This window comes from Hyla sarda, chromosome 2 (genome assembly GCF_029499605.1).
Source record: "Hyla sarda isolate aHylSar1 chromosome 2, aHylSar1.hap1, whole genome shotgun sequence".
NCBI classification, from domain to species: Eukaryota; Metazoa; Chordata; class Amphibia; order Anura; family Hylidae; genus Hyla; species Hyla sarda.
The window spans coordinates 495,083,012-495,227,190 of record NC_079190.1 but is presented as its reverse complement, the minus strand read 5'-3'; the positions used below and the strand labels follow the sequence as shown (position 1 = coordinate 495,227,190).

The following is a 144,179-nucleotide window of genomic DNA, read 5'->3' as shown; positions in this document are numbered from 1 at the left end:
ATTTTTTTGCGCGCACGCCATTGACCGTACGGCTGAATTAATTATATATTTTTATAGTTCGGACATTTACGCACGCGGCGATACCACATATGTTTATTTTATTTTTTTTACACTGTTTTATTTTTTTATGGGAAAAGGGGGGTGATTCAAACTTTTATTAGGGAAGGGGTTAAATGACCTTTATTAACAATTTTTTTTTACATTTTTTTTGCAGTGTTATAGGTCCCATAGGGACCTATAACACTGCACACACTAATCTCTCATCCTGATCACAGGCGTGTATTAATACGCCTGTGATCAGCATTATCGGCGCTTGACTGCTCCTGCCTGGATCTCAGGCACGGAGCAGTCATTCGTCGATCGGACACCGAGGAGGCAGGTAAGGGCCCTCCCGGTGTCCGGTCAGCTGTTCGGGATGCCGCGATTTCACCGCGGCGGTCCCGAACAGCCCGACTGAGCAGCCGGGTCACTTTCAGTTTCACTTTAGAAGCGGCGGTCAGCTTTGACCGCCGCTTCTAAAGGGTTAATACCGCACATCGCCGCGATCGGCGATGTGTGGTATTAGCCGCGGGTCCCGGCCGTTGATGAGCGCCGGGACCGACGCGATATGATGCAGGATCACGGCGCGATCCCGCTTCATATGGCGGGAGCCGGCGCAGGACGTAAATATACGTCCTGCGTCGTTAAGGGGTTAAAAAAGCTCAAGAGCACATTTTCCCCCATCTCATACACAGACTTTGGACCGAAGTCCACACACAGGAAGTGCAGCCTGGAATGCTGGGGGGGTCCAGCCTCATCCAAACATAGCTCCTCTCACACTTACCTGCCATATGCTGTTGGTTGGACCCCCCCCCTCAGCACTCCCTGTGTTTGGACTTCGGTCCAAAGTCTGTGTATGAGATGGGGGGAAAATGTGCTCTTGAGCTTTTTTAATCACTAATAAAACATAGAAAACTTCTATTTTTTATTTACCATAAGGAGTGCAACAACAAAAAATTGTTTTAATGAGAGTGCCCATTTAAGGACCAGGCCAATTTTATTTTTGCATTTTTCATTTTTTCCTCCTCGCCTTCTAAAATCCATAACTCCTTTATATTTCCATCTACAGACCCATATAAGGGCTTGTTTTTTGCATGACCAATTGTACTTTGTAATGAAACCTCATTTTACCATAAAATGTACGGCGAACCCAAAAAAAATTCTTTAGGGAGGAAATTTTAATAAAAACCAAAGTTTTGCACATTTTGAAGTGTTTCGTTTTCACACTGTACAATTTACGGTAAAAATGACGAGTTCTTTAATCTGTGGGTCAATATGATTAAAATGATACCCATGGCTAGATACTTTTATATTTTTGTACCGCTTAAAAACAATCAAACTTTTTGTACAAAATCAGTAATCTAAAATTACCCTATTTTGACCACCAATAACTTTTTCATTTTTCCGTATACAGGGCGGTATGAGCGCTCATTTTTTGCGCCATCATCCATTCTTTTTTTTAGATACCACATTTGCTTATATAAAACTTTTAGATAATTTTTTATTAATTGTTTATTGAATAAAATGTGACAAAAAAGCAGCATTTTTGGACTTTTTTTTAAATTTTTTTTTACGTTTACGCCATTCACCGTACGGGCTCATTAACATGATATTTTGATACAAATGTATCAAGAATGTGTAGCTCACTTAGGATATAGTGAGCTACACATAGGGGGACTAATCGTACCGTATGTCACCCACGAGTGCTACTTCTCTCCCCCCCCCCCGCCAAATAATGCCCGGGCTGCAAATATTAAAAAACAAACTTTAACTTACCTTCGTCCTCCGTTCCCCCTGTTGCTAAGGAATGGCGTCACTGTCCTCCGCTCTTCTTGCTGCTTCCTGGGGATGGGAACGTCTCAGAGCCTTCAGCCTATCACCGGCCGCAGCGATGTCCCGCCTCTGCCGATGATAGACTGAGCCCACTGTCATGTAAGAAGCCGGCCGGCTTCTTACATGACAGTGGGCTCAGCCTATCATCGGCAGAGGTGGGATATCACTGCGGCCGGTGATAGGCTGAAGGCTCTGAGACGTCCCAACACCAGGAAGCAGTGGAGAACAGTGACGCCATTCCTTAGCAACGGGGGGGAACGGAGGACGAAGGTAAGTTAAAGTTTGTTTTTTAATATTTGCAGCCCGGGCATTGCCTAGGTCTTATTTTCGGCATTGCAGCCCACCCCGATAATCCAGCTAGGGCTTATTTTTGGGGTAGGGCGGAACTCCTGGACACTATTCCACGAGGCCGGACGCCTTTTTGTGCCAGTCCGGGACACTCAGAGCCTACTGGAAAGCCACTCACCCAGATCACAACTCAGCAAGGCATCGTAAGTACAGACAGACATCGCTACCTTAACCTCCCTAGCGGTATGATTCCGTCTGGAAATTTGTACCAAAAGCGGTACAATTTTTTGCACTGAAATTCCACATCTCCCCCCCCCCCCCCCCGTCACATTCCCCCTCCCTTGTCACATTCCCCCCCCCCATATCACATTCTCCCCCTCCTTGTCACATTCCCCCCCCCCTTGTTGCATTCTCCCCCCCTGTCACATTCATCCCCCCTGTCACATTCTCCCCCCTTGTTACACTCTCCCCCCCTGTCACATTCATCCCCCCTGTCACATTCCTCCCCTTGTTACATTCTCCCCCCCCTTGTTACATTTTCCCCCCTCCATGTTACATTCCACCCCCCCCTGTCACATCCCCCCTTTGTCACATTCCTCCCCCCTGTCACATCCCCCCCTATGTCACATTCCTCCCCCCTGTCACATCCCCCCCCTTGTCACATTCCCCCCCCCCTTGTCACATTCCCCCCCCTTGTCACATTCCCCCCCCCCTTGTCACATTCCCCCCTCTGTCACATTCCCCCCTATGTCACCTTGTCTTGTCCTGCAGCAGTATACACTAGGTTTGCCGGGCAGATTTCAAACCTAGTGTATTTGCTGCAGAACAAGCCCTTTCCCCTTCAGCCAATCACAGGCTTTACACCACTGCGGCCTGTGATTGGCTGAAAAGTGAAAGGTCCTGTAAGATGAATAGAGCAGTGACCAGAGCGCACGGAGGGGAACGACATCTGCAGGGACCGGGATTAGGTGAGCAAAAGGTTTTTTTATTTTCTTCCTTTTTACTTTTACACTTAGTTCAGGGTTTTTCTACCAGGGGGCCTCCAGCTGTTGTGAAACTACTGCTCCCAGCATGCCCGGACAGCCTTTGGCTGTCCGGGCATGCTGAGAGTTGTAGTTTTGCAACATCTGGAGGCCCCCTGGTTGAGAAACAATGACTTTTAGTATATGTCTTTACCTGCTCTGGCCGGCCCCCGCCACGGGAGCCGACCCGAGCAGATAATCACATATTTTCCCGGGGGCTGCATCACTACATCGCAAAAAGCAAAAATCGCGATTTGATTGCTTTTGCGATATACTGTGCAGCCCGCACAGCAACTCTGCAATTCTACCCCGAGCGTGACTCGGGGTTACCGCTTCTAGCAGCGAAAATTAACCCCGAGTCACACTCGGGAATACCGCTAAGCAGGTTAAGACACTGCCGTACCAAGCCTGCATCCGAGATCTACCGAAGAGGGTGAGTGGTGCTGTGCACCGTTCCTTTCCAAACATCGCTGATACAACTGTGTTACAATTACCTAAGACCGCAACATAGTTACAAGCTTTACAACTGATGTCATTTACTCAGCGCTGCTGGAATCTAATATCAATGATAACTCCGCTACTGTTGGAATATCATTTACCATCTAATATGATGAACTGTAACTAATGAACTTGGTATCTGATGAACTGTGATCTATGAACTTGATATCTATACCAATAGAATAAGACTCATCATAGTGGATATAGATTATATATTTATTTGATTAGTGCAATTTTCATTTTTATCTTCTCATTTTATTTTACATCATTTGTATCAATTTATACCTTTCACCTTTGCAAGGGCCCTGCAAGGTGATCGGCCACTCATTAACATATTTTATATATTATATTTAATCAATCTATTTTATTGGATCCTAAATCTTTTTCCTTTTATCTTATCTACCCTTATACTCACTCTATACCCCTAGGGCTCTTGAGGACTGGTTTCTATATATATTTTATATATCATTTTTTTCATATAACATTATATTTTGATAGTTCGGACATTTACGCATGCGGCGATACCAAATATGCTTATTTAACGCTTTTTGGGGGTAAAATGGGAAAAACTGACAATTTTTATTTTTATTGGGGGAGGGGATTTCTCACTTTTTTTTTATTTATTTTTTTTAACACTTTTATGTCCCCATAGAGGATTATCTATAGCAATCATTCGATTACTAATACTGTTCAGTGCTATACATAGGACATAGCACTGCTCAGTATTATCGGTGATCTTCTGCTCTGGTCTGCTCGATCTCAGACCAGAGCAGAAGACCCGGGGACACGGCCGGAGCCAGGTGAGGGGACCTCCGGCCGCCATGCTGGATGATCGGATCGCCGCGGCAGCGCTGCGGGCGATCCGATCATCCATTCAAAGTACCGCAATGCCGTGATCTGTATTGATCACAGCATCTGAGGGGTTAATGGTGGACATCCGCGCGATCGTGGATGTCAGCCATTACGGACGGGTCCCCGGCTGCTAGCCGTGTATGACGCAAGCACCATTCTGATGCTCGCGGTCATACACAGGACGTAAATGTGCGACCTGGTACGCAAAGTACAGCCAAACCAGGACGACCATTTACGTCCGTGGTCGTTAACACCTTAAGGACCAAGGACATACCGGTACACCCCGAGTCCTTTCCCTTTCTAGAACGCGGGACCACGACGTGACGTCATAGCGGGTCGGGCCCGGCCTCTAACAATGGCCAGGACCCGTGGCTAATAGCGCGCGGCAATGATCGCGGTGCCACGCGCTATTAACCCTTTAGACACGGCGTTCAAATTTGAACGCCGCATCTAAAGTGTAAGTAAATCACTGCCGGATAGCTCTGGGGGCTCTTCGGGATGTCCGCGGCGAAATCACGGCATCCCGAACAGCTGTAGGTCACGAGGAGGGTCTCCTACCTTGCCTCCTGGTGTCCGATCGCCGAATGACTGCTCAGTGCCTGAGATCCATTCAAGCGGCAGAATCATTGATCAATGGTTTCCTATGAGAAACCAGTGATCAATGTAAAAGATCAGTGTGTGCAGTGTTATAGCCACTAGAGGGAGCTATAACACTGCAAAAATAAAGTGAAAAAAAAAAGTGAATAAAGATCATTTAACCCCTTCCCTAATAAACGTTTGAATCACCCCCCCCCCCTTTTCCCATAAAAAAAAACAGACCACTAAATAAATAAAAATAAACATATGTGGTATCACCGCATGCGGAAATGTCCGAATTATAAAAATATATAATTAATTAAACCGCACGGTCAATGGCGTACGTGCAAAAAAATTCCAAAGTCCAAAATAGTGTATTTTTGGTCACTTTTTAGATCATGAAAAAATTAAAAGCGATCAACAAGTCCGATCAATACAAAAATGGTACCGCTAAAAACTTCAGATCACGGCGCAAAAAAATGAGTCCTCATACCGGCCCATACGTGGAAAAATAAAAAAGTTATAGGGGTCAGAAGATGACAATTTTAAACGTATACATTTTCCTGCATGTACAGGGAATTCCTATCGCTCGACGCCCGGGACAAGCAGTTTTGGGCACCGGGCAGGTGAATTTGTCCGGTCCTTAGCCCGGCTTCGGGCAAGCAGGGCCGGACCTGACAAGTGCGGCGGCGATCTGCAGTCTGTATGGAGCGGCCTCCCGACTCCTGCCCGCTCCATACTCTGCAGCCTGTGTAGCAGAGCAGGGGAGATGAGAAGCTGTGTACAGTATTTGTCTTCTCTCCCCTGCTCTGCAGATCTGCGGGGGAAGATGAGGGGGCGTGGCTTATTTCTCCCCGTGCAGACCTGCGTCCTCTGCCTTTGCTCCCCGCACGTCTGCACTGGGAGATGCTTGCGGCGCTCACAGGGGAGTATGGAGCGGGCTCTGGACTCCTGCCCGCTCCATACTCTGCAGCCCCCGGGTGTTCTCTGTAGACGGGGGCCGCCGCTAATAGCTCGCCGCGGCTGGCTATTAACCCTTCAGATCGCCGCTGTAAAGGGAGATGTGAATGCTCCCTGGTGGGCTAGTGGGGTGGAGCGCCCCCACGCAGCGCGATCGCAAGGGGGCGATCCACTATGGAGGTAGCCGGAGGACTTACCTCTGCTTCCTCCTGTCCCGCTCTGTCATTGATAGATCCTGGCTGGACTAGGCTCTATCAATGGATCACAGAGCACACAGATCAATGGAGTTCAATAGAACTCTATTCATCTGTATGAGGAATCTAATAAAGTGTAAAAAAAAAAAAAAAAAAACGTTTTAATAAAAGTTTGAAAGACACATTAACCCAGTGGTCTTCAAACTGTGCCCCTCCAGATGTTACAAAACTACAATTCCCAGCATGCCAGGACAGCCGTTGGCTGTCCGGGCATGCTGGGAGTTGCAGTTTTGCAACATCCGGGAGGGCCACAGTTTGAAAACCGCTGCATTAACCCCTTCCATGTTAAAAGTTCAAATCACCCCCTTTTCCTATATAAAAACATGCAAACATAATAAAAATAAACATATCGCTTCGTGCGTAATTGTACAACCTATTAAAATGTAATATTATGTGTCCCGTACGGTAAATGTAAAAAAAATACCAAACCACAGATTTGCAATTTTTATAATATCCTAGGAAAAAAAAAGTTAAAAAGCGATTTAAAAAGTCAGATCAATACCAAAATGGTGCCGATACAAAAAACAGATTATGGCGCAAAAAATTAGCCCTCATACAGCCTTGTAGGCGGGAAAAAACGAAAGCTACAGGGGTTAAAAAATGGCAATTAAAAAAAATTTGAAAAAGTTCAGAATTAGTAAAACATGACGTAAACGATACAAATCTGGTATCGCTGTAATCAGGCGCCTAAAGTATAAAACTAACATGTTACCTCAACCACAAGGTAAATGGCGCGGAAAAGAAAAACCACCAAATCTGCAAAATTATCTTTTACTATTTCAATTTCACTTCCCTTAATATATATATATTTTTTTTTTGGTTCGGAGAATTTGTTATTGAAAAATTAAAAGGTGTCATTATAGTAGGTAGTTATGGCTATTATAGGGCGAGGAGGAAAAAAAGAGAGCGTAAAAGCGAAAATTGGCCGGGACAAGAGGATCATCATGAGGGACAAGTAGATTTTGAACCCAATAGTGGTCTTCAACCTGCGGACCTCCAGATGTTGCAAAACTACAACTCCCAGCATGCCCGGACAGCCGTTGGCTGTCCGGGCATGCTGGGAGTTGTAGTTTTGCAACATCTGGAGGTCCGCAGATTGACGACCACTGCATAGGAGGTAATACTCACGTGTCCCCGCCGCTCCGGACCCGTCACCGCTGCCCTGGATGTCGCTCCATCGCTGTCGCCGTGTCCCCGTCGCTCTGGAACGTCTCTGCTGCCAGCCGGGTATCCTCGCTCTCTCCGTCGCCGCCATCACGTCGTTACGCACGCCGACGCACGTACGTGATGACGAGGAAGGAGAGCGCCGGCCATACAGGGGATCCCTGAACGGAGAAGACACCGAGGAGGCAGGTAAGGTCCCCCCCGGTGTCCTGTAAGCACTAACCCGGCTATTCAGTCGGGCTGTCCGGGACCGCCGCACTGAAATCGTGGCGGTCCCGAACAGCCGGGTTAGTGTCACTTTCCCTTCAGACGCGGCGGTCAGCTTTGATCGCCGCGTCTGAAGGGTTAATACAGGGCATCACCGCGATCGGTGATGTCCTGTATTAGCCGCGGGTCCCGGTCGTTGATGGCCGCAGGGACCGCCGCGATAGGGGTGTATTCGCCGTATAGGACGCACCGACTTCCCCCCCAGTTTCTCTCCTGCAGAGCATTACAGCAACCCCCACCCCCCTCCTGCAGAGCATTACAGCAATCCACCTCTCTCCTGCAGAGCATTAGAGCAACCCCCCTCTCTCCTGCAGAGCATTACAGCACCCCCCCCTCTCTCCTGCAGAGCATTACAGCACCCCCCCTCTCTCCTGCAGAGCATTACAGCAATCCACCTCTCTCCTGCAGAGCATTACAGCAATCCACCTCTCTCCTGCAGAGCATTACAGCAATCCACCTCTCTCCTGCAGAGCATTACAGCAACCCCCCCTCTCTGCTGCAGAGCATTACAGCAACCCCCCTCTCTGCTGCAGAGCATTACAGCAACCCCCCTCTCTGCTGCAGAGCATTACAGCAACCCCCCCTCTCTGCTGCAGAGCATTACAGCAACCCCCCCTCTCCTGCAGAGCATTACAGCAACCCCCCCTCTCTCCTGCAGAGCATTACAGCAACCCCCCCTCTCTCCTGCAGAGCATTACAGCAACCCCCCTCTCTCCTGCAGAGCATTACAGCAATCCACATCTCTCCTGCAGAGCATTACAGCAACCCACCCCTCTCTCCTGCAGAGCATTACAGCAACCCCTCACCCCCTCCCGCAGAGCGTTACAGCAACCTCCACCCCGCAGAGCGTTACAGCAACCCCCACCCCGCAGAGCATTACAGCAACCTCCCTCCCGCAGAGCGTTACAGCAACCCCCACCGCCCCTCCTCTCTCCTGCAGAGCATTACAGCAACCCCCTCCTGCAGAGCATTACAGCAACCCCCCTCCCGCAGAGCGTCACATCAACTCCCACCCCTCTCCTGCAGAGCGTTACAGCAACCCCCCTCTCTCCTGCAGAGCGTTACAGCAACTCCCCGCCTCTCTCCTGCAGAGCGTTACAGCAACCCCCTCCTCTCTCCTGCAGAGCGTTACAGCAACCCCCCTCTCCTGCAGAGCGTTACAGCAACCCCCCTCTCTCCTGCAGAGCATTACAGCAACCCCCCTCTCTCCTGCAGAGCATTACAGCAACCCCCCTCTCTCCTGCAGAGTATTACAGCAAACCCCACCCACCTCCTCTCTCCCGCAGAGCGTTACAGCAACCCCCCCACCAAGCAGAGTGTCACTCGTCCCCAGCAGAGCGTCACTCGTCCCCTGCAGAGCGTCACTCGGCCCCCGCAGAGCGTCACTCGGCCCCCGCAGAGCGTCACTCGGCCCCCGCAGAGCGTCACCCGGCCCCCTGCAGAGCGTCACCCGGCCCCCTGCAGAGCGTCACCCGGCCCCCTGCAGAGCGTCACCCGGCCCCCTGCAGAGCGTCACCCGGCCCCCTGCAGAGCGTCACCCGGGCCCCTGCAGAGCGTCACCCGGGCCCCTGCAGAGCGTCACCCGGGCCCCTGCAGAGCGTCACCCGGGCCCCTGCAGAGCGTCACTTGCCCCCTGCAGAGCGTCACTTGCCCCCTGCAGAGCGTCACTTGCCCCCTGCAGAGCGTCACTTGCCCCCTGCAGAGCGTCACTTGCCCCCTGCAGAGCGTCACTTGCCCCCTGCAGAGCGTCACTTGCCCCCTGCAGAGCGTCACTTGCCCCCTGCAGAGCGTCACTTGCCCCCTGCAGAGCGTCACTTGCCCCCTGCAGAGCGTCACTTGCCCCCTGCAGAGCGTCACTTGCCCCCTGCAGAGCGTCACTTGCCCCCTGCAGAGCGTCACCTGGCCCCTGCAGAGCGTCACCTGCCCCCTGCAGAGCGTCACCTGCCCCCTGCAGAGCGTCACCTGCCCCCTGCAGAGCGTCACCTGCCCCCTGCAGAGCGTCACCTGCCCCCTGCAGAGCGTCACCTGCCCCCTGCAGAGCGTCACCTGCCCCCTGCAGAGCGTCACCTGCCCCCTGCAGAGCGTCACCTGCCCCCTGCAGAGCGTCACTTGCCCCCTGCAGAGCGTCACTTGCCCCCTGCAGAGCGTCACTTGCCCCCTGCAGAGCGTCACTTGCCCCCTGCAGAGCGTCACTTGCCCCCTGCAGAGCGTCACTTGCCCCCTGCAGAGCATCACTTGCCCCCTGCAGAGCGTCACTTGCCCCCTGCAGAGCGTCACTTGCCCCCTGCAGAGCGTCACTTGGCCCCTGCAGAGCGTCACTTGCCCCCTGAAGAGTATTACCTGACCCCTGCAGAGTATCACTTGCCCCCTGAAGAGTATCACTTGCCCCCTGCAGAGTGTCACTTGCCCCCTGCAGAGTATCACTTGGCCCCTGCAGAGTATCACTTGCCCCCTGCAGAGTATCACTTGGCCCCTGCAGAGTATCACTTGCCCCCTGAAGAGTATTACCTGACCCCTGCAGAGTATCACTTGCCCCCTGAAGAGTATCACTTGCCCCCTGCAGAGTGTCACTTGTCCCCTGCAGAGTATCACTTGCCCCCTGCAGAGTATCACTTGGCCCTGTCACTTGGCCCCCGCAGAGTATCACTTGGCCCCTGCAGACTATCACTTGGCCCCTGCAGAGTATCACTTGCCCCCTGCAGACTATCACTTGGCCCCTGCAGACTATCACTTGGCCCCTGCAGACTATCACTTGTCCATACACCAAGAGAAAACCTCACCTTCTCCTCACCAGCAAATCACTCATAACCGCCAAATCTATTGCTTCCTACAGACTCCAGACTGGCTCCGCCTACTCCAGTCTAGTCACATGGCTGGTCACATGGCCATGACATCATCACAGGTCCTTTAGCTGCCTAGGAAATAGCATCTACCTGATCCTAATATCCTGAACAGAGTCCGGAATCCTCTCTGCACACAGGGTTATCTCTGCTGTCCGGGTGAGTTTCCTCTTGATGTAATTACTGATGATGTAACCTGCACTATTATATGTATATGTATGTATATATATATATATATATATATATATACACACAGCTCCACTATTATATATATATATACAGCTCCACTATTATATATACTATTATATACATTGTCTGCACTATATACAGCTCCACTATTATATATATATACTATTATATACATTGTCTGCACTATTTATACACAGCTCCACTATTATATATACTATTATATACATTGTCTGCACTATATACAGCTCCACTATTATATATATATATACTATTATATACATTATCTGCACTATTTATACACAGCTCCACTATTATATATATATACTATTATATACATTGTCTGCGCTATTTATACACAGCTCCACTATTATATATACTATTATATACATTGTCTGCACTATATACAGCTCCACTATTATATATATATACTATTATATACATTGTCTGCACTATATACAGCTCCACTATTATATATATATACTATTATATACACTGTCTGCACTATTTATATATACACAGCTCCACTATTATATATATATACTATTATATACATTGTCTGCACTATTTATACAGCTCCACTATTATATATATACTATTGTATACATTGTCTGCACTATTTATACACAGCTCCACTAATATATATACATATATATACTATTATATACATTGACTGCACTATTTATACACAGCTCCACTAATATAGATATATAAATGTATAAAACCAAAGGATAAGTTGGCCAGCACTATTGATTCCAAACTATTATATGGACCTGGCTTACAGGTGCAGGCTGCTGGGCTAAATATACAGCAACAGGAGAATACAGCAGCACACTGCTAGCACAAAGATATAGATAAAACATGAGTATATAGATAAAACACGAAAAGCTATACAACCGTAGGGCAATAAATGAAAATATGAAATTATGAGGTACTTAGCTTGCAACTTTGGCGGCCAAATAGCGTGGACTGTCCCACCACGGTAAGGTGACCTCATTCTGGGACGGACCCTACACTGTGAATATGCCTCTGTGTGAACAGTACAGCAGGCATTGCAAGACCTGAAACATCCAAGGCACCTTATATACACCTGATAGAGGTGGGTGGGGTGCAGGAGCCAACATGGAGGTAGCTACTCCCCCGTATGTGTAATACAATCAAAGAATAAATTGGCCAACACTATTGATTCCAAACTATTGTAAAGACCTGGCTTACAGGTGCAGGCTGCTGGGCTAAATATACAGCAACAGGAGAATACAGCAGCACACTGCTAGCACAAAGATATAGATACAACATGAGTATATAGATAGAACACGAAAAGCTATACAGCCGTAGTGCAATAAATGAAAATATGAAACTATAAAAGTATGAGGTACTTAGCTTGCAAATTTGTCGGTCCACGTTATTTGGCCGCCAAATTTGCAAGCTAAGTACCTCATAATTTCATATTTTCATTTATTGCACTACGGCTGTATAACTTTTCGTGTTCTATCTATGTACTCATGTTTTATCTATATACTCATGTTTCATCTATATCTTTGTGCTGGCAGTGTGCTGCTGTATTCTCCTGTTGCTATATATATATATATATATATGTATATATATATATATATATCAGTGTTTCCCAACCTTTTTCGGGTCGGGGCACACCTCGAAAAAAAAAAATTTCCGCGGGGAACCGCTACAGAGGTTGACGAGCAAAAAAAAAAAGGGGGGGGGGCAAAATGGTAAAAAATGCAATGCACTATATCTATTTATCAGTGGGTATGTAGTTTAAAGTGCTGCTTTATACAGCAACTCACCAATGACGTCTTCTCTAATTTGCAATGTTGCCTTCTTTTCTCCATTTGGTCCGGGCCATCATCACGATTTCTTCCACACACAATTCTTCACAGTTAAACCTGCAAAACAAATCTATTAGGCGCCAAACTTTTTTTTAAATGGGTGACAGAGGGGTGTAGAAGAGTGTACATGGGTGACAGAGGGATGTAGAGGGGTGGACATGGGTGACAAAGTGGTTTAGAGGGGTGTAGAGGAGCGTACAGAGGGGTGTAGAGGAGCATACATGGGTGACAGGGGTGTAGAGGAGCGGACAGAGGGGTGTAGAGGAGCATACATGGGTGACGGGTGTAGAGGAGTGGACAGAGGGGTGTAGATGAGTGGACAGAGGGGTGTAGAGGAGCATACATGGGTGACAGGGGTGTAGAGGAGCGGACAGAGGGGTGTAGCGGAGCGGACAGAGGGGTGTAGAGGAGCGTACATGGGTGACGGGTGTAGAGGAGTGGACAGAGGGGTGTAGAGGAGCATACATGGGCGACAGAGGGGTGTAGAGGAGTGTACATGGGTGACAGAGGGGTGTAGAGGAGTGTACAGAGGGGTGTAGAGGAGCGTACATGGATGACGTGTAGAGGAGTGTACATGGGTGACGGGTGTAGAGGAGTGTACAGAGGGGTATAGAGGAGCAGACAGAGGGGTGCAGGAGCGTACATGGGTGACGGGTGTAGAAGAGTGTATAGAGGGGTGTAGAGGAGCGTACATGGGTGACAGGGGTGTAGAGGAGTGGACAGAGAGGTGTAGAGGAGCAGACAGAGGGGTGCAGAGGAGCATACATGGGTGACAGGGGTGCAGAGGAGTGTACAGAGGGGTGTAGAGGAGCGTACATGGGTGACAGGGGTGTAGAGGAGTGGACAGAGAGGTGTAGAGGAGCAGACAGAGGGGTGCAGAGGAGCGTACATGGGTGACAGGGGTGTAGAGGAGTGTACAGGAGCGTACATGGGTGACAGGGGTGTAGAGGAGTGGAGAGAGGGGTGTAGAGGAGCGTACATGGGTGACAGGGGTGTAGAGGAGTGTACAGGAGCGTACATGGGTGACAGGGGTGTAGAGGAGTGGAGAGAGGGGTGTAGAGGAGCGTACATGGGTGACAGGGGTGTAGAGGAGTGGACAGAGGTGTAGAGGAGCAGACAGAGGGGTGCAGAGGAGTGTACATGGGTGACAGGGGTGTAGAGGAGTGGACAGAGGGGTGTAGAGGAGCGTACATGGGTGACAGGGGTGTAGAAGAGTGGACAGAGAGGTGTAGAGGAGTGGACAGGGGTGCAGAGGAGTGGACATGGGTCGACAGGAGGGTGAACATGGGTGACAGAGGGATGACAGAAGGGTGGACGGGGTTGACAGGGATGACAGGAGGGTGAACATGGGTGACAGGAGGGTGAACATGGGTGACAGGAGGGTGGATGAGGGTGAACAGGGGTGACAGGAGGGTGGATGGGAGTGAAAGGGATGACAGGAGGGTGAACATGGGTGACAGGAGGGTGAACATGGGTGACAGGGGTGACAGGAGGGTGGATGGGAGTGAAAGGGATGACAGCAGGGTGGATGAGGGTGAACATGGGTGACAGGGGTGACAGGAGGGTGGATGGGAGTGAAAGGGATGACAGGAGGGTGAACATGGGTGACAGGAGGGGGGTGAACATGGGTGACAGGCATGAGAGGAGGGTGAACATGGGTGACAGGAGGGGGTGAACGGGAGTGAAAGGGATGACAGGAGGGTGAACATGGGTGTGAACAGGGGTGACAGGAGGGTGGACAGGGGGGGGGGGGCTGGATATGGATGACGGGGGGGGGGGGGGTGAACATGGGTGACAGGAGGGTGCACAGGAGTGAAAGGGATGACAGGAGGGTGGACAGGGGTGACAGGAGGGTGGACATGGGTGACAAGGGGGGCGGACTGGGTGACGGGTGGGGGCGGACTGGGTGACAGGGGGGGCGGACTGGGTGACAGGGGGGGGCGGACTAGGTGACAGGGGGGGCGGACTGGGTGATGGGGGGGTGCAGACTGGATGACGGGGGGGCAGACTGGGTGACGGGGGAGTGGACATGGGTGACAGGGGGGGGGTGGACATGGGTGACAGGGGGGGGTGGACATGGGTGACAGGGGGGGGTGGACATAGGTGACAGGGGGGGGGGGTGGACATGGGTGACAGGGGGGGGGGGTGGACATGGGTGACAGGGGGGGTGGACATGGGTGACAGAGGGGGGGGGTGAACATGGGTGACAGGGGGGGGTATATGGTGGACCCGGGTGATGGGGGGGGGGGTTGGACAGGGTTGAGAAGGGGTAACAGAGGGGTGGAAAGGGTACAGTACCTTAAGCAAGCCGGTCCGCGCAGCTTGCAGGTCCACGGCAGGCACGGGAGTCCGGCGCATGTGAAGATCGTTCCGCCCCAGGGACCCATTTTCGGCTCACTGCGTCGCACGGTAGAAGGGGGGAGGGGGACACAGGGGACGCAGTGGGAAGGGGGACGCAGGGGACGCAGTGGGAAGGGAGGCGCAGGGGACGCTGTGTGCGCAGTGCGCACGCAGGCTTCCCTTCCCCCCTGCGCCGCCAGTCATAAGTGCGCAGGCTGGGGCGGGATATTTAAAAAAAAAAAAATCAATAAAAAAAATAATAAATCACAGCAAAATTCCGCAGCACCACGACCAGTGGCGAACGGCACACACGTGTGCCGTGGCACCGCGGTTGGGAATCACTGATATAATATATATATATATATATATATTATATCGTATATACTCGAGTATAAGCTGACCCGAATATAAGCAGAAGCCCCTAATTTCACCCCAAAAACCCAGGAAAAGTTATTGACTCGACTATAAGCCTAGGGTGGGAAATACATCCCCATCTCATCATCCCACCCATCTCATCATCCAGACCCCCGTCATTAACACCCCCTCATCATCACCCCGTCATCATCACCTTGTCATCATCCCCCTCGTCATCACCCCCCCCTTCATCATCACCGCCTGTCAATCCCAGTGGTCTTCAACCTGCGGACCTCCATATGTTGCAAAACTACAACTCCCAGCATGCCCGGACAGCCATTGGTGACGTCCCTGCGCATGAACGTCCCTGCGTGGTGGCGTCAATGCAGCGTCACTAGTTCGAGGCCTGCCCGGAGCGGAGAAGAGGGCCTCCCGGTGAAGATGGACAGTCCGGAACGACTAACCCTCTCCACCGGACTGTCCCTGCAGCATAGGTGGTCGAATATGGATGGCCCGGAAAAGCTCACCCTTCCTTCCCACCGAGGGGAGGTGAGTAGAAAACAAATGGGGGTCTGGATGATGACACAGGCCGCAGTGGTCTTCAACCTGCAGACCTCCAGATGTTTCAAAACTACAACTCCCAGCACGCCCGGACAGCCGATGGCTGTCCGGGCATGCTGGGAGTTGTAGTTTTACAACATCTGGAGGTCCGCAGGTTGAAGACCACTGACAAGGGATTGACAGGTGGAGATGGATGGCCCGGGCCATCCCCTCACAGCTAAAACCGGAAACGTTTTTTGTTCACTTGAGTATAAGCCGAGGGGGGCGTTTTCAGCACGAAAAATCGTGCTGAAAAATGTTGCTTATACTCTAGTATATACGGTAGTAGGTGGCAGTTTATTCTTGGTTAAAAGGTAATATGAGACGTAATTGGTCACCTTCTTTTGGGGTTTGGGGTGTATCTGTGAAGTAAGTGTTTCTGTCTTGTTCTCTATTTTTGATTTTGCTTTTTCTAAGATGTTAATCGGATTGTCTTTTTGTTTGAATTTATCTGTAAGAGAATTGGCTTGTACAATTGCGTTTTAACTTGCTGAATTGGCCAAATTTAATATTTAGAAGCCACCTTGGAAGATGGTAACTGGAGAATAAAATGTAACAATTTTTTGGAGTGGGTTTATGAAAAGTTCTTAGTTCTAATTTATTACCAATATTGGTTATTTTTCAATCTAAAAATTTGATGGATGTGTGTTCACTAGATGCAGTGAAAGATAAATTCCAATTATTTTTATTAAGACTGTTTAAAAATGTTTTTAAGACCTCTGGGGAATTTTGCCAGATTAAAATAATCGCGCTGGGCGCGAACCTGATTCCCATGGCGGTACCTCTTTTCTGTAAATAAAAATTATTGTTAAAATAAAAATGTGAGTTAAAATGAATAAAATGCTGTCTAAAATAAATTTGGATTTGTGCAGGTGGGGGATTCCCTCTTATTAGAAATTTTTGTACTGCACCAATACCTAAATTGTGTTGTATCACTTTATACAATGAACTCACATCCAAAGTGACCAATAAATAATTTTCCTGCCATTTTAAGTTTTCCAATATAGAGATAATCTGAGTGGCATCTTTGAGGTAATGAGGGGTGGTCTGTACGTACGGTTGGAGTAATCTATCTATGTATTGTGAGAGGTTGGATGAAATGGACTCTATTCCTGAAACTATTGGCCGGCCTGGAGGGTGAGTAGGGTTCTTATGGATTTTCGGGATGCAATAAAAAAAAACTGGTATCCTTTGCTGGGTCCCTAGTATGAAATTTTTTTTCTTTCTCAGTTAAAATGCCAGACTGTGATGCTGTATTGCATAAAAGTTCTAGTTCTTTCATGAACTGACAAGTTGGATCTGATTTTAGAGATAGATATGTGTTGGTATCCATGAGTTGTGAGAGACATTCTTTGTTATAGTCTTCTGTATTAAGGATAATGTCCCCCCCCCCCCCCCCCCCCCCTTTATCTGCGGGGCGGATCGTAATACCTTTGTTTTGTTGTAATTGTTTTATGGCTTCTCTCTCTTTAAAAGTCAAGTTGGATTTTGCTGTGAGTGTAGGTGTAAGTTTACGAATATCGCATTCTACTGTCTGTTTAAATGCTGTGATATGGGGACCAGCTTTGTACCTTGGAAAAAAATTTGATTTTAGGGCGCAATCCGTATGTGTAAAATTGTCTGAGGTGGAAGTTGGTGGTTCTAGAGGGTGTTTAATAAAATATTTTTTCAAGCATAATTTCCTTATGAATTTTTCGATCCCTATATAGGTATCGAATTTGTTTAATCTTTTAGAAGGGGCGAATTTTAATCCCTTCTCTAATAGGTTAGTTTGTGAGTTGGTGAGAGTAGTTGAACTGAGGTTTATAATGGAAATCTCAAGTTCTTTCAATTGGCCTTTCCTACCTTGGTTGGGGGTTGGGTTGGTGTGTCCAGTTCTTCTAACTCTTCGACAAACCCTCTTTTTCTTGGGGTTGGTGGAAGGTTGATGTGAGAATGAGAAGTGGTTGGTGCTGAATGTATTTCGGCTTGTATTGTGCGTTGTCTGGGATGTGGTAGCGGTGGTTGTGTTTTTGGAGTGATAATTGGTGGAAATGGGGTTTGTGGGGTTGGGAGAAGTGGTGGTTTTCTTTTGAGGAGATTTGTGGTGATTCCATCTTTGGTATTTTTGATAGTGTTGTCTGTGGGTTCTGTTTGGAGAAGGGTGATAATGGGGGCATCTGTCTAAAAAATTACTATTAAATAGTGGGGTGTATCTATTTTGTGTAGGTATATTATACTGTGGTTTATTGTGTAACTGATTGACAGATGTGTGTGTTTGATTGTTATGTGTGTTTTCAGTATATGATTTTTTGTTTGTATTGTTTGAAAGCCAGCTTCATTTTTTGGATTTTTTATTAATGATTTCTGTTTCTGGCTTTCAAACAATACAAACAAAAAAATCATATACTGAAAACACACAACACACAACACTCAAACTAACACATCTGTCAATCAATTACACAATAAACCACAGTATAATATACCTACACAAAATAGATACACCCCACTATCTAATAGTAATTTTTTAGACAGACGCCCCCATTTCCACCAGTTATCACTCCAAAAACACAATCACCCCTACCACATCCCAGACAACGCACAATACAAGCCGAAATACATTCAGCACCAACCACTTCTCATTCTCACATCAACCTTCCACCAACCCCAAGAAAAAGAGGGTTACTCCAAGAGTTAGAAGAACTGGACACACCAACCCAACCCCCAACCAAGGTAGGAAAGGCCAATTGAAAGAACTTGAGTTCCATTATAAACCTCAGTTCAACTACTCTCACCAACTCACAAACTAACCTATTAGAGAAGGGATTAAAATTCACCCCTACTAAAAGATTAAACATATTCGATACCTATATAGGGATCGAAAAAATTCATAAGGAAATTATGCTTGAAAAAATATTTTATTAAACACCCTCTAGAACCACCAACTTCCACCTCAGACAATTTTACACATACGGATTGCGCCCTAAAATCTAATTTTTTTCCAAGGTACGAAGCAGGTCCCCAAATCACAGCATTTAAACAGACAGTAGAATGCGATATTCGTAAACTTACACCTACGCTCACAGCAAAATCCAACTTGACTTTTAAAGAGAGAGAAGCCATAAAACAATTACAACAAAACAAAGGTATTACAATCCGCCCCGCAGATAAGGACATTATCCTTAATACAGAAGACTATAACAAAGAATGTCTCTCACAACTCATGGATACCAACACATATGTACCTCTAAAATCAGATGCAACTTGTCAGTTCATGAAAGAACTAGAACTTTTATGCAATACAGCATCACAGTCTGGCATTTTAACTGAGAAAGAAAAAAATTTCATACTAGGGACCCAGCAAAGGATACCAGTTTTTTTTATTGCATCCCGAAAATCTATAAGAATAGGGTTCTCGCCCTCCAGGCCGGCCAATAGTTTCAGGAATAGAGTCCATTTCATCCAACCTCTCACAATACATAGATTACTCCAACCGTACGTACAGACCACCCCTCATTACCTCAAAGATGCCACTCAGATTATCTCTATATTGGAAAACTTAAAATGGCAGGAAAATTATTTATTGGTCACTTTGGATGTGAGTTCATTGTATACAGTGATACAACACAATTTAGGTATTGGTGCAGTACAAAAATTTCTAATACGAGGGAATCTCCCACCTGCACAATTTATTTTAGACAATTTATTTATTTAATCCAATTTATTTTAGACAGCATTTTATTCATTTTAACTCACAATTATTTTTATTTTAACAATAACTTTTATTTACAGAAAAGAGGTACCGCCATGGGAACCAAGTTCGCACCCAGCTATGCAAATCTATTCATGTCCGCTTGGGAGGAATCCTACATCACTCCCCACCTGGGCGCAGGCCTGGTTCTATGGCGAAGGTACATAGACTATATTATTTTAATCTGGCAAAATTCCCCAGAGGACTTAAAAATATTTTTAAACAGTCTTAACGAAAATAATTGGAATTTATCTTTCACTGCATCTAGTGACCTTACATCCATCAAATTTTTTTATTTAAAAATAACAAATATTGGTAATAAATTAGAACTAAGCACTTTTCATAAACCCACTCCAAAAAATAGTTTCATTTTATTCTCAAGTTGCCATCTTCCAAGGTGGCTCCTAAATATTCCATCTGGCCAATTCAGAAAGTTAAAATGCAATTGTACACAAGATAAACAATATCAAATAGAAGCCGAATCTCTTACAGATAAATTCAAACAAAAAGGCAATCCGATTAACATCTTAGAAAAAGCGAAATCCAAAATAGAGAACCAAGAAAGCAACACTTGCTTCACAGAGACACCCCAAACCCCAAAAGAAGGTGACCAATTACGTCTCATATTACCTTTTAACCAAGAATACCGAAAAGGCGAGAAAATTATTTAAAAAAAAACTGGCACCTACTACGTCAAGTAGCCCCGACCATCCAAAACAACCTTAACCCATATACTGACAAAACATGGCTCCATCTGAAAGGTTTCCACCGTTGCAGCATATGCTCAAACTGTAAAATAACAACATTTCAAAAGAAAACAGAAAGCATCTGCTCCACAATAAATAATTATCGATTGGAAATCATGGACAATATATCATGCAACACAAAAGCCATAATTTACATCATCCAATGCAGCTGCAACAAACAGTATGTAGGCAGAACTAAACGAGCATTAAAAACACGTATTTTGGAACATATTTATAACCTCAAAAAAGGCAATACAAAACATCCATTATCTCTACATTTCCATCAATACCACAAACAAGATCCATCCAATATGAGGTATACAAAAGGTTAAAACGGATTGGAAGGGAGGGAATTTTAGCGCAAAAATGTCTAGAGCAGAAGCCAGGGAAATCTACGAATTCCGAGTCCATGGAACCAAAGGGATTAAAGGGTACCTTTCATATATTATAGATTAATGTATGCAGAATAACTTTCCAATAGCATGTTATTAAAAAATATGCTTCTTTCTTTTTAATTTTCCACTTTGAAATCTATAAAAAAGGACTGGTAGGGAGACCCCTAGTGGTCATTTTTTCAGACTCATGCAGGAGTCCTAAATCTCAGACTGCATCCGGGACACAGACAAGCTCAGCACTGCTCCCTGGCAGTGAGCAGGTGAGTTTGTCTGTGTTCCAGCTGCAGTCTGAGATTTAGGACTCCTGCACGAGTCTGAAATCTATTAAAAAGGACTGGCAGGGAGACCCCTAGTGGTCATTTTTCAAAGTGGAAAATTAAAAAGAAAGAAGCATATTTTTTAATAACATGCTATTGGAAAGTTATTCTGCATACATTAATCTATAATATATCAAAAGTTTTTTTGATGAAAGGTACCCTTTAAATTCAGAATTAGAAGTTTTTGGATTTCTGTGATGTCCCCATGGGGGGCTGGGCCCTTTGCCCCATCCAGCACCAGGCTGTATATCAGCATCTGGATGGGTCCAGGGACTCAGCCCACATGGTTTATCCTATCTTCACCAGAAATTCATTATATTTATATTTATTTTTATTGTATTTAGTAGATTTTAATATTATCTGTATTGCAGTAATATTACTATGACTATTAAAGGAGTACTCCGGAGCTAACCTTTTATGGGGGAATTGGAGCATGAGGCAAAGTTATATAACATTCTCATATACTCACGTTTTCCATATGGTCTTCTTCCCGGTCTTCTCCTCGCTTTTCTCTCCGGCCGGAAGCTGGGTCTTTTGATGACGCTCGACCTGTATTTCTTCTTGATCCGCCGCCATCTTTGCCTGGTGACTCATTGCTCCCATGAGTCACTGCGGGCTGTGCCGGCCTCCCCGCCCGGAGTCGGCTACTCCCCCAAAGTTAATTTATTCTGCGCATGCGCAGTACTACGCAAATAGCGTAGGGCTAACGCTAGGCTCCTAACGCTGCTTACGTTAGCCCTACGCTATTTGCGTAGTGCTGCGGCATTCTTGTGACACCGCTCGTGCAGTGTTTCCCAATCAGGGTGCCTCCAGCTGTTGTGAAACTGGCATGCTGGGAGTTGTAGTTTTGCAACAGCTGGGGACAACCTGGTTGGGAAACACTGCGCTAGTGGGCACATGGATCAGTGGGCACATGGATGGGTGGATCAGTGGGCTAGTGGGCACATGGAGAGGGCTGATGAGCTGGGAGGGGGAGGATGGGAGGAGATAACCACAAGGGAAGGAGCTGTGGGCGTCACTTTATTATAATTTATTATAATTTCCTGGGAGGAGGGGGAGAGAGCAGCAGCTAACAGGAAGCTGGTGCAGGGAGTCATGGGAAATGTAGTCTTTATGACATGGCTGCTTACTGCTACAGGTGGCAATTACAAGAGAATGGCTGGGCCAAATTTGACAAATGAGGTATCGTTGGAAAGGTCTTTGAAAGAACAGGTCTTTTGAAAGAAAGGTCTTTGAAATCAGATGAGGGAAACTTTTTTTTTAAGTACCAGCGCTCCGGACTACTCCTTTAAGGCCATTATTAGCAGGTTGTTGTATTTTATATTACATTTGTATTATATATTGCTGTATTTATTGTGTTCTTACTGTATTTTTATATTTATATTCTATATTATATCCACATTCATAATGACATTTTGTACCCTGACACTATTATAACAGTTATATTTTATGATGTTTTATCACTTTTATACATGTATTTATTCTATTTGTTTATCCATGTATGCATGAGCTGTGTGTGTGTGTGTGTGTGTGTGTGTATATATATATATATATATATATATATATATATATATATATATATATATATATATATATATATTGTGGCAGTGTGGCAAGGAAAGGGTGTATTTCCTTGGCTCACCCTGCAGAAGCTCTCACCTGCTTCTTAAGTAATGAGGCAGGAAGGAAGGGAGGTGTATATGAGATGGAGACTCAGTCTAATCTAGGCTCTTCCTAGGAGACAGCATGTGGGCTGTAGGGAAGAGACAGAGGCTGCTGAGGAGTACACAGCCCGAGCTATGAGGGGCTCTAAGAGAGTGACATTGTGAGTAGAAGGTTGCAGGGGACATAAGTTTAACCGGCTGAGGGAAGCTCAGCGGTTGTTAGTCAGGACAAGCTGATCTGTTTAGTCAGTGACCAGACGGTCTAGGATTTTGTTTTGTTCCTGCTTTTTGTTTATTTCTTTCCCTGCAACCTGTCTAATAAAACTGGCAAGGTGCCAGATTTGCATTATAAGCGTTTGTTTGCTGATTTATTGAGAAGAAACGCATCCTGTGGCGTGGTCCAGGACGATCCCAGAGCTAATCCCCAAGACGGATCGTCACATTTTGGTGGAGGATGCGGGCACGCCGTTGCTAAGGGCAACCCATTGCCAAGGGCAACCAACAAGCGAGTTGGAGAGGAGCTGTTGCTAGGAGCAACCCCCTGCAAGATTGCAAGTCGGAGGAGCCCAGCAGAGGAGTTCAAGCACAGTTTGGTGTCTGTGGAGGAGCGTTGCTAGGGGCAACGGATCGAGAATTTTTTTCCAAGAAAATGGGACAACCTCGAAAGGCCGTTGCTGGGAGCAACCGACGTGGGCCACAAGCTGTGGTCGCCAAGACGAAGCCGAGGTCCCGTGAGTTGTCGGTGGGCGGAATCCCACTGTGGGTGGACTTGGATTGTTGCCAGACTGTATCTCGGATTATGCCAGAAATAATTCCCTTTGTGAAGTCCCACCCGGAGCCCGGTAAGACTGTTCAAATTACCTTTGATACATGTTTTGGGACAGTAAGCCATATGATGGAGGTATGTGCCGAACTTACAGTGGAAATTGTACTGGGCAGAGACTTTCCGTATTTCTGGCAGCTGTGGGATGCTGAGAGTGCACCTGAGAGTTCGCACACAAAGGTTCCGGAAGGAGTGAGGACTGGGGGGTCTCTACTGGACTGTGTGAATGGTGCTGTATATTGTGATCCCATGCAGGCTGATAATGTTTTTCTTGAAACACTTATGTTAATGTGTTCTGATGTAAAGAGTTCTATTCCCACCTCTCGCAGGACAAAAGAAAACCTGTGTGAGCTGGAAATAGAAGGTAAAAAGATGAATGTTTTGTTCCAAAATGTGTAATAAGTCTGGTAAAGACCAGCTGCAGAAAGCCAGACCCCGCTATAGTGTCTATACAGGCCGGTATTTGGGGTTATAAAACAGTCAATGTGTGTCTTTCTACTCCCTATGGTACCATAAGTCACAAGGTTGCAATAGAGCCTACCTTAGAGTATGAAGTAGTGCTGGGGAAGGATTTTCCGTTTTTTCAGCAGTTGTGGGAAGATAGTCAGGTGACTAGAGCAGGAACACCTGATAGGCTCACAACACTTGGTTTTCACCACATAGCAGGGGACAGTAACTCAGCTGAGGACAGGGAGTGTCAGCAGACCCTAGGTATATGTCAGGTGGGAGTGTGCCAGACCACTAGGGGAGCTGAAGAACAGTCTGCGAGTCAAGTTAAAGTGGTGACTGGAATAGAAGCTCCAGAGATGGCTGTGGAAAAACCAAAACTCCAGAAAAGAATACCAGTGGAGCTGGGGGCTGCACTTACGGTCACAGACAGAGTCCTAAGTGAAGGAGACTGTGACAAGACAAAAAAGTCTGCCAAGAAGCCGAGAGACAGTTCAGAGGAACTGATCAGGAATCTTCCTGACTCGCTGGTACCAAGAGCCATTGAAGTTGTTGCTAGGGGCCACAAACTAACCGCCAAGGGATTGCCAGTCGGACAGGAGTGTTTAGCAAGAGTCTCCAGAGTTGCCAACATGGTGGGAGAGGAAGAGTGCCAGGTGTCAGTGGCACCTGTTGTGGATGATAATAATGAGGCACAAGTGGCCGCAACCCCGGAAAAGGGGGAGACTTCATCTAGAGATGGAGAAGAGCTGGGTCGAGTGTCTGACAGAGGACCAGAGGATGTCTCAAGGTCTAACAGCGAGAGTGAGGAGACCGCTGTCAGTAAAAGGTCTCGGAAAAGACGAGCTGGCCTTGGGAAAAAACTGGAGCAGATCCAGAATCTGGAAGAAACCCTGCAGATGGTTTCTGTGAAGTTGTTGGAGAAAGAAAAAGAGGTACATCGCTTGACAGAGGAGAGGGACAAATCACTTGCTGACTTTAAAAAAGAGCAAGAAGTGAGGCTTCAGCTGGAAAAAGTCATGGAGCATCACAGAAGTGAGTTTGTGGCTCTGCAGGATGAACTGTCCCGCTCCCAGGGTCTTGTGACCAGCAAGGAGAGTGAAGTGCAGAGTCTGGCCAAGCAGATGTCATTCCAGGAAGAAAAAGTGAGTCTTCTACATGGTGCATATCAGGCTCTGCAGAGTGATCACAAGGCTAGCCTGCTAGCCATGGAAAAAATAGAAAAAGAGAAGAATGAAATGAAGATGGAAGTTGATGATCTTGCCAGCAATCTGGGGAGTGTCTCTAAAGCTAAGCGACAACTTGAGGAGGAAGTCAAGGTGAAGAATGCCCTTGCACATGCTCTTCAATCTGCTAGTCATGACAATGACTTGCTCCGTGAGCAGTATGAGGAGGCCCTGGAACAAGTTGAGACTCTGCAACATGAAAACAAGAACTTGCAACATGAGATCTCAGATCTATCTGAACAGATTGGTGAGAGTGGAAAATCTATCAATGAGTTAGTGAAGTCCAAGAAACAGTTGCTGGACAGTGAGAAGATGATCTCCGCACAACTCAAGAGTGAGCAGCTGAGATATATAAAGCTGGAAGATGACATGAAGATCTTAAAAGAGAGCCTGGAAAAGCAGAACGAAACGCGCAGAAGGTCCCACGTAGCTGCCTTGGTTTTGCTGGGAGCGCAAATCTACGAGCAGGTGGCTGTGCTGGCGGACAATGAACAATTGAGGAAACAATTGCTGTCTTCGGAAGATACTGTCAGGGACTTGACAGAGTTACTTGACAGTGAGAGGATGAAGTCCGCTAAGCTCCAGTGTAAGCTGCGAAAATGTGAGAAAAAGGAAGAGGACCAGGAAGTCCTAAAAGAGAGCAGAGACCAAGATATGGCGGAATTGGCTCAAGAAAGGCTTCTGGGGCAGAAGTTACGGGATACAGGGATGCTTTCTCTGAATGCCAAAAAGTCCTCTAAAGCTAAGATTGAGGTGAAGTCTTGTAAGAAGTCCCCTGAAGCTAGGACTGAGCTGAAACCTGGTGGGAAATCCTCTGAAGTGGAGACTAAGAAGAGAGGTGGGAAATCCTCTGAACCTGAGCAGACCAAAAATTCTGAAGGTAATGCTGATGCAGAGAAATCCTCTGAAGCAGAAGCTAAACCAGAGTCAACCTCAAAAGCTGTGAGTAAAGAGAATGGCACAACTGAAGCTACAGGTGAAGAGAAGAGTAAGCCTGAAGAAGCTGCAGTAGTAGAAGCTGATTCTACACAAGAATCTGAGGGAGCCAAAGACTCTGAAGCCAAACCTGAGGAAGCTAGTGCTCCTGAAGAGAAAGCTTTAAGGGATGAGGTGAAACCATGTGAGAAATCCACTGAAGTCAAGACTGAGGTGAAACCAGGTGGGAAGTCCTCTAAAGTTGAAACTGAGATGGACCCGTGTCAGAGGTCCTCTGACGGTACAGAGAACAAGACAGTGGTTGGTGAAGCCACTGAGGCCGAAAGATTCTCTGAAGCAGAGGCAGCGGTCCGGCAAGCCAGAAGAAGACAAAGGTTAGAAGCATCGGTCCTCTCACTCCTTAATTTCAAGAACCCTGCCCACACCAGGGTGAAGAACCTGGTACTGGAGAGGTGTGACCGAGAGACTTGCAATTGGTGGCTGGTAAAAGTCCGGAAGAAAAAAGTCAAGGACTTCAGAGACTGTGGGACAAAAGTTGTCCAAGAGAAAGGAAAGGCAGATGGTTTCTGCCTTTCAAATACATGTGCTCCTTCCCGGTGGTCTGAGCAAAGGGGGGGGATATGTGGCAGTGTGGCAAGGAAAGGGTGTATTTCCTTGGCTCACCCTGCAGAAGCTCTCACCTGCTTCTTAAGTAATGAGGCAGGAAGGAAGGGAAGTGTATATGAGATGGAGACTCAGTCTAATCTAGGCTCTTCCTAGGAGACAGCATGTGGGCTGTAGGGAAGAGACAGAGGCTGCTGAGGAGTACACAGCCCGAGCTATGAGGGGCTCTAAGAGAGTGACATTGTGAGTAGAAGGTTGCAGGGGACATAAGTTTAACCGGCTGAGGGAAGCTCAGCGGTTGTTAGTCAGGACAAGCTGATCTGTTTAGTCAGTGACCAGACGGTCTAGGATTTTGTTTTGTTCCTGCTTTTTGTTTATTTCTTTCCCTGCAACCTGTCTAATAAAACTGGCAAGGTGCCAGATTTGCATTATAAGCGTTTGTTTGCTGATTTATTGAGAAGAAACGCATCCTGTGGCGTGGTCCAGGACGATCCCAGAGCTAATCCCCAAGACGGATCGTCACAATATATATATATATATATAATGTGTGTAATTGATATAGTTAAGTATCTGTATTTATCTGTATAGGTATTTTCTTGATCTATTTTCCATATTTACTCATTTATTAGTTTTCCATATGTCCAATCCCTCCTCCATATCTACCTTTACGTCAATATATATTTATAGACTAGTTGTACATATAACCTAACCTATTTTTATATTTTTTATATATATATTTTTTTTATATTCTTCTATATTTATTTAATATCCATTGTACTTCCCATTTCCCTACCAATCACCTGTAATCCAGTCCAAGACTTACACCATACTCAAAATGGCTACCAATCAAAGCAGAAAGACTATTTAAACCCCGAACTAACATGGGGTACACTATATACAGCTACTGAAGAAGGGGTCTCTCCGAAACGCGTTTAGCTAACTCATTGATACTATACAGACCACCTATACAAAGACTATTACCTCCGTTTATGCACATTTGCGACAGCTGGAACCCCCCTATATCGGGACCACTGTACAGGCGCGCGCGCGCCTAGCCACGAGGACGCCGCCTGGCAGCACTACGGATCATTTGCACCTATCCACCGCTCCAATCATCACATCCTTACAACTATCTATTTTGCCGGGTGCATCCCGTGCTATACCTGGAGGTCACCGGGAATCCATCCATTTACCGCGCGGACATCTACACCGAGCCGGCTGCCCAGCCATGCCAGTCTGCAGCACGAAGCTCCACTATCTACGCTAAGCTAAGCACCAGTTCTAATTCTACATACTACTCTGTGGAACACCAGCAATTGCAACATTGTATTTATTAAAGGGGTATTCCAGGAAAAAACTTTTTTATATATATATATCCACTGGCTCCAGAAAGTTAAACAGATTTGTAAATTACTTCTATTAAAAAAATCTTAATCCTTTCAGTACTTATGAGCTTCTGAAGTTAAGGTTGTTCTTTTCTGTCTAAGTGCTCTCTGATGACACCTGTCTCGGGAACCGCCCAGTTTAGAAGAGGTTTGCTATGGGGATTTGCTTCTAAACTGGGCGTTTCCCGAGTTTTTCAGCACGATTTTCAGCCATCGGCTGTCCGGGCATCCTGAGAGTTGTAGTTTTGAAACCTTGGGAGGTCTGCAGGTTGAAGACCACTGTGGCCTTCGTCATCATCCAGACCCCCCCCCCCCCTTTTGTTTTGTACTCACCTCCCCTTGGTGGGAAGGAAGGGTGAGCTGGTCCGGGCCATCTATGCTGCAGGGACCGTCCGGTGTGGAGGGTTAGTCGTTCCGGGCTGTCCATTTTCACCGGGGGGCCCTCTTCTCCACGCTCCAGGCCTGCCCCGGACTAGTGACATTGCCTTGACGCCGCACAGAGAGAGGGGGGGGGGGGGAATGATGACGGGGGTCTGGATGATGACGAAGGCCGACGTGGTCTTCAACCTTCGGACCTCCAGAGGTTTCAAAACTACAAATCCCAGCATGCCCGGGTGGGAGTCCACAGCATGGTGGGAGTTGTAGTTTTGCAACATCTGGAGGTCCGCAGGTTGAAGATCACTGATGAAGGGTTTGACAGGCGGTGATGATGAAGGGGGGGGGTGATGACGGGGGTCTGGATGATGTATTTCCCACCCTAGGCTTATAGTCGATTCAATAACTTTTCCTGGGTTTTTGGGGTGAAATTAGGGGCCTCCGCTTATATTCAGGTCGGCTTATACTCGACTATATACGATATATCTCTTGAAGAATGTATTGTATTTTCTCAATTTATTCCTATTTTGGCACGTGGGTTACATGCAACACAGTAACCTCGATATATATATTTATATATATATATATAGTGTGAGCCCCCCGAATCTTATTAAAACATTATAATTTTTTATACAGAAATATAAGTGTAAAATACACACATTAACCCCTTCCATATTAAAAGTTCAAATCACCCCCTATTCCTATATAAAAAAAAATGTAAACATAATAAAAATAAACATATTTGGTATCACTGGGTGCGTAAAAGTCACTATATATTGTTTTGGGACAGAATCGGGATATATCGTATCGTCATACGTGTATTGCGATACATATCGTGTCACTAAATTCTTGCCGATTTACACCCCTAGTAGTAAGGGGATGCATGAGGAAGGGGGTGTTACTGTGTGTGATCCCAGTAGTAATGAGATTACATGAGGAGGAGGTTTGTTACAGTGTGTCACCCCAGTAGTAAGGAGATTACATGAGGAGGAGGTTTGTTACAGTGTCACCCCAGTAGTAATGTAGACTACGCACACTGCTATACACATGGGGGGGGGGGGGATGTGCAGACTGCAGAGCTTTGCACCCTAGGGACTTCTATAGACCTTAAGCCTAGGGTGCAATGCTCTGCAGTCTGCACATACCCCCACTTGTATAGGAATGTACACTACACACACTGCTATACAGATGGGGGTATGTGCAGAGCATTGCATCGGTCAGTGACCCAGGGCCTCTGAGTCAGCATAGTCACTGCAATTCACATCTGTACATACACTAGAGTGCAATGCTCTGCACATACGCCCCCTGTATAGCAGTGTGTGTACTACACACACTGTTATACATGGGGAATATGTACAGAGTATTGCACCCTAGTATCTGTACATTATTATGTTAGCGGACGGGATTGGACAAAAAATCATCGGGAGTGGGATTGAAAAAACCAGTCCCGCGCAGGGCTCTACTACATAGTAGGGGTGTAGGAAAAAATTGATTCAGTCAAGTATCGCGATATTTCATTAGACGATACTGTATCGATTCAAAATATTTTCGAATTGATCTTTTCAGGGATGTGGAATTCCTATCTCCCGACGCCCCAGACATGCAGTTCTGGGCGCCGGGCAGGTGAAATTTCCGGCCCTTAGTCCTGCTTCGGGCAAGCAGGGTGGCGCTCAGAGGGGTGAATGGAGAAGGCTCTGGACTCCTGCCCTCTCCGTACTATGCAGCCCCCAACTGATTTCAGTAGCTGGGGGACACCGCTAATAGCCAGCATGCGGCGATCGCAGAGCCAGCCTGGCTCGCAGAGCACACAGATCAATGGAGTTCAATAGAACTCTATTGATCTGTATGAGGAATCTAGTGATTCCTCCTGAAAGTCTAATAAAGTGTAAAACAAAAAATGTTTTAATAAAAGTTTAAAAGACACACATTAACCCCTTCCATGTTAAAAGTTCAAATCACCCCCTATTCCTATATAAAAACATGTAAATATAATAACAATAAACATATTTGGGGTATCACTGAGTGCGTAATTGTACGAACTATTAAAATATAACATTATTTATCCCATACGGTAAATGAAGTAAATGTTAAAAATAAAATAAAAACACAGAATTGCAATTTTTATAATATCCCAGAAAAAAAAGATAAGAGATTAAAAAGTCAGATCAATACCAAAATGGCACCAATACAAAAAACAGATTATGGCGCAAAAAATTAGCCCTCATACAACCTCATTATGCGAAAAAAATCGCAATATATCGTCTTTGAGACAGAATCGGGATATATCGTATCATCAGACGTGTATCATGATACGTATCGTATTGCCAGATTCTTGCCAATTCACACCCCTACTACATAGTGTATAAGGAGAACAGCAGGCAAACTCCAGTAATCCTTCTTCCTCTCTGTGTAACATGTGCAGCAAAAAACCACAGAGGAAAGGGTTACAAAGCAGAGTGCAGTGATTGGCTGACAGCTCAGTGACACAGTGAGGGAGGAAGTTTAGTCATGTATAGTGAGGGTAGGAGAGGGACACGCCCCCTGCCTGAGAGAAGATGGAAAATCAGTGTGATCTGATATAAGCTGATTTTAAAAGAAATACAGAAGCTAGACATATGAAGTTATATGTATATGATCAGGATGAGGCACTGAGCAACAGATAACTTTTTTTTTTTTTCTGAGATATGATAGGTACGCTTTAAGGTCCCTGCATAGTCAGTGTGCATATACAGTGGTCCCTCAACATACGATGGTAATTCGTTCCAAACGAGCCATTGTTTGTCGAATCCATCGTATGTTGAGGGATTCGTGCATTGTAAAGTATAGGAAGCTGTACTCACCTGTCCCCGCCGCTCGAGATGGTGTCCCCGCCGCTCCCGATGGTGACCCCGGCCTCCGCTGGGCTCTCCGCTGTCTTCTCCGGTCCTCCGCTGTCTTCTCCGGTCCTCCGCTGTCTTCTCCGGTCCTCTGCTGTCTTCTCCGGTCCTCCGCTGTCTTCCGCAAGGCCTTACTGGGCCTGTGTAGCGACGTCATTACGCCGCTGCGTACGCCATTCCTATTAGATGACGTGCGCAGCAGCGTATTGACGTCATCGGAGAGGGCCGAGAAGACACCGGAAGACCAGCGCTGGACCCTGAGGGCACCCCGGAGCATCGTGGAGGGGTAAGTAATACTCACAGCACCACACTGGGAACATTAAGCTGCTATCCGGCAGCAGCTTAAGCATTTGGCGCTGCCGGATAGCACTTTATGCGATGGCCCGACATAAAAAAGCATCTTATGTCGATGCTGACATCGACATGCGATGGCCTCTGAGAGGCCATCGTATGTCGATTTGATCATATGTCGGGGCCATCGTAGGTCGGGGGGTCACTGTATTGTGAATAGTAGACCCCACCAGGGGCGGACTGACAACACTCGGGGCCCCCAGACCAAATGAAGCAAGAGCCCCCAGTCAGCCCCTGGCCACACCTCTGCCCCACCCCTCTTCTACACAAATCCCTCCTCATGCACCACTTCTACATATAAAATGAAATATATTTATAACGTAGGTAAGAATTTTTCACCACCAATAATACCTGTACACAAGAAGGAAATATATACCACTACACAATAACTGGATAATACCAACATACTGTACTGAAATAAACCACTATACAGTGGTCCCTCAACATACGATGGCAAACCGTTCCAAATGAACCATCGTTTGTTGACACCATCGTATGTTGAGGGATCTGTGCAATGTAAAGTATAGGAAGTTGTACTCGCCTGTCCCCGCCGCTCCGGACCATCACCGCTGCCCTGGATGTCGCCCTCCATCGCTGTCGCCACGTCCCCGTGGTGTCCCCGACGCTCCGGACGTCTCTTCTTCTCCGGGATCGTCGCTCTCACGTCGCCGTCACTACGCACAGCGCTCCTATTGGATGACGGGACGGCGTGTGTGGCGACGTGATGACGACGATGGAGAGCGCCGGCGATGCAGGGGATCGTGAAGAGGACGCTCCGGGTGCCTCGAGGACAGGTAGGAGACCATCACCGGAGCACACGGCGCACCGTAAATGGCTATCCGGCGGCAGCTGAAGCAGTCAGCGCTGCAGGATAGCCGTTTATGCGATGGCCCCGACATACAAAAGCATCGTATGTTGATGCTGCCTTCAACATGCGATGGCCTCTGAGAGGCCATCGCATGTTGAAATTATCGTATGTCGGGGCCATCGTAGGTCGGGGGGTCACTGTACACACACCATTATTCCCCCATACAGTTCCCTTATAGCAGTATATACCAGCTGTACACAGGATCTGTATACCATATAAGTGATTATATACAGGGCCACTTAGATTCAACAACATTGAATCTAAAGGGTTAATGTCGGGCTTCAGCCTGATTGGTGATGTCTGGCATTAGCCGAGGGTTCCAGCTAATGATTTATACAACACAGTGGGAGCAGGCACTGTGCGTACATGTACGCCTTGTGTCTAGAGATGAGTGAAGTTACAGTAATTCGATTCGTCAGGGACTTCTCGGCTCTGCATTTGCTGACTTTAGCCTGCATTAATTAGTTCAGCTTTCAGGTGCTCCGGTGGGCTGGAAAAGGTGGATACAGTCCTAGGAGACTCTCTCCTAGGACTGTATCCACCTTTTGCAGCCCACCAGAGCACCTGAAAGCTGAACTAATTTATGCAGGAAAAGTCATCAACTGCCGAGCCAAGAAGTTCGTGACAAATCGAATTGCTGGAAGTTCGCTCATCTCTACTTGTGTCCTTAGGGCTCACTTACAAGGACAGATCCGCAGCATATTTTATGGTGCGAATCTTCCGACAATGGACCCTACAGTACTGCCTCCATCTGTGCCTGCTCATAGCGGCAATCCGCTGCTACGAACAGACACTCTTCGATGTGTATTAGGGATTGACCGATTATTGGTATGGCCGATAATCTCGATTTGGGGCATTATCAGTATCGGCAATTACCTTGCCGATAATGCCCCGCCGCCCGCACCGCGACCGCCCCCGACCCGCCGCACCGCGTTGCACCCCCCACCGCACCGCCCCCATTGCCTCCCCCATCCCCGGTTTTATAATTACCTGTTCCCGGAGCCCACGCTACTTCTTGCTCCTGCTGCGTCCTGCGTTACGCTGTGCGCAATGACGAGTGACCTGACGTGCGCGACGTCACCGTCAGTGCGCACAGTGACAGTTCAGGAGGACGCCACTGGAGCCAGAGTGTGGAGCCAGGTAATTATAAAACCGGGGATGGGGGAGGCAATGGGGCCGATGCGGTGCGGGGGTCGGTCGCGGTGCGGTGGGTCGGGGGGGCGGGTGCGGTGCGGCGGCGGTCGCGGTGTGGTGGGGGGAGCAGTGGTGGTGATAGGTCTCAGGACCCTCGGACAGGCAGGGGGAGAGAAACGGGTGGCGGCGGCGGCCTGTGGCACCGCAAAGGCCACTGCTGTGCATTGATTTAAAGCGCCCGCTTTAAATCAATGATCTGCAGCGGTGTCGCGGGGGGATAAATAGCCGATAACTTATACCGGAATATCGGTATAAGTTATTGGCTATCGGCCCTAACCACCACCGATTATCGGTATCGGCCCTAAAAAAAACGATATCGGTCGATCCCTAATGTGTATACTCGCACACATTGCTGCTGCTCTTGGCCTAGCTCAGGGAGCAGAAGGAGCGGCTGCGATGTGTGCGAGTACACTGCACATGCACATTGAAGCGTGTCTGCTCGTAGCGGCGGATTGCCACTATGAGCAGACACAGATGGAGGCAGCACTGTAGGGTCCATTGTCGGCAAATCTGCAGCGTAAAATACACTGTGGATCCGTCCGTGTGAATGAGCACTTAGGGTAAGTTCTCAAGTACAGGATCTGCTGTATATTTTCTGCAGATGATTTTGCTACCCATTGAAGCTAATGGGTTGCAAAATCAGCTGCACAAAATATGCAGCAGATCATGTACATGTGAATGTACCCTTAAGTGGTTAATGATAAATAAACAAGCAGTGTGTCCACGTGTTGTCGTCCCAGTGGGGTCACTTTCCCTCCTCCAGTGTCCACAGGTCACGAAAAGGTCACATTACAAGAACAATTTTGGGAAATTTTTTCCCCCAAATTGTTCTTGTAATGTGACCTTTTCGTGACCTATGAACACTGGAGGAGGGAAAGTGACCCCACTGGGCGGCTACTATACACATCAACCAGCCCCAGGATATACTGCTGATCAGAGGGGAGAGAGGCAGGACACAGGGACATCTCTCACCTCACATGAAGCTGCTCTGTGTTCCTGGGAGGCCTGTCAGCTCTCGGCCCCGTCCTCTTCCTGTGCTAGGGGCGGAGCCATCAATCAGGTCCTCTTCATCCCATATTTATATAGAGAAAGTAATCAGCTGAAAGTAGTGCTTGTCTGACTGGGGATCCGGGCCCTTTACCCGGCCGGGCCTTCAGACCACAGCCGAATGAACCGGCAGTCAGTCCGCCCCTGGACCCCATCTTCATATCTCAGTGAGGTTCAGGGCGGCACTGCCTGCTGTAATCCATGGAATACTCACCTAGAGTCGTCCTCATGTATTGTCATTTTCTGTCATGTTGAGGTCTCGTTCCTCTTTGTGTCATAAACCTTCTTTATATGTGCAGGAAATATGGAGGTTTGGTCTGTGAAATCCTTATAACATGTTGTATGTGATATAATATGGAGAATTACATCTATGTGAGATAAAGATGGAGAGTCCTGTGTATGGTGTCATGTCTGGAGGTGGAGGGACACAAGACATCATGGTTCCCAGTATACATGTTGTTGTGCTCTCCCCCTCCCCCACCTTTTCCCCACAGGTTGTTTCTGTACTTATGGTAGTTATTCTGCCCAGCAACAACTGTTCTGATAAGAGATGGATTCCTGGTTCTGATTGGACGTCCAGATTCTGCCCGGCAACCGAGATCTTCTGCCCAGCGATGCTTCTGCTCCCCAACAGCATTCTGATTGGCTACAGGCCCAACGGCGGGAACAGGTTTTCCGCCTAAATACAGGACTCTGGTGTCTCCAGCTCAGTCAGCCTGTGGTGAAGATTAGGAGAAGGGAAGTCTTGTGTGGACATGTTTATTATTATAGTTCTGGTATTTAATTTGGTTTGAGTATTTGGTATTTTGGTCAAAATTATTAAATTATTTAATCTTGGCGAATTAAATTTTTTGATTAAATTATAATTTATTTAACCTTTAGTAATACATTGTGAAGGATTTTATCCACCAGCTCAGTTGTGTATTTATTTTAGAGAAAAGTTGGGTGGGACCTATGGGGCAATGTTCCTCATCAGGAGAGAAAATGCTGATTGTTTCCCCTGATTATCATATGAAAAGGTCTCGGAGTATCCCCAGTATCTCTTACAGATGTAAATAGGGGTGTGACCAATATGTCTCCACCCTACAATACAATGTGTAAATGAAGGCTGATCCCAGGAGGCCATAGAATGCTAAAACTGGTTGGACAGGTTCTGGCCCCATCATTCTTACTTTACATATTGTAGGTGGGGGAGGGGAGGCCAATCTGATGGTGAAAAGGGTATAAAAGACCCCAGCATGGCTCATATTGGGGAATATACCAGGATAATATACTTGGGACACTGGAGACACTGACTGGAGATAGAGACCTGAGTGTGTGGAGGGTCCATGTATGGTGACTAGAACATCTCTGAGGTGACTGGAAGTAGAAGGAATTATAAGATATTGTAATTGTTTCATAGGCTGCTTTCACACTATGAAGTTCACCCGTTAATAAACGTATGTTATTATGTATTATTAACAGACGTTTAACCCCTTAAGGACCGGAGGTTTTTCCGTTTTTGCATTTTCGTTTTTTGCTCCTTGCCTTTAAAAAATCATAACTCTTTCAAATTTACACCTAAAAATCCATATGATGGCTTATTTTTTGCGCCACCAATTCTACTTTGTAATGACGTCAGTCATTTTGCCCAAAAATCTATGGTGAAGCGGGAAAAAAAATCATTGTGCGACAAAATTGAAAAAAAAAACGCTGTTTTGTAACTTTTGGGGGCTTCCGTTTCTACGTAGTACATTTTTCGGTAAAAATGACACCTGATATGTATTCTGTAGGTCCATACGATTAAAATGATACCCTACTTATATAGGTTTGATTTTGTCGGACTTCTGGAAAAAATCATAACTACATGCAGGAAAATTAATACGTTTAAAATTGTCATCTTCTGACCCCTATAACTTTTTTATTTTTCCGTGTATGGGGCGGTATGAGGGCTCATTTTTTGCGCCGTGATCTGAAGTTTTTAACGGTACCATTTTTGCATTGATAGGACTTATTGATCACTTTTTATTCATTTTTAAATGATATAAAAAGTGACCAAAAATGCACTATTTTGGACTTTGGAATTTTTTTGCGCGCACGCCATTGACCGAGCGGTTTAATTAATGATATATTTTTATAATTCGGACATTTCCGCACGCGGTGATACCACATATGTTTATTTTTATTTTTATTTACACTGTGTTTTTTTTTTTATTGGAAAAGGGGGGTGATTCAAACTTTTAATAGGGGAGGAGTTAAATGATCTTTATTCACTTTTTTTTTTCACTTTTTTTTTGCAGTGTTATAGGTCCCATAGGGACCTATAACACTGCACACACTGATCTTCTATGTTGATCACTGGTTTCTCATAAGAAACCAGTGATCAACGATTCTGCCGGATGACTGCTCATGCCTGGATCTCAGGCACTGAGCAGTCATTCGGCGATCGGACAGCGAGGAGGCAGGTAGGGGCCCTCCCGCTGTCCTGTCAGCTGTTCGGGATGCCGCGATTTCACCGCGGCTATCCCGAACAGCCCACTGAGCTAGCCGGGATGCTTTCGGTTTCACTTTAGACGCGGCGTTCAACTTTGAACGCCGCGTCTAAAGGGTTAATAGCGCGCGGCACAGCGATCAATGCCGCGCGCTATTAGCCACGGGTCCCGGCCGTTGTTAGAGGCCGGGCCCGACCCGCTATGACGCGGGGCCACGCCGTGGCCCCGCGTTATAGATCGGGAGTGGACACATGACGTTCCAGTACGTCATGTGTCCTTAAGGGGTTAATAACAGGTGAATTAAGGGATGCTACAAAACATCCGTCATGTACAGACGTTTTTACACCTCTGCCTACAGACTCCCACAGCCGGGACTACTACTACTCCCATCATGGAACAGACTTGTTTCCATGATGGGAGCAGTAAATCCCTAGCAGCGGGAGTTTGCTGGTGGCTGGGGAGGCTACATTAGTGTTTGTACTACTACGCCCATCATTGAACAGAGTCTGTTCCATGATGGGGGTTGTAGTACAGGGGCTGAGGGATTGATCGCGCTGGGTCTCACTTCTGACACCCGATGCGATCAGAAGTTATTAAGCAGGGGAGCGGGCGGCATGGTCCTCAACCCTGCTATCACTGATGTATTTTTTATAAGTATATATACCCCCCCGCCAGCGCATATAAGTATATATCTATACCCCCCGCCAGCGCATACTGTGACCCCGCCAGCGCATTAGTCCTAATTTTCTATTGCAGCGCTATAAGTGACAACCAAACCTATCAGAACGTATTCAGCAGCCGCCCCGCCAGATGATCCTGACAGATAGACTATTCATTCATATCGCGGCAGCTGTATATGTATATAGATGTGCTAGAGGGCAGACATATAGCGTTATCTGCCCCCACAGCGCTTCTATATACATATGCAGCTGCCGCGATATGAATGAATAGTATACCTGTCAGGATCATCGGCCGAGCGGCTGCTGGATGCGCTCCTGACATATATACTTGTCATATATAGCACATTTGTACAGCGTTATATATGACAAGTATATATGTCAGGAGCGCATCCAGCAGCCGCTCGGCCGATGATCCTGACAGATATACTATTTATTCATATCGCGGCAGCTGCATATGTATATAGAAGCGCTGTGGGGGCAGATAACGCTATATGTCTGCCCTCTAGCACATCTATATACATATACAGCCGCCGGCACTATGAATGAATAGTCTATCTGTCAGGATCATCTGGCGGGGCGCTGCTGAATACGTTCTGATAGGTTTGGTTGTCACTTATAGTGCTGCAATAGAAAATTAGGACAAATGCGCTGGCGGGGTCACAGTATGTGCTGGCGGGGGGTATAGATATATACTTATATGCGCTGGCGGGGTCACAGTATGCGCTGGCGGGGGTATAGCTATATACTTATATGCGCTGGCGGGGTCACAGTATGCGTTGGCGGGGGTATAGATATATACTTATAAATGGGCTGGCGGGGGTTATATTTTTACTAATTAATGCGCTGGCAGGGGCTAGATATATAGCGCTCTATGCCCCCCCAATAAACACTTATTATACATATGTCCCCTCACATTGTCCATTTTTAAAACCCCATGGGAGCCCTGATTGGCTCCTCAGTACCGGCCATTCAGGGCTCCCCGCGGGGAATTTAAAAATGAAAGTAAAAAATACATCGGTGATAGCAGGGTTGAGGACCATGCCGCCTGCTCCCCTGCTTAATAACTTCTGATCGCATCGGGTGTCAGAAGTGAGACCCGGTGCGATCAATGCCTCAGCCCTTGTACTATAACCCCCATCATGGAACAGAGTCTGTTCCATGATGGGGGTAGTAGTACAAACACTAATGTAACCTCCCCAGCCACTGGCAGACTCCCGCAGTGGGGAATTACTACTCCCATCATGGAAACAAGTCTGTTCCATCATGGGAGTAGTAGTAGTCCCTCAGCACTGCAGTAGTCTACTGATGTCACCTCTTCTGAGCATGCTCAGTAAAAATAATGTCCGTTATAATAACGGGCATTAACGGGTGTATTTTCTAACGTATGTCGGCCATAGACTTCAATGTTAAAAATAACATACGTTAATATACCCGTTTCTTGTGACGTGCGAAAAATTTGTGCACGTCACGTTATTTCTCCCGTCACAACTAACGTACGTTAGTCATGACGGGCTATAACGTGTGACAAAGGGTAAACGAAAAACCCATTGACTTTAATGGGGTTGTTTAACGTGTGTTAATAATTATGTTTCAAACGTACCTGTATTAACGGGAGAACCTTATAGTGTGAAAGCAGCCATATTTGTTGTTTATGTTGTGTGTATATTGTATGTGGGCTGGTAGGGTTGTGTCCAGGGTGGCTTTTTAGTCCCAGTCTGGCCCTGTCTGCGGCCATCACTGAACCCCACAATAATTGTAGGAAAGAGACTGGGATGATTGTGGATCCTATGTGATCACCACTTGAGGAGATCCTTGTGCAGATTGGTTCATACCTTCTAGGGGGGATGTAACGCTCACCTGGATAGAAGATAAACTAAGGTTCCTTTATGTTTTTTTCCTCAGGTCTATAATATGGAATCTTTACAGGAAAGTTCTGGAGGAACAATGAGTGGACTAGAAAACCCCATATCAGAGAATGGTAAGAGCCTTTCATACATCTGATGTTTTATTCTGTCATTATAAATTGCAGACTGAGGTTCCTTAAGATATTTCTTCCTGCTTTTTAGTGGTGGAGATATATATTGTATTGATAGTGCTCATCATAGACAGGGAGTGGGCGCAGTGTAGAACACAGGTCAGGAAGATAAAGTGACGCGTTTCAGGTGTTCAGATCGCCCTTAGTCATACTAAAAACTATCTGGCTGCAGCCATGTGTATATAAAGATCACATGACCTCCTACCAATAGGATTGGAAAGCATGTTTACCCTTTACATCCATGATCATAAGAGAGGAATGTAATATAACATTATAATTGTAACAAGAGAGAAGTCGGATCAGCTCACCCAGCGTGGACCCGCTGCAGCACGGACAGGTGCGGATTCACTGATATGCAATCAGGAAAGGAGGAGGTTCAGTGCAGCAATTTCAAACAGATATGTGGTTTATTTTATCATGCAAGCAGCATACAGGACAGGCATGGAGGTGACGCGTTTCGGCCGGTGACATGCCGCCTTACTCATCCTCATAACATGTACATTATAATTGTATAAGTAAACATTTTATTCTTTTTTTTTTTAATTTGTTTTCTTGGCTATTTTTGCTCAGCTTGCTGGGTGCTGTAGTACCTTACATGTTTTGGTATGCTTTTCTGTCTGGAGAGTATTGTAATTCCTTTTATTGTTTGTGCCTTTCCTCACTTGTGATCGTGTTTATAAAGGGTTAATATTTTCTTCAGTACTATTGGAAGAAGGCCATGTGATCTTTAAATATACATGGCCAAGACCTGATAGTTTTTAGTATGACTAAGGGCGATCTGAACGCCTGAAATGCGTCACTTTATCTCCCTGACCTGTGTCCTGTTAATTTAATGTAATGGAATAAAGAATCTTGGATTTCATCCTATGTCTCTGCTGGATCTTCTTGTTCTTATATAGAATCTGTTCCACATAATGTGTAAGTATCTAAAATGTTGCTGGTATTCAAGAGGGGATCAAACATATATTAAGGGTGCATGGAGCGGACTTAAAGGGGTACTCCGGAGGAAACTTTTTTTTTTTTTTAATCAACTGATGCCAGAAATAAACAGATTTGTAAATTACTTACATTAAAAAAAATCTTAATTCAAATACTTATAAGCGGCTGTATACTAAAGAGGAAATTATTTTCTTATTGGATTTCTTTTCTGTCACGACCACAGTGCTCTCTGCTGACACCTCTGTCCATGTCAGGAACTGTCCAGAGCAGGAGGAAATCCCCATAGCAAACCTATGCCACTCTGGACAGTTCCTAAAATGGACAAATGTGTCATTAGAGAGCACTGTGGTCCTGACAGAAAAGAAATCCAAAAAGAAAAAATTTACTCTATAGCATACAGCCGCTAATCAGTACTGAAAGGATTAAGAATTTTTAATAGAAGTAATTTACAAATCTGTCTAACTTTCTGGCACCAGTTGATTTAAAAAAAGAAAAAAAAAAGTTTTCCACCAGAGTACCCCTTTAAGAGTGCATGGAGCGGGCTTAGGAGGTGAGTCTTCTCTATACAGGGTGGGTGCTGGATGCGTAAGGGATTGTTCACATGATTATTTGCCCTTATGTAACTTGTATACATTGATATCTTATCAAATTCAGATGCCAATAAAAATATATATATTTACTAGGGATCGACCGATTATCGGTATGGCCGATATTATCGGCCAATAATCACGATTTTGGGCATTATCGGTATCGGCAATTACCTTGCCGATAAGCCGATAATACCCCGCCCCCCGCTGACTAGTTATTATTTTGTTATTTATACATGGCTTTACTTGATTCTTTCTGGGGAATATTAATCATTGCCTTCCTGACATTTTATTGGCTGAAATTTGGCGCAAAATTTTTGCACAGTTAGTTTTTGCACAAACACTTGGAGCAATTTTAACCCCTATAGCATTTTCATTTTTTCCTCATCACCTTCTAAAAATCATAACGCTTTCAATTTTGCACCTAAAAATCCATATGATGGCTTATTTTTTGCACCACCAATTCTACTTTGCAGTGACATCAGTAATTTTACCAAAAAATCCACGGCGAAACGGGGAAAAAAATCATTGTGCGACAAAATTGAAGAAAAAATTTCATTTTGTAATTTTTGGGGGCTTCCGTTTCTACGCAGTACATTTTTCGGTAAAAATAACATGTTATCTTTATTCTGTAGGTCCATACGATTAAAATGATACCCTACTTATATAGGTTGGATTTTGTCGTACTTCGGAAAAAATCATAACTACATGCAGGAAAATTTATATGTAAAAAATTCTCATCTTCTAACCCCTATAACTTTTTTTATTTTTCTGCGTACGGGCCGGTATGAGGGCTAATTTTTTGCGCCGTGTTCTGAAGTTTTTATCGGTACCATTTTTGTATTGATCCGATTTTTTGATCGCTTTTTATTAATTTTTTCATGATATAAAAAGTGACCAAAAATGCACTATTTTGGACCTTGGAATTTTTTTTGCGCGCACGCCATTGACCGTGCAATTTAATTAACAATATATTTTTATAGTTCGGACATTTTCGCACGCGGCGATACCATATATTTTTATTTACACAGTTTTTATTTTTTTTATGGGAAAAGGGGGGTGATTTCAAACTTTTAATAGGGAAGGGGTTACATGACCTTTTGTTAACTTTTTTTTTGCAGTGTTATAGCTCCCATAGGACCTATAACACTGCACACACTGATCTATGCTGATCCCTGCAAAGCCATAGCTTTGCAGGGATCAGTCAGATAGGCGGTCGATTGCTCAAGCCTGTAGCTCAGGCTTGGAGCAATCAATTGACGATCGGACGCCGCGGAGAGAGGTAAGGAGACCTCCGCCTGCGTCCTAGCTGATCGGAACATCGCGATTTTATCGTGATGTCCCGATCAGCCCGACTGAGCTGCCGAGAACGGTTTACTTTCGTTTTCAGACGCGGCAATCAACTTTGATCGCCACGTCGGAAGGGTTAACAGCACGCGGCACAACGATCTGCGCCGCACGCTGTTAGCCCAGGGTCCCCGCTATCGTTAGCAGCCAGGACCGACCCGGTGTGATGCGGGGGTCACGACGTGACCCCGTTTTTCACACCGAGCTTAGGGCGTACAGGTACGCCCTAAGTCCTTAAGAGGTTAAAATAGTAAAACTTTGCCAAAAGTGACCATGAACTGCAGGGATTCATTCGTGACTATGCAGTGGATGAGGTATATTAACTGTGTCTTTTTTAAAAAGGTGCAAAAATATTGCACATACGTTTAAATTAAAAAATTGCTAATTAATTCTACCTCTACCTTTCCTTAGAAAAATGACATCCTACAGCAAGTTCTGAGTTGATTTCAAATTTGGGCAAAATTTATCAAACCTCACTCCGTTTTGATAAATTTGGCGCACCTAAGCCAAAAACACAAAAAATAAATGCTGTGAAGTGGCTGCACACTGACACATATTGATAAGTCTCCCCCTCCGTGTGCACCTAGAAAAAAGGGATCCTGTTATCTAGATGTGTTGACTGTATTGTGTTTTGCTCATTTTATTTATTTGAACATTTATCTTACACAGGAAAGAAGCAATTTTCATGTCTGGAATGTGGGAAGTGTTTTAGGAATAAACCCCATCTCGCGGAACATATGAGAACTCACACAGAGGAGAAACCATTTTCATGCCCAGAATGTGCGAAGTGTTTTAGTAATAAATCATATCTTGTAAAACATATGAAAACTCACACAGGAGAGAAGCCATTTTCCTGTCCAGAATGTGTGAAATGTTTTAGTAATAAATCAAATCTTGTGGGTCATATGAGAACTCACACAGGAGAGAAGCCCTTTTCATGTCCGGAATGTGTGAAGAGTTTTAGTCAGAAATCACATCTTGTGGAACATATGAAAACTCACACAGAGGAGAAACCATTTTCATGCCCAGAATGTGTGAAGTGTTTTAGTCATAAATCAAGTCTTGTGGATCATATGAGAACTCACACAGGAGAGAAGCCATTTTCATGTCCAGAATGTGTGAAGAGTTTTAGGAAAAAATCACATCTTCTTAAACATCTGAAAACTCACACAGAAGAGAAACCATTTTCATGTCCAGAATGTGTGAAATGTTTTAGAATTAAAGCAACTCTTGTGGAACACATGAAAACTCACACAGGGGAGAAGCGATTTTCATGTCCAGAATGTGCAAAGTGTTTTAGTCAAAAATCAAGTCTTGTTTATCATATGAGAACTCACACAGGAGAGAAGCCATTTTCATGTCCAGAATGTGTGAAGAGTTTTAGACACAAAACAAAACTTGTGCATCATATGAGAACTCACACAGGAGAGAAACTATTTTCATGTCCAGAATGTGTGAAGAGTTTTAGTCATAAATCAAGTCTTGTGGATCATATGAGAACTCACACAGGAGAGAAGCCATTTTCATGTCCAGAATGTCTGAAGAGTTTTAGCAAAAAATCACATCTTGTAAAACATCTGAGAACTCACACAGGGGAGAAGCCATTTTCATGTCCGGAATGTGTGAAATGTTTTAGTCAGAAAACAAATCTTGTAAAACATCTGAAAACTCACACAGGAGAGAGACCATTTTCATGTCCGGAATGTGTGAAATGTTTTAGAATTAAAGCAACTCTTGTGGAACATCTGAAAACTCACACAGGAGAGAAGCCATTTTCATGTCCGCAATGTGCAAAGTGTTTTAGTCAAAAATCAAGTCTTGTGCATCATATGAGAACTCACACAGGAGAGAAGCCATTTTCATGTCCGTAATGTGTGAAGAGTTTTAGTCATAACTCAAGGCTTGTAAAACATCTGAGAACTCACACAGAAGAGAAACCGTTGTCATATACAGTATATGGCTAATGTTTTAACCAAAACTCAAATTCATATGTATACATGAGGACAAACATAAAGAAGAAGTCATAGCCATGTTCAGAATGTGGAAAATGTATTAGTAAGACATCTTGTTAACCCCTTAACGACCACGGACGTAAATGTACGTCCTGGTTTGGCGGGACTTCACGCACCAGGACGTACATTTACGTCCTGTGTATGACCGCGAGCATCGGAACAGTGCTCTCGTCATACACGGCAGGTTCCAGCTGCTAGTAGCAGCTGGGGACCCGTCGGTAATAGCTGACATCCGCGATCGCGCGGATGTCCGTCATTAACCCCTCAGATGCCGTGATCAATACAGATCACGGCATCTGAGGCAGTGCGATACTTTGAATGGATAATCGGATCGCCTGCAGCATTGCCGCGGCGATCCGATCATCCAGCATGGCGGCTGGAGGTCCCCTCACCTGGCTCAGGCCGTCTCCCGGGGTCTTCTGCTCTGGTCTGAGATCGAGCAGACCAGAGCAGAAGATCACCCATAATGCTGATCAGTGCTATGTCCTATACATAGCACTAAACAGTATTAACAATCAAAGGATTGCTATAGATAGTTCCCTATGGGGACATAAAAAGTGTAAAAAAAAAATAAAGTTGAAAAATGTAAAAATAAAAAGTAAAAAAAAGTGAAAAATCCCCTCCCCCAATAAAAATGAAAATTGTCCGTTTTTCCCATTTTACCCCCAAAAAGCTTAATTTTTTTCTATAAACATATTTGGTATCGCCGCATGCATAAATGTCCGTACTATCAAAATATAATTTAATTATCTCGTACGGTGAATGGCGTTAACGTAAAAAAATTTAAAATCCAAAAATGCTGCTTTTTTTGTCACATTTTATTAATAAAAAATGATCTAAAAGTTTTATATATGCAAATGTGGTATCGATAAAAAGTACAGGTGACGGCGCAAAAAATGAGCCCTCATACTGCCCTAAATATGGAAAAATTTAAAAGTTATGGGTGGTCAAAATAGGGCAATTTTAGATTACTGATTTTGTACAAAAAGTTTTATACAAAAATATAAAAGTATCTGGCCATGGGTATCATTTTAATCGTAGTGACCCACAGAATAAAGAACACATGTCATTTTTACCATAAAGTGTACACTGTGAAAACACTATACACCTACAAAATGTGCAAAAGTTTGGTTTTCATTTAAATTTCCGCCCTAAAAAAAATTTGTTTTGGGTTCGTCGTACATTTCATGGTAAAATTAGAGGTTTCTTTACAAAGTACAATTGGTCCCACAAAAAACAAGCCCTTAAAAGGGTCTGTAGATGGAAATATAAAGGAGTTATGGATTTTAGAAGGCGAGGAGGAAAAAATTAAAACGCTAAAATAAAATTGACCTGGTCCTTAAGGTGAAAATGGGCTTGGTCCCTAAGGGGTTAAACATCTGAGAACACACACAGGGGAGAAGCGATTTTTATGTTCAAAATGTGAAAAATATTTTCCAAAATGAAATATTGTACAAAACAAATGGAGAAAAAAACGGATATATTAAAATGCAGTGCACACCTATCAGTAACTACAATATTGGCCCAGATTTATCAAACTGTGTGAGAGAAAAAAGTAGAGTTATTTTCCCACAGCAGCCAATCACAGCTCAGCTTTCACTTTACCAGAGCTTGTTAGCTCATCTGTGATTGGTTGCTGTGGGAAAATAACTCTACTTTTTTCTCTCACACAGTTTGATAAATCTGGGTCATTGTGTATAAAATATGAATCTTTATTAGCAGAAGATATAAGAAAATACACGGATACAAAAAGACACTGTACAATTAAAAACAAGTAAAATTGCTCTAACCAGAGCAACCTACAAAAACATGAGGGGAGGATATAACCACCTCAAGAGGGCACATGTATATAAATGGTGGGTAGACAGTCCTTCTAGAGCCCCAACCTCATGTGTAAACCATATACAGTGTTCCCTCAACATACGATGGTAATTCGTTCCAAACGAGCCATCGTTTGTCGAATCCATCGTATGTTGAGGGATTCGTGCAATGTAAAGTATAGGAAGCTGTACTTACCTGTCCCCGCCGCTCTGGACCGCATCCCGCCGCTGTCTTCGGCCTCCGCTGGGCTCTCCTGGTCTTCTCCGGTCCTCCGCTGTCTTCTCCGGTCCTCCGCTGTCTTCTCCGGTCCTCCGCTGTCTTCTCCGGTCCTCCGCTGTCTTCTCCGGTCCTCCGCTGTCTTCTCCGGTCCTCCGCTGTCTTCTCCCGTCCTCCGCTGTCTTCTCCGGTCCTCCGCTGTCTTCTCCCGTCCTCCGCTGTCTTCTCCGGTCCTCCGCTGTCTTCTCCGGTCCTCCGCTGTCTTCCGCAAGGCCTTACTGGGCCTATGTAGCGACGTCATTACCTCGCTACGTACTCCGTTCCTGTTGGATGACGGGACGGCGGTCGCAGCTTCGTATTGACGTCACCGGAAAGGGCCGAGAAGACACCGGAGGACCAGCGCTGGACCCGAAGGGCACCCCGGAGCATCGTGGAGGGGTAAGTAATACTCACCGCACCACACGGGGAACATTAACCCCTTCATGACCCTACCCATTTTCACCTTCATGACCTGGGCATTTTTTGAACATCTGACCACTGTTACTTTAAACATTAATAACTCTGGAATTCTTTTACTTATTCTGATTCCGATATTGTTTTTTCGTGACATATTCTAATTTATGTTATTAGTAAAATTTCACTGATATTTGCATCATTTCTTGGTAAAAAATCTAAAAATTTCATGAAAACTTTGAAAATTTTGCATTTTTCTAACTTTGAAGGAAAATGGATATTCCAAATAAATTACATATTGATTCACATTTCCAATATGTCTACTTTGTGTTTGCATCAAAAAATTGACGTGTTTTTACTTTTGGAAGACACCAGAGGGCTTCAAAGTTCCGCAGCAATTTTCCAATTTTTCTCAAGATTTTCAAAATCGTACTTTTTCAGGGACCAGTTCAGGTTGGAAGTGGATTTGAAGGGTCTTCATATTAGAAATACCCCATAAATGACCCCATTATAAAAACTGCACCCCCAAAGTATTCAAAATGACATTCAGTCAGCGTTTTAACCCTTTAGGTGTTTCACAGGAATAGCAGCAAAGTGAAGGAGAAAATTCAAAATCTTAATTTTTTACACTGGCATGTTCTTGTAGACCCAATTTTTTAATTTTTACAAGGGGTAAAAGGAGAGAAATCACCCTAAAATTTGTAACCCAATTTCTCTCAAGTAAGTAAACACCTCATATGTCTATGTAAAGTGTTCGGCGGGCGCAGTAGAGGGCTCAGAAGGGAAGGAGCGACAAGGGGATTTTGGAGAGTACGTTTTTCTGAAAGGGTTTTTGGGGGGAATGTCACATTTTAGGAAGCCTCTATGGTACCAGAACAATGGACCCCGCCACATGTGACCCCATTTTGGAAACTACACCCCTCATGGAATTTAATAAGGGGTGCAGTGAGCATTTACACCCCACTGGCGTTTGAAAGATATTTGAAACAGTGGACTGTGCAAATTAAAAATTGTATTTTTCATTTTCACAGCCCACTGTTCCAAAAATCTGTCATACACCAGTGGGGTGTAAATTCTCACTGCACCCCTTATTACATTCCGTGAGGGGTGTAGTTTCCAAAATGGGGTCACATATGGATATTTATTGTTTTGCGTTTGTCAGAACTGCTGTAACAATCAGCCACCCCTGTGCAAATCACCTCAAATGTACATGGCGCACTCTCCCTTCTGGGCATTGTTGTGCGCCCCCAGAGCACTTTGCGCCCACATATGGGGTATCGCCGTACTCGGGAGAAATTGCATTACAAATTTAGAGGGTCTTTTTTCCCTTTTACCTCTTGTGAAAATGAAAAGTATAGGGCAACACCAGCATGTCAGTGTAAAAAATGTATTTTTACACTAACATGCTGGTGTAGACCCCAACTTCACCTTTTCATAAGGGGTTAAAGAAGAAAAAGCCCCCCAAAATTTGTAAGGCAATTTCTCCCGAGTACGGCGATACCCCATATGTGTCCCAAAACTGTTGCCCTGAAATACGACAGGGCTCCAAAGTGAGAGAGCACCATGCGCATTTGAGGCCTGAATTAGGGATTTGCATAGGGGTGGACATAGGGGAATTCTACGCCAATGATTCCCAAACAGGGTGCCTCCAGCTGTTGCAAAACTCCCAGCATGCCTGGACAGTCAATGGCTGTCCGGCAATACTGGGAGTTATTATTTTGCAACAGCTGGATTCTCCGTTTTGGAAACAGTAGCGTACCAGACGTTTTTCATTTTTTTGGGGAGGGGGGGCTGTGTAGGGGTATGTGTATATGTAGTGTTTTTTACTTTTTATTTTAGGTTAGTGTTAGTGTAGTGTAGTGTTTTTAGGGTACAGTCACATGGGCAGAGGTTCACAGCAAGTTTGCCGCTGGGAGTTTGAGCTGCAGCGCAAATTTTGCGCCATCTCAAACTTGCAGCACTCACTGTAAACCTCCGCCCATGTGAGTGTACCCTGTACATTCACATTGGGGGGAGGGGGCAAACATCCAGCTGTTGCAAACTCCGAGCATGCCCTTTGGCTGTCCGTGCATGCTGGGAGTTGTAGTTTTGCAACAGCTGGAGGAACACTGGTTTGGAAACACTAAGTTAAGTAATAAACTTTCAAGTGTTTTGCAACCAAACTTAGTGTTTCCAAACCAGTGTCCCTCCAGCTGTTGCAAAACTACAACTCCCAGCATGCATGGTCTGTCAGTGCATGCTGGGAGTTATAGTTTTGCAACAATTGCAACAGCTGGAGGCACTGAGGTAGGAAACGGACAATGTTTCCCAACTAGTGTGCCTCCAGTTGTTGCAAAACTACAACTCCCAGCATGCCCAGACTGCCCAGGCATGCTGGAAGTTGTAGTTCGGCAATATCTGAAGGATCAGATGTTACCGAACTACAACTTCCAGCATGCTTGGGCAGTCTGGGCATGCTGGGAGTTGTAGTTTTGCAACATCTGGAGGTCCACAGTTTGGAGACCACTGTATAATGGTCTCCAATCTGTGCTCTTCCAGATGTTAGAGAACTACAACTCCCAGCATGCCTGGACAGACTGAGCATGCTGAGATTTGTAGTTTTACAACATCTGGAAGAGCACAGATTGGAGACCATTATACAGTGGTCTCCAAACTGAGGACCTCCAGATGTTGCAAAACTACAACTCCCAGCATGCCCAGAAAGCCAAAGGCTGTCTGGGCATGCTGGGAGTTGCAGTTTTGAAACTCCCAGAGGCAGCAGTGAGATCGCTTTACGGCGATCTCACTGCTGCCAATGAAGATGCCGCACTGCTGCCGGAAACTCACCGCCGGGACGCAGCGCCGCCGGGACCGCCTGGAGGACGCCGCTCGCGCCGGGACCGCTCGGGAAACCGCTCGGACGGGTAAGTGACGCCGGGGGACGGGTAAGGGACACTTAGCAGAGCAGTGTGTGTCCCGATCCCCGTGATCCGGACTCACACACCGCGCTGCTAAGTATTCTGATAGCGAAACGCTGCTATCAGCTAGTCAGATTTGACCAGCTGATAGCAGCGATCGCTGGGGGGGGTGGGGGATGAAACCCCCCGTGGTCGCATGGTAAGATGTCTGGCTATCAGTGATAGCCACCATCTTTCCGGGCGCTGCGGGATGCCGCGAGTAGCGGCAAAAATGTTCATGACGTACCTGTATGTCATGGGTCGGGAACACCTTGCCACCCATGACGTACAGGTATGTCATAGGTCGGGAAGGGGTTAAAGGGTACTCCGCCCCCTAGACATCTTATCCCCTATCCAAAGGATCTACCTGCTGCACCCGGCGTTTGTTTAGAGCGTCAGGTGCAGCGCAGGAGGCTTGTTACGTGACTGTCACGCCCCGCTTGTGAAGCCCCCTCCCATAGACTTGCATTGAGGGGGCGTGGCCGTGATGTCACAAGCGGGGCGTGACAGTGACGTAATGAGCCTCCGCGCCGTATCGTCAGTCTTTCGGCACAGAGTGAAGTTCGCTCTGTGCACCCGATGTCTGGGGTGCCGCAGCGAAGTTCGTGGGGGTCCCTAGCGACGGGACCCCCGCGATCAGACATCTTATCCCCTATCCTTTGGATAGTTGATAAGATGTCTAGGGGTGGAGTACCCCTTTAAGGACAGGTTTCTTAATTTTTCTCCCCCTCGTCTTCTAATATGTCAGTAATGTTAATGGCACATCATAATTCAATTATAAAATATGAAATATGATCATAAAAATATAAAAAATGTAGAATTATCAAAATTATAAACATTATCAAAATTAGGACCTGGTGAATTGCAGAAAAGTATAATCGATACAATTCGCATCTGAGCCGACTATTCTTTCGGCTCCAGAAAGTTAAGCAAAAATGTAAATTACTTCTATTTAAAAAATCTTAATTCTTCCAGTACTTATTAGCTGATGTATGCTCCAGAGAAAGTTGTGTAGTTCTTTCCGGTCTGACCACAGTGCTCTCTGCTGCCACCTCTGTCCATGTCAGGAACTGTCCAGAGCAGGAAAGGTTTGCTATGGGGATTTGCTCCTGCTCTTTGGGGGCCGCACAGCCCTCCATGTGCTTGCCAGAGGTAGCCTGACTGCCATTAGGTACCGAGATGAGAACCTCAGACCCCTTGTGAGACCATATGCTGGTGCGGTTGGCCCTGGGTTCCTCCTAATGCAAGACAATGCTAGACCTCATGTGGCTTCAATTCCTGCAAGAGGAAGGCATTGATGCTATGGACTGGCCGCCCGTTCCCCAGACCTGAATCCGATTGAGCACATCTGGGACGTCTCGCTCCATCCACCACAGACTGTCCAGGAGTTGGCAGATGCTTTAGTCCAGGTCTGGAAGGACATCCCTCAGGAGACCATCCCCCACCTCATCAGGATCATGCCCAGGCATTGTAGGGAGGTCATACGGGCACGTGGAGGCCACACACACTACTGAGCCTCATTGGGACTTGTATTAAGGACATTACATAAAGTTGGATCAGCCTGTAGTGGGGGTTTCCACTGTGATTTTGAGTGTGACTCCATATCCAGACCTCCATGGGTTGATACATTTGATTTCCATTGATACATTTTGTGTGATTTTGTTGTCAGCGCATTCAACTATGTAAAGACGAAAGTATTTCATACGATTAGTTCATTCATTCAGATCTAGGGGGTGTTATCGTAGTGTTCCCTTTATTTTTTGAGCAGTGTATGTTCTCTGGTAAAGGGAAAGAACCATGTGATATCTATAATGGGCACTTCTAATTTATAGACATATCACAATGGAATGATAAATACACTCCACCCTATTCTAACCAACTACACATCATATGAAACCAAGAATGGGCACACTCCATCTAAGGATATGTGATATCCCGGTACCGTATTGCATACCTTACCTTGGTAGAGGTCCCCAAAGTCAGAGTTCCTAGGAACGGTGGGGTCCCTCTTTTCTAGTTAGCCACTCGTCACCCCTCAGTTAGCTAATATTCATATCAATATCAGTGTAAATATGTATATATAAATACCTACCTGTTAGCGTTGCAGGACCTTAGGTCATGTGACTCGTTGTTCAGAACTCTATGGTTTGTTGAAGCACCTTCGGTGGTTCTTGTGTCAGGTGTTCACCCACAATGCCATGTAACGGTGAGTGACAGCTGTTATGGACCGCTCAGCCCCTGCCCATATAAGGGAGCTGCAGCCAATAATCGCTCTCTTGGGTTGCTGACACTGGATAAGGTAGGACCTCCGCAACTTCCAAAGACAATTACTAGGCCATAGCCTTGCGGCCTCGGCCTACGCTAAAGACTGTGAGTTCTTACAATTCCCCTCTAACTCCGCAAGATCACTGGACCTAAACCTACCCCTAAATCCAGCGGATCTATGCTACAAAATCCTCCTAAACTTAAGAGAACTTACCACTGTCCCAACCACTGTCAATCGCTGCTCAGCTGTATATAGACTCTGTTATCTGGACTGTTACCGGTTACAGAAAATCTTTAGTAAAGTTTCAACAAGTTTTCAGCTAAGCACTGGTTGTGGATAATCCGTTATTCTGCACTCACCTATCGCTCTTGGGAAGGGTGGCGATAGGCCCAGCATTACCTCAGCATTTAACCCTCACCCTGGCGTCACGAGTGACAAGGGTTAATAAACCCCTGATACCTGCTCAGCAACACCCCAGCTACCCTACACCCCCCAAGGCGTACCACAGATATACAGTGGTCCCTCAAGTTACAATATTAATTGGTTCCAGGATGACCATTGTATGTTGAGACCATAACTCTATGGAAACTTGGTAATTGGTTCTGAAGCCCCAAAATGTCATCCAAAAAAATAGGAAAAAGTGAGGATTAAAGAACAATAAGTAGAAAACTAATATAGATAAAGAAAATCCTTACATATCAAAGTAATAAAGATCTGCTGGGAGCTGTAAATCACTGTCTATGTAGAGGACAGAAGCTTCTTCAGGGTCCTGTACAGAACACGCAGTGTCCTAAAAAAGTAATGGAGTCGCCCCCACCTGGTGTCCAAAGAAGCAGTTAACCCTGACACAGGTAAAGAGTACAGAACATGTAATACCTCCCTGTAGACATGTGCAATTCGTTTCGGCACGAATGTCTAATTTACCAAATGTTACCGTTTTCGAGCATTCGGACCGATCCGAATGCACGAAAAAATTTTTCGAATATTCCCGAATAGCCACGATAATTCGAATAGCAAAATAACGAATGCATTAGTTATCCGTAAACGAAAGTAAAGAATTAATTCCAATTTTTTTTATTGGTCCTTGCGCTAACACTGTTGCGCTACACACTGTTTCTGACTGTTACTGTTACCAGGGTGCTTCCAGCTGTTGCAAAACTACAACACCCACCCAGCATGCGGCTGTCTGGGCATGCTGGGAGTTGCAGTTTTGCAACAGCTGGAGGCACACTTTGGCAAACACGCGCAATGCTTTTTAATTCATTTTCAAATTCCGCTGGCTTTTTCAGAAATGGGTTACTAGGTCAATGACATGCATAGTAATTGTCGTGGGAACATTTTTCATTCATAAAACCGCAGGCTTAATTGGATAATTGCCGGTTTAGAACTTTGGGGTCCCAACGTTCTACACGTTGCACTTATCCAATTGAGCCTGCGGTTTTATGAATGAAAAATGTTCCCACGACAATTACTATGCATGTCATTGACCTAGTAACCCATTTCTGAAAAAGCCAGCGGAATTTGAAAATGAATTAAAAAGCTTTGCGTGTGTTTGCCAAAGTGTGCCTCCAGCTGTCGCAAAACTGCAACTCCCAGCATGCCCAGACAGCCTTTGGCTGTCAGGCCATGCTGGGTGGGTGTTGTAGTTTTGCAACAGCTGTAGGCACCCTGGTAACAGTGTTAGCGCAAGTGAAATGACATGTTATACATAAATCACCGGACAATCAAACACATCGATCAAACACATCAATCATTCATACAGCATTCATTCATTCATTCATTCAACATTACATTATGTATGAATAATAAATCACATAAAATCATATTATCTTACCTGTCTTCCAATGTTCCGATCTCTGCAGCGGCCCTCTTTTCCTGCACACACTCCCGATAATGGTCCCCTGCTTAAAAAAGATTTTCTCGAATGTACCCGAATACCGAATGTATCCAAAAAAATAAAAACCCACCCGAATACCGAATGTATCCGAAAAAAATCAAACCCGAATACCGAATGTATCTGAAAAAAAATTAAACCCGGGCACCCGAATACCGAATGTATCCGAAAAATAAAAAACGAAAATATTACCGAACCGAAAATGTTATTCAAAACCAAAAAACGAAACCAAACGAAAATTTTTCTTGTGCACAAGTCTACCTCCCTGTACAGCAGGGGGCGCTACCAGACACCAGTCAGTGCATACACTTCAGTAATACAGGGGTTTTACCAGTTAAATGCCCACTCTGATTGGTCGGTTCTTCCAGCCATTGACATTTATCACAGATTTGGACTGTCTGTACATTGTATGTTGAGTCTGGTTTCAAGTTACAATGGTCCAGAAAAGACCATTGTATGTTGAAACTTTTGTATGTTGAGGCCATTGTACCTTGAGGGATCACTGTATAACATGAAAAGGATATGTATTCCTCCACCCATTATAAACTATTTTCCTCACATGATTTTTTTGGTAAGAACTTATATATGATCCGGCTGTATTATAATTTGGCGGGAAATACTTGAAGCAAGTTTTTCCTTTTGGGAAATATATTGATAACACTCAGGTTGGCAAAGTGAAAGTCTACACTCTATGAGCATTAGTTTGATGCTTTAATATGGATCTGGATAATTGATTCTCAATGAATGGGTACTGGGTGTGTACATATGGAAATGATATGTGATGTCATCATTACCATATTTGCACCTCCTTCCAGCTTAATGGACATCCACTTATACACTAGGTGACACTATTACATAGTTAATTAGTTCTAAAGCCAATTTAATTGCCATTCCATACATTAAATATGGGCCCTTAACCCCTACAGGACCCATGACGTAACGGTACGTCCCGACACCCTGGGTCTTAAGGACCAAGGACGTACATTTACGTCATGGGCAGTTCTGGTCCCCGCCGTGCGCCGGGCGGGGATCGGACCGGGATGCCTGCTGAAATCATTCAGCAGGCATCCCGTGCAAATGCCCAGGGGGGTCACACATGCGATTTGCGGCTATTCCAGCGATGCGGGTCACGTACGACCCGCTGACCCGGAGATACAAGGTGATCGGGGGTGTATGATACACCCCCTATCACCCACTGTATCTATGTGGAGGTGGCGATTTCCCACCCCCCCCCCAGGATCTCTGCTATTGGCTGGACGATCGTCCAGCCAATAGCAGCCGGCAGGGGAGGGGTTAACAGTATCTTCCCACAGCTCCCGCCGCTGGCTGAGTTCAGTCAGCGGTCAGAGCTGTTGGAGGAAGACCGGGACCCCCCCTCTGCCAAGATCGGAGCCCCCATAGATCAGGGAAAGCATACAGCCCAGGGAAAGGTAGGGTAAATAGTAAAAAATAAAGTTAAAAAAAGTTTTTAAAAAATTCCCCCCCTGACCCCCTAATAGGTCCCCAAGGGTCTTCTGCAGTTTTTCAGTGTGACCCGGGCCCTATTAGGGGTTCAGGGCGCTGCATTAGCACCCCCCCCCCCCCCATTTTTTTGGGGGCTGCAGCATTTTTTCCCCCCCATATAACGGTGTGTGATTTCTAATCACACACCGTTATATATAGTATACACCAAGCACACACACACAGTACATAACCCCCCCACACACACACACACAATACCCTCCCCCCCCCCCGGAGCCCCCTTCCGGTGAACCTGTCTGGAGACCCCCAGCCATGGGTTCCGGCGACTCCAGAATCCGGATTGACAATTCTGGATTCACTGAAATTGACTATTCCAGTTATTTTTTCAGTGACAGTTTTGTCAATCTGGTGGAGCAGACGAATCTGTACGCCAGGCAGTTCATCGCCCACCACCCTGATTCTTGAACCCCAGGTCCAATGAATGGTACGCCATTGATGCAGCAGAAATGAGGACATTTTGGGGCCTCTTGCTGCATATGGGCCTGGTCAAAAAGCCAAGTGTCAGACAGTACTGGAGTGGGGACGTCCTCTACCAGACCCCGCTTTACAGTATGGTCATGGCACGGAGGCGGTTCGAGGCCATTTGGAAATGCCTGCATTATGCAGATAATGCGGCATGTCCACCCCGAGGTGATCCCGCCTATGACCGGCTTTACAAAGTGAGGCCGGTCATCGATCACTTAGGGGCCAAATTTTTGGAGGCCTATGTACCCCTCAGGGAGCTCTCGGTTGATGAGTCTCTTATCAGTTTTAAGGGGAGACTCATCTTCCGCCAGTATATTCCCTCGAAGCGGGCACGGTATGGCGTGAAGCTCTATAAACTTTGAGAGAGTACCTCCGGGTACACTCTCAAGTTTAGAGTGTATGAGGGACGAGATTCCCGTATTGAACCCCCAGATTGTTCCCCCACTCTGGGTGTTAGCGGGAAAATCGTTTGGGAGCTTGTGCACCCATTGCTGGATAAGGGTTGCCACGTGTACGTGGACAACTTTTATACCAGCATCCCTCTCTTCACATCCCTTGCCGCCAGATCGACGTCCGCTTGTGGGACCGTGCGGAAAAACCAGAGGCCTCCCTCTAAATTTTGTTAAGACACCTATTCCCAAGGGTGAGTCCCGTGCCCTTGCCCATGAAAACCTGTTGCTGGTCAAGTATAAGGATAAGAGGGATGTCCTTATGCTGACCACTATTCATGGCAACGGCAGCTCACCTGTCCCTGTGCGAGGTACCACAACACCGGTCCTCAAGCCCGATTGTATTCTGGACTACAATCGGTATATGGGGGGAGTTGATCTTTCTGATCAAGTCCTCAAGCCATATAACGCCATGCGGAAAACACGGGTATGGTACAAGAAAGTTGCGGTCTACATGGTACAGGTTGCCATGTACAACTCTTTTGTACTGTCCCAGTATGCTGGCAACACAGGGACATTCCTCCAGTTCCAAGAAGAAGTCCTAAAGGTCCTGATCTTTGGTGACCGGGAAAGAGCAGGCCGGACTTCCCAAGGAACTGAAGTAATAGGTGCCAGGATCGTCCCGGGCCAACACTTTCCAGGTGAGGTCCCCCACACTGGAAAGAAGGGACGAGCCCAGAAAAGATGCAGAGTGTGTTACAAGAGGGGGATACGGAAGGATACCACCACTCAATGTGACACTTGCCCAGATAATCTGGGCCTCTGCATTAAGGATTGCTTCAGGGAGTATCACACTTCCATGGAGTTCTAAATTTTCCCTCTTCATTTATTTTTCCACAATTTGACCCAAATGTACCAAGTCCAGAGTACATTCCAAGTTTTAACCCCATAAAACCACTAAATTGCCCAAAAAAATATTTAATCCAAAAAAAAAAAAAAAAAACTGATAGGACCTCTGGGGGTATTTTTTATAAAAAAAAAATGAGTCACTATCATCGGGGACTTTTTATGTTGCCTCAAATGCGCAGCGCTCTCTCCACCTGAGCGGGGTGCGCATTTGAGGCAACAAGTTAGGGACGGCCACACATATCACATTCCAGAATGATGATTCAGGGTACAGGGTTTGGGGCGGGCATATTTTTTTGTTTTGGCTGTGCTCTGGGTCATCATTCTGGGAACATAATCTGTTTTATAATTTTATGTCCCACTGTACCCCATTTTAGTTACTTAGTGTACCCCAGTTATTTACCCCATGTAATGCCCCTTGAGGGGTGGTCCCACTGTTCTGGCTGAGACCGGTGTGCACGCTGTTTACGCCCAGACTTGAGGTATGTACTTACTCCAAAGAAATGTATTTACACATTTACAATGACATTTTCTCCTTTTACCACTTGTGAAAATGAAAAATTTGGGGTAACCCCAGCATTTTAGTGTAAATAAAATCAAATTTTTCATTTTCACATCCCACTTCATGAATATTTATCAAACACCTGTGGGGTGTTAAGGCTCTCTGTACCCCTTGTTATGTTCCTTGAGGGGTGCAGTTTCCAAAATAGTATGCCATGTGTTTATTTTTTGCTGTCCTGGAACCATAGGGGCTTCCTAAATGCGACATGTCCCCCCCATTTCAGCAATATTTGCAAATGTGACTCCTTCTCTTCTGAGCATTGTAGCGCTCACGTAGTGCATTTGACGTCCACTTATGGAGTACTTCCATACTCAGAAGAGATGGGGTTATAAATTTTGGGGGGTATTTTCTGCTATTAACCCTTACAAAAATGTGAAATTTGGGGGGGATACACACATTTTAGAGAAATTTTTTTTATTTTTTTTTACATATGCAAAAGTCGTGAAACCCCTGTGGGGTATTAAGGCTCACTTTATTCCTTGTTACATTCCTCAAGGGGTCTAATTTCCAAAATAGTATGCCATGTGTTTTTTTTTTTTTGCTGTTCTGGCACCATAGGGGCTCCCTTAATGCGACATGCCCCCCCGAGCAAAATTTGCTCTCAAAAAGCCAAATATGACTCCTTCTCTTCTGAGCATTGTAGTTCGCCCATAGTGCACTTCAGGTCAACTTATGGGGTACCTCCATACTCAGAAGAGATGGGGTTACAAATTTTGGGGGGTATTTTCTGCTATTAACCCTTGCAAAAATGTGAAATTTGGGGGGAAACACACATTTTAGTGAAAATTTTTTCTTTTTTTTTTTACATATGCAAAAGTCGTGAAACCACTGTGGGATATTAAGGCTCACTTTATTCCTTGTTACGTTCCTCAAGGGGTCTAGTTTCCAAAATGGTATGCCATGTGTTTTTTTTTTTGCTGTTCTGGCACCATAGGGGCTCCCTAAATGCGACATGCCCCCCGAGCAAAATTTGCTCTCAAAAAGCCAAATATGACTCCTTCTCTTCTGAGCATTGTAGTTCGCCCATAGTGCACTTCAGGTCAACTTATGGGGTACCTCCATACTCAGAAGAGATGGGGTTACAAATTTTGGGGGGTATTTTCTGCTATTAACCCTTGCAAAAATGTGAAATTTGGGGGGAAACACACATTTTAGTGAAATTTTTTTTTTTTTTTTACATATGCAAAAGTCGTGAAACCCCAGTGGGGCATTAAGGCTCACTTTATTCCTTGTTACGTTCCTCAAGGGGTCTAGTTTCCAAAATGGTATGCCATGTGTTTTTTTTTTGCTGTTCTGGCACCATAGGGGCTCCCTAAATGCGACATGCCCCCCGAGCAAAATTTGCTCTCAAAAAGCCAAATATGACTCCTTCTCTTCTGAGCATTGTAGTTCGCCCATAGTGCACTTCAGGTCAACTTATGGGGTACCTCCATACTCAGAAGAGATGGGGTTACAAATTTTGGGGGGTATTTTCTGCTATTAACCCTTGCAAAAATGTGAAATTTGGGGGGAAACACACATTTTAGTGAAATATTTTTTTTCTTTTTACATATGCAAAAGTCGTGAAACCCCAGTGGGGCATTAAGGCTCACTTTATTCCTTGTTACGTTCCTCAAGGGGTTTAGTTTCCAAAATGGTATGCCATGTGTTTTTTTTTTGCTGTTCTGGCACCATAGGGGCTCCCTAAATGCGACATGCCCCCCGAGCAAAATTTGCTCTCAAAAAGCCAAATATGACTCCTTCTTTTCTGAGCATTGTAGTTCGCCCATAGTGCACTTCAGGTCAACTTATGGGGTACCTCCATACTCAGAAGAGATGGGGTTACAAATTTTGAGGGATATTTTCTGCTATTAACCCTTGCAAAAATGTGAAATTTGGGGGGAAACACACATTTTAGTGAAACATTTTTTTTTTTTTTTTTACATATGCAAAAGTCGTGAAACCCCTGTGGGGTATTAAGGCTCACTTTATTCCTTGTTACGTTCCTCAAGGGGTCTAGTTTCCAAAATGGTATGCCATGTGTTTTTTTTTTGCTGTTCTGGCCCCATATGGGCTTCCTAAATGCAACATGCCCCTCAAAAACCATTTCAGAAAAACGTACTCTCCAAAATCCCCTTGTCGCTCCTTCGCTTCTGAGCCCTCTACTGCGCCCGCCGAACACTTTTCATGGACATATGAGGTATGTGCTTACTCGAGAGAAATTGGGCTACAAATATAAGTATAAATTTTCTCCTTTTACCCCTTGTAAAAATAAAAAAATTGGGTCTACAAGAACATGCGAGTGTAAAAAATGAAGATTGTGAATTTTCTCCTTCACTTTGCTGCTATTCCTGTGAAACACCTAAAGGGTTAAAACGCTGACTGAATGTCATTTTGAATACTTTGGAGGGTGCAGTTTTTATAATGGGATAATTTGTGGGGTATTTCTAATATGAAGACCCTTCAAATCCACTTCAAACCTGAACTGGTCCCTGAAAAATAGTGAGTTTTAAAATTTTGGGAAAAATTGGAAAATTGCTGCTGAACTTTGAAGCCCTCTGGTGTCTTCCAAAAGTAAAAACACGCCAATTTTATGATGCAAACATAAAGTAGACATATTGGAAATGTGAATAAAAATTTTTTTTATTTGGAATATCCATTTACCTTACAAGCAGAGAGCTTCAAAGTTAGAAAAATACAAAATTTTCAATTTTTTCATAAAATTTGGGGATTTTTCACCAAGAAAGGATGCAAGTTACCATAAAATTTTATCACTATGTTAAAGTAGAATATGTCACGAAAAAACATTCTCGGAATCAGAATGATAACTAAAAGCATTCCAGAGTTATTAATGTTTAAAGTGACAGTGGTCAGATGTGCAAAAAACGCTCTGGTCCTGAGGTGTAAAATGGCCTGGTCCTTAAGGGGTTAAAGGGGTACTCCACCCCAAGACATCTTATCCCCTATCCAAAGGATAGGGGATAAGATGTTTGATTGCGGGGACCCCCACAATCTTGGCTGTGGCACCCCAGACATTCAGAGCATCCAGATGACTGGCGATGCAGGGGGAGGCTTGTGAAGTCCCGGTTACAGCCGTGAGCCCTCAATGCAAGTCTATGGGAGGGGGGGTCGGGTGCAGCGCCAGAGGCTCGTGATGTCATGGCCACGCCCCCTCGATGCAAGTCTATGCAAGGGGGCGTGACGTGGTCATGACGTCACAAGTGGGGCGCAGTCGTGATGTCACGAGCCTCCGGCGCTGCACCCGACGCTCTAAACGAAAGCAGGGTGCAGCAGGGAGATCAGACATCTTATCCCCTATACTTTGGATATGGGATAAGATGTCTAGGGCCGGAGTACCCCTTAAAATTAAAAAGAATATTGATAAGCTGACACTTAGTAATTACAAGTTGGATTTCTCCAGAAACACAAGCCCCAGTCGGCTTCTTCACAGACAACAAAGTTATGGGAAAAAGATCTATACCTGGACTCCACTATGCAGATGTGTCTTCTCAATATGGAGGCACAGCTCCATTGTTCATACAACCAATTAATGTATAACATATTAATGGCACAACTTTGGAGGAAAGGTCACAGTTCACACTTCTGAATGTTCATGTAATGATCTGTCCTGAAGGGTTATGCCTTCCTAGGTTCTGGCTTGGCCTGGTTGTTTGGCTACACCCTAGCCAATCTGGGCTGTGAGCAGCTAACCAGGCTGAGCCTGCACCTGCGGGGATAGCTACTTGAATGGGTACTCCGGTGGAAAACATTTTTTTTATGGTGCCAGAAAGTTAAACAGATTTGTAAATTGCTTCTATTTAAAAATCTTATTCCTTCCAGTACTTATCAGCTGCTGTATACTACAGAGGAAGTTCTTTTCCTTTTGAATTTCCTTTCTGTCTGACCACAGTGCTCTCTGGTGACACTTCTGTCCATGTAAGGAACTGTCCAGAGCAGAAGCAAATCCCTGTAGCAAACCTATCCTTCTCTGGACAGTTCCTGATATGGACAGAGGTGTCAGCAGAGAGCACCGTGGTCAGACAGAAAAGAAATTGAAAAACAAAATAACTTCCTCTGTAGCATACAGCAGCTGATAAGTACTGAAAGGATTGAGATTTTTAAATAGAAGTAATTTACAAATCTGTTTAACTTTCTGGTACCAGTTGATTAAAAAAAATTGTTTCCCACCCGAGTACCCCATTAAGACCAGCTCACTCTGTTTGCAGTTGCCTGTGAAAGAACTTAGTTTGAGTAACCAACATTATTTGTTCTCTGTAATCTGGATATTGATCTTTGCTCGGCTTTTGACCTTTCTTCTGCTCTTGTGTATTGGTACTTCGCTATCTCCAGTTGCTGACCCGGCTATCCCTGCCCAACGTGATAGCCCAACGATGATAATTACCTAATTACCCTGCGTAACACTGTTACAATTTCTAGCAGATAGCACAAATATATAAACTGTGTGACTATAGTATTTATGTATGTTTGATGTCACTTAATAATTCAATTGTGTATATGACAATAGTATTTGTCTTTATGGATTAACTTACACTTAAAGAACTAATGTTCATTATATGGAATAAGCATATTTTAATTCCACTGTCTCTTCTCTAATCTCTCTTTATTACCCCCCCCCCCCCCTTCTTTATCTGCAAGATACAGGATGTTTGTCTAGAGAATGTAGCCAACCCCCATCATGTCCAAAGTCTCTGAGGTGTCAAGAGGTAGCATTTGTAGAAAAATAGAACCTAGAAGAAACTGTGTCCTTTTCATAAATCCATTTGGGCCTGCCAACATGGCTTCATGCTTGGACAATATGGATGCCCCAATATTTTTGATAATCAGGCCTAGTGATTTACTTTTCAACACTATAAAACCCCTGACAAAGAGCCATAATGCTTTCAATTCTCCACCTACAGACCCACATGAGGACTTATTGTTTGTGCAACCAATTGTTCTTTGTAATTAAATAGTTTACCACAAAATCTACGGTGAAACAACAAAAATTATTTTTAAGGCAAAAAAACAAACAAACCCCATTTTGCAAATTTTGGGCTTCTATTTCTATGCAGTGTGCTCTTCGGTAAAAATGACATGTTATTTTTATTCTGTAGGCCCATATGATTAAAATAATACCACCATTTATATAGGTTTTACTTTACTACTTAAAAAATTAAAGGGTTATCAAGCGGGAAGGTTTTTATTGTACAATTTTGCCCACTTAAAAGTCTGTGAGAAAAAAAGAAGAAAAAACGACCGGGCCCGGAGTGATGCCAGGGACAGGAGTGTCAGACTGCCCCTCAGCCAATAAGGGGCTGTGGCGATGCCCCACCTCGGTCGGTGATTTGCTGAGAGGCAATGAGACACTCTGGGCCCTAACATCACTCAGCCAGGGATCGGACCAGGACACCAGAGGCACCACTGGAAGTAAGTAAAACTTTGTTGTTTTTTTTAAATACTTTTAAGTAGGCAAAATAAAAAAATCTTTAACTTTTTGCACAAAAACTAGTATATGTAAAATGGTCCTCTTCTGACTCTTATAACTCTTTTATTTTTACGTGTACGGGGATGTATGGGATCTGTTAATTTTTATTGATACCATTTTTGTTTTGATGGGACTTTTTGATTACTGCCGGTTCATTACCGTTGTATTTCATAGCTCAGACATTTATGCACACAGCAATTTTACATATGGTTTAGTTTTTTTTTTGTTTTTACACTATTTTATAAAAAAAAATGGGAAAGGGGGGGTGGGGGGTGATTCAAACCTACTACTCCCATGGAACATCATCAGTGTTTTCGGGGCTCCATTACTACAGGCTTCTGAGGCTTCCTGCAATAAAGGAGCACCGACTGCACACACTGAAGGCAGGTACGAGACCTCCATCTGTGCTCCCAGCTGATCGAGGCACTGCAATCTCATCACGGTGGTCCCGATCAGCCCACTGAGCTAAATATTCGTGCTCAACACTAATGTATGCCCAATATCCTTAGGAGTTAAAATGTTTCCTCTTATAAAGTTTTATTTGGATGGGTGTTTCTCAGGGTGCAATATTATAATGTTAGGTTTTTCTTTAATCTCTTGCAGACTGCCAATAGGCTATAGACATTTGATGGTCTGTAGTAAAAGCGTAGTTGTCATTTCAGGTGACTTTTCATAATAAGTTGTCCTGTGTGTGTGCATGAGGAGCAGCATTACTGTATATCTGGCAGTAATATCACTTGTACATGGTATTTTTCATCAGATTTCTGCTCTGCAGACTTTACTTGTAATATGTAGTTCTCCAAAAGCTGGTGGGTGAAGCTCCCCCCTCCATAGACTTGTATTACTTGTCTAGCAGACACAGGATAAAGCAGAGATGATTTTCAGGGAAGATTTGAACAGCAGGAAGGGGGTAAGAAGCATTTGAATTCTAATAAGATGAGCTAAATTACAAAATTCCTCATATTTACTTACTTACTGACCCTGACCTGGAAAGTGCTGTGCCACCTTTAATAATATTAATAACATATACTTATAAATATATATATATATATATATATATATATATATATATATATATATATACATATATATACACACACACAGACACTACTATCCATTTTATTAAACATTTTCTTTGAATATTACAAAAAATAAAAATGTATTCATATAAAAAGACGCAAAATCAGCATAAGAGCAAATTTTAACTTTCACTATTTGGATAGAGATTTGATTTAACATAAAGTAAAATTGCAGTCTGCTTTGAAAATAGGAGCATATTATATTAATTCATGAATTTCCCCAATTTCTCTTTGCCCTAGAACTCATCCAGAAATGTTTTACGGACGTAGCTTCAAAATGTTTCGCCCAGTTTGAAAAAATGTACGATGCCGCCACGGTAAGGTTCATATGCTAGAATTCTGTATTGTGTTAAGTATCACCTCTGTGTTAAGTATTTGTTGGTCTGATTATTGTCTTTTAATTGTGTAATAAGTAAAAGATGTCTATAAGTCATATACAGAATACAGCAGCATCTTGTAAATAGAGACCGGTGGCGGCGCTGTTCACACTGACTATATTGCCACGCTGAGGTTTTTGACTTCCAGAATAGCCAAGCTTGATAGAGACTCCTCAATGAAAAACCTAATAGACCTAAAAACCTAATAGACGTAATGGACTGTATGTAAACAGGGTCCCTCAGAATTTGTCAAATTAAATTTATCCAGAATATTTCTTTTAGAGGACAGATGTGGTGACACAGGGGGGGGTGTTGGTGGAAATACCTGATCACTTCGTGACGCCTGGGCACCGTTATCCTATATACGGTTCGAGGTTGGAGACAGCTTCTCCTGGGCCAGACACGGGGAGTAAATGAACACACCGACGTCAGGTTACGGATAACTGTCTTTACTGAGCTGGTGGAGATGGTAATACACATACAGCTTGCTTTAGGTGTGAGAGTGCAGGGTAACCCCTTGGGAGCCCTATTGCCTTGCGGAGACTTGTGGTGCTTACACCAAACAGATTTATACTGACTTGTGAGGCGGAAGATTGAATCCTGGTAGGTAGGATCCTGTCAAGGTACTAAAGACTTGACCGCAGAGGCGTGAACTTCCACCGTGGAAGTAATCCTTGCAGGATGACCAGTTGAAAGGTTAGATTTGAAGTAGGCCTCTCCTCAGAGCACACAACACACAGCACTCCTGAACTACACTGTAGCTCAGCTTACACTAGACTGAACAACTCCTCCCCCCACTACACTATACAGGGGAGACTTTTGGTGTTCTCATTAGCATACAGATCACATGGTCTCAATTAACTCCTTAAGGACCCAGCCATTTTACACCTTAGGACCCAGCCATTTTTTGCACATTTGACCACTGTCACTTTAAACATTAATAACTCTGGAATGCTTTTAGTTATCATTCTGATTCAGAGACTGTTTTTTCGTGACATATTCTACTTTAACATAGTGGTAAAATTTTGTGGTAAATTGCATCCTTTCTTGGTGAAAAATCCTCAAATTTGATGAAAAATTTAAAAATTTTGCATTTTTCTAACTTTGAAGCTCTCTGCTTGTAAGGAAAATGGATATTCCAAATAAATTAATTTTTATTCACATATACAATATGTCTAATTTATGTTGGCATCATAAAATTGACGTGTTTTTACTTTTGGAAGACACCAGAGGGCTTCAAAGTTCAGCAGCAATTTTCCAATTTTTCACAAAATTTCCAAACTCACAATTGTTCAGGGACCAGTTCAGGTTTGAAGTGGATTTGAAGGGTCTTCATATTAGAAATACCCCACAAATGACCCCATTATAAAAACTGCCCCCCCCCCCCCCCCAAAGTATTCAAAATGACATTCAGTCAGCGTTTTAACCCTTTAGGTGTTTCACAGGAATAGCAGCAAAGTGAAGGAGAAAATTCACAATCTTCATTTTTGACACTCGCATGTTCTTGTAGACCCAATTTTTGAATTTTTACAAGGGATAAAAGGAGAAAATGTATACTTGTATTTGTAGCCCAATTTCTCTCGAGTAAGCATATACCTCATATGTCTATGTAAAGTGTTCGGTGGGCGCAGTAGAGGCCTCAGAAGCGAAGGAGCGACAAGGGGATTTTGGAGAGTACATTTTTCGGAAATGGTTTTTGGGGGGCATGTTGCATTTAGGAAGCCCCTATGGTGCCAGAACAGCAAAGAAAAATGACATGGCATACCATTTTGGAAACTAGACCCCTTGAGGAACGTAACAAGGAATAAAGTGAGCCTTAATAACCCACAGGTGTTTCAGGACTTTTGCATATGTAAAAAAATAAAAAATACATTTCACTAAAATGTGTGTTTCCCCCCAAATTTCTAATTTTTGCAAGGGTTAATAGCAGAAAACGCCCCCCAAAATTTGTAACCCCATCTCTTCTGAGTATGGAGGTACCCCATAAGTTGACCTGAAGTGCACTACGGGCGAACTACAATGCTCAGAAGAGGAGTCATATTTGGCTTTTTGAGAGCAAATTTTGCTCGGGGGCATGTCGCATTTAGGAAGCCCCTATGGTGCCAGGACAGCAAAAAATACCCACATGGCCTACCATTTTGGAAACTAGACCCCTTGAGGAACGTAACAAGGAATAAAGTGAGCCTTAATACCCCACATGGGGTTTCACGACTTTTGCATACGTAAGAAAAGAAAAATTTCACTAAAATGTGTGTTTCCCCCCCAAATTTCACATTTTTGCAAGGGTTAATAGCAGAAAATACCCCCCAAAAATTTGTAACCCCATCTCTTCTGAGTATGGAGGTACCCCATAAGTTGACCTGAAGTACACTACGGGCGAATTACAATGCTCAGAAGGGAAGGAGTCATATTTGGCTTTTTGAGAGCAAATTTAGCTCGGGGGCATGTCGCATTTAGGAAGCCCCTATGGTGCCAGGACAGCAAAATAACCCCCACATGGCATACCATTTTGGAAAATAGACCCCTTGAGGAACATAACAAGGGGTACAGTGAGCATTTACCCCCCACTGGTGTCTGTCAGATCTTTGGAACACTGGGCTGTACAACATTTTTAATTTGCACAGCCCACTGTTCCAAAGCTCTGTCAGACACCAGTGGGGTGTAAATTCTCACTGCACCCCTCATTACATTCCGTGAGGGGTGTAGTTTCCGAAATGGGGTCACATGTGGGGTTTAGTTTTTTTTGCGTTTGTCAAAACCGCTGTAACAATCAGCCACCCCTGTGCAAATCACATCAAATGTACATGGTGCACTCTCCCTTCTGGGCCTTGTTGTGCGCCCCCAGAGCACTTTGCGCCCACATATGGGGTATCTCGGGAGAAATTGCATTACAAATTTTGGGGGTCTTTTTTCCCTTTTACCTCTTGTCAAAATGAAAAGTATAGGGCAACACCAGCATGTTAGTGTAAAAAAAATATTTTTTTACACTAACATGCTGGTGTAGACCACAACTTCACCTTTTCATAAGGGGTGAAAGGAGAAAAAGCCCCCCAAATTTTGTTAGGCAATTTCTCCTGAGTACGGCGATACCCCATATGTGGCCCTAAACTGTTGCCTTGAAATACGACAGGGCTCCAAAGTGAGAGCGCCATGCGCACTTGAGGCCTGAATTAGGGATTTGCATAGGGGTGGACATAGGGGTATTCTACGCCAGTGATTCCCAAACAGGGTGCCTCCAGCTGTTGCAAAACTCCCAGCATGCTTGGACAGTCAACGGCTATCTGGCAATACTGGGAGTTTTTGTTTTGCAACAGCTCGAGGCTTCATTTTGGAAACAGTGGCGTACCAGACATTTTTCATTTTTATTGGGGAGGGGTATGTGTATATGAAGTGTTTTTTGCTTTTTATTTTATTTTGTGATAGTGTAGTGTTTTTTGGGTACATTCACACGGGTGGGGGATTACAGCGAGTTTCCCCCTGCGAGTTTGAGCTGCCGCGCAAAGTTTGCTGCATCGCAAACTTGCAGCCTGATACTCACTGTAAGCCAGGGAGGGGGGGGGGGACCTCCAGCTGTTGCAAAACTACAACTCCCAGCGTGCACAGTCTATCAGTGCATACTGGTAGTTATTGTTTTGCAACAGCTGGAGGCACACGGGTTGGGAAACACTGAGTTAGGAAACAGACAATGTTTCCCAACCAGTGTGCCTCCAGTTGTTGCAAAACCACAACTCCCAAACATTCTCAGGCATGCTGGAAGTAGTAGTTCAGCAACATCTTTAGAGCCAGATGTTGCCGAACTACAACTCCCAGCATGCTTGGAGTTGTAGTTTTGCAACATCTGGAGGACTACAGTTTGCAGACCACTAATACAGTGGTTCCCATCTGTGCCCTTCCAGATGTTGCAAAACTACAACTCCCAGTATGCCAAAACTGTCCAGGCATGCTGGGAGTTGTAGTTCTGCAAGATCTGAAGGGCCAGATGTTACAGAACTACAACTCCCAGCATGCCTGGACAGTAAGGGCATGCTGAGGATGTGTAGTTTTGCAACATCTGGAAGGGCACAGTGGTCCCAAAACTGCAGACCTCCAGATGTTGCAAAACTGCAACTCCCAGCATGCCCAGACGCCAAGGGCTGTCTGGGCATGCTGGGAGTTGTAGTGTAAGGGGACCAGATGGAGCAGTCCACATCGCTTTACGGCGGTCTGGAATGCTGCAAAGGTCCCGCGGCGCCGCCGAATATCCACTTGCCACCGCCGCCTGTTGCCACCGCCACCATCTCCGCCGCCGGGATCAGGGTCCTCAGGTACGAGGTAAGTACCGGGGCCGGTCCCCAGAACTCCCCCATCCCCCGCCGCGTCCTCCAGTCTTCCTCCCGTTCTCTCCGGACTTCCAGGGGCTGGGCAGGGCGGGAGGAAGTAATCGCCCCCCCCCCCCTCCCCTGCGATTGGTCGGTTAGCTAACCGAGGAATCGCAGTTTATAGGAGGAGGTGGCAGGCTAGCCACCTCGCTCCTATACTTCAGCATGGTCCTGGCTGTGTGTGACAACCGGGATCATGCAAAATTACCGGGCGGTCGGGTCCCAGAGACCCGATCAGCCCGGTATCGCCGCAGATCGCATGGGCGATTTCCCTCGCGATTTGCGGCGATCATGGCCGGAAGCAGGCATCCGCTTCCGATCTCTGCCCGGTGCGCGGCAGGGACCGGAAAACGCCATGACGTACTCATACGTCATGGGTCCTTAAAGCCCAGGGTGCAGAGACGTATGCATACGTCATGGGTCCTTAAGGGGTTAAAGGTACAGTCACATATAAAACATATACACATAACAATAAAATAATTAATTTAGGAAAATATATTCTCTGACATTACAATATACAAAATTTATTTTAGGACTCACCTTGTGCTGCCAAGCTGCCCGAGACAGTCCAAAGCCACAGGACAGCCTATCAAGAGTTTGTTAGACAATAAAAATGGCCTGTAGTTGCTCAAGGACCTTCTCGTCTCCCCTTGCACATCGTATTTACAAGACAAGTTCCAGGGAGAGAGCACGTTCTGAAATGTTGGGCAGTAATTCTCCTTTACTTTGCGCCAACATCTAAATCTTCTTTTGATCATATATTGAAGGGACAATGTGCCTCTTTGAGAAGACCAACAAACTGGAGTGTGGAGTCATAAGTTATGCAGTGCTTCATAGGAAAAGTAGCCCTCCACTGCCACGTATTAGAAGTAGCCTTACCTGGAACCAATGTTTGACCATTAAAGGGGTACTCCACCCCTAGACATCTTATACCCTATCTAAAGGTTAAAGGATAAGATGTCTGATCAAGGGGGTCGCACCGCTGGGAACCCCTGCGATCATGACTGCGGCACCCCAGACATCCAGTGCGCTGAACAAACTTCACTCCGTGGCGGATGACTGGCGATTCAGGGTGGAGGCTCGTGACATCACGGCCATGCCCCGCTTGTGACATCACGGCCATGCCCCCTCAATGCAAGTCTATGGGAAGGGGCGTGATAGATGTCACGCCCCTTCCCATAGACTTGCATTGAGGGGGCATAGCCGTGACGCCAAGAGCGGGGCACGGCCGGGACGTCAAGAACCTCCAGCGCTGCACCCGGCACTCAAAACGAATGCCGGGTGCAGCAGGGACCCCCGCGATCAGACATCTTATCCCCTATCCTTTGGATCTCAAACATGAAGTGAACTCCTGGGTCTTTATCATCGTTATTATACACCAGGGTAGATGTCAACTACTCCAGGCCCGAGGTATCTCTGCTGTTTGTTGGAACATTTCACAGATTGTCTACAATATGAATTGGGATAGAAAAACTCTTGATCATTTTTTATATGTTGCATAAGAAGAAAATTGTTCTTTTTTTTTTTTTCACCTAAATAATGTTAAATCTTTGCTCACACTTTTCTTTTATGTTCCAAGAACCACATTGAGGAAATATCTTACAAGCAGAAAAAGGAAGCGGAAGGGGTGATCAAATTACAGTTCAAAATGGAGAAAATCATTTATTGCCAGGACTCTCTGTACAGTGAAGCTTTGTCAGCTATAAGAACTGCAGAGAGAAACAATGGGCTAACCGAGGAGCAGCTGTCTTTAAATCAGTTGACCTCTCATATGGAGGCGTACTTTCAGGTGAGTGACTCTTTAGGATTTAGGGTTATTAATGCATGACATGAAAAGTCAGTTCTGGAAAAATATCTCCTACAGGACCATCCCCTGTGTGGTGTAGTATGGAGGATCGCTCCTGTGTGGTGTAGTATAGAGGATCTGTCCTGTGTGGTGTAGTATGGAGGATCGCTCCTGTGTGGTGTAGTATAGAGGATCTCTCCTGTGTGGTGTAGTATAGAGGATCTGTCCTGTGTGGTGTAGTATAGAGGATCTGTCCTGTGTGTGGTGTAGTATAGAGGATCTCTCCTATGTGGTGTAGTATGGAGGATCGCTCCTGTGTGGTGTAGTATAGAGGATCTCTCCTGTGTGGGGTAGTATAGAGGATCTCTCCTGTGTGGTGTAGTGTAGAGGATCTCTCCTGTGTGGTGTAGTATAGAGGATCTCTCCTGTGTGGTGTAGTATAGAGGATCTGTCCTGTGTGGTGTAGTATAGAGGATCTCTCCTGTGTGGTGTAGTATAGAGGATCTGTCCTGTGTGGTGTAGTATAGAGGATCTCTCCTGTGTGGTGTAGTATAGAGGATCTGTCCTGTGTGGTGTAGTATAGAGGATCTCTCCTGTGTGATGTAGTGTAGAGGATCTCTCCTGTGTGGTGTAATATAGAGGATCTCTCCTGTGTGGTGTAGTATATAGGATCTCTCCTGTGTGGTGTAGTATAGAGGATCTCTCCTGTGTGGTGTAGTATAGAGGATCTCTCCTGTGTGGTGTAGTAGAGAGGATCTCACCTGTGTGGTGTAGTATAGAGGATCTGTCCTGTGTGGTGTAGTATAGAGGATCTCTCCTGTGTGGTGTAGTATAGAGGATCTCTCCTGTGTGGTGTAGTATATAGGATCTCTCCTGTGTGGTGTAGTATAGAGGATCTCTCCTGTGTGGTGTAGTATAGAGGATCTCTCCTGTGTGGTGTAGTATAGAGGATCTGTCCTGTGTGGTGCAGTATAGAGGATCTCTCCTGTGTGGTGTAGTATAGAGGATCTCTCCTGTGTGGTGTAGTATAGAGGATCTGTCCTGTGTGTGGTGTAGTATAGAGGATCTCTCCTGTGTGGTGTAATATAGAGGATCTGTCCTGTGTGGTGTAGTATAGAGGATCTCTCCTCTGTGTTGTAGTATAGAGGATCTCTCCTGTGTGGTGTAGTATAGAGGATCTGTCCTGTGTGGTGTAGTATAGAGGATCTGTCCTGTGTGTGGTGTAGTATAGAGGATCTCTCCTGTGTGGTGTAGTATAGAGGATCTGTCCTGTGTGGTGTAGTATAGAGGATCTCTCCTGTGTGGTGTAGTATAGAGGATATCTCCTGTGTGGTGTAGTATAGAGGATCTGTCCTGTGTGGTGTAGTATAGAGGATCTGTCCTGTGTGGTATAGTATAGAGGATCTCTCCTGTGTGGTGTAGTATAGAGGATCTCTCCTGTGTGGTGTAGTATAGAGGATCTGTCCTGTGTGGTGTAGTATAGAGGATCTCTCCTGTGGGGTGTAGTATAGAGGATCTGTCCTGTGTGTGTTGTAGTATAGAGGATCTCTCCTGTGTGGTGTAGTATAGAGGATCTCTCCTGTGTGGTGTAGTATAGAGGATCTCTCCTGTGTGGTGTAGTATAGAGGATCTGTCCTGTGTGGTGCAGTATAGAGGATCTCTCCTGTGTGGTGTAGTATAGAGGATCTGTCCTGTGTGTGTTGTAGTATAGAGGATCTCTCCTGTGGGGTGTAGTATAGAGGATCTGTCCTGTGTGTGTTGTAGTATAGAGGATCTCTCCTGTGGGGTGTAGTATAGAGGATCTCTCCTGTGTGGTAGAGTATAGAGGATCTCTCCTGTGTGGTGTAGTATAGAGGATCTGTCCTGTGTGGTGCAGTATAGAGGATCTCTCCTGTGTGGTGTAGTATAGAGGATCTGTCCTGTGTGTGGTGTAGTATAGAGGGTCTGTCCTGTGTGGTGTAGTATAGAGGATCTGTCCTGTGTGGTGTAGTATAGAGGATCTGTCCTGTGTGTGGTGTAGTATAGAGGATCTCTCCTGTGTGGTGTAGTATAGAGGATCTCTCCTGTGTGGTGTAGTATAGAGGATCTCTCCTGTGTGGTGTAGTATAGAGGATCTGTCCTGTGTGGTGTAGTATAGAGGATCTGTCCTGTGTGGTGTAGTATAGAGGATCTGTTCTGTGTGGTGTATTATAGAGGATCTGTCCTGTGTGGTGTAGTATAGAGGATCTGTCCTGTGTGGTGTAGTATAGAGGATCTCTCCTCTGTGTTGTAGTATAGAGGATCTCTCCTGTGTGGTGTAGTATAGAGGATCTGTCCTGTGTGGTGTAGTATAGAGGATCTGTCCTGTGTGGTGTAGTATAGAGGATCTGTCCTGTGTGGTGTAGTATAGAGGATCTCTCCTGTGTGGCGTAGTATAGAGGATCTGTCCTGTGTGTGGTGTAGTATAGAGGATCTGTCCTGTGTGGTGTAGTATAGAGGATCTGTCCTGTGTGGTGTAGTATAGAGGATCTGTCCTGTGTGGTGTAGTATAGAGGATCTGTCCTGTGTTGTGTAGTATAGAGGATCTCTCCTGTGTGGTGTAGTATAGAGGATCTGTCCTGTGTGGTGTAGTATAGAGGATCTGTCCTGTGTGGTGTAGTATAGAGGATCTCTCCTCTGTGTTGTAGTATAGAGGATCTGTCCTGTGTGGTGTAGTATAGAGGATCTGTCCTGTGTGGTGTAGTATAGAGGATCTCTCCTGTGTGGTGTAGTATAGAGGATCTGTCCTGTGTGGTGTAGTATAGAGGATCTGTCCTGTGTGGTGTAGTATAGAGGATCTCTCCTGTGTGGTGTAGTATAGAGGATCTCTCCTGTGTGGTGTAGTATAGAGGATCTCTCCTGTGTGGTGTAGTATAGAGGATCTGTCCTGTGTGGTGTAGTATAGAGGATCTGTCCTGTGTGGTGTAGTATAGAGGATCTCTCCTGTGTGGTGTAGTATAGAGGATCTCTCCTCTGTGTTGTAGTAAAGAGGATCTGTCCTGTGTGTGTTGTAGTATAGAGGATCTGTCCTGTGTGTGTTGTAGTATAGAGGATCTGTCCTGTGTGTGTTGTAGTATAGAGGATCTGTCCTGTGTGTGTTGTAGTATAGAGGATCTGTCCTGTATGTGTTGTAGTATAGAGGATCTGTCCTGTGTGGTGTAGTATAGAGGATCTCTCCTGTGTGGTGTAGTATAGAGGATCTGTCCTGTGTGTGTTGTAGTATAGAGGATCTGTCCTGTGTGGTGTAGTATAGAGGATCTCTCCTGTGTGGTGTAGTATAGAGGATCTGTCCTGTGTGTGTTGTAGTATAGAGGATCTGTCCTGTGTGTGTTGCAGTATAGAGGATCTGTCCTGTGTGTGGTGTAGTATAGAGGATCTGTCCTGTGTGTGTTGTAGTATAGAGGATCTGTCCTGTGTGGTGTAGTATAGAGGATCTCTCCTGTGTGGTGTAGTATAGAGGATCTGTCCTGTGTGGTGTAGTATAGAGGATCTGTCCTGTGTGGTGTAGTATAGAGGATTTCTCCTGTGTGGTGTAGTATAGAGGATCTCTCCTGTGTGGTGTAGTATAGAGGATCTCTCCTCTGTGTTGTAGTATAGAGGATCTGTCCTGTGTGGTGTAGTATAGAGGATCTGTCCTGTGTGGTGTAGTATAGAGGATCCGTCCTGTGTGGTGTAGTATAGAGGATCTCTCCTCTGTGTTGTAGTATAGAGGATCTGTCCTGTGTGTGGTGTAGTATAGAGGATCTGTCCTGTGTGGTGTAGTATAGAGGATCTCTCCTCTGTGTTGTAGTATAGAGGATCTGTCCTGTGTGGTGTAGTATAGAGGATCCGTCCTGTGTGGTGTAGTATAGAGGATCTCTCCTCTGTGTTGTAGTATAGAGGATCTGTCCTGTGTGTGGTGTAGTATAGAGGATCTCTCCTCTGTGTTGTAGTATAGAGGATCTCTCCTGTGTGTGGTGTAGTATAGAGGATCTCTCCTATGTGGTGTAGTATAGAGGATCTCTCCTATGTGGTGTAGTATAGAGGATCGCTCCTGTGTGGTGTAGTATAGAGGATTTCTCCTGTGTGGTGTAGTATAGAGGATCTCTCCTGTGTGGTGTAGTATAGAGGATCTCTCCTCTGTGTTGTAGTATAGAGGATCTGTCCTGTGTGGTGTAGTATAGAGGATCTGTCCTGTGTGGTGTAGTATAGAGGATCTGTCCTGTGTGGTGTAGTATAGAGGATCTGTCCTGTGTGGTGTAGTATAGAGGATCCGTCCTGTGTGGTGCAGTATAGAGGATCTCTCCTCTGTGTTGTAGTATAGAGGATCTGTCCTGTGTGTGGTGTAGTATAGAGGATCTGTCCTGTGTGGTGTAGTATAGAGGATCTCTCCTCTGTGTTGTAGTATAGAGGATCTGTCCTGTGTGGTGTAGTATAGAGGATCCGTCCTGTGTGGTGTAGTATAGAGGATCTGTCCTGTGTGGTGTAGTATAGAGGATCTGTCCTGTGTGGTGTAGTATAGAGGATCTCTCCTGTGTGGTGTAGTATAGAGGATCTCTCCTGTGTGGTGTAGTATAGAGGATCTGTCCTGTGTGGTGTAGTATAGAGAATCTCTCCTGTGTGGTGTAGTATAGAGGATCTCTCCTCTGTGTTGTAGTATAGAGGATCTCTCCTGTGTGTGGTGTAGTATAGAGGATCTGTCCTGTGTGTGGTGTAGTATAGAGGATCTGTCCTGTGTGGTGTAGTATAGAGGATATTTCCTGTGTGGTGTAGTATAGAGGATCTCTCCTGTGTGGTGTAGTATAGAGGATCTGTCCTGTGTGGTGTAGTATAGAGGATCTCTCCTCTGTGTTGTAGTATAGAGGATCTGTCCTGTGTGGTGTAGTATAGAGGATATTTCCTGTGTGGTGTAGTATAGAGGATCTCTCCTGTGTGGTGTAGTATAGAGGATCTGTCCTGTGTGTGGTGTAGTATAGAGGATCTGTCCTGTGTGGTGTAGTATAGAGGATCTGTCCTGTGTGTTGTAGTATAGAGGATCTGTCCTGTGTGGTGTAGTATAGAGGATCTGTCCTGTGTGGTGTAGTATAGAGGATCTCTCCTGTGTGGTGTAGTATAGAGGATCTCTCCTGTGTGGTGTAGTATAGAGGATCTCTCCTGTGTGGTGTAGTATAGAGGATCTCTCCTGTGTGGTGTAATATAGAGGATCTCTCCTCTGTGTTGTAGTATAGAGGATCTATCCTGTGTGGTGTAATATAGAGGATCTCTCCTGTGTGGTGTAGTATAGAGGATCTGTCCTGTGTGGTGTAGTATAGAGGATCTCTCCTCTGTGTTGTAGTATAGAGGATCTGTCCTGTGTGGTGTAATATAGAGGATCTCTCCTGTGTGGTGTAGTATAGAGGATCTGTCCTGTGTGGTGCAGTATAGAGGATCTCTCCTCTGTGTTGTAGTATAGAGGATCTGTCCTGTGTGGTGTAATATAGAGGATCTCTCCTGTGTGGTGTAGTATAGAGGATCTGTCCTGTGTGGTGTAGTATAGAGGATCTCTCCTGTGTGGTGTAGTATAGAGGATCTCTCCTGTGTGGTGTAGTATAGAGGATCTCTCCTGTGTGGTGTAGTATAGAGGATCTGTCCTGTGTGTGGTGTAGTATAGAGGATCTCTCCTGTGTGTGTTGTAGTATAGAGGATCTGTCCTGTGTGTGGTGTAGTATAGAGGATCTGTCCTGTGTGGTGTAGTATAGAGGATCTCTCCTCTGTGTTGTAGTATAGAGGATCTGTCCTGTCTGTGGTGTAGTATAGAGGATCTCTCCTGTGTGGTGTAGTATAGAGGATCTCTCCTGTGTGGTGTTGTATAGAGGATCTGTCCTGTGTGGTGTAGTATAGAGGATCTCTCCTGTGTGGTGTAGTATAGAGGATCTCTCCTGTGTGGTGTAGTATAGAGGATCTGTCCTGTGTGGTGTAGTATAGAGGATGTGTCCTGTCTGTGGTGTAGTATAGAGGATCTCTCCTGTGTGTTGTAGTATAGAGGATGTGTCCTGTGTGGTGTAGTATAGAGGATCTCTCCTGTGTGGTGTAGTATAGAGGATCTCTCCTGTGTGGTGTAGTATAGAGGATCTCTCCTCTGTGTTGTAGTATAGAGGATCTGTCCTGTGTGGTGTAGTATAGAGGATCTCTCCTGTGTGGTGTAGTATAGAGGATCTCTCCTGTGTGGTGTAGTATAGAGGATCTCTCCTGTGTGGTGTAGTATAGAGGATCTCTCCTGTGTGGTGTAGTATAGAGGATCTCTCTTGTGTGGTGTAGTATAGAGGATCTCTCCTGTGTGGTGTAGTATATAGGATCTCTCTTGTGTGGTGTAGTATAGAGGATCTCTCCTGTGTGGTGTAGTATAGAGGATCTGTCCTGTGTGGTGTAGTATAGAGGATCTCTCCTGTGTGGTGTAGTATAGAGGATCTGTCCTGTGTGGTGTAGTATAGAGGATGTGTCCTGTCTGTGGTGTAGTATAGAGGATCTCTCCTGTGTGTTGTAGTATAGAGGATCTCTCCTGTGTGGTGTAGTATGGAGGATCTCTCCTGTGTGGTGTAGTATGGAGGATCTCTCCTGTGTGGTGTAGTATAGAGGATCTCTCCTCTGTGTTGTAGTATAGAGGATCTGTCCTGTGTGGTGTAGTATAGAGGATCTCTCCTGTGTGGTGTAGTATAGAGGATCTCTCCTGTGTGGTGTAGTATAGAGGATCTCTCCTGTGTGGTGTAGTATAGAGGATCTGTCCTGTGTGGTGCAGTATAGAGGATCTCACCTGTGTGGTGTAGTATAGAGGATCTGTCCTGTGTGGTGTAGTATAGAGGATCTCTCCTGTGTGGTGTAGTATAGAGGATCTCTCCTGTGTGGTGTAGTATAGAGGATCTCTCCTGTGTGGTGTAGTATAGAGGATCTCTCCTGTGTGGTGTAGTATAGAGGATCTGTCCTGTGTGTTGTAGTATAGAGGATCTGTCCTGTGTGGTGTAGTATAGAGGATCTCTCCTCTGTGTTGTAGTATAGAGGATCTGTCCTGTGTGGTGTAGTATAGAGGATCTGTCCTGTGTGGTGTAGTATAGAGGATCTGTCCTGTGTGGTGTAGTATAGAGGATCTGTCCTGTGTGTTGTAGTATAGAGGATCTGTCCTGTGTGGTGTAGTATAGAGGATCTCTCCTCTGTGTTGTAGTATAGAGGATCTGTCCTGTGTGGTGTAGTATAGAGGATCTGTCCTGTGTGGTGTAGTATAGAGGATCTGTCCTGTGTGGTGTAGTATAGAGGATCTGTCCTGTGTGGTGTAGTATAGAGGATCTGTCCTGTGTGTGGTGTAGTATAGAGGATCTCTCCTGTGTGGTGTAGTATAGAGGATCTCTCCTGTGTGGTGTAGTATAGAGGATCTCTCCTGTGTGGTGTAGTATAGAGGATCTCTCCTGTGTGGTGTAGTATAGAGGATCTGTCCTGTGTGGTGTAGTATAGAGGATGTGTCCTGTGTGGTGTAGTATAGAGGATCTCTCCTGTGTGGTGTAGTATAGAGGATCTCTCCTGTGTGGTGTAGTATAGAGGATCTCTCCTGTGTGGTGTAGTATAGAGGATCTCTCCTGTGTGTTGTAGTATAGAGGATCTCTCCTGTGTGTTGTAGTATAGAGGATCTCTCCTGTGTGTGGTGTAGTATAGAGGGTCTGTCCTGTGTGGTGTAGTATAGAGGATCTGTCCTGTGTGGTGTAGTATGGAGGATCTGTCCTGTGTGGTGTAGTATAGAGGATCTCTCCTGTGTGTTGTAGTATAGAGGATCTCTCCTGTGTGTGGTGTAGTATAGAGGGTCTGTCCTGTGTGGTGTAGTATAGAGGATCTGTCCTGTGTGGTGTAGTATAGAGGATCTCTCCTGTGTGGTGTAGTATAGAGGATCTCTCCTGTGTGTTGTAGTATAGAGGATCTGTCCTGTGTGGTGTAGTATAGAGGATCTGTCCTGTGTGGTGTAGTATAGAGGATCTCTCCTGTGTGGTGTAGTATAGAGGATCTGTCCTGTGTGGTGCAGTATAGAGGATCTGTCCTGTGTGGTGTAGTATAGAGGATCTGTCCTGTGTGGTGTAGTATAGAGGATCTCTCCTGTGTGGTGTAGTATAGAGGATCTGTCCTGTGTGGTGTAGTATAGAGGATCTGTCCTGTGTGGTGCAGTATAGAGGATCTGTCCTGTGTAGTGTAGTATAGAGGATCTGTCCTGTGTGGTGTAGTATAGAGGATCTCTCCTGTGTGGTGTAGTATAGAGGATCTGTCCTGTCTGTGGTGTAGTATAGAGGATCTCTCCTGTGTGGTGTAGTATAGAGGATCTGTCCTGTGTGGTGTAGTATAGAGGATCTCTCCTGTGTGGTGTAGTATAGAGGATCTCTCCTGTGTGGTGCAGTATAGAGGATCTCTCCTGTGTGGTGTAGTATAGAGGATCTCTCCTCTTTGTTGTAGTATAGAGGATCTCTCCTGTGTGTGGTGTAGTATAGAGGATCTGTCCTGTGTGTGGTGTAGTATAGAGGTTCTCTCCCGTGTGGTGTAGTATAGAGGATCTCTCCTGTGTGGTGTAGTATAGAGGATCTGTCCTGTGTGGTGTAGTATAGAGGATCTCTCCTGTGTGGTGCAGTATAGAGGATCTCTCCTGTGTGGTGTAGTATAGAGGATCTCTCCTGTGTGTTGTAGTATAGAGGATCTGTCCTGTGTGGTGTAGTATAGAGGATCTCTCCTGTGTGGTGTAGTATAGAGGATCTCTCCTGTGTGGTGTAGTATAGAGGATCTCTCCTGTGTGGTGTAGTATAGAGGATTTCTCCTGTGTGGTGTAGTATAGAGGATCTCTCCTGTGTGGTGTAGTATAGAGGATCTCTCCTGTGTGGTGTAGTATAGAGGATCTCTCCTGTGTGGTGTAGTATAGAGGATCTCTCCTGTGTGTTGTAGTATAGAGGATCTGTCCTGTGTGGTGTAGTATAGAGGATCTGTCCTGTGTGTGGTGTAGTATAGAGGATCTCTCCTGTGTGGTGTAGTATAGAGGATCTCTCCTGTGTGGTGTAGTATAGAGGATCTCTCCTCTGTGTTGTAGTATAGAGGATCTCTCCTCTGTGTTGTAGTATAGAGGATCTCTCCTGTGTGGTGTAGTATAGAGGATCGGTCAGACTATTATTATTAATTTCTCTTCCAGAATACGACTAATCGTTTGGCCAATCAGGTCCCTCTGATTATTCAGCATCACGTTCTGAATGAGTTTAAGGACCAACTAATAAATCACATGATCCGTCTGCTGGAAGGAAGAAACAAGAATGAGCTGCTTGAAGAAAGAGACGGCCTGTCCGGAGAGAGACAGAGGCTGAAGGATAAGATTCAGCTCGCCCGGGAACGTTTACAAAGATATTTAAACCAGAGTGATTGATAGAACAGTCTCTTCTCTATGGACTTCATGTTACAGGGGGAAATCCTCATTGTTGTATGAAATAAACTTTTCTTTTAGAAGAGCGATTGACAATTAATGGCCCAGGAGCTGTACATGGCCCTCACGGCCTCAACCATATATTCTTTAATATAGTCATAGGCCTAATAGAAAGGTTCATGTATCAATATAAACACAAGTCACTGTATAGAACTGCACTTAGATTGTCTAAGGCCCCATTCATATGACATTTTGGCCACACGTCTCAACCTGTCTTATGGGGATGCCCATGTATAGCCCGTCTTGTTGCCAAAGTGGGCATTGATTTTACTGGGCCAAATGTCATCTAATAGTTACCATGTTTTGTTTTTTGTTTTTTAACAGTTTTTATTGCGATGTAATTGCATAATAAAAGAATGATGTAAACAGAACAATCAAGCGTACAATTTGTCATTCGAATACGCTCCGACCGGCACGTCGGGAAACAAAGCGTCAACTTATCAGGAGAATAGCAATTACCGTAGCAATGAATTACAATACTAACTCACATATAAAAACCAACCACTTCCAGTGGGAACAAAATAACCTGGGAAGGGGAGGACAAAGACAAAGACAAGACACGACTTACACACAACACCAGACCGGTAGGCCTTGGCTGACTGACCGAGAAGAAGGGGGGAGAAGGGAAAGAGGAAAGGGAAGAAGGGTGGAAGAAGAAGGGGGAGGATGGGGGGAAAAAAATAAAAGGGGGGGGGAGAGAAGGAGAGAAAGATTACAGAGAGGATCTAGATGTAAGTTGGTCACTAGTGGCTAGAAATCTGGATATTGTGTAATGTGCATGAGGGGAGGAACACCAAGCAGCCCATATTTTATGAAATTTAGCGGGATTCTTACGATGTTTGTATACAAGATACTCATAGTTCACCGGGGTATTGACAAGAGCCCTCCATCCCGCTAGTGTGGGTGCCCTGGGGTCCATCCAGCGCAAAGCTATGGCCTTGCGGCCAAGAATACTGACCATGTTTGATCCATTTCCTAAAAGTTTCCTGTTTCTGTCTGTTACTTATGAAGAGTATGCGTTCTGTTCAGGTTTACTGAAGAGAGCATCATCCAATGTTCAATACAATATGTCAGACAACAACCTGGAGAAAAAAGATGTGGTGCCACGGCGTGTTGTTAGTAGAAATACCGGATCACTTCGTGACGCCAGGGCACTGTTATCCTACACACGGTACGAGGTTGGAGACAGCTTCTCCTGGGCCAGACAAGGGGAGTAAAGGAACACACCAACGTCAGGTTACGGATGACTGTCTTTACTGAGCTGAGTGCAGATGGAATTACACAGACAATTGGTTTTAGGTGAGAGAGTTCAGCGTTTTTTTTTTTTTTTGTCACATATGGGGGGAGATTCATCAATTCAAGACCTGTCCTGAGGAAAAGTTGCCCAGTTGTTCATAGCAACCAATCAGATCGCTTTTTTTTTTTTAATCTTTTAAAGGCTTTTTCAAAAATGAAACAAGCGATCTGATTGGTTGCTATGGGCAACTGGTCGACTTTTCCTCTGGACAAGTTTTGATGAATCTGCCTCATAGAGTTTAGTATTCCGGATCTATAAGATTATTTTAGAATCCCTTAAAGGGGTACTCCAAAGACATCATATCCCCCATATCACTGCCATGCCCCCCTCAATGTGGAACACCCCCCCCCCCCCCCGCGATCAGAGTATCCCTTTAAAGATGCAGCATTTTTCATTTTTACACTTTTGTTTTTTCCTCTTCACCATATAATAGCCATAACACTTTCATCAATTTTCCATCTACGGACCCACATAAGGGCTTGTTTTTTGCACCACCAATAGCACTTTGCAATGAGGTCAACAATCTTCTGAGAAACTAGAAAAAAAATTGTGTGGCAAAACCTGCCAATTTGCAACTTTTGGGGGCTTCTGATTCTACGCAGTGCACTTTTTCCGTAAAAATGGCACATTATCTTTATTTTGTAGATCCATATGATTACAATGATACTCAATTTATATAGATGGTCTGACAAAGCGCTGAAGGGGGCGTGAAACGGCTGTGACCTCATGTTTTTATCCAGCATTTGTTATTGTACGCTAACCCTGAAATAAAGAAAGAGTTTTCTATGTTCTTGTTGAGTGCCTCCGGAGCATCTTTTGGTTGTATTCCAATTTATATAGGTTTTGTTTTATTTTACCACTTTAAAAAAATTATAACTTAGAAAATTGAATACAGAAACTGGGGCTCAGAGTGGTGAATATTAGGATAACGTATGTTTATTTCAGTATATAATGTATAAAGTTAGTATACTTGTGAACTGTGAATCACAGGGCCCTTGTGAATCAACAGAAACGCAAACTGGTTGTTCAATGGTTAATACAATAAAATTAAAATCATGGCAAATTAAAAGGGTTATTACAATAAAATATGGCTTTTGAAACACATAAAATAATCCTTTAAATAAGTGTCCACACATCTATAGGAATGAAAGCAATGGTTTAGCGATTTGTAAAGATGCAGTGATTTCTCTGATAGTCTTGGTTCGCTATTTCCACAATTATTTTTGTATCCAGTTGGAATAAATAGTAAATGTCTTGAATAAAGAATGCAGCGATTTGTGCAAAGTTTAGTTAGTGGCAATTGTATCAACTGACTTTAGAATGTAACAAATCTGGATCCTCTATGCAGAGGGCTCGCTGCGGGAGACACAGCCGTCTCCCAATTGTGCAGCGGAAGACCTTTCTTCAGCAGCTAAACATATGTAAAGTTTACTCAAGTAGAAAACAGACATGGTCGCACATCTACAATCTTGCACAATGATTCAATTGCTTCTCAGCATAATTTCAAAAACTAACAGGTTGTTAGTATATACGTTTTGATCAAAAAGTACAAAGCCCACTCGCCACTAGTGTTGCTCGCGAATATTCGCAATTCGAATATTATTCGCGAATATCGCATATTCGTGAATTTGCGAATTTCGCGAATATAGCGCTATATATATTCATAATTACGAATATTCGTTTTTTTTTTTTGGTTTTTTTTCTTCACAGTACACATCACAGTGATCACCCCTCTCTGATTCCAGCTTGTGTGGTGTAAAGAAGGCTGTAATACTACTGTGTTAATTTTCGCATATGCGAAGTTTCGCGTATACTAATTTTGTATATGCAAATTTTCACATATGTTAATTTTCGCATATGCGAAAATAAAACGAGGAGATAACGAATATGCGAATATTCGCGAATATTCGCGAATTCGAATATGGCCTATGCCGCTCAACACTACTCGCCACGTCAAGGCCACCTATTTAGAGTGGGTCCCTAACGTCCCTAGCATAAAATGGCGTAGCACTGGGCGGCGACCACCACCGCCGCGACACCAGTGCCCACAGGGGGAACGACCCAACGTCTCCCAATTGTGCAGCAGAAGACCTTTCTTCAGCAGCTAAACATATGTAAAGTTTACATATGTTTAGCTGCTGAAGAAAGGTCCTAAGGAGGACCTGAAACGTGTCCAGCTTCAACCACAAACAATCCAAGTGCCACATCAACCTTTTCCACAAGAATACAACGGAGAACCGATGCAGTATCCAAGGACTGAGCCCACTGCTGCCGCTGCACATCTGAGACAGCCGAGTCTCTAGCAGCGCACCCTCTGCCCAGGGACTGGGACTCGTCCGGCGATCAGCGCAATCTACAGAAGGTACCCATTCTGACTACACTTTTCATTCTTATTGAACTTAACACTGCCGCTGCACAATTGGGAGACGGCTGTGTCTCCAGCAGCGAGCCCTCTGCATAGAGGATCCAAATTTGTTACATTCTAAAGTCAGTTGATACAATTGCCACTAACTAAACTTTGCACAAATCTCTGCATTCTTTATTCAAGACATTTACTATTTATTCTAACTGGATACAAAAATAATTGTGGAAATAGCGAACCAAGACTATCAGAGAAATCACTGCATTTTTACAAATCGCTAAACCATTGCTTTCATTCCTATAGATGTGTGGACACTTATTTAAAGGATTATTTTATGTGTTTCAAAAGCCGTATTTTATTGTAATAACCCTTTTTATTTGCCATGATTTAAATTTTATTGTATTAACCATTGAACAACCCTTTTGTGTTTCTGTTGATTCACAAGGGCCCTGTGATTCACAGTTCACAAGTATACTAACTTTATACATTATATACTGAAATAAGCATAAGTTATCCTAATATTCACCACTCTGAGCCCCAATTTCTGTATTCTATTGCAAACATAAAGTACCGTATTTTTCGCCGTATAAGACGCACTTTTTCTTCCCCAAAGCTGGGGGGAAAAAGTCGGTGCGTCTTATACGGCGAATACACCCCTATCGCGGCGGTCCCTGCGGCCATCAACGGCCGGGACCCGCGGCTAATACAGGACATCACCGATCGCAGTGAGGCCCTGTATTAACCCTTCAGACGCGGCGATCAAAGCTGACCGCTGCGTCTGAAGGGAAAGTGACACTAACCCGGCTGTTCAGTCGGGCTGTTCGGGACTGCCGCGATTTCACCGACTGAATAGCCGGGTTAGTACTTACAGGACACCGGGAGGGACCTTACCTGCCTCCTCGGTGTCTTCTCCGTTCAGGGATCCCCTGTATGGCCGGCGCTCTCCTTCCTCGTCATCACGTCGTCGCGTACGTGCGTCGGCGTGCGTAACAACGTGATGGCGGCGACGGAGAGCGAGGATACCCGGCCGGCAGCAGAGACATTCCGGAGCGACGGGGACACGGCGACAGCGATGGAGCGACATCCACGGCAGCGGTGACGGATCCGGAGCGGCGGGGACACGTGAGTATTACCTCCTATGCAGTGGTCTTCAATCTACGGCCAACGGCTGTCCGGGCATGCTGGGAGTTGTAGTTTTGCAACATCTGGAGGTCCGCAGGTTGAAGACCACTATTAGGTTAAAAATCTTTATTTTTTTTAGATTTTGCACCTATAAATTGGGTGCGTCTTATACGCCGGTGCGTCCTATAGGGCGAAAAATACGGTAGACATATTGTATATGTGAATCAATATATCATTTATTTGGAATGTCCATTTTCCTTATAAGCAGAGAGCTTCAAATTTTGAAAAATGCTAAATTTTCAATTTTTTTCATCAAATTTTGGATTTTTTTCACCAAGAAATGATGCAAGTATCGACTAAATTTTACCACTAATATAAAGTAGAATATGTCACGAAAAAACAAACTCGGAATCAGAATGAAAGGTAAAAGCATCCCAGAGTTATTAATACTTAAAGTGACAGTGGTCAGATGTGCAAAAAATGGCCGGGTCCTACACTGAAAATTGGCTGGGTCCTTAAGGGGTTAAAGGGGCACTCCGGTGGAAAACCATTTCTTTTTTTCTTTTTTTTTATCAACCGATGCCAGAAACTTATACAGATTTGTAAATTATTTCTATAAAAAAATCGTAATCCTTCCAGTACTTATCAACTGCTGTACGCTCCACAGAAAATTATTTTATTTTTGTATTTCTTTTCTATCTGACCACAGTGCTCTCTGCTGACACCTCTGTCCATGTCTGGAACTGTCCAGAGTAGGAGCAAATGCCCATAGCAAACCTCTCCTGCTCTGGACAGTTCTTGACAAAAAACCGAGGTGTCAGAAGAGAGCACTGTGGTCAGATAGAAAAGAAATCCAAAAATAAAAGACCTTCCTCTGTAGAATACAGCAGCCGATAAGTACTGTAAGGATTAAGATTTTTTAATAGAAGTCATTTACAAATCTGTTTAACATTCTGCCACCAGTTGATTTAAAAAAAACATTGTTTTACACTGGAGTACCCCTTTAAGAGTTACATTCCCATTAAGTGGCACTATAACTGGCACATATAATGAATACAGCAACACAGAAGTATGACAATATTTAACAATATGGGGGGAGATTCATCAAGACCTGTGCTGAGGAAAAGTTGACCAGTTGCCCATAGCAATCAATCAGATTGTTTCTTTCATTTTTGAAAGGCCTTTTCAAAAATGAAAGAAGCGATCTGATTGGTTGCTATGGGCAACTGGTCAACTTTTCCTCAGCACAGGTCTTGATAAATCTTCCCCTTAGACTCTATTTCAGGACCCTTTTCTGCCCACAGGAGCTTCTCCCAGGTCTGTGTTACCTCACACATTACCACACCAGCTTTACACTTCTGGCCATATTTTGGACCCTGCCCTAAATGTCTAGGACTTTAATATTGCCTACTGCCAAAATTAATGGACTCCAGTCAAAGTAACAGGTTCTGTGTGTGACTACCACACCACTGTAATCCAAAAAAGTAGATCCAGAAAATCAATTAATTGAAAAAAATAAATAAAAAAAATACACATACAAACATCCACTGCATGAAACAGTGATGAGCTAAAACATTAAAAACACTGACATCTATTGACAACTAACACTACACCACTAGTACAAAATACTTTGATCAGTAATAATGTTAAAAAACAAACAAAAACAAAACAATGACGTCTACTGCCAATAAATGTGCTTTGATGTGGACCGGACTGTCTGAGGCTTTCAACCCTGATGCCTGTACTAATGGGGCCCATCGGCTTGAATGCTACTTCTCCCCATAACTATGGACTAGCAGTTATATTGACCTTATATATTTGACAATACATGACAACAGTATATATAATAGCTTTGCCACTTTTTTGTGCTACTTACGCTCACCAGGTGCTCTCTCTGGCCACAGGAGACCCCTGTGCACAGTGGACAGGAAACAATAAGCATTAGACACTTTATATTTTTATGGACTAAGTATAAATATACTGGCTATAAGCTAACAGTCCTATCTTAATACTGTATATGACTATTTCCTATACATAAAAGGTAATATATATATACATTACTCACTATTATACATTTGTACTGACTATCTGTACATGGCATTATATAATGGATAAACATTTTCAAGACTAGCCAATAATAGTACCTTTTTGACTAATGACTATTATATACTTAGGTGTCTTGTGTACACCAAATTAGTGCATCTTATGGCAATGAGGTATATAGATATGCTTTTCCTGTTGTGTTCAGGATACCTCCTGTACAACTGCCATGGCTAGAAGAAACATTAGGCACTATAGACAATTGCGTAAACATTTTATATACACTTTATTACAATATGGTCCCAGTGAAACAACTTTACATCAATATTCGGTAGTGCATACATTTGTGTAATGACGGTAAGTAATATATTATGCTCTCATATAAACCATAGTACCGCTCTACAGTTCCAGCCACTAGGAGTTTGTACTAAAGGATCACGGCCGAAGCCGGCACATAAGCTTACATGCCGTATTCGTGCTTACCAGGCTCTGACTTTCACCTGTAGGGGGTTCCACGGATAGTGGCTGTGTGACTAGGCCTTGGTCTCCCTCAGGACACCAGACACTCTCAGGTCTTCACTTGACTGTACCTCAGCTTAGATTGATCTGCTCTAGGTTAGCTTCTCCCTGGTAACCAATAAGTCACCTGGTCACATACACCTTCCTTGGTTACATCGGGCTTTACAACAGTATTTAAAGATACATTAACACATAAATGAAATACATTAACTCTGCCCAAAATCCACAAAGGGTTGGCGGATCCCCCAGGCCGCCCAATAATGGTCCCTCTTTCTATAATCCTAGAGAAACCCTTGACACCATTAGTTAAGACGACTCCTTCTTTTCTGCTAGATACATCCGACGTTCTACAGACATTGACTACAGTCACAGGGGTGACGGAGGGGTTCGGCAATGGGGGTTAACATGCCCCCCCCCCTCACTTTTGCTAACGCATATATTGCACACTTTGAGAATCAATATGTCTATCCTCATGAATTGTACCAGAAACACGCCAGAATATAGTGACGTTACATAGACGATATTGTGTGCATATGGGAGGGGCCACGCTCGTCCCTACAGATGTTTTTTCAGTACCTAAATACGGTCAGGAGTGAAATACAATGTGCACTGACATGCAACGAGAAGAGTGTGAGTTTTTCGGAAACATTATGAATGAAGGATGGCAAGAGAGGCCTAGAGATGGACTTGTACAGGAAACCTACCGACAAAAATAGTTTACTGTATTTTACTAGTGCCCATCCATCCTCTGTTAAAAGATCGACCCTATGCTCCCAATGCCAAAGGGTTTCCAGGATTGTTAAGGACCCCACAACAAGAGACCTTAGATTAAAGGAACTTAATGTTAAGTTTAGAGAAAGAGGGTACCCTGTGAGTGCATTGGCTCCACGTCTCCCAGATAACAGAACCCCGAGATCGCAACAAAAACTAATCCCGTTTGTAAGAACCTATCATCCCTTGAGCTATAGGATAGATAGAATTGTTAAGAGTCACTGGCCTGTCTTGGAAAAATAATTTTCCAATGCCCCGCTAATTTGTAATAAGAGAACACCAAACCTAAAAGATAAATTCATCCGGGCTGACATGGGGAGTAACATCAAAAAAACTCGACAGAGGTAACACAATAAGGTTACCTCTTAGGACATTGCTACAATGTCCTAAGAAATAACACAAAACGTTCCCCATCAGGAGATTCTTCACATGCCAAGCTAGGAATGTAGATTACTTGATAAAATATCCGTGCGGTCTCCTATACGTAGGGGAGACTACCCAGCATGTAGGAGACCGCATAAACCGGCACAAATCTAGCATTCATTTAAAAAATGTACTGTTTCCAATACCCTGTCACTTCCACAATAGACAACATTAGACATGTGCAGAAGAAAAATTTTAGTTTTTTTTGTTTGGTTTTTTAGTTTTTTTATAAAATTTTCGGTTCAGTAATATTTTCAGTTTTGATTTTCAGATACATTCGGTATTCGGGTGTCCAGGTTTAATTTTTTTCCGGATACATTCGGTATTCGGGTGTCCGGTGGGTTAAATTTTTCGGATACATTCGGTATTCGGGTGTCTGGGTTTTGATTTTTTTCGGATACATTCGTATTCGGGTGGGTTTGATTTTTCGTATACATTCGGTATTCGGGTACATTCGGGTAAATCTTTTTTAAGCAGGGGACCATTATCGGGAGTGTGTGCAGGAAAAGAGGGCAGCCGCAGAGATCGGAACATTGGAAGACAGGTAAGATAATATAATTTTATGTGATTTATATTAATACATAATGTAATGTTGAATGAATGAGTAAATGAATGAATGCTGTATGAATGATTGATGTGTTTGATCGATGTGTTTGATTGTCGGGTGATTTATGTATAACATGATGTTATACATAAATCACCCGACAATCAAACGCATCGATCAAACTGTTGCAAAACTACAACACCCACCCAGCATGCGGCTGTCTGGGCATGTGGGAGTTGTAGTTTTGCAACAGCTGAAGGCACACTTTGGCAAACACACGCATTCGCGCAATGCTTTTTAATTCATTTTCAAATTCCGCTCGCTTTTGTCAGAAATGGGTGACTAGGTCAATGACATGCATAGTAATTGCCAAGGGAACATTTTTCATTCATAAAACCACAGACTTAATTGGATAATTGCAGTGTAGAATGTTTGGTGTCCTAAGTGTTCTACACGGCAATTATCCAATTAAGCCTGCAGTTTTATGAATGAAAAATTTTCCCACGGCAATTACTATGCATGTCATTGACCTCAATCACCCGACGATCAAACACATCAATCATTCATGCAGCATTCATTCACTCATTCCTTTACTCATTCATTCAACATTACATTATGTATTAATAAATTATTAATACATAAAGAAATGTTGAATGAATGAGTAAATGAATGAATGAATTAATGCTGTATGAATGATTGATGTGTTTGATCGATGTGTTTGATTGTCGGGTGATTGAGGTCAATGACATGCATAGTAATTGCCGTGGGAACATTTTTCATTCATAAAACCGCAGACTTAAATGGATAATTGCAGTGTAGAATGTTTGGTGTCCTAAGTGTTCTACACTGCAATTATCCAATTAATTAAGTCTGCAGTTTTATGAATGAAAAATGTTCCCACAGCAATTACTATGCATGTCATTGACCTGGTCACCCATTTCTGACAAAAGCCCACGGAATTTGAAAATAAATTAAAAAGCATTGCGCGAATGCGTGTGTTTGCCAAAGTGTGCCTCCAGCTGTTGCAAAACTACAACTCCCAGCATGCCCAGACAGCCGCATGCTGGGTGGGTGTTGTAGTTTTGCAACAGCTGGTGGCACCCTAGTAACAGTAAAACAGTAACTAACAGCCAGAAACAGTGTAGCGCAAGAAACAATAAAAAAATTTGAAAGAATTCTTTACTTTCGTTTTTTTACCGCATGCATTTGGTAAATAATGAATGCATTTGTTTTCGGATAACGAGTGCATTGTTTTTTTTTACCGCATGCATTCGGAGAATAACGAATGCATTCGTTATGTTGCTATTCGTTTTATCGTTGCTATTCGGAAATATTCAAAAAATGTTTTCGTGCAATCGGAACGGCCCGAATGCACAAAAACGGCAAAATTCGGTAAATTTGACATTCGTGCCGAACCGAATTGCACATGTCTGGACGACATTCTATTCTTTTCAGGTAATCGATGAAGTGATCCCACCCAGACATGGGGGTGACATTAAAAAACTTTTGGCTCGCAAAGAAGCCTATTTGATCCATAAGCTGGGTACTCTGGAGCCAAGAGGGTTAAATCGAGAATATGAGCTATCCAGTCTGCTACAATAATATGCTATGCAACCTCGGAATAATATAAAAAACACTACAGGACTAGCACAACATACAGTGATCAGCTGTCATGTAAAAAAAACTCTGACAGGTTTAGTGAATAATATGGATTATCTGGTGACAATGGCGCTTTTGGGGTTGGATACAGGGCCTGGTGCTGAAGATTGTAATGGACCTTTTTATCAAAGTATATATATGTTCCCCTCACATATAATGCCCCATGTCCTGCCCCCTCAGGGGGCATTATATGTGAGGGGCACAGAATATGGGGCATTATATGTGATGGGCACAGGACAGGGGGGCATTATATGTAAGGGGCAAATGTCAGGGGGGCATTATAGGTGCCTTATATGAGCACATGACAGGGCAGGCCCCTGTCATGTGCCCCTCACATAAAATGTCCCCTGACATGTGCCCCTCACAAATAATGCCCCCTGTCCTGTGCCCATCACATATAATGCCCCATGTCCTGTGCCCCTTATATATAATACCCCCTGTCCTATGCCCCTCATATATAATGCCCCCCTGTTATGTGCCCTCATATATAATGCCCCTCTGTTATGTGCCCCTCACTTATAATTTGCCCTTTTCTGTGCATGCACAACGCCCCCCCTCAGTTCACAGCTCCCTCTGTGTCAGCTCGTAGCGGCAGATTGCTGCTACGAACAGGACACAGGAGAAAACAGCTGGAGGCACACTCTAGGGATGGGCAGTAGCGCATCCGCAGCATCAAATACGCCGCGGATGTGCTACGTGTGGCCCTACCCTCATGCGGGATGCCCACAGAAATTACTAACGGGGACACTGAACCTACCCTATTAGGAACTTACATAATAAAACCTGTGACTATAGCAATGCAAATCATCAAACCTAAGCAGGTATCACAGGTAAGGGAACATGTATGGGTAATTTAGGAAAATAGTAGGGTGAAGGGGCACTGGTGGCTGACCTCTACAGTCAATAGAGTGGCCAGGGTGGATGATGGTTTCCATGATTAGATACATACCTATAGGGGGCTTAGAGCAGTGGTCTCAAACTGTGTCCCTCCAGATGTTGCACAACTTCAACTCCCAGCATGTTGGGACAGCTGTTGGCTGCCCGGGCATGCTGGGAGTTGAAGTTGTGCAACATCTGGAGGGTCACAGTTTGGGACCACTGGCTTAGAGCAAGAAATATGCAAGTTGTGAATAGGAGTTGTAATAAAGAATAAAAAAAATGAAAGACCAAAGAGGATTATAATAAGAAGAGACAACCAGTATCTTGATCTGGCTGCCGATGCAATTTTTTGGCAAGATGAATAGAAAGGCCAAGTTTAACCACAAAAGCTAAAGTGGATATGCTGGACATTTTTCAAGATGAGCTGTTATGTGTGTACATGAGGGGCGGCACTATTTCTGGACATTATATCCTTTTTATTTCCCTTATTTTAGCATTTTTTACCTCCATCTGTAATTGTTAGTTGTCCTGGAGCCAGTGGGTGAAGACTAGCTGCTGTGATGTCTCCGTACAATGTGCAAACGCACACACAGATATTCCTCCCCTACATCTCTAAAGCACATCCTCAGAAGGGGCAGCAGCAATGAGGACATTACAGAACAGTACTGACCGGTATACAAGACTTACTAGAGTTTTTAGCAGCCTCTCTGTGTCTGCATCTGTCTCACTCTGCAGCTAACTCCTGCTCCCTCTCTCCTCTCCATAGACTTCTATGGGCAGCATGAAGGAAGGAGCCAGGTAAGTGAATAAAGGAGTTGCACTATTTCTGTCCATGATATCACTTTCATATGGGAGTTTTCAGTAGTTGTCACTTCCATCTGGAATTTTCAAATGTCCTGGAACTAGTGGGTGGAGTCTTGCTGATAGGATGTCTCCCATACACTGGAAACACACAGACATCCTTTTATATAGTGCACCCTCAGAAGGGGCAGCAGCAATGAGGACATTACAGAACAGTACTGACCAGTATAGAAGACTTACTAGAGTTTTCAGCAGCCTCTCTGTGTCTGCATCTGTCTCACTCTGCAGCTAACTCCTGCTCCCCCTCTCCTCTCCATAGACTTCTATGGGCAGCATGAAGGAAGGAGCCAGGTAAGTGAATAAAGGAGTTGCACTATTTCTGTCCATGATATCACTTTCATATGGGAGTTTTCAGTAGTTGTAAATTCCATCTGGAATTTTCAAATGTCCTGGAGCTAGTGGGTGGAGTCTTGCTAATAGGATGTCTCCCATACACTGGAAACACACAGACATCCTTTTATATAGTGCACCCTCAGAAGGGGCAGCAGCAATGAGGACATTACAGAACAGTACTGACCAGTATAGAAGACTTACTAGAGTTTTCAGCAGCCTCTCTGTGTCTGCATCTGTCTCACTCTGCAGCTAACTCCTGCTCCCCCTCTCCTCTCCATAGACTTCTATGGGCAGCATGAAGGAAGGAGCCAGGTAAGGGAATAAAGGAGTTGCACTATTTCTGTCCATGATATCACTTTCATATGGGAGTTTTCAGTAGTTGTCACTTCCATCTGGAATTTTCAAATGTCCTGGAGCTAGTGGGTGGAGTCTTGCTGATAGGATGTCTCCCATACACTGGAAACACACAGACATCCTTTTATATAGTGCACCCTCAGAAGGGGCAGCAGCAATGAGGACATTACAGAACAGTACTGACCAGTATAGAAGACTTACTAGAGTTTTCAGCAGCCTCTCTGTGTCTGCATCTGTCTCACTCTGCAGCTAACTCCTGCTCCCCCTCTCCTCTCCATAGACTTCTATGGGCAGCATGAAGGAAGGAGCCAGGTAAGTGAATAAAGGAGCTGCACTATTTCTGTCCATGATATCACTTTCATATGGGAGTTTTCAGTAGTTGTCAATTCCATCTGGAATTTTCAAATGTCCTGGAGCTAGTGGGTGGAGTCTTGCTGATAGGATGTCTCCCATACACTGGAAACACACAGACATCCTTTTATATAGTGCACCCTCAGAAGGGGCAGCAGCAATGAGGACATTACAGAACAGTACTGACCAGCATAGAAGACTTACTAGAGTTCTCAGCAGCATCTGTGTATTTGCATCTGTCTCACTCTGCATCTTACTACTCCTCCCCTTCTCCTCTCCATAGACTTCTATGGGCAGCATGAGGGAAGGAGCCAGATAAGTGAAAAAAAGAGCCTAGATTTATTACGTTTTTACATTTACTATTGAGTGATGAGCCATTATAGAAGAACCAACTATACCAACTATGACCACAAAAAGGAAATTATACAAATTATTCTACTAGTATTTTTTTTTTAATTAGGAACATTCAGTCACAGAAAGTGAAGACATTACAATTAAAGTCCAAGGATAAGACTATGGATCATGACCAACCAGCAAACAGATCCAATAATATAGGTCAGTGTTTCCCAATCAGGGTGCCTCCAGCTGTTGCAAAACTTCAACTCCCAGCATGCCCGGACAGCCTTCGGCTGTCCGGGCATGCTGGGAGTTGTAGTTTCACAACAGCTGGAGGCACCCTGGTTGGGAAAAACTGATATAGGTGATTGTCTATTACAGAAGATTATAGGTGGAAAAAACAATAACCAATATCTTGTCCTAGAACATGGCCTATAACTGTATAAGGAGTTGGGCCCCTGCCGATTTCCTTTATGCTAATTTTTAATTCTAAGTATATATAAGTGAACAGGAATTTAGTGAAGGAGGTTCTCTACTGTACAATCCCAAATTGGTAAAAGGCTCTCCAGTTCATAAGTAGGTCACATTGTGCCCTATTGCTAAGACCCCCAGTGATCAGCTTTAAAGGGGTACTTATTATTATTTTTTTTTTTTTTTAAATCAACTGGTGCCAGGTGCCAGAAAGTTAAAACAGATTTGTAAATTACTTCTATTTAAAAATCTTAATCTTTCCAATACTTATTAGCGGCTGTATACTACAGAGGAAATGCTTTTCTTGGATTTCTCTTCTGTCACGACCACAGTGCTCTCTGCTGACCTCTGCTGTCCATTTTAGGAACTGTCCAGAGCAGGAGAAAATCCCCATAGCAAACATATGCTGCTCTGGACAGTTCCTAAAATGGACAGCAGAGGTCAGCAGAGAGCTGAAGAGAAATCCAAAAAGAAAAGCATTTCCTCTGTAGTATACAGCCCCTAAAAAGTACTGGAAGGATTAAGATTTTTTTTTTTAATAGAAGTCATTTATAAATATGTTTAACTTTCTGGCACCAGTTGATTTAAAAAAAAAAAAAAAAAAAAAGTTTTCCACCGGAGTACCCCTTTAACCTACAGAAGGAGGTAAGCGTTCAGCTCCCCTGCAGCTCCACCACAGGAGACATGAAGTATTACACAGTTCTGATTCAACTCAATGGGTTGTTCATGTAGTACATATATGTGTTGGGTTCTCCAGAGAACATCAGACAAGTCGCTCTCTACTGGATTATAGATGAGGGTCCTAAATGTGAGACCTCATTCTATTAGCTCAGATGAAACATGGATGGAAGGTAATGTTAATAGGGAAGATCTAAGTTATCAATGCTATAAACCACTAAGGATATTACCAGAAATACTATCACTAGCTAATATGTGCAGTCACATGTGTGATGTGGGGTATGGACATTGGGAGAGGGCATTTTAATTTCTCCACCATGGAAACCAACCAATTTGGAAACCACCCTTAAATAGGTACTTCGCCCCTAGACATCTTATCCCCTATCCAAAGGATAAGGGATAAGATGTCTGATCGCGGGGGTCCTGCCGCTGGGGACCCCCGCGATCTCCCTGCTGCACACAGCGACGGAGGCTCATGACATCACGATCACGTCCCGCTCTTGACTTCACAGCCATGCCCCCTCAATGCAAGTCTATGGGAGGTGGCGTGACAGGGCGTCACGCCCCCTCCCATAGACTTGCATTGAGGGGGTGTGGCAGTTACGTCACAAGCGGGACATGACCGTGACGTCACAAGCCTCCATCCTGCATCGTCAGTCATGTGGCACGGAGCGAAGTTTGCTCCGTGCACCGGATGTCTGGGGAGCCGCAGCCGAGATTGCGGGGGTACCCAGCAGCGGGACCCTCGTGATCAGACATCTTATCCCCTACAATCCACTTTATAGGTCATTCTTATGGTAGTTCCGTTGGCATTACTAATGTTCAGTTCACTGCTAGCAAGGTCCTTACTTTGTTGTGGAGCCCCATAAATTGCACATTGCCTACATCCAAATATGAGCTTCATCAGGGGTCAAGTCCTGGGGAAAAAAGTGCAGGAACTCACCCAAGATTTCCACTCAAGGGCCGATCCTGCAGAACTACTACTAATGGGAACTGTGTTCCTGCTGTGGAAAAAGTGCAGGAACTCCATTCCCACGTGTTCCTGCAGGACTTGAGCCCTGGGCTTCATCGTGCAGGAATCTCCATCACAATGGTCTTGACCATGAACAATGACGAGAAAGTTCACTGTAGTGCCAAAATCTAAGCCATCTTTTTTTTAGAAGACATGGTCCACATTTGATCTTCTATCTGGAGTTTGAATGAACCTTCCCTTTGTACTGTATATTATAATAACATATTCATGCAAAATATATTACATATCTATGTTTATTAGGGATGAGCAGCAAGGGCCATATTCAATACGTGATATTTCGCGAATATAGTGACGATTATTTGTCCTATGTTCTCAAAATTCGCATATTTGCTATGTTCATTCACTTTTTTTTTAATGCAAAATCGCTTTTAAAATTTGCATAAGAATTTGCATAAAAATATGCATGCAAATTTGCATGTGAAAAAAAAGCAAAAAATGAAAATTTGCATGGGAAATCTGCATAAAAATTTGCATGTGAAAAAAAAAATTATTAAGAATATTCGTTTTAACATTACGAACATTATGAATATATAGCGCTATATTCTAAATATTAGTGAAATCGCGAAGTGCTAATATGCGAGAAATAAATTCGCATTACGAATATTCGTGCTCAACACTAATGTTTATGCCCTCTGGAATGGGTTGCTCTAAGTTGATTGTTTAGCCCGGGAAGCGGAGTAGACGTTTATGGGCCTCAGACAACCGATGGATCCTTTGCTTCAAGAAGTTCCTGGTACTTGTCAGATCTTTATTTTCATTCAGAAGAGACTCGTGTTCTTCCCTCACTTGTAGAAGCTGCAGCATTTCCTTCTGGAGCTGCTTCCCATATTCTTGTAACATGTAAAACTGGACGATCAGAGGAATCTGATTGGCAAGCCGGTCTGTCGCCCCCTGTGGAATAAGAAAGTAGTGGTGAGCAAGACTGATGTTGAATGGTGTGCACCCATATAGTTACCGTATTTATACCATTTATACCACGCACCGGCCTATAACACGCACCCTCATTTTACCAAGGATATTTGGGTAAAAAGAGTTTTTTGCTGGCGCCCCATTGCCGGCGCCGCTGCCCCGTTGCCTCCCCCCATCCCCGGTGGCATAATTACCTGTTGCCTGGGTCAGGTCCGCGCTGCTTCAGGCCTTCGGCGTGCGTCCCCTGCGTCGTTGCTATGCACTGCACGGCGCGGCGCACTGACGTCATGCGCCGCGCCGTGCAGCGCATAGCAACGACGCAGGGGACGCACGCCGGAGGCCTGAAGCAACGCGGACCCGACCCCGGCAACAGGTAATTATGCCACCGGGGATGGGGGGAGGCAACGGGGCAGCGGCGCCGGCAATGGGTGCCGCTGCCCCTTCTCTCCCCCTGGCCGTTGGCGCCGCTTCTCTCCCCCTGGCTATCGGCGCCGGCAATGGGGCGCCGGCACCGATAGTCAGGGGGACAGAACGGGCAGCGGCGCCGATAGCCAGGGGGAGAGAAGGGCCGGCAGCAAGACTCTAGACCCCAGGAAAGGAAGGGGGAGAGAAGTGGGCAGCTTCTCTCTCCCCCTGCCTTTCCTGGGGGTGTATCGCCGTTTAACACGCACATAGACTTTAGGCTGAAAATTTTTGCCTAAAAAGTGCGTGTTATACGCCGATAAATACGGTATATCAGCCACAGTTCTTATAATAGTAGCCACAATTCCCACAACGATGTACAAGGCATTTATCCAATATAATATCAGTCGTTGCACAGGCAGTTCACTCCTTCAAGTACAGGATCATGAGTAAAAATGCTGAATAGAATGAAATATAACTAAAATACATCCTGGGCTTCCTAATAAAACGGGATCTCAATCTGGGAACATAACTTTGTTTAGTTTTAGCATTAGTCCCACATACACTTGTCCATCTATGTCCTTGAGGAGGCCACCTGCTTGGAGGTTCTCCTATGAGATGTCCTTCATATGAACAGGGACGGTTACTTCTCAGATAAAGACCTGCAGACTAATCTACCCCCCAAACTTCTTTTGGTATCCCCAGCCATTACTAAATGATAATGGCCTCAGAGATTGTGGATTCAGAGATAGTGGCTACAGATATAGTGGCTTCAGAGATCTACTTAGACATAGTGGCTTCAGATATCTCATTAGATATAGTGGCTTCATGACTAGGGGATATTATAGCTGCTATGATCTACACCAACAACCCCTTCCCAACTATTCTTCTACCCCTCTCCAACATCCCACCAATAAAGACAGACACAGTGTTGGTGAAAAATGGCCACAGCAGCCCAATTTATTAACAAATCAATTAAAACATTGTAACAACAGTAATAAATAATTTGTATGAACATCATACATAAATACCAGGCAAACAATTATCCCTGAGTAACATTAGTGCAGAAAAAGGACCTGAAGGCACCACTTTACTAACCCAAGGGCCTGCTACTTACTTCTAGCCGTGGATCACCTGCCCCAGGAGCACCAATTGTGCAGCCCAAAACCTTCTTTGGGGCCCCATGTCCACAGAGACTTTCCTACCAGGCTGGGAACCGCTCCCAGCCCACCTCCATGCTCCGATCCAAAACCTCCATGTTGTCCACTGATGCCTCCAGATCCCACTCATGACCCTGCCACAACGGCAAGATGTGCCCCCCCCCCCCCTTACTTCTGGCCTTTCCTCGACAACAACAAGGCCCTCTCCACCGACTCCTTCAACTCCAAATTCCACAAGTCCATCCCCAGCTCATTTAAATAAACCCCATCCCCATCCATAAACTCAGGGACCCCCTCTTCCAACTCCTTATGGCACACCACAAGCCCTCCATTCCTCACCACAAACTTGCTAATCACCTTATTAACTTTAATGCGGGCCCTGTTTAACGGCGCCACTGAGCGAGCCTACCGCCTCTTCCTCCTAGCCACAATCTCTGACCATATAATAATCACACCGGAAAGGACGACCACTGGCGGAGCAGGTCGAATTTGATGTCCCTCATGAAGCCACGGAACTTCCTAAACCCCAGGTCATTCCCCCTAGGTGGATTGCCAGGACATCTGGGGGCCTATCAATCCTCACAAAAAACTGAACCCTACCCAACAATTCCAACAAGTGCATGCCCCCCTGACCTAACCAATGCACCAGTGTCTCGGAACGGGGAATTCCTAACTGACGCCCAGCCGGGCGCACATCCGCTCTCACCCCCCCAAGCTACATATGAATGGCCGATGATACACACTAATCCCGTGCCAGCAACTGCAAAACAAAAGAAACAAACAATACAGGCAAAACAATGACATAGGAACATCACTCACAACAAATGCGGGTGAAAATAAATTTTAAAGCTCTCCGACTCCCACCTCCCAATGCGCTTTATGGCCTCTGACCCCAGCCCCCACAGAGCCGCCTCCGTGGCCGCCCCAATTCGAAAAGAGTGGGAGGTATACTCCTCAGCCACACACCCCGCCTCACATAAACATTTCCGAAAACCCCCCACAAATTGAAAACGGGACAGAAACCCCCCCTTGAACCAAAAGAGGGCCCACCACCCCAGCCTGACGTCCAAAAATTCCCGATAACATAACACCAGACACATGGCCGGACCCCCGACCCCGCTGATCCGTTTTAGACCTCCGAAGAAAACACTCCAAACCCCCGTCCGACAAGCAAACATCGGAGGCAAGCAGGCCCCCAACCCGCTTCTAACTAGGGGCCACCAAATCCGAAATACGAAAAGCTCCAACAAAAAGGCTAGAGCAAACACCAAACTGAACAAACGCCGTTCGTAATCAGAAAAACACACATCCCCCAACAAACCTCCCAAACGAAACAAACGCGGAAAAGATACTGGCTTTCTATTATCTCGGGAAACCGCCCCTTTCCGATAGCCCTTCAGAGCCGGCTGCACCAAAAACGCCTTGGACACATCTGGCAAACCTCTAGCTTTAAACCCTGCACAAAAAGCCCTCCCACCATAAAACAACGGGGCCACTTCCCAATCCGCTGGAGCGCCCATAAGAGCCAATGTCCGATCAACCTTTCCCAATCTGCCCACCAGCGACTATACAACCCCCAGGTAGCCCCACAAACCGACCGACAAACCAGACCCATGGCCACAGTTATGCCAGACTCCACAGTCAGTCCGGACAGGGGACTCCGCTCTACTCGGCCTCCGGCGCCAGCTCCCGAAACCAGTCCCACTGCAACCGAGAGAGAGCATCAGCGACAGGCACCCCTGGCAACCCCAGGCACATGTAAGGCAACCAGGTGCGTATTAAGCTCCGAACCCCGAAGCACTAAAAGCTGAAGCAGACTAACAACATGGCCTGAACCACCCCCATGTTGTTGCAATGGAAACACATTTTCCGATTGCGGAACAAAGTCCCCCACACTTCCACGGCTACAACAATCGGAAAAAGCTCCAGCAGGGCCAAATTCCGAGTAAAACCTTGCTCCCGCCATGCCGTCGTCCACTGCCCCACGCACCACTGACCCTGAAAATAAGCCTCAAAACCACAACCACCCGCAGCATCAGTGAACAGCTCCAGGTCACTACTTGAGACCGGTTGGTCCTTCACCACCGACCACCTGTTATAGTGCCCCAAAAAATCCAGCCAGACGCGCAAATCAGCACGCAGTCCTGCTGACAACCGAAAATAATGAGTCAGCCTGGCAACACCTGCAGTGGCTGCGGCCAAGCGACTGCAAAAATCCCTCCCCATAGGCATTATTCGACAAGCAAAGTTGAGACAGCCCAGCAGAGACTGGACCTCCCGTAACTGCAATTTGCGCGCCTGACAAGCCCGTGCCATTGCCTCCCGCAGCTCACCCAGCTTGTCCTCTGGTAGCCGGCACTCCATAGCCAAGGTATCAATCATGATACCCAAAAACTTAACTCTCGTGGCTGGCCCCTCCGTCTTTTCTGGCGCTAATGGAACGCCGAACCACTGCGACACCCGCTCCATCACCTGCAGCAACACAGCACATACCAGCACATACCCCGCCGAGCCCAAAAACAGAAAATTGTCCAGGTAGTGCAAAACCGAGTCCACCTGAGACTCCTGTCGCACAAACCACTCCAAGAAGGTACTGAACTGCTCAAAAAATGCGCACGAAATGGAGCACCCCATAGGCAGACAGAGGTCCACAAAAAAACGATCCCCCAGGCAACAACCTAACAGAGAAAAACTGTCCGGATGAACCGGCAACAAATGGAAAGCCGCCTCAATGTCCGTTTTCACCAAAAGAGCCCCCCCCGCGCTTAATGCCGTACCCACACCAAGGCAGCATCAAAGGAGGTATATGACACCACACAGAGGGCTTGATCAATACCATCATTCACCGATCCCCCCACCAGATGCGAGAGATGATGAACAAGTCGAAACTTATTGGGCTCCTTCTCAGGCAACAGCCCCAAAGGAGAGACCCGCAACCCTGCCAAAGGCGGAAAATCAAATGGCCCAGCCATCCTGGCCAAAGACACCTCTTTAAGCAACTTCTTCTCCACAACCAATGTCCGGGCCAATGCCGAAACCAAATTGCGCACAACACCCCCCAAAGGCGCCATCCCTGAACACGGAATACAAAAACCTTCCAAAAAACCAAGTCGCAGCACTTCCAGCACCGCCCTATTTGGGTACAAAATCTCCAGTTCTCCCCTTCCCATGCCTGTCACCCCCCCCTCGCTGCCCCCCCCCCTGAATCCGGAGCACTCATGCCCGAGGTGACACTCTGCTCCAAACTTGCAGTTCCCCTCATTATACTGCCAGCAGACTCCCCACCCCATCAACCGTCCTCCTCCGACCCCGGAACCGCCGACACCATCCCGAAAGGACTGCAGACCTCCCCCACCCCTAGGAGCCGCCATAAGCCACATCCACAGCCCTATATCCTTGTGATCCCAGCGGAGCGAAGGGCGCACCGCCATACACTGCCGAAATTGTTTGTCGTACCGCAGCCACGCCGTCCCCCCATAGACCCGGTACGCCTCCCCCACAGCATCCATATAGCAGAACAAACCGGAGCAGTACTCCGGCGACTTCTCCCCCACTACACTGGCCAGGATTGCAAAAGCCTGTAACCAATCCGAGAAGGTCCGCGGTATCAGCCGATACCGCAGACGTTCCTCCCCCTCCTCTACCTTCTCCATCCGCTTACCCTCGTCTGGCCGGACCTTATCCAAATTAAATTTCTCAAGAGGCAGTAGGGAAAATATATCCACTTACTCCCTCTTCCAGATCTTTTCCCGTACCACAGCCTTGAGGTGCGTCCCCAAGGGGCCCTTAAAGCAGACGTACACCTCGCCTAGCGCCGCGTCCACCAGACGCACCCCGCCACCCGTGCCCGAGGCCGCCACTACCAGGGGAGTGTCTTCCGGGCCAGATGCAGACCGCCCCCCCCCCCCCAACAAGGGAGCGGGTACAGCCACAGAGCGCCGTGCAGGATTCCGCCAAGCCTGCTCACGGCCACCATCTTCTCCAAGGAACAGACCCCAGACGTGCTAGGCTCCTCCCACCGCCCGCGGGCCACATCCACTCCACGCCGGCCCCTCGGCACCACAGCAAACCCAGCATCAGCGGAGGCCTCCCAGACCCCCCAGACCCAATCCGCCAGCACGGCCAGCAGAGGGGGCCAGGGAAGCCCCTGAAGGACTCACGCACCAACACCAGGAGTGTGGGGAGGACTCAGGGGACAAGCGCTCAAGCGGGCGAGAGCGCCGCCCACTGGACCGGGGCCCAGGCTCCCCTGCGAGGAGCGCAGCAGGAGGGGAAAGAGAGGACAGCTGCTCCTTCAGCCACCTGGGACCCCGCCAGAGGGCCTCCTCTCTCACCCTCTGCAGCAGGTCATCAATGGACGACATCAGGTAGGAAGTTCTTCAGCCAACTTTTTCTCTGGCCACGTGCCGACTGTGCCCCCCACTTCCGCCCCCCAGATAGATTCCGCCTCCTGAGATAGTGGCTTCAGAGATCGTGGCTTCAGAGACCTCTTAAGAGACAAAAGTACAGTAACCATTCCTGATGAATGGATATGTAGTGGTTAGAGACTGTTAGTAGCTGCTACAAGTTAGTAGTTCTACATAATAATACTTTTTGGCTCTTATCTCCAGGACATATATGACAGTTTTGTCTACATAACCAACAAATTCAGCTAAGTTTCAACCAATATAGAAGAAAATGTAAGATTAAGTTTTCAGAGTGAATCTGAAATGTGGGAAATTCACCCAATGTGTCCTATCGGTCCTATTCACTTATGGACTAATTATGGGCAGGGTAAAATGTTTAGTCGTCGATGTACCTTAATGTGATGACTGGAGGATAAGAATAGGGATCAGATAATCATGGTTGAGCAGAAATTACATAGATGCAATACATTTCCTAACAACCTTACCTTAAAATACGCCTCTACATGATGGGTCATCTCTTTGACAGAACACTGGAAGAGGTCAAGCACATTTGTATGGATTGCATACATAGACAGAACAGTGTTTTCCTGAGGAGCGTTATTTTTAAAGATGGTTTCAAGCTCATATCTGTAACATTTGTCTTGGGAATAGACCATTTTCTCCATCAAAAACTGGACTTTGACAAGATTGTCTGCTGCATCTTCCTGCACTTGTCTCAGGTTTTCAATTTTAGTCTAGAAGCAAAAAAAAAAGATAGAGCTCAAAAAGCATCGGCTTCTTAAAAGGGATTTTAAAGGGATTCCTACCTAAAAGGGATTGTCCACTTTGGTCAATCATTTTTTCTATTTTTCACCCCCTATATTTCTTTGCACTTTTTGAGGAATATCCACCCGTGCTGGTTAAATTGATATTACCTATGTTTTATGCTTTTGTTTTTTTATTGTGGGAAAACAGGCTCATAAACCAGGTTTTATATAATATAATATTACAGAGGGATTTTGGGAAGCTTTAAGTTTGGGTAGAAGAATAGCAACTGAAGTTTATGTGGATATATATAAGGTTATGCACTAGTTTACAAAATTAAAATGTACAATTATGTGCTCAAAAGCATAACACTGCTACTGAAGAAGACTCCCCTTGCCCAATCCCTGCTGTTGTCCTCCGGCAATCCTCTTTGGTATCTTCAGCTGTGGGCCTGACTTGGAGCTGGGTCACTAAGTTCCGACCATGCTCCAAGTGGGACCCGCAGCTGAAGATATCGAAGAGGATTGCCGGAGAACGACAGCATGGAACGAGACAAGGTAAGTACAGTTGTTATCAGTGTCACCTTCACTGTCTGTCTGTACCAACAGGTTAGTGCAGGTGACACTGATGACAGATTTCCTTTAAAAGAATACTGCAGTTAAAGGGGTACTCCTTTGGAAAACTTTTTTTTTTTTTTAAATCAACTGGTGCCAGAAAGTTAAACAGATTTGTAAATTTCTTCTATTAAAAAATCTTTATCCTTCCGGTACTTTTTAGCAGCTGTATGCTACAGAGAAAATTATTTTCTTTTTGAATTTTTTTTTGGTCTTCTCCACAGTGCTTTCTGCTGACACCTGACGCCTGTATCAGGAACTGTCCAGAGCAGAAGAAAATCCTCATAGCAAACCTATGCTACTCTGAACAGTTCCTGACACGGACAGAGGTGTCAGCAGAGAGCACTGTGGACAACACAAAAAAAGAAATTCAAAAAGCAAAGAATTTCCTCTGGAACATAAAGCTGCTAATAAGTACTGGAAGGATAAAGATTTTTTAATAGAAGTAATTTACAAATCTGTTTAACGTTCTGTCACCAGTTCATTTAAAAAAAAAAAAAAAAGGGTTCCACCGGAGTACCCCTTTAACGTATTCTCAATTTATTTCCATCTGCTGTACACTTTTTTGGGATTAATAAAAGTCTACGGGCACCTTAAACATTGTGCTCAAATGTCATATGAACAGAGACTAAGCTTAACTGGTTCACAGGTATACTGGCCCAATAAAATGACATCACTTACCTTAGTAACTTTACATAGATTACTGAAGTTGTGAAAATGTTCCAAGGCAATTTCATTGAATGTTTTTCGTACAATGTCTAAAAATTTTATAAAAAAAATAAAAAACAACAATATTATTACCATTAAATGGAAATCGAAGCTGTGTATTTTTTTTATGAAGGAAAAGACTGGCTAAATATTAATAATTAGTAAAAAAAAATGTTTTGCTAAGGTCAAGTGACATATTACAGACACAATATTATTAATACCTTCACTGTGGACCATAAACGTTTTCAAGGCCCTTAACAAAGGCAATGACTATTACCAATGCACATTATTGGTCTGTACAGCAGAAGTTGCAATAATTACTTCCTCTTCTCTGACATCACTTCCTGTTCTGAAGTTTTTGGCTCAAACGGTATCACCCAGACTTCCTGTTTTTCCTTTATTGAATGGGGACTATTGTACCTACTCAAACTGTAAGAGCCCCGACCCCTGGGACCAAGCACCCTTTTCTACAAGACCTATCATAGTAATAGGTCGCCCCTCCCTAGCTGAAAATCAGACCCTGAATCATAGTGAACAACAGCATTTTTTCTTCTCAGTGTTCCTGAACCTGTATCTAGGATCCCATGTTAGTAGTGTGCTCCTGTAGGTAGGACACCTGTAGGTAGTTTCTCCCTGTAGGTAGGTCCCCTCTGTAGGTAGGCACAAATACGGAGGACCGGAGTCTGTGATGTCTTCAGCAGACCGGAGCAGTACAGTGGGCTGGGGGCAGTACAAACAAGTACACTGTGTTTGCCTGTAATGGGGGGAGGTAGAGTACCATGTGGGCCACCGGGAGCATGTGACGTCATTGTTCCATGAAGTGGCGCCCAGGACTGCCTAAGCACCCCACCAACAGTTACACATCTATTACTAATGCTGGTAATGGAGGCCCTGGGTCATGGGGCAGACCCTCAATGCATAAATTAGGGTGTCCTCTTTCAAGTATAAATGTTATGAATAAAATTATAGAGGCATAAATAGTAACTATGGGGGGTATTTATCAACGGATTTATGTGTTTTTTTATTGCGTATGTTTGGCAAATTTTTTTGGCGCATTCTCTCACTGTAATTTTCTAAACTTGCTAGGATTTTGATGGTCCTGTGTATGATTTTTGCAATGATCAGTAATTTATAATTTGCGCCAATTGTATTTCGGTGCCAATTTGCCTGTTTTTTGACGCATGTTTGACGCAAATCACTGCCAACAATATTCTGACATGGAAAACACACATACCAAAATGACGAATATGGTATGCGCCAAAGTTACTAAAGGACACGCGCCAAATGATAAATTTGGCGCACATCTGTAAAAACCAAAGTAAAAAGAACTGACAAGAGGTAAAAATGATAAATACCAACCCTATATGTATAAGCCAGCTTTACCCAGGCCACATATAACACTGCACTAACTCAACCATGAAGCCCCAGCCTATCGCCCACATGGTCAGTGACATTCTTACCCGTCACAGTTTTCAGCACTTCTCTGGCAGGGTCTTCCATGGCTCCAATCTTTTCTTTCACGATCGCTTCAAATGTCTTATAGTTAATAAATCCTGGGAGTTCTCTGCCTCTATGCAATTTCTCAAATTCTTCAATTTCATCTTTGAGCACAGCGTTAACTTAAAAAAAAAAAAATAATAATGATAAATATATATATATATATATATATATATATATATATATATTAGGAAGGGTGTATGAGACAGCACCAGGCCCCAACCTCTGTGCTTGTGGTTGCCCGGGCAGCCAGCCCAGTAGCATAAAAAGATAAAATAATTGAAAAAAAATATAATAATAATAATAAAAATAATATAAAAAATAAATGTAGAAATAAAAAAAAGATGTTAATAAAAAAATAAATAAAAAATAAATAAAAATAAACATAAAAATAAATAATTAATAAATAATAAAATAAAAAGTAATAAATAAATAAAAATTATAATAAAAAAATAAATGAAGAGTAAAAAATAAATAAAATATGATAAATAAATAATAAAAAATTACGAGAAAAAATTACTCATTGTGGGGAAAATAAAGACAACCCAGCTTTTCAAAGATCCATGACCTGACTGGAATTCACAAAACCTCTGCTCTCTAGCACTGTGCACACCCCTCCATCTCCAGCATTGTATGGACCCCAAAAACAAACAAAATAAATTAAAAAAATGTAGCCAGCACCTAAACCCAATACACGGGTGCACGCTGCTGAGGCAAGTACAAAACATGTAAAAAAAAAAAAAAAGAAAACGCTGCTGTACCCCTGTATTGGTTTTAGGTGCTGGCTACATTTTTTTTTTTTTTTTGCTGTGCAATTGGGAGTGGCTCCCTCTGTAGCCGTGCATCCCCTCCCCTATTTCACAGGAGGTGGCTTTTGGGTTGTTAGTGGATCCGGCATGTCACCCAGCCTGAGGTGAGTGAATGTTAGGGTCCCATCCGATATGAGGCCACCTCCGCGTGGTGGATGGGGGGACACGTTTTTTGTTGACCAAGTGTGCTGCTGCCATTTTCTTTTTTTACATGTGTTGTATGGAACCCCCCCCCCCCTACCCTCCAGCACTTTATACACCTGCACCCACTGTAGAAATAAACCATTCTTCCTTTATTTTGTACCTACAGTTGACAAAATAAAGTTTTTGGAGATATTGCAATACATAACACCATCTGAACTACAATTATCGTTATTAATAATAATATTTATATAGCGCCAACAGATTCAGCAGCACTTTACAATTTTATGGATACAAATAAAGACAAATATCAGACATTATAATAATAACAATAATATAAATATTACTTACACCTCCTGATAGAATCATCCAGTTCCCCTTGCCAAGTATTGAAGAACGTCCGAACTCTGGAAAAAAGCTTGGGGGTCTTTGTAAGTGACACAGATTCCTCTCCTTGAATAACTTGGGCAATGTCCAGGTTAAATTGCTGAATTCTCTGTTAAGATAAACATTTTTTATAAAAATAGAGCAGATATTGTAGAAGACTTATATATGCGTAGTGTATCTGTTCAGCAGTAGAATCATTCTAAGACTTTGGTTAAAGGGGTACTCCGGTGGAAAATATATATATATATTTTTTTTAAATCAACTGGTGCCAGAAAGTTAAACAGATTTGTAAATGATTTCTATTAAAAAATCTTAATCCTTCCCGTACTTATCAGGTGCTGTGTGTTCCACAGGAAGTTCTTTTCTTTTCTTTTTTTTATTTCCTTTCTGTCTGACCACAGTGCTCTCTGCTGACACCTCAGTCTATGTCAGGTACTGTCCAGAGTAGGAGCAAATCCCCGTAGCAAACCTCTCCTGCTCTGGAGAAGTTCCTGACATGGACAGAGGTGTCAGCAGAGAGCACCGTGGTCAGACAGTCAAAATAAATTTAAAAAGAAAAGAACTTCCTGTGGCGCATCCAGCAACTGATACATACTGGAGGGATTAAGATTTTTAATAGAAGTAATTTACAAATCTGTTTAACTTTCTGGCACCAGTTGATTAGAAAAAAATTGTTTTTCACCAGAGTACCCCTTTAAGGATCATGACTGCAGGATTGATTGATCACATGTCATTTGTATAGAATGGATTTATACAGAGCCGCTATGGGTTAGTACAGTAGACACGCCACCTCTGGGAGCAAACATGGTGGACTGAGTAAACTTATATAGAGCCTGACATCACCAGTCATGGTCCCAACTCAGGCCCCTTTCACAATACCATTATGACACGTCAGTGTGACGGCCGTCGGGGCCCCTGGGGAGAATAGCGGGAGAAAAAAAATACTGCTTGCGCCGTCTTTTTCTCCTGCTACAAAACAACAGCGCCCGACAGACTCCATTGACTATAATGGCGTCCATCAGGACCCGTTGTTGCCCATTGTGCCCCGCCAAAATAACGACCATTAAAGCCAAAAAAAAGAGAGCTATAACGACCGTTCTCAACAAGCCACAACAGTAGTGTATATTTAGCCATAGGTATACAGTGGTCCCTCAACATACGATGGTAATTTGTTCCAAACGACCCATCGTTTGTCGAATCCATCGTATGTTGAGGGATCCGTGCAATGTAAACTATAGGAAGTTATACTCACCTGTCCCCGCCACTCCGGACCACGTCCTCACCGCTCCCGATGCTGTCCCAGGGGCTCCCGATGCTGTCCCACTGCTCCGGTTTCTTCATCGGGATCCTCTGGCTTCTTCCGCATCTTCTCCGGTGTCCGGGCCTCGCTTTCTGGTGACGTTATTACGCTGCTGTGCCGCCACGGCGTGCGTAGTGACGTAATAACGATGCCAGAAAGCGAGGCCCGGACCCTGGAGAAGATACAGAAGATGCCGGAGGATCCCGAAGTGGACCCGGAGCAGCGGGAATAGGTAAGCGAACCTGCCCGGGATGCTTTAACTGCTATCCGACAGCAGCTTAAGCATTTTGCGCTGTCGAATAGCAGTTAATGCGATGGCCCCGACATATAAAAGCATCGTATGTCGATTTTATCATATGTCGGGGCCATCGCATGTTGGGGGTTACTGTATTAGATATGAGTTCCCATCATTTACCTCCACCAGGAAGGACAGTCTCTCGCTCTCATCCTCGGGGACACCTCTTCCACACTTTTCTAGCTCATCTTTTGTGGCCTGAAGTTTGGTTTTAATCTGATCCTCCAATGTTGGAAGTGATCTCTGTAAAAATGAAGAAAATTGTACTGTATCAGAATGCCACCATCATTGAAATGCAATACCCTTTCATACCTCTGGGGTTTTGTTGAGAATTTGGGAAGTCTCACCTTGTGAGTAAAAGTAACTGGGGATCATTTACAAGGACTGGTCTGTCCTGCTTCGAGATATAAAGAAAAAACTTGGTTTGTGCCATCTTTCCCAGAAAAATAACATAAAAGCTATAAAGCACATGTCCGTTAAAGAGTACTTGTCACCAAATAAACTGTTTTAAACTAACTCAGGCTATCTCCCCTAACTACTCCTAACACTCCTCCAACCCTTAAAAAAATCCAGAGCTTTAAAAAACTGTGTATCTTACCCTTCTTCTTGCTCACAGGAGAAAGTGGGCTTTTGCCAGCAGGCATGATATCACTGAAGCCTGCTGGGGGACCACTTCCGCCCTCACATTGCAGTGCTGTGATAAATAGAAGACTTCAGGCTCTGTGCAGGTTTCAGTCTGTGCAGCTTTCTATGAGAATCTGTGGAGCTTTCACTTTCTGTGTAGCTGTCACTCATGCTCAGTGCAGAGAAATACTTCCTGAGTTTGGCCTCCTGCCAGGCTGGGAGGAGACCGAACTCACTGTATTAATTGTGGCAGGGAACAGAACAGAGCCACCTAGTGGCCGTTTTTTTTAATTACATTTTAAACACATTTATGTTGATAATTTTAAAAGCAAGTGACTGGGAACACTATATTAAAAGTTTTATTTGGTGACAGGTACTCTTTAAGCTGGTCATAGTGTCCTCCTGATGTATAATCTGCAGGGAAACCAGGCAGCAAGTTTTCAATTTCCTGCAGCTCCCCCACAGGAGATATGAAGTATTACACGGTGCCCCTTAACCTCTTAAGGGCCAATGACGTTGTGGAACGTCATGGCACCCTGGGCTTTAAGAACCAATGACGTCCCACAACGTCATGGCGTTTTCCGGGCAGAGATCGGAATGGCATGCCTGCTGAAATCGTTCAGCAGGCATGCCGTGCAAATGCCTAGGGGGGTCCCAGGACCCCCGCATGTCGGAGATCGTAGAAAATTGCATGTCAATTCAGACATGCGATTTTCTCCTATTCCGGGCTGATCGGGTCTCTGGTGACCCGATCCCCCGGAAAATAGGGATGCTCGGACATGTGAGTGACATGCCCCAGCATCCTGCAGGGTAGGAGTGAGGTCGCAATGCTGCGATCTCCTCCCATCCCCTGCCATTGGTCAGAACTGATTCTGACCAATGGCAGAGCAGGACGGTGGGTTGTCATGGAAACCCACCGTTCTGCCCACCCCTGGATGTCAGGCAGAACGGGGGGGAGAACATGGAGGCCGGTACCTGGAGGAGAAGACTCGTGGGGCCCGGCAATCATCGCAGATATTCACCGGAGATCCCGGCTCAGGTAGGGAATCGACGGTGGGGGGGAGAAATGAAACTGAAAGTAATGTGATTTTTACTGTGGCAACCACTAGGAAGGCCGAACTGCAACTCCCAGCATGCCCAGCCAGCCAAAGGCTGTCTGGGCATGCTGGGAGTTGTAGTTTTGCAACATCTGGAGGGTCACAGTTTGGGGACCACTGTTACAGTGGTGCCCAAACTGCAGCCCTCCAGATGTTGCCAATCTACAACTCTCAGCATGCCTAGACTGCCCAGGCATGCTGGCAGTTGTAGTTCTGTAACATCTGTCCCTTCAGATTTTGCAATTTTCATGATATTTTTGAAAATTGCTGCTCTACTTTGAAGCCCTCTAATTTTTTCAAAAAGTAAAAATATGTCCATTTTATGATGCCAACATAAAGTAGACATATTGTATTTGTGAATAAAAATAAAATGTATTTGGAATATCCATTTTCCTTACAAGCAGAGAGCTTCAAAGTTAGAAAAATGCTAAATTTTCTAAATTTTCATGAAATTTTGGAATTTTTCACAAAAAAAGGATGAAAATTTACCACCAAAATAAAGTAGAATATGTCACGAAAAAACAATCTCAGAATCAGAATATTCGGTAATAGCATCTTAGAGTTATTAATGCTTAAAGTGACGGTGGTCAGATGTGCAAAAAACGCTCTGGTCCTAAGGTGTAAAATGGCCTGGTCCTTAAAGGGGTTATCCAGGAAAAAACTTTTTTTTATATATCAACTGGCACTTAAACAGATTTGTAAATTACTTCTATTAAAAAATCCTTTCAGTACTTCTGAAGTTAAGGTTGTTCTTTTCTGTCTAAATCCTCTCTGATGACACCTGTCTCGGGAAATGCCCAGTTTAGAAGAGGTTTGCTATGGGGATTTGCTTCTAATTGGGCGTTTCCCGAGACACGTGTCATCAGAGAGGACTTAGACCGAAAAGAACAACCTTAACTTCAGAAGCTCATAAGTACTGAAAGGATTAAGATTTTTTAATAGAAGTAATTTACAAATCTGTTTAACTTTCTGGAGCCAGTTGATATATATATATATATATATATATATATATATATATATATATATATATATATATATATATATATATAAAAAAAAAGTTTTTTCCTGGATAACCCCTTTAAGGGGTTAAAGAGGTACTTCAGTGGAAAACAAATATTTTCAAATCAATAGGTGAAAAAATTTGTTTTCCAATTGAGTACCCCTTTAAAACCAAATTGTTGTGAAATACAGGACAGGTAACAGACTCTGGCCAAGAACACTTAGAGCGAGCGGCGGGGGTCGTGATGTCACTGCCACGCCCCCTCAATGCAAGTCTATGGGAGGGGGCATGACAGTCGCCACGTCCCCTCCCATACACTTGCATTGAGGGGACATAATGTGAAGTCACGAGGGGCGTGGCCATGACGTCAAGACTCCCGCCGCCCGCACCCAGCGTTCTAAAAGAACGCCGGGTGCTGCACAGAGGTCCTTTGGATAGGGGATAAGATGTCTTTGTCTAGGGGTGGAGTACCCCTTTAAAAGAGTGTTGTCTTAGTATAGACATTAATGATGTATCCTAACTTCTGACTGGTGTGATCCCCACTACACCGTGCATAGTCGGGCAGCAGTATTGTCTCCGACTGACTTTACTGGGCTGACCATGCGGACCCCTTAGAAAGTCGAGAAGCACCATAGCCACTTTATTCTACTGATAAGCAGCAACCACCTTATTAATTTGGACAATTACAGTGTAAGTCCAGTATTCGACAAAGATTGGTGCGGAGAGATGCAGCTTACGTTGGGTGGTAGAGTTACAGAGGCAACCGTACGATGCCCAGCAAGTTCCGTGCACCAGTCCCATTCATCAGAAAGGCACAGATTTTCCTGGACAACTAGAGTGAGCCAAGGTAACAATATATTACTATTGATAATTGATATGATCGTGATGTGTTCCGGTGACTTACATTGATGTGCTCCACCAGTTCGGTTGTGAGTCGTTGAGCTAGACATGGGATGGTAGCCTTCTCCTCCTTCCAAAGGTCACTGTATTGATTTAAATAAGTATATGATCATATGTAATGAACATAAACACCATACCTTACACTGTACTATATACATCCACAGTCTGCAAACATGTACATAGCTAGGCCTGCTTTGAGCTGCCTGGAGTCCAGGTTATTTAGCTCACAGAGCATTGTCTAGACTGGATACAATTATATCCACTTCTGAGTGCGCAGGTTTGTAGCCAATAAATGTAAATAAGAGTACATATACCATAAACAGCTGTATGGATAGACCCCGTAGCCCAGTCATAAAGAAAACAAGGAGCTTGTTAGTGACTGACCAGAAAAACTCATGATCTTCGAAAAAGTCCTTCTCCTTCTCAATGGCTTCTTTCAGTGACAATCTCTCCTGGATCTCCTGCTGTCCTCGACATTTCACAATCATGTAGCCTTTCTTCAGGTGGATGACATTATTGTTTACTATGTTAACAATGTCTTCCTCGGTTCCCTTGTCTAATAAATCTGGCTTCGTTAGGATTCCTGGAGTTACAGAAAAAGAAAGTAAATGGCCTTTAGGATCATCTCTGAAAAACATTAGTGGTGTCTCGAGGTGTAAAGGTGTAGGTGTATGGGGCAGATGTTGTAGCCCAGTGGCAGGTGTTATTAACCCCTAAATGTTTGTGACGCCAGGGCAGGGTTTTCCCGGTAACCACATTGAACGGTAGTACCTCTATCCCAAGGTTAGGCAGGGCAATAATAGTCCAAGACCAGGTTAGGGTTAACGGTAGCTTTACTGAGGTAGACAGATGGCAATAGTCTTTACAGCTAGGCCAGGATCCCAGAAGGTGGCCAGTAACACAGAAGGACCTCGCAGCTTGCTGGGACTTGTAGTGACTTTGACAGACTTTAGGACAGCCACGCTGACTATAATAGACTTGACTATAGACTTGACTTGTCTGTAGGTAGTGACAGCAGACATAGATGACTTGACTTACTGACATGTGGCTGTAGGTTAGGCTTGAGGCCTCCAGGTGTGCTGGACACTGGCTCTGAGACGTCTGGGCTTTACTGTGCCTCAGGATCAACAGAGGGATTGCAATGGCTGCCCCTCTTATAAAGGGGGGCTGAGCCAAAAGCCCATAGGTCAAGCTGCAGGTCACCTGGTTAGCTGGTGCTCTCTGGGTAACAAACACATCATGTGAACACATTATCATGTGACTAACTCAAAGGTCCTTAAAGGTCCTTAATACATAACACACATAACACTATATATATTACTATGGGGGAGACACTGCAGGAGAGCCCCTAGGACACAGAGGGACTCAACCTGACCTAAGTTCTGTACAGGAGTATATCCTGTACTGGGACATTATACATGGGCCTTGTTAGAATGTCCAAAATAAGGTTTATAATGTCTGACCACCAATGTGCCAGACCATCATCTTGTAAAAGTTCAATATCAAAAATAAATCTAGATTGGTATCCAGGTGCTGGTTATCTCAACCACATGACTACCGCCCCAGGTCAGGCCTAATTCTTGGTCACTCTACATACCCATCCATGGTCGGTACAAGTGGTGTAGTGATCCTCTGGTTTAATAATGTTGGTGTTGGTTAACACCACCAATAGACAAGGGAATGGGGCCAAACTGAGCTGAGGCCCTTTACAGGACTTCTACATGGGCTGCATTATAGTTTATACACTCTTGAATATATCTCATTGAGCTGCTACATGATATGAAACTCACCCAATGTTCTCTCTCCACTTGGATCCACTTCTCGTGCCATCTCAAGTGCTTCAGTTGTGGCAATGTCAACATTGCAGGGCACCACAACCAAACAGATCGTCTCTTGCTTCTCAATATACTTCTTTATGAGCCTTTTAATCTGGAATTATACATTTGGACATCCCATAAACAATGGAAATTATATTGAATATATAAATATAAGAAATTCCAGCTTTCTTAAGGGACTTGAGAATTGACTGGGATTTGATGCCTCACCTTGTCCCCGATGTCTTTTGGTTGGTTCCCTATAGCAACTCTAGCAATTCCAGGGAGATCAATGAGAGTCAGGTCAGGAACATCAGGAGATACCACCTCAAGGCTTATAAGCTCAGAGCTGATCCCCAGACCTGGACCGGCCATTGCATCTTGAGCTAAATATTAAATTAATAGAAACTGTGTTAGAACCTACAATATTACCTGAAAAACAAAATTAACTCGGAGCAGATGATACCACTGGATCTCCACACTTATGTAGTGAACTGACCATGTTATATAATATACTGGGATGACCACCATTAGTACCTTTACTCCTAGTCTACAGAAGTGTACCAGGCGGATATGAGAATAAATCAGTCTTCCAGTCAGCCAGTAGTTTGATGTAGAGTGATTGATGTAGAGGTTGCGGTGGCATCTATGCCCTGAGGTCTAAAGAGGCCCAGGAGGTCCATCTAGCCCAGTGATGCAAATGTAAAAATCAGAGCTGTAACAGAGATGGATGTGGATCCTCTAACCTGTGTGGCTGATGACACAGACCGTATCGGAGAGCAGAATCTAAGGTGCCGCTGGTCTTCACCAGAGCCCGCCGCAAGGTAGGATGGGCTTGTTGCGGCAGGCAACACCCAGGTCGCTACCCCCGACACGGCTCGACTACACAGGTAACTGGGCAAGGCGAGGAACCGATGGATAAGGCAATAGCGTAGTCAAACGTAGCAGAAGGTCAAGGCAGGCGGAAAAGGTGCAGAGTCAAATAATGTGGCAGGAAGGTCTGGATACACGGGTAAGGCAACAGGCAAAATGGAACGCTTAATCTCAGGCTAGGGGCACTGGAGATCCGTCAGGGAAGTGTGGGAGGTGTAAGGACTTATAATGTGGTGTCCAGTGCAAACACTAATTATGGGCGCACTGGCCCATTAAATTTCAGAGCTCCAGCGCGCACCCTAGGATATGGCGACGCGCGCTCTGGAGCTGAGACACCTTGGCAGCGGAGCAAGGTGAGTGATGGGCTGGGATTCGCATGCGGGGCGCGTCCCCGCAATGTGAATCCCAGCCCCACCGGCAGATGGGGACTCCGGGACACTGTGCTCACGGCCGGAGCTTGTGGCCGGAGCGCAGAGTGTAACAAGAGCATACCCAGACAGCCGATGGCCCATCAAGTGATCACACACCCATCATCTTTGTAGAACCAAGAACTTTGAGAAAATCAGGGGGTACTGTAGGGACATAGTTCCCATCACTCACCTTTCATGATCTCCTTCTCCACCTCTATAGGCTTCTCCAGCTCCTGGTTGATGGTCAGATAACTGATCTTCCCCCGCCATTCTGAATCCCTTTTACCTTTGATAAGTTTTAGCTCTAATGGACATCGAGTGACAATACCTGCAAAAATAAGAGGACAGTGAAAGGTAAATGTCTGGGGCTCAAGTGAATATGGGGCCTGGTTTATGGGGTGGCAAATCAAGCAATTGCCCAAAACACTCATTTTGAGGCCCCAAAAGGACCAGAACTCCGGGGCACCTGATGAGTGGAGTATATAAACCTTTACTGCCCAGGGACTTGGCATTTTATGGCAATATTATTTGGGCACTAAATAGCACTATTGCTTAGGAAATATATGGCAATGTTATGTGGGCACTATATGGTAGTGTTATTTAAATGTTCCATTGAGGTATTGTATAGTCATTTATAGTGTAATTATTCAGACATTGAATAGTAGTATTCTGTAAGAACCATTGTATATGGCAGTTTTGTGTGGGCACTAAATGTAGTAATATTTGAACACTGCATGTTGACTAGTGTTGAGCGGCATAGGCCATATTCGAATTCGCGAATATTCGCGAATATATGGACGAATATTCGTCATATATTTGCGAATATTCGCATATTCGTTATATTCTCGTTTTATTTTCGCGCATGCGAAGATTTACATAAATGAATATTGGCATATACAAAATTAACGCGCGCGTAAATTCGCATATGCGAAAATTAGCATATGCTAATTTTCGCATATGCGAATGTTCGCACGCCAGTCTCACACAGTAGTATTACAGCCTTCTTTACACCACACAAGCTGGAAGCAGAGAGGGGTGATCACTGTGATGTGTACTGTGAAAAAAAAAAAAAAAAAAAAAAAAAAACGAATATTCGTAATTACGAATATATAGCGCTATATTCGCGAAATTCGCGAATTCGCGAATATGCGATATTCGCGAATAATATTCGAATTGCGAATATTCGCGAGCAACACTAATGTTGACATTATTTAGGTATGGATTGACAATATTATTTGGAAACGTGAAAATTAGTTGTACTAGGACACTGAGTATCAGTATTGTGTATGAACTATATGGCAGTATTATTTGGGCACTTTATAGTAATATTACTTACTTTATTTTACTGCATGGCCATACTATTTTGGCATTGTATTACAGTTTTATATGGGAAACTGAATGGCAGTTTTAGTTGGACATGAAAAGGCAGTATTATGTAGGAACAATATGGCAGTGTTACGTGGGCACTATATGCTGTATTCTAGATCAGTGTGCTAGATCATAACGTTTTACTCACCGCTGCCTCTAGGGAGTGTGATTCCAGACAGAGCCTCTAGAACGGAACTTTTGCCAGAACTCTGATCCCCGATCACGGCGATCGCAGGTAACGCCAGATCCTTCTCCACCCCAAGTGACCTCAAGGAGTCAATGAGGTCAATACATGGGCGGATCTTCTCCTCATAGTTGTCATATAAGTAGCTTGACATTCTAGAGATACAAAAATGTATATGTTTTTATGGGGCTGTATAACATTTCCTTGCATATCGCATAACATTTCATTTAAATTATAGTTTTAATTATAGATAGCATAGCGGAAGCTGTGTTTATTTTTGTTTTAGTTTTTTTTTGGGGGGGGGGTTATCATGGTTCTTTATCTTAAATTTATATGATTATTGTGTTGATTTTTCTCAATGCAGTGTAAGGGAGGTACCTAGTATGTATATGACTTTTTATGCCACCTTTTATTCAAAGGGGTTGTCCTGGGAATTCAGATATATATATATATATATATATATATATATATATATATATATATATATATATATGATAATGCCTAATAGTAGATTAACTCCTTTTTCATTAAAGGGGTACTCCGCTGCTCAGCCATTGGAACAACTGTTCCAAACACTGGAGATGGCGCTCGGAGCTCATGAAGTCATAGCCCCATTCCCTCATGACATCACGCCCTGCCCCATCAATGCAAGTCTATGGGAGGGGGCGTGACGCCCCCTCCCATAGACTTGCATTGAGGGGCGGGGCGTGACGTCATGAGGGGGCAGGGCTATGATGTCACGAGCTGCCGGCTCAGGCATTCGGAACAGTTTGTTCCAAACGCTAAGAAGCGGAGTACCCCTTTAAGCTGGACATTACACCATTACTGCTGTAAAGTACATCTCTTTAGCAGGTCAGACAAGATGGCTGCACCATAAACATGTACAGGGAATTTGTCAGCAGTTATTCACGTTTCAAACTGCTGACTCTGTTAGAAGCTGTTAGGGCAAGGAGACACATGGTATCTTTCATATATCTGTCTGTGCTTCCATAATGTAGAAAAATGCTTTTATAAGAGTCAAAGAGGTGTTTACAAGCCCCTGAATTGCTGAAGGCTGGTGCACCTCCTTCCTCCCTCTCACATCCCTATCACTGCTTGATTGACAGCTGGAAGCCAAGCTGTCATGATTCGGCTGGCTGGAGGTGGATCCTCTGTGCCAGAGAGGGATTGGCGTGGACCGTGTCGGTGGACCGGTTCTAAGTTGCTACTGGTATTCACCAGAGCCCGCCGCAAAGCGGGATGGTCTTGCAGCGGCGGTAGCAACCAGGTCGTATCCACCGGCAACGGCTCAACCTCTCTGACTGGTGAGATAAGCGCGGTACAAGGGAGTAGACAAGAGCAAGGTCGGACGTAGCAGAAGGTCAGGGCAGGCAGCAAGGATCGTAGTCAGGGGCAACGGCAGGAGGTCTGGAACACAGGCTAGGAACACACAAGGAAACGCTTTCACTGGCACAATGGCAACAAGATCCGGCGAGGGAGTGCAGGGGAAGTGAGGTATAAGTAGGGAGTGCACAGGTGAAGATACTGATTAGGCCTGCTGCGCCAATCAGTGGCGCAGTGGCCCTTTAAATCGCAGAGACCCGGCGCGCGCGCGCCCTAAGGAGCGGGGCCGCGCGCGCCGGGACAACACAGACGGGGAACAGGTCAGGTACGGGAGCCGAGATGCGCATCGCGAGCGGGCGCGTCCCGCATCGCGAATCGCATCCCGGCTGGGAGCAATATCGCAGCGCACCCGGTCAGCAGGTCTGACCGGGGCGCTGTGAATAAGAGAACGCTGCGAGCGCTCCGGGGAGAAGCGGGGACCCGGAGCGCTCGGCGTAACAGTACCCCCCCCCCTTGGGTCTCCCCCTCTTCTTGGAGCCTGAGAACCTGAGGATAAGACTTTTGTCCAGGATGTTGTCCTCAGGTTCCCAAGATCTCTCCTCTGGGCCGCAATTCTCCCAGTCAACCAAAAAGAATCTTTTACCTCTGACCGTCTTGGATGCTAGAATCTCCTTCACCGAAAAGACGTCAGATGACCCGGAAACTGGAGTGGGAGAAACAACTTTGGGAGAGAAGCGGTTAAGGGTGAGTGGTTTAAGGAGAGAGACATGGAAGGCATTGGGGATACGGAGAGAAGGAGGAAGAAGGAGTTTGTAAGAGACAGGGTTGATCTGGCACTTGACTTTGAAAGGACCAAGATAACGTGGTCCCAGTTTATAACTGGGGACACGAAAGCGGACATACTTAGCAGAGAGCCATACCTTGTCTCCGGGAGCAAAAATGGGGGGAATTCTTCTTTTCTTATCAGCATATTTTTTCATCCGGGATGAAGCCTGTAAAAGAGAATTTTGGGTTTCTTTCCATATGGTGGAGAGGTCTCGAGTCACTTCATCAACAGCGGGCAAACCAGAGGGCATGGGAGTGGGGAGGGGAGGAAGAGGGTGACGGCCGTACACCACGAAGAATGGGGATTTAGCAGAGGATTCGGAGACTCTGAAAATGTACGAGAATTCGGCCCATGGTAGAAGATCTGCCCAGTCATCCTGGCGGGAGGAAACAAAATGTCGCAAATAGTCACCCAGGACCTGATTAATTCTTTCTACTTGCCCATTGGATTGGGGATGATAAGAAGAAGAGAAGTTTAATTTGATCTTGAGCTGCTTACAGAGGGCCCTCCAGAATTTAGACACAAATTGAACGCCTCTATCCGAGACGATATGCGTGGGCAACCCGTGAAGGCGAAAAATGTGTATAAAAAATTGCTTCGCCAACTGAGGCGCTGAAGGAAGACCAGGAAGAGGGATAAAATGTGCCATCTTGGAGAATCGATCAACGACCACCCAAACAACTGTGTTGCCATGGGATAAAGGCAAGTCAGTAATAAAGTCCATACCAATCTGTGACCAAGGTTGTTCAGGAACAGGCAGAGGATGAAGGAGACCAGCAGGCTTCTGGCGAGGGGTCTTATCCCGGGCACAGACAGTACAAGCCTGCACAAAATCAACAACATCAGTCTCCAGAGTAGGCCACCAATAAAATCGAGAGATGAGTTGGATGGATTTTTTGATGCCAGCATGGCCTGCGAGGTGGGAGGAGTGTCCCCACTTGAGAATCCCGAGGCGCTGGCGTGGAGAAACGAAGGTCTTCCCTGGAGGAGTTTGTCTGATGGAAGCTGGAGAAGTGGAGATCAGACAGTCCGGAGGAATGATGTGTTGCGGGGAGGCTTCCACTTCAGAGGCATCTGAAGAACGAGAGAAGGCATCGGCCCTAATGTTCTTGTCAGCAGGGCGAAAATGAATTTCAAAGTTAAAACGGGCAAAGAACAACGACCACCTAGCCTGGCGAGGGTTCAGCCGTTGGGCAGACTGGAGATAAGAGAGATTCTTGTGGTCAGTGTATATAATAACTGGATATTTGGATCCCTTCAGCAGGTGCCTCCATTCCTCAAGCGACAATTTTATGGCCAGTAATTCTCGATCACCAATGGAGTAGTTTTTCTCCGCCGGGGAGAAGGTCCTAGAAAAAAACCCACAAGTAACAGCATGCCCGGAAGAATTTGTTGTAGAAGAACTGCTCCAGCTCCCACCGAGGAGGCGTCTACCTCCAATAAGAAGGGTTTAGATGGGTCAGGTCTGGAGAGCACGGGAGCAGAAAAAAAGGCAGACTTGAGATGTTTAAATGCGTCTTCCGCTTGAGGAGACCAGGACTTAGGATTGGCGTTTTTCTTGGTTAGAGCCACGATAGGAGCCACAATAGTGGAAAGTGTGGAATAAATTGTCTGTAATAATTGGCGAACCCCAAAAAACGTTGGATAGCACGGAGTCCGGAGGGGCGTGGCCAATCCAATACGGCAGATAGTTTATGTGGGTCCATTTGTAGTCCCTGGCCAGAGACTAAGTATCCTAGGAAAGGAAAAGACTGACATTCAAAGAGACATTTTTCCATTTTGGCATATGATTGATTGTCCCGAAGTCTCTGAAGAACCATGCGGACATGCTGGCGGTGTTCTTCTAGGTTAGCAGAAAAAATCAGAATATCGTCCAGGTAAACTACAACACAGGTATATAGAAGATCACGTAAAATTTCATTTAAAAAAGTCTTGGAAGACAGCAGGGGCGTTGCAAAGGCCAAAGGGCATAACCAGATATTCAAAGTGTCCATCTCTGGTGTTAAATGCAGTCTTCCATTCGTCCCCCTGCCTGATGCGGATGAGATTATAAGCACCTCTTAAGTCCAGCTTGGTTAAAGATGTGGGCGCCTTGTAGGCGGTCAAAGAGTTCCGAGATAAGAGGTAGGGGGTAGCGGTTTTTTACAGTGATTTTATTAAGTCCGCGGTAATCAATGCAAGGGCGTAGGGAGCCGTCTTTTTTGGAAACAAAAAAAAATCCAGCTCCGGCAGGGGAGGAGGACTTGCGGATAAACCCCTTTTTTAAGTTCTCTTGGATGTACTCCGACATGGCTTGAGTTTCCGGAGCAGAAAGAGGATAGATTCTGCCCCGGGGTGGAGTAGTACCCGGGAGGAGGTCAATAGGACAGTCATAAGGCCTGTGAGGAGGCAAAGTCTCTGCTTGTTTTTTGCAAAAAACATCAGCATAATCCAGATAGGCCTTGGGAAGACCAGATACCGGGGGAACCACAGGGTCTTGACTGTGAGTACAGGGAGCCGGTTTAAGACAGTCCTTGTGGCAAGAAGTACCCCAGTTCTTGATTTCCCCTGTGGTCCAATCAAGGGTTGGGGAATGGCGTTGAAGCCACAGTAATCCAAGAAGAATTTCTGAAGTGCAGTTAGAGAGGACCAAGAATTAAATTTTTTCGTGATGGGGTCCGATGCACATTAAGAGAGGTTCCGTGCGGTAACGCACGGTACAGTCCAATCTTTCATTATTAACAGAGTTGATGTAGAGGGGTCTGGCGAGACTGGTCACCGGGATGTTGAACCTGTTGATGAGAGAGGCCAAAATAAAATTTCCTGCAGATCCGGAATCCAAGAAGGCCATAGCTGGGAAGGAGAAGGTAGAAGAAGAAATCCGCACAGGCACAGTAAGACGTGGAGAAGCAGAGTTCACATCAAGAGCTGTCTCACCTTTGAGCGGAGTCAGCGTGCGTCTTTCCTGGTGAGGAGGACGGATAGGACAATCCTTCAAGAAATGTTCGGTACCGGCACAGTACAGGCAAAGGTTCTCCATGCGGCGTCGTGTCCTCTCTTGAGGTGTCAAGCGAGACCGGTCAACTTGCATAGCCTCCACGGCGGAAGGCACAGAACGGATTGCAGAGGACCAGAGGAGAGAGGAGCCGGGGAGAGAAACCGCCTCGTGCGAACAAAGTCCATATCCTGGCGGAGCTCCTGACGCCTTTCAGAAAAACGCATGTCAATGCGGGTGGCAAGATGAATAAGTTCATGCAGGTTAGCAGGAATTTCTCGTGCGGCCAGCACATCTTTAATGTTGCTGGATAGGCCTTTTTTAAAGGTCGCGCAGAGGGCCTCATTATTCCAGGATAATTGGGAGGCAAGAGTACGGAATTGGATGGCGTACTCGCCAACAGAAGAATTACCCTTGACCATTTTCAGCAGGGCAGTCTCGGCAGAAGAGGCTCGGGCAGGTTCCACAAAGACACTTCGAATCTCCGTGAAGAAGGAGTGTACAGAGGCAGTGACGGGGTCATTGCGGTCCCAGAGCGGTGTGGCCCATGACAGAGCTTTCCCAGACAGAAGGCTGACTACGAAAGCCACCTTTGACCTTTCAGTTGGAAACTGGTCCGACATCATCTCCAAATGCAGGGAACATTGAGAAAGGAAACCACGGCAAAACTTAGAGTCCCCATCAAATTTATCCGGCAAAGATAATTGGAGGCTGGATGCAGCCACTCGCTGCGGAGGAGGTGCAGGAGCTGGCGGAGGAGATAATTGCTGAAGCTGTGGTAGTAGCTGCTGTAGCATCACGGTCAGTTGAGACAGCTGGTGGCCTTGTTGCGCTATCTGTTGCGACTGCTGGGCGACCACCGTGGTGAGGTCGGCGACAACTGGCAGCGGGACCTCAGCAGGATCCATGGCTGGATCTACGCTGCACGCTAGATTGCGGGGGTCCCCAGCAGCGGGACCCCCGTGATCAGACGTCTTATCCCCTATCCTTTGGATAGGGGATAAGATGTCTTAGGGCTGGAGTACCCCCTTTAACTGTCCCTCTTAGCGCATATTAGCAAGGCTGTGTGCGCTTTATATAATCATCATAACATTTGACAGTCAGTTACCTTTTCATACTGGATAGTTACAGCGCCATTGTCTATATTGAATTTTTATTGAGTCTTTATGATATTAGGTTTGTACATGATTGATTTTTATTTTTTTATTTTGTGGATTTTGAAACTGGGCCATAGAGTTTGCAATTAATTATAGGGTATATAGTTTATGAATATGTTATGCTTATTATGGAAATGGGGAAAATAAAAAGATGTAAATATTGTATACTGTATTTATCGGGGTATACCACGCACCGGCCTATAACACGCACCCTCATTTTACTAAAGATATTTGGGTAAAAAAAAGTTTTTTACCCAAATATCCTTCATAAAACGAGGGTGAGTGTGTAAGCATGTGTATACCCCGATACACTGTTTCTGACCCCACAGAAGCCCCCAGGAAAGGTAGGGGGAGAGAGGCCGTCGCTGCCCGCTTCTCTACCCCTGCCTTTCCTGGGGTCTAGAACCCTGCTACCGCCGCTTCTCTCCCACTGCTATCGGCGCCGCTGCCCCTTCTCTCCCCCTGACTATCGGTGCCGCTGCCCCATTGCCGGCGCTGATAGCCAGGGGGAGAGAAGCGGCGCTGGCAATGGGGCAGCGGCACCGATAGCCAGGGGGAGAGAAGGGGCAGTGGCACCCATTGCCGGCGCCGCTGCCCCGTTGCCTCCCCCATCCCTGGTTGTATAATTACCTGTTGCCAGGGTCGGGTCCGCGCTGCTTCAGGCCTCCGGTGTGCGTCCCCTGCGTCATTGCTATGCGCTGCGAGACGCAATGACGAGTGACGTCACTCGTCATAGCGCCGCGCCATGCAGCGCACAGCAACGACGCAGGGTATGCACACCGGAGGCCTGAAGCAGCCCTGACCCGACCCCAGTAACAGGTAATTATACAACCGGGGATGGGGGAGGCAACGGGGCAGCGGTGCCGGCAATGTGTGCCGCTGCCCCTTTTCTCCCCCTGTCTGTCGGTGCCGCTGCCGCATTGCTGGAAAGAACTACACAACTTCCTCTGTAGACTGGAAAGAACTACACAACTTCCTCTGTAGTATACAGCAGCTGATAAGTACTGGAAGGATTAAGATTTTTAAATAGAAGTAATTTACACATTGTAACTTTCTGCCACCAGTAGATTTAAAAAAACATTTTAACATACACAAAGAACAAAGATTTAGGCAAGAGAGCTGCCCAAAAAGTGCTATAGTACATCCCCACCATGCCCTGACTCCCCTACACTGCACAGAGGACAAAGGACATCACATGACATAGATTTTTTTTTCTCCCCTTGGAATAAACAATGAAGATTTCTATTGAATGAAAGCAAGAAGAAAACTATGAGAAAATGAGTATCTAGAGCAGTGGTCTTAAACCTGTGGACCTCCAGATGTTGCCGTTGGCTGTCCGACCATGCTGGGAGTTGTAGTTTTGCAACATCTGGAGGTCCGCAGGTTGAAGACCACTGATCTAGAGAGTATTTTGAGAACTGAATTTAATGTTACTATACAAACAATAGTTTTCAGCCTCTTGGCAGCATTTACCGTACATCAATAATGCTGCTGTCAAGTATTGAAGCATTATAAACAGACAGAATAGATGGGGGGGGGGGGGGGGGTTACCTGGAGGGGGCGCTGCTTACCTGCTTACATGCAACTTTCAGTCCCACTTGCGACACTAAAAATTGCAAAAATAGATACGCCAACACCCAGCTGGCTTATATTTCTGTGCCGGACGCACAAGCAGCCCTGACGCTTTACTAACATGCGGCATACCAGAGAAGAAATTAAAAAAAAGAAAAGAACTTCCTGTGGAGCATACAGTAGCTGATAAGTACCGGAAGGATTAATATTTTTAAATAGAAGTCATTTACAAATGCCTCTGATGAAAGGTCACATGACCTGAAACGCGTCATGCCTGGCGCTTTTTCCAAGGATTTTACCCATGTGTGTTCCACTGAAGTCGTTCCATGTCTATGCTTTTAATGTGACAAAATAAAGGTGAAGTTTCTTATCCGCTGGCATCAACCCGTTTTTTTCTTGATTTACAAATCTGTTTAACATATAATTTTAAAAAATTCCACCGGGGTACCACTTTGAAAATATTATAAATAAATAAAAATTGACGATAGAATTTTTTAAAGAAAGTTGTGTGTGTCCTTAAAGGGGTACTCCATTGGAAAACATTTTTTTTTTTTTTTAATCAACTGGTGCCAGAAAGTTAGACAGATTTGTATATTACTTCTATTTAAAAATCTTATCCCTTCCAGTACTTATCAGCAGCTGTATGTTCCAGAGGAAGTTCTTTTCTTTTTGAATTTCCTTTCTGTCTGACCACAGTGCTCTCTACTGGCACCTCTGTCCTGTGGAGCATACAGCAGCTGATAAGTACTGGAAGGATTAAGATTTTTTAATAGAAGTAATCTACAAATCTGTTTAACTTTCTGGCACCAGTTGATTAAAAAGAAAAAAAATGTTTTCCAGGGGAGTACCCCTTTAAGGCTAGGTTTCCACATGCCCCACCCCCTCAATGCAAGTCTATGGGAGGGGGCGTGACAGCCATCACGCCCCCTCCCATAGACTTTCATTAAGGGGCCAGCGTGATGTCATGATGGGGCAGGGCTATGACGTCACTAGCTCCCTTTAAAGGGGTACTCCCGTGGAAAACTTTTTTTTTTTTAATCAACTGGTGCCAGAAAGTTAAACAGATTTGTAAATTACACTCAAATAAAGGAGGACCCGGCACCACCTCTGTAAGCACTTGGGATATAGCTCTATATTCGTTTTCCCTGCTGGAGGGACTTCAGTGGTGCTCTACGTCAAGGCAAGTCCAATCAATATATATATATGTAGCAGAGAGATAGAAAAACGGAGCAACTCACCACACCCACCCAGGTATTCTTTGCAAGTGGTTTCTTTATTCCATGTCTTCAAACATTGGAAACAAGCAGGGGAGAGTGAACGTAGGACGCGGGGGTATCCTCTCGGTGAAAGAACCGTTTGGCGCCGAGGCGCTTCGTCAGACTGGGATAGTGAGGTCATGGGGAGGGGTGTGCTTTAAAGGGTACCTCTCATCAAAAAAACTTTTGATATATTATAGATTAATGTATGCAGAATAACTTTACAATTGCATGTTATTAAAAAATATGCTTCTTTCTATTTAATTTTCCACTTTGAAGAAATGACCACTAGGGGTCTCCCTACCAGTCCTGGCAGCAAGCATTTCAGACTCATGCTGGAGTCCTAAACACTCCGAGCTGCCAGTCTGCTTTGTTCACAAAGGAGAACACTCCGAGCTGCCAGCCTGCTTTGTTCACAGCCTGTTTGGCTGTGAACAAAGCAGGCTGGCAGCTCTGAGTGTTTAGGACTCCAGCATGAGTCAGAAATGCTTGCTGACAGGACTGATCGGGAAAAATACAATAGAAAGAAGCATATTTTTCATTAACATGCTATTGGAAAGTTATTCAACATTCATTAATCTAAAATATATCAAAAGTTTATTTGATGAGAGGTACCCTTTAAAACAGGTAAGGCCCAGTGACGCTGCAGGTAAACTGAAGGTCATTGGCTCCTTACTCAGGTACAAAAACATATTACAAAATGTGTTGTACAAACATTAAAAGCAGCCTCCTAACATGCGAATAAATAGTACAGTATAATTACATCTTATAATAGCGCACCATATTCCTGTTTCTCATTGAGCCCGAGCGGGCCAGCGGCATCCGTCCGGATAATCCATCTGGCCTCGCTTTTCAGGAGTTGTTGGTGTCTATTCACACCTCTAGGGGCACTATCAACACGTTCTATCCCTGCAAATGTTATATCCTCAGGGTTATTATTATGATACGTGCGCATGTGGGCGATAAGGTGGGGTGCCCCTACTCCAGTGGATAAGGACTTAAAGGGGTAGTCCAGTGGTGAAAAACGTATCCCCTATCCTAAGGATAGGGGATAAGTTTGAGATCGCGGGGGGTCCGACCGCTGGGGCCCCCTGCGATCTCTCTGTACAGGGCTCCGGCTCTCCGGCCAGATAGCGGGTGTCGACCCCCGCACGAAGCGGCGGCCGACACGCCCCCTCAATACATCTCTATGGCAGAGCCGGAGATTGCCGAAGGCAGCGCTTCGGCTCTGCCATAGAGTTGTATTGAGGGGGCGTGTCGGCCGCCGCTTCGTGCGGAGGTCGACACGCCCCCTTCCCGCGGGCTGTCGGGGCTCCGTACAGGAGATCGCAGGGGGCCCCAGCGGTCGGACCCCCCGCGATCTGAAACTTATCCCCTATCCTTAGGATAGGGGATAAGTTGTTCACCACTGGGTCACCACTGGACTACTCCTTTGAGATGCTCTCTAACTCTATGGTAGAGGGGCCGGATAGTCTTCCCCACATAAAATCGCCCACATGAGCAGATTAAACAATAGACTACATAACTTGTCTTGCAGGTCAAAAATAGTTTTAGCTGGATATCACACCCACCTAACTTTATCTCATTACCTTTTAGATTATTTCTGCATTGTTTACAGGAACCGCAAGAAAAATTACCTACAGGTCTAGAATCTGTTGGCCAATTTGTGTTAGTTTTTTTTTTTACTTTTTTTTCTTTTTGTTGTAAAAATCCTAAATAGTTATGTTTTTACGATGTGTAATTATTGGATTTAATGCTGTTAAAGATTGGAGATCCTCATCTTGCTGTAACATGTCATTCATATTAGTATTCTTGAAAGTGAATGTGAACCTATTATTGTCATTTTTGTTTTTATGTGAATGTATAAGGGTATGTCTAGGGATTTGATCTACAGTCTGTCTAGTATTTTTGAGTATTCTCTCTGGATATCCTCTTCTTAAAGGGGTACTCCGGTGAAAACCTTTTTTCTTTTAAATCAACTGGTGGCAGAAAGTTAAACATATTTGTAAATGACTTCTATTAAAAACCTTAATCCTTCCAGTACTTATTAGCTGCTGAATGCTACAGAGGAAATGCCTTTCTTTTTGGAACACTGATGACATCACGAGCACAGTGCTCTCTGCTGACATCTCTGTCCATTTTAGCAACCATGCATAGCAGATGTATGCTAAGGGCAGCATGGTGGCTCAGTGGTTAGCGCTGCTGCCTTGCAGTGCTGGGGACTTGGGTTCAAATCCCACTAAGGACAACAATAAATAAAGTGTTATTATTATTATTATTATAATAACGTCAGCAGAGAGAACTGTGCTCGTGATGTCATCAGTGAGCATTCCAAAAAGAAAATAATTTCCTCTGTAGTATTCAGCAGCTAATAAGTACAGGAAGGATTAAGATTTTTTAATAGAAGTAATTTACAAATATGTTCATCTTTCTGCCACCAGTTGATTTAAAAGAAAAAAGGTTTTCACCGGAGTATCCCTTTAATAGTCTGTCCTGTAGGGCATCTGCTTGTTCCTTATATTTATCTGAATTGTTGTTAATTCTCTTCAGTCTTATAAATGGACTCTATGGGATTGCATTCTTTGTATGTATGGGATGGGAAGAGGCATAATGTAGTATTGAGTTCCTGGATGTAAGCTTTCCTAAATCCTGACGTGATAATACAATTATCAATAATGTCTATCTGTACATCCAGGAACTCAAGAGACTTGTTACCAAAAGTACAGTGGTCCCTCAAGTTACAATATTAATTGGTTCCAGGACGACCATTGTATGTTGAAACCATTGTATGTTGAGACCAGAACTCTATGGAAACCTGGTAATTGGTTCTGAAGCCGCCAAAATGTCATCCAAAAATAGGAAAAAGTGAGGATTAAAGAAAAATAAGTAGATAACTAATATAGATAAAGCAAATCCTTACATATAAAAGTAAGAAAGATCTGCTGGGAGCTGTAATCACTGTCTATGTCAGTGTTTCCCAACCAGGGTGCCTCCAGATGTTGCAAAACTACAACTCCCAGCATGCCCGGACAGCCTTCGGCTGTCCGGGCATGCTGGGAGTTGTAGTTTTGCAACAGCTGGAGGCACCCTCATTGGGAAACACTGGTCTATGTAGAGGACAGAAGCCTCTTCAGGGTCCTGTACAGAACACGCAGTGTCCTAAAAAAAAAGGAAAATGGAGCCGCCCTTACTTGGTGTCCAAAGGAGCAGCTGACCCTGGCAGAGGTAAAGAGTACAGAACATGTAATACCTCCCCGTACTGTAGGGGGCGCTACCAGACATCAGTCAGTGCATGCACTTCAGTAATACAGGGGTTTTACCAGTGAAATATCCATTCTGATTGGTCGGTTCTTCCAGTCATTGACACTTTTTGCAGATTCCATAGCATTGTATGTTGAGTCTGGTTTCAAGTTACAATGGTCGAGAAAAGACCATTGTACGTTAAAACTATTGTATGTTGAGGCCATTGTAAGTTGAGGGATCACTGTATATGTAAATGTCATGTTCATATCATTTTCATGGTTTGGGTGATGAACAAAGGGAATCAAACTGTGCCTCTGTCCCATCCCCTACTACAAAAATATCGTCAACAAAACGAAGAAAAAGTTTAATATATTTCACATAGGGGTTATTAATAGTGAACACATAGCTTGATTCCAATCGTAAAAACATAACTATTCAGGATTTTTACAACAAAAAGAAAAAAAGTTAAAAAAAAACAACAAAACACAAATTGGCCAACAGATTCTAGACCTGTAGGTGATTTTTCATGCGGTTCCTGTAAACAATGCAGAAATAATCTAAAAGGTAATGAGATAAAGTTATGTAGTCTATTGTTTAATCTGCTCATGTGGGCGATTTTATTTTGGGAAGACTATCCGGCCCCTCTACCGTAGAGTTAGAGAGCATCTTAAGTCCTTATCCACTGGAGTAGGGGCACCCCGCCTGATCGCCCACATGCGCACGTATCATAATAATAACCCTGAGGATATAACATTTGCAGGGATAGAACGTGTTGATAGTGCCCCTAGAGGTGTGAATAGACACCAACAACTCCTGAAAAGCGAGGCCAGATGGATTATCCGGACGGATGCCACTGGCCCGCTCGGGCTCAATGAGAAACAGGAATATGGTGCGCTATTATAAGATGTAATTATACTGTACTATTTATTCGCATGTTAGGAGGCTGCTTTTAATGTTTGTACAACACATTTTGTACCGTATATACTCGAGTATAAGCACACCCGAATATAAGCCGAGGCCCCTAATTTCACCCCAAAATCCCAGGAAAAGTTATTGACTCGAGTATAAGCCTAGGGTGGGAAATACATCATCGCTCCCTGTCATCATCCAGACCCGTCATTAACATCCTCATCAACATCACCTGTCATCATCCCCCCTTCATCATCATCACCTGTCATCATTCCCCCCTTCATCATCACCCTGTCATCATCCCCCCTTCATCATCACCGCCTGTCATCATCCCACACACCCCCTTCATCATCCCCTTGTCATCATCCCCTTGTCATCATCCCCTTGTGAACTCTGCACCCTCAGTGGTCTTCAACCTGTGGACCTCCAGAGGTTGCAAAACTACAACTCCCAGCATGCCCGGACAGCCAACAGCTGTCCGGGTTTGCTGGGAGTTGTAGTTTTCAAACCTCTGGAGGTCCGCAGGTTGAAGACCACTGCGGCCTTCGACATCATCCAGCCCCCTCTCACCCCCTTTAGTTCTGTACTCACCTCCGCTCGGCGCTGGTCCGGTGCTGCAGGACTGTCCGGTGGGGAGGTCGTCCGGTGGGATAGTGGTTCCGGGCTGCCATCTTCACCGGGGGGCCTCTTCTCCGCGCTTCGTACCCAGAATAGAGGCGTTGCCTTGACGATGACACAGAGGGACGTTGGTAATGAACGTACCTCTGCGTCGTCGTCAAGGCAACGTGACTATTCCGGGGCCGGGCCCAAAGAGCGGAGAAGAGGCCCCCCGGTGAAGATAGCAGCCCGGAACCACTATCCCACCAGACGACCTCCTCACCGGACAGTCCTGCAGCACCGGACCAGCGCACCCTAATGTCCCGCCGAGCGGAGGTGAGTACAGAACTAAAGGGGGTGAGAGGGGGCTGGATGATGTCAAAGGCTGCAGTGGTCTTCAACCTGCGGACCTCCAGACGTTTCAAAACTACAACTCCCAGCAAGCCCGGACAGCCGATGGCTGCCCGGGCTTGCTGGGAGTTGTAGTTTTGAAACCTCTGGAGGTCCGCAGATTGAAGACCACTGAGGGCGGAGAGTTCACTCGAGTATAAGCCGAGGGGGGTGTTTTCAGCACGAAAAATCGTGCTGAAAAACTCGGCTTATACTCGAATATATACGGTAATATGTTTTTGTACTTGAGTAAGGAGCCAATGACCTTCAGTTTACCTGCAGCGTCACTGGGCCTTACCTGTTTTAAAGCACACCCCTTCCCCTGACCTCACTATCCCGGTCTGACGAAGCACCTCGGCGCCAAACGGTCCCGTCACCGAGAGGATACCCCCGCGTCCTACGTTCACTCTCCCCTGCTTGTTTTCTATGTTTGAAGACATGGAATAAAGAAACCACTTGCAAAGAATACCTGGGTCGGTGTGATCTCTCTGCTACATATAGATTTGTAAATTACTTCTATTAAAAAATCTTAATCTTTCCAGTACTTATTAGGGTCTTTATACTACAGAGGAAATGGTTTTATTTTTGGAACACAGTGCTCTCTGCTGACATCTCTGTCCATTTTAGGAACTGTCCAGAGCAGCATATGTTTGCTATGGGAATTTTCTCCTACTCTGGACAGTTCCACATAAAAAAAAAAAAAAAAAGTTTTCCACGGGAGTACCCCTTTAAGGAGTATCCCCTATCTGTAGGATTAGTGGAGGATATCCAAGGATAAGTGTCAGTGTCAGATAAGTGACACAAGCATTAGCCGCGCCAATGTCGGGTCCCTGTACTGGAGATCGCAAGGGGTCCGACTCCGGATAGGGGATAAGTGTTCTATGGCTGCAGTACTCCTTTAAGGCAGTGTTTTCCCACAAGGGTGACTCCAGCTGTTGCAAAACAACTCCCTACATGCCCTGACAGCCAAAGGTTGTCAAGGCATGCTGAGAGTTCTAGTTTTTTTTTTAACAGCTGGAGGTACCCTGGTTGGGAAACATGGCCTTAAAGGGGTACTCCACCCCTAGACATCTTATCCCCTATCCAAAGAATAGGGGATGAGATGTCTGATCGCAGGGGTCCCACCGCTGGGGACCCCCGCAATATAGCATGCGGCACCCACCTCTTATTGCTCCAGAAGCGCTGGAGGGTCTGGGTCCTGACCACGGGAACGGAAGATCGTGACGTCACGACTCCGCCCCCATGTGACGTCACGCCCCTTCTCCTCAATGCAAGTCTATGGGAGGGGGCATGACGGGCGCATGCTATATTGCGGGGGTCCCCAGTGGCAGGACCCCCGTGATCAGACATCTTATCCCCTATCCTTTGGATAGGGGATGAGATGTCTAGGGGTGGAGTACCCCTTTAAGGGGGTTAAGACTGGAATTTCCCAGAATCTGTACAAATATTTTTTTTGGCTTGAATCAAACGTGCAGTTTTTTTTTTTACTCAAAATCAGAGACCAGGAGGGGCTTATTCTTCATCCTCCATCAAAAACTGTACGTCAAGTGTCTAGAGAAATAATAGAATTGATGTAGACTCACCTGCAGGCAGTGCAGAGCTCGGTCTGGAGAGTCAGGCGGATGATGTAGCAGAGGGGATGATGCAGCTTTATGTAGTGGCCTGAGATGGGAGGAGAAGGAAGAAGGGGAAACAAAACCGAAACTCCTGCATCTACCGAGAAATGAAAGTCTGCCCAACCCTTGGATCACTGCTCTGCTAGGGGAGTAAGCTGGGAGTTGTAGTTCCATAGGCGCAAGACAGACCTGTAACTCATAAGTACGGCTAAAATAACACTGTGTAAAATAAATAAATGAATAAATAAGAGCGTATTTTGTTTACGATTGCCTGTTTTTAGATGTAATCATTAAAAAATAGTAAAAATTGCAAGCGTAAATAATAACTAATAAGGGAGATCAATTTTATTAATTATTAATAGTCAATAGTTTATAAACTTATAAATTTTTTATAGCATTATTTATAGATAGAAAGACAGATATGAGATAGATAAATATGAGATAGATAGATAGATAGATAGAAAGACAGATATTAGATAGATATGAAATAGATAGATAGATATGAGATAGATAGATAGAAAGACAGATATTAGATAGATATGAAATAGATAGATATGAGATAGATATGAGATAGATAGATAGATATGAGATAGATAGATAGATAGATAGATAGATATGAGATAGATAGATATGAGATAGATAGATATGAGATAGATAGATAGATAGATATGAGATAGATAGATAGATAGATAGATAGGAGATAGATAGATAGATAGATAGATAGGAGATAGATAGATAGATAGATAGATAGATAGGTATGAGATAGATAGATAGGAGATAGATAGATAGATAGATAGATAGATAGATATGAGATAGCTAGATAGATATGAGATAGATAGATATGAGATAGATATGAGATAGATAGATAGATAGATAGATATGAGATAGATAGATATGAGATAGATAGATAGATATGAGATAGATAGATATGAGATAGATAGATATGAGATAGATAGATAGATAGATAGATAGGAGATAGATATGAGATAGATAGATAGATATGAGATAGATATGAGATAGATAGATAGATATGAGATAGATAGATAGATAGATATGAGATAGATAGATAGATATGAGATAGATATGAGATAGATAGATAGATAAATATGAGATAGATAGATAGATAGATAGATAAATATGAGATAGATAGATATGAGATAGATAGATAGATATGAGATAGATAGATAGATATGAGATAGATAGATACAATTCCAGTAAACAGCAGGACACAGGATTGTGAAAAAATAGTGAAGATTTATTCCATTTCCAGTGCAAAAAAAGGAGCAATGTTTCCGCTGCCTCTCGCTGCCTTTCTCAAGCTCAACTGAGTGATCTCGTGTGGTTACATATATATGGTCAGTGACAGCATAATTAAGTAATTAACATACAGAGTGCATAGAATAAACAAAGTGCAATTAAGGCATTGTTATGCAGTGTATTAACAATCAGTATATACAATCCGGTGCCAGCAGTGATCACCATCTGTGTAAGTGCCATCGGAGTGAAAGTGCCCTTGGGCCAAGTATAATATAGTACAGATAGTCATGTAAATTACAGTATTCCGGTGCATTGCCGTAGAATGAGATTTGCCATAGAATGAGATGGTCCGCCTCCATCACATCCTATTGGCTCACTCTTGTCACGTGACATATTTAAACGTCACGCATCGATGCACACAGCAGTGTCAGTTTGGCTATCACAGGGAGAGGATCTCCTCTCCCTGTGATAGCTGAAGCTGCACGGAGCTCACATGGCCTCTGTGGCCCGACAGAAGTTCACACATTTACGCAGCTCATACGGCTGCCTCATATACATTTACTCTATTACATGTACTGTTGATCCACAGCACTATCGGGATCCCGATGGCGCGGTCATCAGTGTGCGTCCCCGCGAGCGCCCCACGCCCGCAGCTCTACTCCCCGTCCCCCGCAGCTCTACTCCCCGTCCCCCGCAGCTCTACTCCCCGTCCCCCGCAGCTCTACTCCCCGTCCCCCGCAGCTCTACTCCCCGTCCCCCGCAGCTCTACTCTCCGTCCCCCGCAGCTCTACTCCCCGTCCCCCGCAGCTCTACTACCTGTCCCCCGCAGCTCTACTACCCGTCCCCCGCAGCTCTACTCCCCATCCCCCGCAGCTCTACTCCTCGTCCCGTTAACGCTCAGGGAGCGGGAAACAGAAAGTAGAGCATCGGGCGCAGGTAAAGTAGTACTGCGCATGCGCAGCACTACGCGAATAACTTAACCTGCGCCCGATGCTCTACTTTCTGTTCCCTGAGCGTTAACGGGACGGAGAGTAGAGCTGCGGGGGACGGGGAGTACAGCTGGGGGGGGGGCGGGGAGTAGAGCTGCGGGGGACGGGGAGTACAGCTGCAGGGGGCGGGGGACGGGGAGTACAGCTGCGGGGTGGGACGCACACTGATGACAGCGCCATCGGGCATAGGGATCCCGATAGCGCTGTGGATTAACAGTAAATGTATATGAGGCAGCCGTATGAGCTGCGTACATGTGTGAACTTCTGTCGGGCCACAGAGGCCATGTGAGCTCCGTGCAGCTTCAGCTATCACAGGGAGAGGAGATCCTCTCCCTGTGATAGCCAAACTGACACTGCTGTGTGCATCGATGCGTGACGTTTAAATATGTCACGTGACAAGAGTGAGCCAATAGGATGTGATGGAGGCGGACCATCTCATTCTATGGCAATGCACCGGCTGAGCTCACGGTATGCGCGCGTGAAGTATACAGAGCGTGGGTCTAAACTGACTGCGCAAGCGTACCGGGTTGTCCAATGAGAGCCGCATCTCCCCGGGTGCTGTCAGCCAATAGCGGTGCTGTGAAGGAACTACAGTCTCAGAGCGTGCTTGACGCATGCGTAATGTGAATTTAGAGGGCACGGGGGCCATCTTGGACAAGGGCAAACATGCCCTCATTATGCATAGAAATGAAAATGCTCAATAGACAGTATATAACAGGCGATTGTCCCGTGTTACATGGCAAGAGTAAGCATGGCTGGCATGGCTCAAAAATTAGAACAACCAATATATGGGTAATGGGTGTACACGGCAGGTTTCTCCATGCCTAAGCATAGAGAACCTCCTGTGGGATATCAGGCAAGGAGGAGTCCGTCATAGACTGACTCCAGCACCTTATTCCTATCACCTCCCACATTGGTTATATAGGGCACACTGCACCCAAGTAACAATTTGGACACTTCGCCAAGCATTGAATGTGGAATGAGAGACATGAATCCATCCAGCTCCATAATAATGCATATTGATACAGTGGCTCCGCCGGTGGCCAAATATGACATTCTTAGGTCCATCTGTAATATAAACAAAAATAAATAGATTTTAGACATAAGATCAAACTAATAAATATACAGAACAAGAAGAATATACATCAGAGAAAGGGGCTACTTCAGGGGAAGTCTTACTTTATCATTTTTGAGGTGGTCTTGAACTCAACGTTCAGACCCTTAGGTTTCATGGTATTCAGAGTAAAGATCCATTTAAGTTCGCCTCTCTTTAAAGCAGTAACTCTGTCACTGTCACGATGCCGGCTGGCAGGTAGTGGATCCTCTGTGCCAGAGAGGGATTGGCGTGGACCGTGCTAGTGGATCGGTTCTAAGCCACTACTGGTTTTCACCAGAGCCCGCCGCAAAGCGGGATGGTCTTGCTGCGGCGGTAGTGACCAGGTCGTATCCACTAGCAACGGCTCAACCTCTCTGGCTGCTGAAGATAGGCGCGGTACAAGGGAGTAGACAGAAGCAAGGTCGGACGTAGCAGAAGGTCGGGGCAGGCAGCAAGGATCGTAGTCAGGGGCAACGGCAGGAGGTCTGGAACACAGGCTAGGAACACACAAGGAACGCTTTCACTGGCACAATGGCAACAAGATCCGGCAAGGAAGTGCAGGGGAAGTGAGGTGATATAGGGAAGTGCACAGGTGAAGACACTAATTGGAATCACTGCGCCAATCAGCGGCGCAGTGGCCCTTTAAATCGCAAAGACCCGGCGCGCGCGCGCCCTAGGGAGCGGGGCCGCGCGCGCCGGGACAGGACCGAGGGAGAGCGAGTCAGGTACGGGAGCCGGGGTGCGCATCGCGAGCGGGCGCTACCCGCATCGCGAATCGCATCCCGGCTGGCAGCGGAATCGCAGCGCCCCGGGTCAGTGGATCTGACCGGAGCGCTGCAGCGGGGAGAGTGAAGCGAGCGCTCCGGGGAGGAGCGGGGACCCGGAGCGCTCGGCGTAACAGTACCCCCCCCCTTGGGTCTCCCCCTCTTCTTAGAGCCTGAGAACCTGAGGAGCAGACTTTTGTCTAGGATGTTGTCCTCAGGTTCCCAGGATCTCTCTTCAGGACCACAACCCTCCCAGTCCACTAAAAAAAAAGTTTTCCCTCTGACCTTTTTGGAAGCTAAGATCTCTTTGACAGAGAAGATGTCCGAGGAGCCGGAAACAGGAGTGGGAGGAACAGATTTGGGAGAAAAACGGTTGAGGATGAGTGGTTTGAGAAGAGAGACGTGAAAGGCATTAGGGATACGAAGAGAAGGAGGAAGAAGAAGTTTATAAGAGACAGGATTAATTTGACACAAAATTTTGAAAGGACCAAGATAGCGTGGTCCCAACTTGTAGCTAGGGACACGGAAGCGGACATATTTAGCGGAGAGCCATACCTTGTCTCCAGGGGAAAAAACGGGAGGAGCTCTTCTTTTCTTATCCGCGAACTTCTTCATGCGTGATGAAGCCTGTAAGAGAGAATTTTGGGTCTCTCTCCATATGATGGAAAGGTCACGAGAAATTTCATCCACAGCGGGCAGACCAGAGGGCAAGGGGGTAGGGAGGGGGGGAAGAGGGTGACGGCCGTACACCACGAAAAATGGGGATTTGGAGGAAGATTCAGAGACCCTGAAGTTATACGAGAATTCGGCCCATGGAAGGAGATCTGCCCAGTCATCCTGGCGGGAGGAAACAAAATGTCGCAAATAATCACCCAAGATCTGGTTAATTCTTTCTACTTGTCCATTGGACTGGGGATGATATGCAGAAGAAAAATTTAATTTAATCTTGAGTTGTTTACAGAGAGCCCTCCAGAATTTAGACACGAATTGGACGCCTCTATCCGAGACAATCTGCGTAGGCAACCCGTGAAGACGAAAAATGTGTACAAAAAATTGTTTAGCCAACTGAGGCGCAGAAGGAAGACCAGGAAGAGGGATGAAATGTGCCATTTTGGAGAATCGATCAACGACCACCCAAATAACAGTGTTGCCACGGGAAGGGGGTAAATCAGTAATAAAATCCATACCAATCAGAGACCAAGGCTGTTCGGGGACAGGCAGGGGATGAAGAAAACCAGCGGGCTTCTGGCGAGGAGTCTTATCCCGGGCACAGATAGTGCAGGCTCGCACAAAGTCCACAACATCCGTCTCCAGAGTCGGCCACCAATAGAAGCGGGAGATGAGTTGCACAGATTTCTTGATGCCCGCATGACCTGCGAGATGGGAGGAGTGACCCCATTTGAGGATTCCGAGGCGTCGGCGTGGAGAAACAAAGGTCTTTCCTGGAGGAGTTTGCCTGATGGAGGCAGGAGAAGTGGAGATCAGGCAGTCAGGTGGAATGATGTGTTGCGGAGAGAGTTCAACTTCTGAGGCATCCGAGGAACGAGAGAGAGCATCGGCCCTAATGTTCTTATCGGCAGGACGAAAGTGAATCTCAAAATTAAATCGGGCAAAGAACAGAGACCACCGGGCCTGGCGAGGATTCAGCCGTTGGGCAGACTGGAGGTAGGAGAGGTTCTTGTGGTCGGTGTAGATAATAACAGGAAAACTTGATCCCTCCAGCAGATGCCTCCATTCCTCAAGTGCTAATTTAATGGCTAGAAGCTCTCGATCCCCGATGGAGTAGTTCCTCTCCGCTGGAGAGAAGGTCCTAGAGAAAAAACCACAAGTGACAGCATGCCCGGAAGAATTTTTTTGTAGAAGAACAGCTCCAGCTCCCACTGAGGAGGCATCAACCTCCAATAGGAAGGGTTTGGAAGGGTCAGGTCTGGAGAGCACGGGAGCCGAAGAAAAGGCAGACTTGAGTCGTTTAAAGGCGTCTTCTGCTTGAGGAGGCCAAGACTTGGGATCAGCATTTTTTTTGGTTAAAGCCACGATAGGAGCCACAACGGTAGAAAAATGTGGAATAAATTGCCTGTAATAATTGGCGAACCCCAAAAAGCGTTGGATAGCACGGAGTCCGGAGGGGCGTGGCCAATCTAAGACGGCAGAGAGTTTGTCTGGATCCATCTGTAGTCCCTGGCCAGAGACCAAATATCCTAGAAAAGGAAGAGATTGGCATTCAAACAGACATTTCTCAATTTTGGCATAGAGTTGATTGTCACGAAGTCTCTGAAGAACCATACGGACATGCTGGCGGTGTTCTTCTAGATTGGCAGAAAAAATTAGGATATCGTCCAGATATACAACAACACAGGAGTATAACAGATCACGAAAAATTTCATTAACAAAGTTCTTGGAAGACGGCAGGGGCGTTGCACAGGCCAAAGGGCATGACCAGATACTCAAAGTGTCCATCTCTGGTGTTAAATGCCGTTTTCCACTCATCCCCCTCTCTGATGCGGATGAGGTTATAGGCGCCTCTTAAGTCCAATTTAGTAAAGATGTGGGCACCTTGGAGGCGATCAAAGAGTTCAGAGATGAGGGGTAAGGGGTAGCGGTTCTTAACCGTGATTTTATTAAGACCGCGGTAGTCAATGCAAGGACGTAGGGAGCCATCTTTTTTGGACACAAAGAAAAATCCGGCTCCGGCAGGAGAGGAGGATTTACGGATAAAGCCCTTTTTTAGATTCTCCTGGACGTATTCAGACATGGCAAGAGTCTCTGGGGCAGAGAGAGGATAAATTCTGCCCCGGGGTGGAGTAGTGCCCGGGAGGAGGTCGATAGGACAATCATAAGGCCTGTGAGGAGGTAGATTCTCAGCTTGTTTTTTGCAGAAAACATCCGCGAAGTCCATATAGGCCTTAGGGAGACCGGTTACTGGAGGAACCACAGAGTTACGGCAAGGGTTACTGGGAACCGGTTTTAGACAGTTCTTGGAACAAGAGGACCCCCAACTCTTGATCTCCCCAGTGGACCAATCCAGGGTTGGGGAATGAAGTTGAAGCCAGGGAAGTCCAAGGAGAATTTCCGAGGTGCAATTGGGGAGGACCAAAAGTTCAATCCTCTCGTGATGAGATCCGATGCTCATAAGAAGGGGCTCCGTGCGGAAACGTATGGTACAGTCCAATCTTTCATTGTTTACACAATTGATGTAAAGGGGTCTGGCGAGACTGGTCACTGGGATGTTGAACTTGTTGACGAGAGAGGCCAAAATAAAATTTCCTGCAGATCCAGAGTCCAAGAAGGCCACAGTAGAGAAGGAGAAGGCAGAGGCAGACATCCGCACAGGCACAGTAAGACGTGGAGAAGCAGAGTAGACATCAAGGACTGTCTCACCTTTGTGCGGAGTCAGCGTACGTCTTTCCAGGCGGGGAGGACGGATAGGACAATCCCTCAGGAAGTGTTCGGTACTAGCACAGTACAGGCAGAGGTTCTCCATACGGCGTCGTGTCCTCTCTTGAGGTGTCAGGCGAGACCGGTCGACCTGCATAGCCTCCACGGCGGGAGGCACAGGAACAGATTGCAGGGGACCAGAGGAGAGAGGAGCCGAGGAGAAGAAACGCCTCGTGCGAACAGAGTCCATATCTTGGCGGAGTTCCTGACGCCTTTCGGAAAAACGCATGTCAATGCGAGTGGCTAGGTGAATAAGTTCATGTAGATTAGCAGGAATTTCTCGTGCGGCCAGAACATCTTTAATGTTGCTGGATAGGCCTTTTTTAAAGGTCGCGCAGAGGGCCTCATTATTCCAGGATAATTCTGAAGCAAGAGTACGGAATTGTACGGCATACTCGCCAACGGAAGAATTACCCTGGACCAGGTTCAACAGGGCAGTCTCAGCAGAAGAGGCTCGGGCAGGTTCCTCAAAGACACTTCGGATTTCCGAGAAGAAGGAGTGTACAGAGGCAGTGACGGGGTCATTGCGGTCCCAGAGCGGTGTGGCCCAAGACAGGGCTTTTCCAGACAGAAGGCTGACTACGAAAGCCACCTTAGACCTTTCAGTGGGAAACAGGTCCGACATCATCTCCAGATGCAGGGAACATTGGGAAAGAAAGCCACGGCAAAACTTAGAGTCCCCATCAAATTTATCCGGCAAGGATAGGCGTAGACCAGGAGCGGCCACTCGCTGCGGAGGAGGTGCAGGAGCCGGTGGAGGAGATGACTGCTGAAGCTGTGGTAGTAACTGCTGTAGCATACCGGTCAGTTGAGACAGCTGTTGGCCTTGTTGCGCTATCTGTTGTGACTGCTGGGCGACCACCGTGGTAAGGTCAGCGACAACTGGCAGAGGAACTTCAGCGGGATCCATGGCCGGATCTACTGTCACGATGCCGGCTGGCAGGTAGTGGATCCTCTGTGCCAGAGAGGGATTGGCGTGGACCGTGCTAGTGGATCGGTTCTAAGCCACTACTGGTTTTCACCAGAGCCCGCCGCAAAGCGGGATGGTCTTGCTGCGGCGGTAGTGACCAGGTCGTATCCACTAGCAACGGCTCAACCTCTCTGGCTGCTGAAGATAGGCGCGGTACAAGGGAGTAGACAGAAGCAAGGTCGGACGTAGCAGAAGGTCGGGGCAGGCAGCAAGGATCGTAGTCAGGGGCAACGGCAGGAGGTCTGGAACACAGGCTAGGAACACACAAGGAACGCTTTCACTGGCACAATGGCAACAAGATCCGGCAAGGAAGTGCAGGGGAAGTGAGGTGATATAGGGAAGTGCACAGGTGAAGACACTAATTGGAATCACTGCGCCAATCAGCGGCGCAGTGGCCCTTTAAATCGCAAAGACCCGGCGCGCGCGCGCCCTAGGGAGCGGGGCCGCGCGCGCCGGGACAGGACCGAGGGAGAGCGAGTCAGGTACGGGAGCCGGGGTGCGCATCGCGAGCGGGCGCTACCCGCATCGCGAATCGCATCCCGGCTGGCAGCGGAATCGCAGCGCCCCGGGTCAGTGGATCTGACCGGAGCGCTGCAGCGGGGAGAGTGAAGCGAGCGCTCCGGGGAGGAGCGGGGACCCGGAGCGCTCGGCGTAACAGTCACCTCCTCTTTTTAGGGGTGCAACATGATCCAAGATCATGAATTTTAGATCCTTTTCTTTATGTTTTGCCTCCAAGAAATGTTTAGAAACGGGCAAATCAAGTTTTTGTTTCCGTATTGAATACCTATGTTGGTTGAGACGAGTCTTGACATCCAGATGATGATGAGGGTCCGCCGTGTGGTGGGGGATGGATGATAAGTTGGAACCTGCATTGGACAAAATGATCTCTAACTTTACTAAAAGGGGTTATCCCCGTGACTTGTTATGTGATAGCAAAAAGAAAGTTTTGGCTATGGATAGACAGAAGTTGATATACATGATAAGCAGAAAAGGGCTGGACCCCCTAGAGTGGCCTCTGTATGTGGGAGAGATTACCCTCGACTTCCATACCCGCCTCAACCAAGCCCGGATGGACCTATTGGTGTCAAAACATTTTGTCGTGGCGGGTCATACAGAGGGCGACTTGAGATATGTACTGGTAGACCATGTCCCGTTGCCCAAACGTGGGGGGGACAGAGTCAGTCTGTTAAAAAAGAAGGA

The 144,179-nt window shown here is 45.3% G+C and overlaps 3 protein-coding genes and 1 pseudogene across 7 annotated transcripts in view; 2 read left to right on the top strand and 2 right to left on the bottom strand.

The window, feature by feature from the left end:
• Window positions 1–10,596, bottom strand: part of LOC130358123 (zinc finger protein 850-like) — a 74,485-nt pseudogene extending 63,889 nt beyond the window's left edge.
• Window positions 1–47,722, top strand: part of LOC130357179 (zinc finger protein 84-like) — a 378,316-nt gene extending 330,594 nt beyond the window's left edge. Inside the window, exons 1-3 of one of the 4 annotated variants that reach the window (XM_056559705.1) lie at window positions 10,669–10,752; window positions 39,954–40,029; window positions 43,629–47,722. In XM_056559705.1, the coding sequence (XP_056415680.1) occupies window positions 39,963–40,029; window positions 43,629–44,830 (1,269 nt within the window). In that variant the 5' untranslated portion in view covers window positions 10,669–10,752; window positions 39,954–39,962 and the 3' untranslated portion in view covers window positions 44,831–47,722. Of the gene's footprint in view, window positions 1–10,668; window positions 10,770–39,953; window positions 40,030–43,628 lie in introns of those variants that run through there. The other 3 variants (XM_056559706.1, XM_056559707.1, XM_056559703.1) reach the window with 3 other exon arrangements.
• Window positions 47,723–65,051: 17,329 nt separating this feature from the next.
• On the top strand, window positions 65,052–81,295 carry LOC130357176 (protein Mx1-like). 2 transcript variants are annotated; one of them, XM_056559700.1, is made up of 3 exons: window positions 65,052–65,260; window positions 71,258–71,467; window positions 80,646–81,295. In XM_056559700.1, exons 1-3 carry the CDS (start codon window positions 65,243–65,245, stop codon window positions 80,871–80,873), a joined length of 456 nt encoding a protein of 151 aa, XP_056415675.1. In that variant the 5' UTR covers window positions 65,052–65,242; the 3' UTR covers window positions 80,874–81,295. The 2 variants fall into 2 exon arrangements, with proteins under 2 accessions (XP_056415675.1, XP_056415676.1); XM_056559701.1 differs by lacking the exon at window positions 65,052–65,260 and adding an exon at window positions 70,952–71,088.
• A 16,088-nt stretch (window positions 81,296–97,383) lies between these two features.
• On the bottom strand, window positions 97,384–143,779 carry LOC130357175 (interferon-induced GTP-binding protein Mx1-like). Its single transcript, XM_056559699.1, has 14 exons — window positions 143,764–143,779; window positions 134,436–134,657; window positions 118,570–118,760; window positions 117,244–117,381; window positions 116,002–116,156; window positions 115,747–115,885; window positions 114,341–114,539; window positions 113,961–114,039; window positions 110,456–110,578; window positions 108,705–108,849; window positions 107,367–107,525; window positions 105,880–105,956; window positions 104,326–104,574; window positions 97,384–97,854 (listed from the first exon to the last, which is right to left on the bottom strand). The coding sequence occupies exons 3-14, from the start codon at window positions 118,757–118,759 to the stop codon at window positions 97,624–97,626; spliced, it is 1,884 nt and encodes a 627-aa protein (XP_056415674.1). The 5' UTR covers window position 118,760; window positions 134,436–134,657; window positions 143,764–143,779; the 3' UTR covers window positions 97,384–97,623.
• Window positions 143,780–144,179: the final 400 nt, after the last annotated feature.

Bases quoted from the DNA above. Each gene is read 5' to 3' on its own strand.
- LOC130357175 (XM_056559699.1), bottom strand. From the start codon at position 118,759: ATGTCAAGCTACTTATATGACAACTATGAGGAGAAGATCCGCCCATGT. The intron at 114,540-115,746 runs GTGAGTTTCATA...CTGTAACTCCAG, and splicing joins AAGTGGAGAGAGAACATTGG to GAATCCTAACGAAGCCAGAT. The intron at 104,575-105,879 runs GTAAGTGATGTC...TTTTGCTTCTAG, and splicing joins ATCTATGTAAAGTTACTAAG to ACTAAAATTGAAAACCTGAG.
- LOC130357176 (XM_056559700.1), top strand. The intron at 71,468-80,645 runs GTGAGTGACTCT...TTTCTCTTCCAG, and splicing joins ATATGGAGGCGTACTTTCAG to AATACGACTAATCGTTTGGC.